Below are 121,896 nucleotides of genomic sequence, written 5' to 3'. Positions count from 1 at the left end.
TAGATTGAGTGAATTAAAATTTAAGAGGATGTTTTTCTTAAAGTTTTGAACAACTTAATTGGTTGTTCAAAACTTTAAGAAAAACATCCTCTTGAAGAGCAAACCTCCATTGAGAAAGAACCAAGTGTGCGTTGCAGCACATGCCGCAGCCTATTAGGAAAATTTTTTGTTTCCGATTCTTTCAAATAAAGATTAGGGAAATCCAAACAAATAGCATCTCAAGTTATTTCCAATTTCCGGAAGAAACTATTTAAATTCCTGTTAAGGTATCAGAAGCTTAGATAGAAACTTACTACAATATTTAACAAATCTGGTCACTGATTAATGCAAATGTTACACTAAATTTGGCTTGTGATAGAAAAGTTGCAAATATAATTTGTGGTCTTCTAACCCATTCAAGTATGCACCCTTGCTAAAGCCAAGTGTCTTGCCAAATCTGGAAACTTGCGAAATCATTTTATGAACTTTTTAAATTAAAAAAAAAAAGTCTAAACAAAACAAGATGAGGCTTTTAATTCGGTTTCTTTTTCACATCAACCTTCTCGAAATAGAGGCTCAAAAAATTTAAAAACTTCTAAGAAAATAGCTGTGCCTAATTTCTGGAATCTTTTAAAGATCTCTTGAATCCTTAGCTTTTTTTAAGAAATAAACTACTTTCCTACTTAATACCCTAAACTTTTCTATTTAATACCTTATCGTTTAATACAACAACAAATCCAAATAGCATAACTGTTAGATTTTATTTAAACGTTCACCTTGGTATTTGCCGTTTTTATTGACATATTTTTATCCTTTGCCAACATATTACTAATGAAATTTATTTTCTATTTTAACTTTCGAAAAAAAACCTTTTGAAAACTTAAAATCATCACCACCAATCACTCAAGTCACTCAAATACCATTGACAATAAATATCGTACCAAACAGTCTATTTTATTAACTATTGTAACGTAAAGACCTTGGATGATAACTTCGTAAACAAAATATGTAAATAAAATAACAATATATAGAAGTTATTTACAAATAAAAAGTATTTTACATTCTTTTGAGCTTTATTAATTGTTCTGAGCACTACTGAGCACTATCGATATCACTCTTTAGTAACACTTTTCCTAGCTTGCTCTTGAGCTTCGTCTTCTACAAAATCTTCAGCATCTTCCTTAGTTATATTAAGAATATGACTGACTTTATTTTTGAACTGAACCCCATAGAACTTTTCTGCATGTTCGAGTAGTTCAGGACGAAACGTGGTCGTTATAAATTGCGCGTTTTCAGAAAGTGTATGAATCATGGCTAAAATAAAAAAATTACAGCTCTAATAATTAAATTCGATTAATTTTATTTCTATATATTATTCATTTTAAATTATTTGTATCAAGACTAAATAAGTCACTTAAAAAACTTATTCTAATTCAGTCTTGTTCTAAAAACTATACAAATGTTATTGCAAATCTTATATAAATATTACTTATAGAATATTTTCGAAAAATTAACAATACTCTAAATGAATAACTATCGATTACGAACTAATTCAAAACAAAAAGTTTTGGCTAAAAACTAAACTTAAAGAACATCTAGCAATAGCAAAATGGTACAGACAAAATAACGTTGATTGAACATATATATCACACAAAAATTATAAAACGTCACAATTTATATTGTAACAGCATATAATAGTCACTTAAGCTACAAGTAACATGGATCTTCATGCCATTATAACATATAACCTTAAATTCAAATATAAAACTAACAACCTGCTTGAATTATTCAAGAACTTGATCAAAAATCTTTATGACAAAGATTTTTTTAATTCTAGTTAATTTAAAATTCAAATTTACAAGACATAAAGTTCAACTCTGGTTCACTATACACTTGTTACATAAGACCTCAGGTTTTCCACTTTTAGTTTGTTTGCTTTATTTTGGGTCAAGATCTGTAATAATTTAAAAACACGACTATAGGTTCTTAAAAACATTGAACATGAAAAAATTCATTACCCCCTAATTGTTTCAATTTATTATTTACAAGTATTGGACTCAAATCTGTTGAAATTTTAAAATTTACCAGACCTACTCGCCCTCTTTCTGAGACTAACATAAATTTGACTGTTTCGACTTTGGACTTCCGTGTTAACTGCTATTATTCTTTGATTGGCAAAGACAATAGTCACGTGCTTGGAATGAGGATATACTTGCATATCAATTTATCTATTTGCAGAGGCTGGTAAATTTAAACTCAACCAAAACTCAGTTATTTAATACTAAAAAATTGTATTCCTATATTGACGATTAGAAACACTCTTACTAAATTCTCAGATTATTTTTCACTACTGACCTTTCCTACTGATCTGAAAACCATGGAAACCATTTACAAAACCTATTGCAAAGTTAGCATCTGCTGTTTTTTTCCTTGAATAAAAATAATCGGTTATACCCTAACCCTAACCCTGACATAATCGGTTATACTCTGAACAATGTGAGAAGTGTTTTAATTTAGTTTGTTTGATATGAGTTTAGAGTATGTAGTATTATTGTTTTGTTTTATGCATAATTATTATTATATAATGTACACATAATTATAACTTTAGTGTTAAACATTTAATGTGTATTTAAAGCTTGTTTTATAAACGTTGAAAATTGTGACGAGATGCTTCATTGTAGAGTGTCAGATAGTGAAAGTAGAATAGAAGCGAAAAGCACATGGTTTGTGTATGTATCAAAACTTTAAGTTAAAGTTGCTGTTCTACCTACAAATAGACCAAACTGCACCTGTCTCAAAAAAAGCATCACTGAATTTATTAAAACCTTAGATGAGACTGTACGATCTTTGTTATTTTATCAAAGAAGCACAATCCTTATCAGTGGTGAAGCAAACATTAGACAAGCACAATTGTCTTATTCTTATGGATTTTTCAGAAAACCGTAATTTTTTGCAGATGATACTGTACAAGGTTTTACTGACAAACCAATCAAACAAATGTACACCCATTAACTGTTTATTATAAAGATCAACTTAAATGTGACTACTATTATATAAATTTGTTTTCATCGCCATCAAACAGTATGTTTTCTCATAAATTTACTCCCTATACTCCCAAAATCAAGCTACTGCAATCAACAAAGTGAAATATTTTCGTGGCGCAGCATCACAGTATCACTGCAATGTCCCATAGTAAAAATCCATGTAATAGGAGAAACAATAAAAAGAGCAAAAGTCTACAAGCAGTAATTACAAATCAGGCTGTACTCACACCACACAAACTGTTTACACGGGTAGAAAAAATATTAAAAGTGCTAACATACTTTAGCTTTTAAGTGTTGGTAACATCAGAAGTTAGTTCTACCTTTGCAGTACTTTTACTCTGCCTCCTCTCTGGTTAAAGAATGGAATAAGTCTCATATATATCAAGTTAAGGAATAAGTCTCATATATATCAAGTTAAGGAATAAGTCTCATATATATCAAGTTAAGGAATAAGTCTCATATATATCAAGTTGTTGTAAAAATGTTTTTTAAAAAATTAAGAATTTGTAAATGTTATTGTCACAATTTTCAGTACAGCAATTGTTCTTCTGGTTTAGAATGAAGTATGAATCTAGTATCGACTAAGTGTGTTAAGATGGACTTATCAATGGACTAACTGACTATAAAACAGTTTTTTATGAGAATAAAAACAAATCATCAAAAGATTTAAGTTAGCTATTCGTATATTTAAACAAACACGTTGTTTTTTGTGAGAAGAGATTATTGATTCAAGTGCCATAAGATAATTATACTACCAAAAGCAAGGTTAATTCAAAAACTTCAACTCAATTTTAGTCATGAATTATTTTATTAGACTTGGTGAGTCTTAATTTATTTACAACCATATTATTAGAACTGTACACACAGGCACAGAAAGAAATAAAACGCTTAAGTTTTTTAAATGTTTAAACTTTAAATGTTTAGACTAAATATTCCAAAATTGAAATCTAGCTTTATTTTGTAATGCAATGAATTTATCAGCTTAGTGAAATTATTTTCTAAAATAAGAACCTTTAGACTTAAAGTCCTACTCATTTAACAGCTAATCCCCTTTAACAACATTTTTCATAACTTTGCGAAAACTGCGGTTTGCTTTAAGACTTCAATAAAGTCTGTTTTAGTTAACCTTTAACAATTAAGTAAGGTTTTTTGTTTAATAGTCAAACAATGAGTGTATTTGATGATAACTATCAGAAATATATTTTTCTGATTTTTTTTTGATAAAAAGTAATATCAAATTACTAAAATTTAGCCAAGTTCATCATTTGTTGCGTTTATTCTAAACTAAAAAAAGTTTTTTTACTAATGCATTAAATGTCGAAAGATGAAACATTTTATTGGTATTTTTATTTTTTTTACAAAGCAAAATTGCCTCTAATATTTCAAAAGTTATAAATATTTTAGTAAAACCCCTTAAGTCAAATTTTCAGCTCAATTTGAAACAGCCGTGTATGGTTTATCTGTGAAAGTTTTTGAAATCAACAAATCAAATCTTATTAACTGCTTTATTAAAGTCATCCTCATTAGCCAACACTCTTCTTTATTTCCAGTAACTTCTGGGGTACCTCAAGATTCTATCCTTGGTCATGTTTTGCTTCTTATCTACATTAATAATCTTTCTGACAATCTTACATCTTTACTTAACAAAAAATCTTTTCTTTTCGATCACTTAGAACAGACAGCCAATTTTGAATCTGATTTCACTTCTGTAACAGATTGAAGCTTTCAGTGGTTTGTGAACTTTAACTCCAGCAAAACTCATTTATTTACTGTAAAAAACTATTGCAATACTGTCAACATTTTTATATTAATAAATGACAACTATTAAACCGAGTTCTTTTCTTTACGCCTTCTTGGAATATCATTCACTACTGACCTCTTATGGAAACTATAAATTGAATTAATTACAAAATTAGCATCTGCTATGGTTGCTTCTTTTATGTTACTCTCCATTATCTTACTTCTGATTCCATTTTCTACCTCTACAAATTTTTTATTTATCTCTTTTAAACAAGGTCCAAAAACGCATCGTAAATGTAGTTGGACCTGCTTTATCAGCCAAGCTTGAGCCTCTCTCCCATTCTCACAAGGTTGTATCTCTTTTACTTTTCTACAAATAATATCACGATTGCTGCTCAAAGGAGCTATTATCTCTAGTTCTATCAATCAAAACTCATTCTTGATTGGTTCATCATTTGGCAAAGTCAAATTTTTTAACTATATCTTTAATACTGTTCCTGCATGCTTTAAAAACTTTAACTCACCTAGTTTTTGCCCCAGCACTTCAACCCTTTGAAACTCACATCTTTATGTTTTCCTGATTCATACAACTTGCAACTTTTTAAGTCAACCATTGCTCTTTATCTCAATAGTTTAATTTTTAGTCCCAACTTAATAGTGATTGCTTTCAGCCTTGTTAGGAACAAATTAAAATAAAGAAAAATAGTTATATAAATATATATATATATATATAAATATATATATACACACACACACACACACACACACATTAAACTTACTTTAATTTACATTTTAAGAAGTTTTTATTTTGTTTTATTGATTTTTTGTTTTATTTACAATTATAAATAAAACTAATTTATACTACATTCTAAAAAAATAGTGAAAAATAAAAATTTATAAAAACTTAAAAACATTAAAAAAACATTAAAAAGCAACAACAACATAAACACCTGCTACTTCTTTTCTGTATGTAGGATCAAGAGCTTGATCGATTTCGTCAAATAAATAAAAAGGGGCTGGGTCACACTTTTGTATGGCAAATATCAGAGTTAGTGCAACCAAGGTTTTTTGACCACCAGAAAGTTGATTCATTTCTAAAGTCTCAGCACTCTTTCCAGTGAATGAAACCTAAAATCATTTGCTTTTAAAATCATTTTTAACTTTAAAATTTTTAAAATGTTTTTATATAAAAAAAACATACTTTTAGTAAAAATTTATGATATATTGAGAGAAAAAAAGTTCAAGGAAGAACTAATAAAGTATATAAAAACTACCTATATATAAATTCTACCTTAATTGAAACGCCACTAAACTCATCATAATTTTTCATAGATCTTTGGCTCGAAGAATCAGACTGAGAATGAGAATGTTCTTCTTCTTCTCTTAATTCTTTTTTCATAATCAATTGAGCTTTCCCACCTCGCACTAGTTGTTTAAAAATTTCGCTAAAGTTTTGTGAAACCTTAAAACATAAAATTTAAAAGAATAAAAGATGAACAAAAAATAAATAAATTATTTTTTACTGATATTATTATCTCTTATGCAATTTACATTAATACTTGTTTATTTTCTTCTGGCTAAGTAGTTTGCATTCATTTTATATTCATTTCTCACAGTTGTTACACACATCACTTCAATGTTAGAGGTTTTTTTTTTAATGTTGATTTGAATTAACACATTGTAAAATCAACCAGGTCACTACAATGTGTGTGCACGTATATATATATATATATATATATATATATATATATATATATATATATATATATATATAAAATAAAAATAATAATAAAGATATGCTTCATTTCTATATGATTAAGTTTCAAACCAAACCAGAGAATTTTTCAATTTAATTTTAAATTTGTTAGAGGTTTCCTATACATAAACGCAATATGGACATTTGTAAAATTCATATTTCAAAACAAATGTAAAAAAAAATAAAATAAAAATAAAACCTTAACAAAATAAAACTATTTCAAAAAATTTATCTTTAACTAAATTTGTTTTTATGTATTGTTTTGTTTATTACATTCACTTTTTTAAAGCAAAAATCAAAATACTTAGATATTAACATTAGTTTATACATTCAATATACAAAATGCAGAAAAAAAAATTGAATGGGATAGTAATAACTGAATCATCCAAACGTATGAACTAGGGCTTCGCAACGGGTGGAACTGCAACCAGTTAATAGTTTTTTTCCCTAAAAAAACCAGTCGTTTTTTTAGGAAAAAAAACTATTAACAAAAAAAACAAATAGGTAAACAGTTCAAAGATTTCTTGTTTTGACCAGCTAATGAGTAATATGGAAAGCACAAATATATATAATTTTGAAAATCGCTTGGATATTGCAATATTTTGACATACAAGTACCTAACTTAAAGTATTTTGTCAATTTTGTTGTTCAATTTTTTATTATTGTTGTTTCATTTAATTTGAGATTGTTAAATAACAATCTAAATTAAAATAATGAAACAACAAAAACAAAATTTTTTGTCAAATTTATTTTTGTAACCTTGACTTTTGTATCACTTTAAAAACCATAATCATAGTATACTTTAAAAATTATAATCATAGTATATTTTTACATTATACTATAATAAACAGTTATATGCATAATTGGAAAGAAAAAAGGGCTTGAAAGAAAAGATGATACAAGTTCATTAGATTCAAACTAAATTAACAATTAATAAGAAAAGATATTATTGCTACTATACATTGATAAAAATTAATGTTTAATAATTAACAAAAAAAAAAACTTTATTTTAGCTTAAGAATGAAAAAATCTTTATAACTATGCTAAAGAGAAAAAATTATAATTAAAGAATAAGTTAACAACAGTGTCTCAATCACAATCACATTTCTCAATAACAATAGATGAATGGGCTACCTGTAATTCCAAAAGGTATTTAAATGTAACATTAAATTCACCAGAAGATCGTTGTAAAATTGGACTTATTAACATAGAAGGTTCATGTGATTCATACAAAGTTCAGTCATTAGTTGAACAAAAACTGATGGAGTATGGTATTAAATTTAGTCATATACTTGCATCGACACAAGATGGAGCTAGCATTATGAAAAAATATGCACGATTAAATGAAATAGAAAACCAGTTTTGCATTAATCATGGTATTCAGTTGACTGTAATAGACACTTTTAACAAAATAGTGTCTGCAGTTGATAAGCCAGTCAATAAAGTATCAGATTCTGAAAGTTTAGTTTCTATTATAAGTATGTATGTATGTATGTATATATTTATGTAGAGTATTATATGTATGTATGTATGTATGTATGTATGTATGTATGTATGTATGTATGTATGTATGTATGTATGTATGTATGTATATATGTATGTAGAGTATTATATGTATGTATGTATGTATGTACGTATGTCAGGGGCGTGGTGGCTCTTAAAAGCCCATGCAGGATTTTTATGAAAAGGCCTAAATATGCGGTATTTTACCATATATGCTTGATGTAAAGGCCCATACGAAAAAAAATATGTATATGTATGTATATATATATATATATATATATATATAAATATATATAATAACTGACCTATTATATATATATATAAAAATATATATAATAACTATATATATATATATATATATATATATATATATATATATATATATATATATATATATATATATATATATATATATATATATATATATATATATATATATATATATATATATATATATATATATATATATATATATATATATATATATATATATATATATATATATATATATTATATATATATATATATATATATATATATATATATATATATATATATATATATATATATATATATATATATAAGTATATATAAATATATATAATATCTGACCTTATTCTAATAAATCATCAATACAAACTAGCAAGTTGAGATAACACTTGTAATTATTAATATTGTTTGTAATACATTTGCAATTAATAATATTTGTAATTATTAATATTGTAATTATTAATTATTGTATTTGTGATTTGTAATTATTAATATTGTTTCTAATACTTCAAAATAAAAAATGGTAACAATACCATGGAGCAACCACGCTTTTGTTCTGATTTTCTTAAAACACAATTTACCGCAAGCAAATACAATTAATATTTTGTTTGAAGAACATAGCCTAACACAAAATTAAAAAATCAAAGATTTTAATATTTTTATTACTATATAATGATATATATTTTATTGTATAATAATATAAATTTTTTTAAATTGTATATAATTTTTTTTCTAAAATAAATATTGAAAATCTTCAAAAATAAGATATTCTTTTTATAGATAGTTTATGCTTTTGTTTGATGCGGTGTTTTAACTTTTTTGACCATTTTCGCGTAAACTCACAACAGCAAAAATGCCGCTCTAAAAATGGTGCTGTTATTAACATAATTTAAACATTAAAGTTTTTATAACGTAGTTACATTTAGCAGTTACTAAATTGAAAGTATTTCATATTTTTTTCGAAAACATTATTATATTGTTTTTTTATTTCAAAAATAAAACAAAATTAAAATAATGAAAATAAAAAAATTTAAAGCTATGGAATCTTTATAATTTATTTTAAACTTACCTAAAATTAATAGTAATAAAAATGTGTCGTAAGTAGGTAAATTGTTAAGGTGTAATATCAAATTGTATTTGAAAATATTTGCAGTACTCCCACACCTCAATTAAAATAAATTCGTTAAATAATATGGTTTTACGCTATTTTTAAAAAGTTTTATTTGTGTATTTATAGTTTATAATTCAAAGTTTGCATAAAACATATCTTCTTTAAATGTAATTTTTGCACAGCCATCACCCTTTTTTAAATCTGTCTGAGGACATGATATTACGGGGTGATTTGTTTATTAACATACAATAGTATAAACTGCATAAAAATAAATAACTTCATTTATTATAAAACAAGTTTATATCTGTTTCGAAATGTTACAAAAATGCAAAACATGAGTTCGATACTTATTTATATAAAACTTAATTTAAAATTTAACACTAAAACATTTTTTTTAAAGGAATTAAAACGCAATACAATTACTATATAGTAATTGTATTGCATTAATTTAAGTCCAACAATAACATGGGTCTGCGGACATTTTTAAATTTATTTTTTCAACATTACGATCGTTAAAAACTGTTTATAAGTTCATAAATTTTTTTATGAAAAAAAAAATCATAACACGTCTTCAAATATCTACTTTGTTTTCAGAGCAATATTATTATTATGCAAAATACTAATATAATTGCGCTCAAAGTTGAATACTTAAAATCAAAGTATTAATAAAATTTAATTTGTGCAAACATAAATATTGTAAATGATTGTGGAATTTCTTTAAAATGTAGAAAAAATTAAAATTTGCCAAAAGGCCCATATTTAGATGAAAAAGTGAAAAGCCCATGCGGGAATCCCGCATAACCTTTGGGGCCACCACGCCTCTGATGTATGTATGTATTATATGTATGTATGTATATATGTATGTAGAGTACTATATGTATGTATGTATGTATGTATGTAGGAGAGATTTGTAAAACTAAAAGTCAACATAAAAAACGCACTGGAAGAATTTGGGCAATTTATACAATGAAGAAGACTTACCTATCTTGCTAAATTTAATTCAAATATTAAAGCCAGCAGAATTGACGGTAAAAGAACTTAGTAAAACCACATCAACTTTATTTATTGTTGAAGGAGTACTGACATTTTTATTTACTCAAACGCAACAAAACTGTACAAATTCGGGAAATAAATTTTGTAAATCTTTAAAAACAAGAACTTCAGAACAGCAAAAACAAAGAATTAGTTACAATGTATAAATTCTTGCAAAGTGGAACTTTTACAAAAACAGAGTTGGCAGAACTTTCATACTGGTCTAAGGCTGCTACACTGTCCTTGGCAACAATGTTAGCTATATTATTTTTTAGTGATTCAGATTCACAACCAACTATAAATGAGGATTCTAACAAAAAACAAGTCGAGTTGATTGCAACAGCATCAGAACCACCATCTTTAGCGCAGCAGTTGCAGCAATCAATATCTGATGTTTTACAGGTTGTAGAAGTATGCGAAAAAGCAAACAAACACAGTTTTGTATCATCCTTTCAAAACGAACTAAAAATGCTAAGTGTCAGTAAAGCTGTCCATAACTTATTAAATGCTCTGGTATCAATGCAACCTAAATCAACAGAAAGTGAGAAAGTTTTTTCAATCGCCTCTAATTTCTGTACAAAATCATGTTCTTATATTAAATTTGATCTGTTGTATGTTATTCTTTCTTAAATATTATTTATTTAAAAACCTTTTTTTATGTAAGAAGCAAGTAAGAGATTGAGAAAGGCTGTTTTAAGCTTTAGTACCAGCAGTATCAAAGGTACTAGACAATCCAATATTTATAAAAGAAAGATTGAAATAATTCAATGACAATGGATTTTTATATTTAGTAATATTTGATACTATAATCATGAAATTATTAGAAAAACCTCAATCATAAATAATACTTGACAACTTAAGCAACAGGCTACCTCATTCTTGCTGATCAAGCTATAAATGTAAGAAATCACTCATTGTGGTCTCTGCAACACACGCCAAAAAGACTAACAGCACATCATCCATGTGCTACATAGCACTGTCGATACTCTAACATTTTACAACTGATGAAGGAGTTATCCTTTCTGATAGCTGCTGCAGAGTTAAGAAAGTTAATAATAGCCCGTTTTAGAACCATCTCGCTGAGTTTTAGAGCAGTAACCTCATGAAAATTATTAAATTTTTAAGACTGACTGAAAATGTAGCAGAAAGTGTACCAAATTATTTTTCAAAAAAATTTATTAATAAGTTTCCAAGTATAAAAAACAAAAAAAAAAACCTGCTTAAATGTATTTAAAATAGCTTCATGTTTTCTTTGTTCAAGAACATCCATTAAGTCTAAAATTGCTTCATGACCTCTTACAAGTTCTTCTTTCCTCTTAATCAGTTTTTCCTTTTGTTCTGAAAAACTTATAAATTGATCCAATGCTTTTTTGTTCACATGACTGTACTTCTTTAACTCATCGTTGGCTATTTTTAACTTGTTCCAAAGCTTGTAAAAGTAAGTGTTATTAAATTATTTTAATTAAAAAAGAAAATTATTAAAAAAAATTTTTTATATTATTAGAAGATTATTTAAAAATTTTATATTTAAATTATAAATCGAATACAAATAAATAAGAACAATATGATTAAACATTTAAATATTTTTATTTATTTTGTTGTCTTACTTGCTTGGTTCCTGTTTTGTGATGCTTTTCAAATGCATCTGCTGGCAAACTTCCAAGTTCACGTATTTTCTTTGCACATTCCTCTTTCTATTTTTAAAATAAAATCCTGATAAATTAAAAAATCCTACTTCAATCATCATAAATACATTTTATAAAGGGGCAAATTAAGTGATTGCGAATTGAAAAATCCAGGTATATTTCTGGTATTTAAATTTTTAGTTTCTTGAAAAACTGTGAACTGTGTGTTTTTATGGATCTTAAAAATTTAATATAACTAATTTCACTTAGACTCTCATATCTTTCATGTTTAAATACCCGAATGAAACAGCTGTTAATTTAGCAAGATTGTATTCACCTGTATTGTGTATTTATCTAGCTAGGTAAATACAAATACATAGAAAAAAAAAAGAAACACAGGATTCAAATACCTAATGTTATAATGACGAAAATTAAGGAAATAAAAATATATTAAATAAAGTACATCAAATATCAGAAACATCTAAGGTACATCAAACCACCAACTTTATCACACTACCAACTTGTAAAGCGTTTCCAAATATATGAAAACATTGACATTAGCGGTACAGCAGCTTTAACTTCATTACAATTTTGATTGATCAATTTTGAAACTAACGCGTATTTTTTGAGAAGTAAAAACTAGAAACATGAACCTTTCCAAATAAGAGCGGATAAATTTAGTTAGATTGCAATCGCTGATTTTATAATCATTTCTATAATAAAATATAGAATTGTTTTAACCAGTCACAGTGGTTAGCCCCCTCCCACTCAAATGATGAAACCAGTGGTCAGAGATACCTCCCCCTCCCACTTAAATTATACTAATGATACCAAAAAAAAGATATGTTAAAAAATATATATATATATAATATTATTTATAACACTTATAATAGTTAACACTGCCAGAATATTCTGGTGTGGTATTATTTTTTTTTGACAGTGGCAGTTATTAATAATTAGTCTGCAAAATTTTTATGATGGTTAAAAAATAAATAAAACTATTAACATAATAACTATGACATTGAGACTTTAATGACTTTAATTTGCAAAATAATGTTCCAATTTACAATCGTTTTAAGCAAATTGAAAATGCTTAAAACCTTGAAAGAAATTCCAATATATTAAATTGTAAGCATAGTAGATAAAGTGAGCTAAATATCAAAAAATATGTCATTATTATTCTTATCTAAAATTAAAGATAACCATTGTAAGTTAACTGTTTAGAAACGGAAAAAAGAATCAAATTTAAAATCAAGGGGAATGATGTTGTAAGATTACGCTTTAACTAATACTAGATTAATATTGCTTTCCAAGCAATATTAATCTAGTATTAATAACATTAAAAAGTTTTTTATTTCATGGACTCGCCCTGGAACTCTGTCAATTAAGAAAGAAGCCATTGCAATAGTAAACTACATAAGGAAACACAACTCATTGATCATCAGAGTAATATGGGTGCAGAAGGTTATAAAAATATATTAATAAAAATACTGATATTGGAAAAGGGTTGCAAGAAATGGTCAAAAAAGATCGCAATTCACTTAAGAAAAAATTCAATATAGTTTGCTACTTTGCCCATTTTCTGATTTCCCTGATTTGCTAGAGCTAATTAAAAAAATGACGTTTATTTTGGTAAAAGCTACTAAACTAATCAAGCCGCTGGTATTTTTACAGATTACGTTAGCCAAATTGCTAAAGATTGTTTCCGAGATGATTTTATAGTCAAAATATTATTCAATTTTAAGTGAGGGCAGTTGTGATATTGTGACTAATTTTTGTCTAGATACGAACAAGAATTAGTGTATATACTGTATTTATTTGAGGGCAGTCTATACATTAAACTTTTGTCAAAAAGTTTAATGCATGATCAGATATGCATGACCGATTGTTTAAACAAAATCATACGGTACTCGCTGGATGGATCATAAGTGGAATGCAATAAAAATAGTTGTACATAATTATGGCGCATATATTTCACATAGAGTCTCTTACTCTTTATATTCTTGCACCCTTGACACGCCTGAGTCTTGGCTTCCAGCAAGATTTAAATGATCCAGTAAAAGCTATCCAATTTTGGACAATAAAATAATTGGACAATAAAAAAACTTAAAGCTCTCTTAAACAGTTCATTCATACTTTTTTTCCAACATCTTTGCTACCAACAAAGCTGCAAGCAACCACTATTAGTTACTGGAAGAGAAAAGATGAAGTTTATAGAGCAAGATAACAATTGTAAAAAGATAAAAAAAATTAGGAACAGTCATAATAAAAGGATGAGACTTAATTAAATGATGAGTAACACAAGAACGAATTTCAGTAAATGGCACAAGAGATGCTAGCTCTATAAAGCAGTGCCCATTATAGTATTTGTAGAAAAGGGAAAGAAAAGCAACATTACAACGATGTGATAATAGTTGGAGGTTGGCTGCAAGAGCAGGTCCAAATATGTTTACAATGCACTTTTTCCACCTTTTCTAAAAGAAAAAGAGCATTATTGGAGGATCCACCCCAGATATGGCAACAGTATTCCATACAAGAACAAATTTAAGATTTATGGAGATAAAGAATAGAGTCCAGAGTAAGAAAGTGTTGAGCACGATAAAGAGATGCAATGTTAGCAGATTTAGCTAATTTTGCAATGGATTTGATATATGATTTCCAAGAAAGATTGGAAGTAGGAGTTAGTCCCAGAAGATGAAAGGTAGACTCATCGAGTACATTACCGTTCATCAATGTGGTAGTGGTGTAGTGGTAGAGCGAGAGGTTCCAAGTTTGATTCCCACCACATCCCTGGTAGTACCGCGCTCAACTTGTTTCTCCACACAGCGGCCTTGTTTGTCAAGGTTCGTGTTTCGAAGTTATAGAGTTGAGAGAGGGTTATAACACAAGTAGCCTCCTCATCTGTAGTGGCCTTCTTGGCCTTGGGGAAATGAATTACAAAAAAAAATAAAAATAAAGGAAGATCTAAAATATTGCGATAACGATTTGCTGAAAAAAAATTGGGCTTTATCTGATTCACCAGCCACTGTGAGCCCCATGCTGTAGCAGAAGTGAGCTCCTTTTCAAGCTCAAATATCCCCTCCAAGCAATCAGAGTGTTGGCTTCTTATCAAGAAAAGAATAAATGGTAGTATCATCAGCCAACAATGCCATCTTGTGAGATGTGAGAATATTTGGAAGATCGTTAAGGAAACCCAAAAGTTACAGGATATGAAGAAGAGTGCTGTCCATCGAGGACAACTTTTATACTACGATTGGAAAGGAAGGATTCAATAATGTTAAAGATGTTACCTGATGCACCATTAGAAGAACGCTTATGGAGAAGACCAGCATGCCAAGCTTTATCAAAAGCTTTAGAAATGTCAAGAGCGATAGCCTTAACCTTTCCACCTTTATCTAATCCACGATAAAACCTATTGGTTATTACAGTTAGCAAATTAACAAGAAGATTAATATCCATATTGATGATCAGAAAATAAGTTAGTAGATTCAAGATGAGAGATTAAGTGTTTGTTAACTGAAGACTCAAAAACCTTGCTTATGATAGGAAGAAGACTAATGGGACAATAGTTAGACGAGTCAGATCACTCTTCAGAATATTTGAAAATAGGGATAACAGATGCTGCTTTCAAGCAGGCTTGAAAATAAGACTCTGATAAGCACTTGTTAAACAGTTTTGAAAGTATAGACGACAGCTCCGGAGAACACTTCTGCAAGACTATAATAGGTATGTTGTCCGGACCACAAGCTGTAGAAAAGTCTTCTTTTAATAACTATCGTCCCATTAGTCTTCTTTTTTAGAAGGTTTTTGAATCTTTAATTATTAAATACTTAAACTCTTATCTTGAATCTAATAACTTACTTTCTGACCATCAATATGAATTTTGATCTTCTCATTCTACAGCTGATTTGCTAACAGTGATAACCGATAGGTTTCAATGTGCATTAAATAGAGGTGGAGAGGTTAAGGCTATCGCTCATGACATTTTTAAAGCTTTTGATAAAGTTTGAAATGCTGGCCTTCTCCATTCTTAATCTAAATTTAAAGTCATTTTAAAAACTTTCATAACCTCTTATAGCCACCTCTAAAGTTTGCTATGACAATTTGGGTACATTATTAATTCTTAAGTTTTCTGTTACAAATTTGTCATCATTTGCTAATATTGTTATCACAAAATAGATACGACAGGTATGGCTATTCTAGAAACTTGAAGTTCATATATCATACAATTTAAATTACAACTAAATTAATACCATTAATCAGTAATTTATTAATGCAGTAATTTATTTAGATTGACTGGCTTATCTTAAAATATATTGTTACAAGGCAGCAAAAAACTGATGAGTATTTATATAGTCATGACTAAATCAAGTTGCATTTGTTAAAATGTTCAACAATTGTAATTAATTTGTTCAGTCAATTCTTTTAATGCAAAACTAAACAGATGAGAGTCAAACGATAATAAGACTGCCATAATACTGTTATAATATTATACCATTTTATTTCTTATATTATATTTTATACCATGATAAATTAAATCAATAAGGTGGAAATTAAAGTATGAACCTTTTTTAGTAAAATGCTTCTCTTGCTTGCAAGTTTCTCCATTAATTTTGAATCTTCTTCAACTGCTGCTCTTTTTTCTTTTTCAATTGTCTATAACAAAATGGAGAAAAAATTAAATATAACTATAAATTTTAAGTTGCTGCAAAATATTAAAAAAAAAGTTCTACTTTAGTGATTAATGTGTAGTGTAAATTGTAAATACTTTTTAATGTCAATAAGTTTTACACACGCACACACACACACATGCATATAAATATATATGCACACACAAAAAGATATATCGCTATACCCTCCATTCTTCCAGTGATACTTGAAGTGCTTTAATTTTTTTTTGGTAAGAGGATATCTCTGTTTCAACATCTAAGGAAAAAAGATTTTCTATTTAAAAATTCTGTATGCATTGTATACAGAATTTTTTAATTTTCACCAGAATTTGTACAAATGAATTAATTATATGCTTTATGTAATTGGCTACATATAAACTAAATAAATAACCAAAAAAAATTTTGTTAACAGCAAAAAAAGTAACTACCTTTAATTCGAAGAGATGACCTTTCTAACCAGGATACACATGTATTAAACTCAGAGACTTTCATTTTTAATTGCTCATTTTTTCCTTCCATACCAGCATCATCTAATCTCTAAATAGTTATACATTAGAACTAAAATAAAATAAAACATTAAAAAAGTTATATAAATATAAAAATAATATAAGTATAAAATAAACAAAATTTAATAATAATAAAATAGCAACAAAAAAATATAAAAAAATTATTTTATTAAATTAAAATTTGTTTGATTTGTTTTTTATTTATATGTATACTTTTAAACTATTAGAATGAAACTAATTAACATGTTGTTGTGTATGTTGTATTATTTGCATAACTGTTGAACCAGTCATGTAACTTTTGTACTAGTCGGGTAACAGTTGCATCAGTCGTGTAACTGTTGCACTAGTCGGGTAACAGTTGCATCAGTCATGTAACTGTTGCACTAGTCGGGTAACAGTTGCATCAGTCATGTAACTGTTGCACTAGTCGGGTAACAGTTGCATCAGTCGTGTAACTGTTGCACTAGTCGGGTAACAGTTGCATCAGTCATGTAACTGTTGCACTAGTCGGGTAACAGTTGCATCAGTCATGTAACTGTTGCACTAGTCGGGTAACAGTTGCATCAGTCGTGTAACTGTTTAATAGAAAATACTAATAAAAATTAATAAGTTAATAATAAAAAAAAAAATAAAAGAATAAAAACAATAAAAAAAAAAAACTTAATAATAAAAAACACATTTATTATGTAACTGTTACATCATTAGTATGTGTAGTTTTTGAACCAGTTGCAAAACTCTTGTATTGGTACTGTTTGTTAAACTTCTGCATTATTAATCAATTTTTCTTACTGTGTTTTGTAGTATAAAGATTATAAATGTATTTTAGTTTGTTTACTACAATGTTTATGGTAAAAAAAAAAAAATCAAGCATTTAATAATTGAAATATATGCAACAAAACATATTATAACAAATAAATGACAAAACTTTTTACTTCAAATTTACAAAAAGATTCTTATTTACATAAATGTATTTTTTTTTAATCAAAGACTATTCTAAATCACGTCTTAAAGTTGTTGGTGATAAAATCTTTGAGAAAACCAACTTTGTAAACTTTTATAAAACCATTTTTAACTTAAGTACTTAAACCATTGCTTGTTATAAATGGAAACCTATCATTAATGGATCCATGATTTTCTGGCAAAGGGGAAAAATCCTTGGGATAGATAAAATCAACACAAATATCTGCCACTGAAACTGTTGTACCAACATAACTATAGCTACCAACAGTAAAGCACAAAGATAAGAACATTATGGTCTGGGGTTGCTTCAATAGAGATTGTATCAGTCCTATCAGTTTGATTGATGGCATAATGGACAAAAATATGTACAATGATATCTTTAAGGATGTTATACTACCATATACTCAAGACAAAATGCCTCGAGGATGGATATTTCAGCAGGACAATGACGTAAAGCGCACTTCAACCATTGTGAAAAACTTTTTCAAGACCAAAAAAATTTGATTAATAGAATGGCCTTCGGATAGTCCTGACCTTATTCTATTTAACAACTATGGGAACACTTGATTGACAAATTTCAGGTCAAAAACCAACAAGTAAGCGTGATTTATTTAAAATTCTGAAATAAGAATAGGAAAAAATGGACATAAATATGATTATGAACCTAGTGGGCTCAATACTTTGTTACTGTCAAGCAGTAATCAATGCTAAGGGCTTTCTGATGAAGTATTGAAGTAATTTACTCTAAATTACAACATTTTCAATTAAAAAAAATCTACTTCAAGTATTTTTTTCTAACCAGATACTTTAACATGCGCATATTTCAATAAATTGAATTTTTTGATTAGATTGCTTAGACTTAGTAAAAACTAATTTTTTTTTAGATTTGTAATCAATTTTTTGACATTCCAGTCAAAATTTGAAAGAAATTTTTTATTTAAAAGTAATTTCAAGTTATGCGCTTGCTACTTTTTGCATGTGTGTTAATAAAATTTTGTAAGGTTTTTAGACTAAAGGTTTCTAAAGATTTAAAAGATTAATCAGGTTAAAAGTCATAAGTTTTCTTTATTTGGAAATTTTGAAGAAAAAAAAACTATTATAAAGAGGTCAAACATATTTCTTTATATTCATTACTAAATTGAGATTTAATTACTTATTTAAATTAAATAAATTTAAAATATTAATAATATAAATTAATACATACTAATAAAATGTTACTTTGATGATGTAATCAATATAAATACCATGGAATGTTTTTATATATTTGATGATGTAATCAATATAAATATTTTAGAATGTTTTTATATATTAGATATTAAAATAAATATTATTTTATAAATAAACAAACAGTTAAAACTGTTTTTGTAATAAACTTACCATTTGCAGTTCATCCCTTCTTTTATATAGATTTGAAGATAACAAATCTTCAATATTTTGCTTGGTACCTTCTAACTAAATTACAAGTATTTATTATTACAACCAATGTTTTAAAATTAGAAACAGCAGCTGCCAAGGCAGGGTAGTGCTTTAACTGCCTTGTGTCTATTATGGGATTCATGGCAAACAGCTTCATATGCGCTAGCAGTAAAGTTTTATTTATCTGTAAAAGTATATATAGAGGTAGGTTAATAAATAATTAATGTTAAATGTTTTGGTGTTGATTACTGTTAACAGAAAAGTTTTAATAATTAAAACTAATATTACTACTAAACTGTTGTTAATTAATGTTAATTAATGCTAATTAATGTAAACATATTACTACTTATGAATGAATTAATGTTAATTAATGCTAATTAATGTTAATATATTATTACTTAAATAATACTGATAAGTTATTTGGCGATTTTATTCCTAATTTTAAAACATTAAAAAACTTTTTAATATCTTATTAGTAGCATTAAATTCAATATAAGATTTGAGACAAAAGAGAACAATGTTTAAAACTATACATAATATCAAAATAAGTGTAATGTAAGTATAAATTTAATGAAATAAAAGATATATAACTAATGTTCTCTTTTAAATATTAAAAAACAAAAACTTCACAATAGTATTTTATCATTAATTACTATTAATTTTTGACTGATAAATTCTTATATATTACTGTTAATGTTACTATGTTATTTGAAATCCATGTTTTACATTTATTATTTATATACAGAATATAAAAATATCTGCTAATGACAGTCAAAGACAAATTTTATCAGTTGAATATAATGTGCTTTGGTTTTTATTTACAACAAAAATAATTAAAAAATAATAAATCTTACAATAGTTCGTTCTTTCAGAATGGATTTAATTTCATTTTTCAATTTCATAATTTCAGAGTTGAGATTTTCAACCTAAAAATAGTTTTTTTTTAAAATTATCAATTGCAAATAATTAATTTTTACAAGTTAAGTCTATTTTAAACTGATAAAAATACAAAAAGCAATATACTTCTTCCTGGTCCTCACGAGTGAGTTGAGATAATATTTCTGTACCTAACTCTTCTTGGAAAGACTTTATTTGAGCTCTAAGACGCGACAATTCCATTTCATTACTTGTTAACATTGCTTTCTAAAAGTATTTAAATAGTCTTTTAAATAAGAAATTAAAAAAATACAATTATCAAAAAGTAAATTTAAATAATAGAAATTACTATTTATGTTTATATCATTAGTTATAAGTTTTTGTTACTAATCTCTTAAATTTACTATGCAATAATGACACCACATAAATAAAAATAAATATGAAAAGAAAGAATTATTTATTTGAGAAATCAATAGGCATAAAAAATACACAAAAACAAACAATATACAAACTAAAGTCAATTCACATTCACAGTAAAAACCAAATTTAATTTTTATGACAATTTCTAAGAACTTCAGCAATTATACTAAACTTTAAAATATTATCATTTTGCCCAAGTCGAATATTTGAAATTTAAACAAGTTGAATATTTAAACAAGTAAAATGCAATTTAAAAGGGGTCGTTTAAATTTGCAATTTAAGACGCTCCTCAACTAATGTTTAGATATGTAAAAACCTGGCTAATCTCCTATCACCTTGTATAATTTTCGTCAGTATTAACTTATTATTTCAAGTTAGAACCATTGCCAACTCAGCAAGTATTTCAAGTCAGAACTTGAAATTTCAAGTTCTAACTTGAAGTAAATCAAAAATTATTTAAGTCAACATTAACTTCTTGCGAATGCGAGAAGTTAGTTCTGGCTTGAAATACTCTCTGAGTTGGAGATGAGTAAAAGCAAGAGATGGTGTCTCAATAAAAAATACCCATTGTGGACAGATGTTAACTGCATTTAGGCCTTTTATGATGTAGAAGGCAAAGACTTTAGGGATAAGCAGAATACCTCTATTAACCAGACAGCATCTTTTCTTTTATGATAGGCTGGCATATATATTAACCAGCGTTACATTGTTTCCACTCTAGGATGACAAACACTAAATCTTTTTGGCTCCACTCATAGGCAACTTTCCAAGTACTTTTCTATATTTTATCACATTTTAATTCACTACTGACCTATCATGGAAACCATATACAATCAATTGCAAAAACTACCATCTGGCAAGTTTGAATAATAATAAGCTTAACTCCTGATTACATTTTTACCTCTATAAATCTCTTATTTGCCCTTGTATGGAATACTACTTTCACATTTGAGCTTGTTTAGTTAATTAAGCTTGTTCTCTTTAAGACAAAATCAAAAAATGCATTGTAAATATTGTTGTACTTGATCTAACTGTTAAGCTTGAGATGTCCCATTGTCATCAGAGGACTTCTCTTCTGTCTCTATGTTTTTAGAATTAACAGTTTTTAACGTCAATGGTCTCACTCTTTAACTCTTTACTTTCTTTCTGTTAACTTAATTAGTTTTTCAATTCAAAATTTGAATATACCGAATAATACTTTAAACACTTTTTGCAATAATACAATAATTTTAAACACTTTAGTTGCATTTTGAATAACGTGAATATCATTGGACTTTTTGTTTTTATTAATAAAACTTTGTCAAACAAAATTAATGCAATATATTAATAATGCACGCACAGCATTAATAATGTAATACATTGATGCATGCAGAAATTATTGCAATAAAAAACGTTATTAATGATGCAAGTATGCATCATTTGTAAAAAGCGAAATTTTCAGTTTCACTTTTTTTTAATTATTATTTTTAATTAAAAAGTTCTTATTAGTTGTATTTTAGTAGTCATTTTAAATATTTCTTAGGAGTGTTTCTTATAAACAATTTTGTGGCAAATTTTTTTTGTTTATACTAAAATCATTCAACTGATTTAAAAAATTAAACCTGGTTGGCTTTACAATACTTAGCTTATGGTCACTATACTTTTTATTTGGTTATAATTTCAAAATATTGATTTCAAAAAAGAAACCATGTAAAAGCCCAGATATAACAGACAAATTTGTGAAAATTTATATTGCTATTTATTGCAGCACCCAAGACACAAACTTATAATTGATATATAATGTAAACTTATATATATTAAACTTATATAAAAATATATTATCTATATAAATTTAAATAATATTTAAATAAAAACTTACTATTTACAAAGATATTATTCATAAAAATACAATGTAAACACAGGTAAATATTAAAAAAACAGGTAAATATTTAAAAAATAAAAAAAAAAAACCTTAGGTGTAAATGTTGCTTCTATAGATGATTTTGATTTTGCCAAGTTTTGAACATCCTGTTTTTGTTGCATGTAAGTATTTCTGTAAAAAAAATTATGATCAATATGCTTTCAAATAAACAAAAATAATAAATTTAAAAAAATAAATAAAAAATTAAACCAGCATAGTAATAAACCAACAGCATACAGTTGTTTATGTAGTCTTATATTTCTGCTTTTAGAGTATAGTTTGTTTATTATACAAAATGACAAATTTTAAAAACAGGTTATACTATATTATATATGAAATCTTCTCAGTAAAAACTTTAGTAATATACTGAGTTCTGAACTAGACTGCAAAAATCTTGAGAAACCATCAGGGTTGCTGCTATAATTATGCAATAAAATTTTCTGATTTTCCATGATTTTTCAAATCAAATTTAGGTTATTTTTTCCTTATATCTATTTCTACTTGCAGATTTAACATTTAAACTTCGACATTAACTTCCACACTACTTTTTTATTCCCACCCCCAAAAAAAAAACAGATCATTTACTTTCTATATACATGGAGAATCTGAAATATGTCAAAATTTGTTTTTATTTTGTTACAAAATTGTTAATTTTGTGACGAAATTTTGTTACAAAATAAGTTGTTTTTTTGTAACCCTGTTTATCATTTATTAATAAAAAATTATAAGAATTTTTACAATTAAAAAAAAGAAAATTACAATTAATCTAATATAAAAAATAAAAAATAAAAAAGATTTGAATTTATTGAATAATAAAAAATGAAAAACTTGCTTGAGTTGTTCTTGGGTTAGTTCAACTTGCTGTAAGTCACTGCAAACTCTTGTTATTTTATGAGAAATTTCTTCAACTTGAGAATTTAACTTAGTGAGTTCTGCTTCTTGAGTTTGTAAACTATTCTTAAAATCACATACTTTTTTATGCAATACTAGACGAGATTTAGAAAGATCAATATGACCACCTTCTAGTGTTCCTCGATGACTGAACTTATCTCCTAAACCAAAAACAATTTCAATTGTTAACAGCAACAAGAAATTATAACCTATATTATAAAGAAAACAATTTTTTTTTAAAAAAGATATGTTTACAACTAGGTTTTAATTAAACATTTTTGTAGCACAAAAATGGCTGATTCAATCCTGACTTCATTACATCATCAGTTTTTTTATTACTCTTCTTTATTGTAAAAGAAAAATTTCTGGATTAAAGTCATCACTTTAAATTAATGCAAGCAAAATATTACAGTATCTTTCCAAATTTAATCTGCAAAAACAAATATATACATATCTACTACTGTTAAGAACTAATATAGACAATGATAAAGGTAGTTAAAATGTATCCCTGACAAGTGATGCCATTTATTGATAGTCAGGCTCATTAAAACATCATTTTTAAACATGCTAAAGCCCTGAGGATGGAGTTTTACAAACATAAACCTTCAGTTCATGTATATACACTCCACTGCCATTGTTATAATTAAAGTCTATAATGTAGACTATATTGCACCTATATCAGTTAATGGTATAAATGCAATATTCTGACTATATCAGTTAATGATACAGCCATAGCAGCAGTCTACAGCTAGATCATCAATAAAAAATAGTTAAAGATAATATAACTATTAAATTATTAAATAAAAATTAACAATATAAGTACAAAACAACAAAAATAGTTAATACACATAAAATACTTTGAAACAAAACATAAAGTATTAAAAGAGTTAGAACATCATTTCCACAATTTAAATTTGCAATTCCGCATTTGCATATCTAGTGAAAAAATTAAGTATGCTCAGAGGTTATTTGTCATTTTACTCACTATGAATTTATACATTTTTATATGGAACTTTAGGAGTGCAGAAAATAAAATAAAATTACAAAAATTCAAATTTATATGTATTGAAATGTGTTAACTAAAAGCAACAGAAAATTTAAAATATTTTTGTATTTAAAACCTCAAAAAATTTTGTTTACTGGATAAGAGGGGGTGGGGTGGGGATGGTAAGGAATTTACAAATTTGTGGCAAAATTATAGAGGGAGTTTTAGAGGGTAAAGCATGATGATTTATTACTAGGTAAAGTAGTTCAAAACTGTTGAAAATTGAATGACTTAATTTATGGACGACCCTAACATTACTATAAAACAACATGTAACATTAGTTCAGCACTAAAATATTAAAAAAAAATCCCATATAAATGCTTCAAAATAAAAAAGATCTGTAAACAAAATTAAAAATGACATAAGTAAAAGATTAAAAAGTTTAGATTGGCATAGTTTAGATAGCATAACATACTTTATTGCATATTATTTTTAAACACAGGTTTTTTCTCAATCGCATTCAAAACCTAAAACATAAGTTGTCAGAAACATCAAAAAATTGTTTTTCTTAGATTTTATGTATAATATATGATAGTATTATGTTTTTAAATTATATTAAATATATTAACTTATATATAACTATAAAATATGTTATATATTTACAAATTTATAACACTATATATAATATATATCATAATTAAATATGTAATATATTTATGAATACCTAAATTTTATTTAAATACTTTATAGTGTATATACATTAATTCACATTTTTCTACATTTAGAATATTTTCTACAAAAAAGAAAGATACATATATGTATCTTCTTCTTTGAACAATTACAATTATTTTGATTTGCCATTGTTTTTTAAAAATTTTTTTTATTAAAAACTAAACACTTAAACATATTTTTTTAGATCAAGAAATATATGACAAAGTCCTCAGAATCCAAATCAGCCTTTAACAGTTAGTAGTCATTGAAAAAAAAAAAAAAAGAAACAAAGGGGTGATCATAAAACATAGAAACAAGATTTGCCATTTTTTGCTCAATCACTTTTAGGTCTATAGTTAGCTCAGCATTACCAAAAGCCAACCCTATTTCCAGGGCTGATATATATGAATAAATATATACATACATTTATAAAATATATAAATGTATGTATATATTTATATATTTTATAAATATTTTTTGAATGATTATTATAAAATAAAATTACATTACAGTTATATACATAACTGTAATGTAATTTTATTTTAAATAATCATTCAAAAAACATTTTTTCGCTTTGATTATTTCAAATATAAGTACATTTAATTTCAAAAATTAGGTGTATTTGAAAACATAATTTAATCATTCTACAACTTTAAAATTTAACCTATAAGTATCTTTTAGTAAAAAATCATAACAATTAACAATTCAATGTTTTTAATGTTTATTGCATGCAGAAATTTTGTTATGTAAAAGAATGCCTGCAAAATAAAAACACACTGTTATTATTGAATTAAGAGTTACTAGAAAACAAAGAATAGAGTTACAGAGCAAGAAAACGGTTGTCAGAAGACTTGAAAAGTTGTAGGTTGTATGAGTCAGGAAATTATAAAGATTAGAGAAAAGTCCAGATGATTAAATTGCAGGGAAAAAATAAGACAAATTATAATAATTATATAGAAAATTTATAGCAAATAAAAGTTATTATAAAACAAGTAGAGACAGATAAAGTAAAAAGTTTTGTGAATAACAAAAAGAATAAGTTTTGATTGAACCAGAACTAATAGCTCCTTTGAGCAGTGACCAGGTAGAATTTGTAGAAAAGAGAAAGAGATTCAACTTTATGAAAATGGGATAAAGAACTCAAGCTTGGCAGAAAAAGCAGGTCCATCTAGGTTTAAAATCCATTTTTGGACCTTGTTGAGAAAGAGCATTATAAGAAGAATTAGCCCAAATCTGACAGTAATATTTCATTCGGGAACGAATAGATTTGTACAGATAGAGAATTGAATCAAGAGTAGGAAAATGCCAAGCACGATAAAGAGAAGCAACCTTAGCAGATGTTAATTTTGCAATCAATCGAATATATAATTTCTATGAGAAGTCTGTAGTAAATGGTAATCCAAACAGGTATAAAATAGAGGATTTAGTGAGAAGATTACCATTCATTAATATAGGAATGTCGACAGTATTGCAATAGTTGTTTGCAGTAAACAACTGAGTTTTGTTCAAATTCAAAGCCCCAAGCTGATGATACTACCATTTATTCTTGTCTTGAATTTGAGCTTGAAAAGATCTCACTTCTGCAACATCATCTGAACTGCTGGTGAACTTTAACTCTAAGATAAAACTAAATCTTTTTTAGGTAATTGCTATTGCAATATTCTAGGTCTTCCTATAGTTATAAAGGTAATGTACTCGATGAGTCATCTACCCTTTATTTTCTAGGATTAACTCTTACTTCTGATATTTACTTTAAAATTAACATCTGCTAAGGTTGAATCTCTTTATTGTGCTCGCAATTTTCTTATTCTAGATTTTATTCTCTTTATTTCTATAAATCTCTGATCCGCCCTTGTATGGAATTCTGTTGCCATATTTGAGCAGACCTTCAAATAATGCCTTTGCTCTATTAGACAAGGTGCAAAATTGCATTGTAAACATAGTTAGACCTGTTCTTGCAACCAACCTCCAACCATTGTCACATCACCATAGTTTTGTATCTCTTTCTCTTTTCTATAAATACCATAATGTGTGCTGCTCTAAAGAGCTAACATCTCTTGTAACATCTACTAAAATTTGTTCTTGAGATACTATTTTTTAAGATTTAAGACCGGATCTCGAGCAATCGTAATCAGATCAGACCTTTTGTCAAAACAAGAAGTATAGTCTAGTCGCCAGCAAATAGTGCCAGTTTAGATGTAAGATTGTCAGAAAGATCATTAATGTAGATAAAAACAATACAGGAATAAAATCTTGAAGTATCCTAAAAGTTACTGGAAATAAAGAAGAGTGTTGGCCTTCAAAGATACTTTAATAAAGCAGTTAAAAAAAAAATGATTTTATAGTCTCAAAAACTTTCCCAGATATGAAGCAACCATATTAAGCAAGCAAATGGAGATGACTAGCATGCCAAACTTCATTAAAAGCTTTAGATATATCAAGAGCAATAGCCCTACCCACAACACCTTCATTTAATACACAGTAGAATCATTTAGTCATAGCAGATAGCAAGTCAGACGTAGAACAAGATCGAAAACTGTATTGATTGTTAAAAAGTTATTATAAATATAATCATTTAGCGATGCAAATATCATTGATAAAACATGGTATACTTTATATATTACATACTTTATAACATAAATTTTTGCATATAGCACTTTTTTAGCTTAGTTCAAAAAATCTTTAAAATTAAAGCCGCAAGCATTATTCTTCATTTGAAACGTTTCATACTTTAGGGATAATCTTATTTCAACTGTCCACAACTGCTCTCGTTCTTTCTCTTTTTATATATATATATATATATATATATATATATATATATATATATATATATATATATATATATATATATATATATATATATATACACACACACACACACACAGTTGGCAAAAAAATAGATGGCACAAGCAATTTTTAAAAAGCTTTTTTCTTTATCTGCTTACTCGTGTTTTTTAAAAACTGTAAAAAGTTTAAATGTACATCAAAGAGTACCAAAGGATTTTACCAAAGGATTATTGTTTTTAAGAACATTAAAAGCGTGCAGGTGTTATACTGGAAGCATAATAATTATTGACACAAAAATTTTATTTAGTATTTTTTTGGACTTTGGTGGGAAAAAAATAAAACTTTGGTAAGTTTAAGTCTAAAATTATATTTACATATAAAGCACATATAATACTTACATAAGTAACACATAAAATATATATATAAGTCATGAGTTTTGATTAATTGAATAAAATTGATTTTATTTAATTAATAAATTTTAATAAGCAGACTGGGATCTCTTTTCGAACAGTCTGCAAAATTATAAAAAAGTATAGTTTGCATAGGACTACAACTGATATAGCTGGAAGAGGTCGTAAAAGAAAAACATCTAGCATTGATAGAAACATTATTTTACAAGTCGAGCAAAAAAGATTTGAAGCTGCTTAAAAGATTGCAGTTATAGTTAAAAACGACCACAAAATCATGATTTCAGCTCAAACTATCCAAAATAGAATCAAAGATTATTATTTGCAAAAAAGTATGCTGACAAGACTATTGAGTACTGGAAGAAAGTAATTTGGAGTAATGAATCTAAATTTAACCTGATCTCATTGGATGGACACCAAAAAGTTTGGCAAAAACGCGAGGCATACAAATTGAGTTACATGAGAGGAACAGTGAAATACGGTGGTGGAAATGTCATAGTGTGGGGATCAATGGCATGGCGAGAAGCTGGCAAATGACTTTCATTGAATCAACAATGAATGCCAATTTGTATATAGACATTTTGAAGCAAAATTTGAAGCCTCCTGCTAGTAGATTTAGATTTCATAATTTCGTCTTTTAACAAGACAATGATCCAAAACATTCCACCATAGCAACATAGGAATATTTTCAAAACAATGATACTAATGAGATGGAATGGCCTGCCCAGTCCCCTGACCTTAATCCGATTGAGCATTTGTGGTACCTTCTAGACCGGAAAATTGGAGATCGAGCTTACAGAAGGCAAAATGATCTAAAAGCAGCCATATGTGCCATTATTTTTTTTGCAAGAAAACAATTGATGAATATAAGTACAGTTGATTTTTCTACATCATATGAACTTATATTAGACAATTTTTGAATACAATGCTTCAATATAATACTATTTTCAATTATAAGATTTTTCGAAAAAAAAATTGTTCTCTCTCTCTCTCTCTCTCTCTCTCTCTCTCTCTCTCTCTCTCTCTCTCTCTCTCTCTCTCTCTCTCTCTATATATATATATATATATATATATATATATATATATATATATAAACACACATGTTTAAAAAATTTCTCTTTAAATATAAATATGTATATATATTTTTTTGTATATATAAATAAACACGCATGTTTAAAAATAAATTTAAACAACATATAACCTTCAAGAGTTATTGTATCAATTTCGTGTGATTTAGAGAACTGTGAAGCAATATCTTGATTTCGACATATCAACATTTTTCCAAATGCAAGCTGCATAGCTGGTTTAAATATAGGATCAAAATTTATTTTTGAAATCATAGGAAGTACATCCTAAAATAAATAAACTATTTTTAAACTATTTTTTACATTTGTTTAAACTATTAAATTGTAAAATTGTAAAGACAATTAAAAAATATAATATAAAACATACAGGTGATGTAGGATAGTGAATTTCTTTGAAATGTAAACGATTCAATGGCATAAAATTTATTTCACCGCCTAGCTCCATTTTATTAATATGTTGTAATATTGTAGTTCCTGTTTTATCAGTGTCTACGATAATGTTGAATAACCTTTTTAAATAAAAAATTTTACTATAACACCAGTAATATTTTTTTTATCAAAGTTTTTTTATAAAAACAATCAACTAAGAGATGGTTTAAAACATGCTTACTATAAATAACAATCAACTAATTAAATATATTAAATAAATATTTTTGTTATTTGAAAATATGGTGTAATAAATAACAAAAAAAACAACAAAAAACATACTTGGCACCAGCCGTTACATCAACAGCAGAGTAGAACTGTTCATCACACTGAAAGTTTTCAATAAGTGTACCATAAACACCAGTTATACCTTTTTCTTGCACAACACGACGAACACTTTCAATTCCAGTAGCTACAGACTATATTAGAAAACAAAAACTATAAAACTCAATAAAAACACTAAAAAGTAAAATAACCACAAATAAAATGTTTTTGTTGTGAACTGTATGTGTAAATGTATTAAAAATACATTTACATATACAGTTTACTCTATATTTTTGTGTGAATGTATCAAAAATATAGAGTAAAAAATACAAACTTCGGTGTTAATGTTAGGCTATCGTTTTACAAAAAATAGTGTTAGGGTTAGGCTAAATCAATTTGCAAAGATAAGAGCAAAAACTTTAAAAAAAAAATTTTTGCCCTTAGTAGTTTATTATTATAAACAACAGAGATGTTTTTTATAACAATAGGGCAGCCAGAACATCTATATATTCAGAGTACCTGGAAATACTGGCAGAATAATCAAAGCTAGGAAAACTGGGACCTAGCCAGGTACCCAGCACATCATTAATAAACAATAAATTTGTTTGCATTTAAATAAAAAATAAATTTGTTAAAAAAATACTATCTATTAAATACAATTTATTTTTTTAAATAAATTGTAAATATCACAAGCTTTTATGACTTTTTATGATTAAACATTTTATGATGCATGTATTTACAGCACATTTACAAACTATCACAACTTGATATAACTAAATTTAGTTATTATATATCCCATCTAGGGTTGAGCTTTTACCGGGTTTTAAATTTACCGGTAATTTGGTAAATTGGTAAAAATAAAGGAATTTACCGGTAAATGGTAAAAAAATGGTAAATTTAAAAAAAATAGAAATTCTTATAAAATAACATGCTTTTTTGACTCCTTTACATAATTTAGACATAGCTATGAATAAAACACAAAAACTGCAATTTTTAGGATTTATTTTTCAACAAAAAATGGGCTTTAAGGAAGCACCAAGTGTCAAGTAGGTCATCACTCATTCTGAATCGAATTTTTGTGACAAATAGTCCAGCAGCAGTAAATGCTCTGTCCGATTCAACACTTGTGGGAGGGATAGTTTCCAGAGCATTAAATAACAGCTCAAGATTTGCAGCTCTTTTGCTGTTGGCTTTAAAAACCATCATTTCTTTTGAAATGGCCTAAAACTCATCCTTTGAGTTATGTCTCTGCTTTTTGGCTGAATGTTCGATGGCCTCTTCCAACTCTTCCTGGAGAGAAAGTTGTTCTTCAGCTTCTTTTCGCCCTTTGCCTTTCTCTACTTGATCCAGGATTTCAATGTCTTTTGTGTGGAAAAGCCTTGAAAGCAACGACTTTGCAGTTTTCTGAAGAACAGTCTTAGAAGGCATGTTGAAAATTTCATGTCTTCAATTTCGTGAAGGCAGTCTGGGTTGGACAAATATTTGTACAGACTGACCAAGTTGCTTTGTCTCCTCTCTGTAAATCGCTTTAAGACAGCAGCTTTCATTCTGATGCAAAGGCTGGATTTTTTCTGATTCAATTTATTGATCAGAAACTTGAAGATTCCCTCTGCTGTCAACAGGGTGGCATTTTTCCTGCAAAGAGCTTCAGCTGCCAATTTGACTGGTTCAAGGGCATCAACAATGTCGGTCAAGATGTCCAACTCTTGCTCTGTGCAAATGAGACTTGGAGAAATGTCTGCAAGAACAACTCCAATTTGTTCATTGATTTTTAGAAACTGTTGAATCATTGCCAAGAGGCTGTTCCATCTTGTTCAACAGTCCAAAATGAGAGCAACTTCTCTGCCGTGGTGTTTTTTAATTTCTTCTTGGAGCACATTATTTTTGACTGGAGATTTTCTGAACAACTTGACAATCTTCCGAACTTTGATGATTGACTGGAAACGAACTTTGACATTTGGAAGAGAAATGCTTTCATTGATTTCGTCATCAATGAATCTGGAATTTTCTTTGTTGTCCTAATCTGAATCTTCCTCCTCGTCATTGTCGCTCTCACCTTTTTCCTCGTCCAAATTGTTGCTCTGATTTTTTTTTGTACAAAACTTCCTGAACGGTCAGATGAACCCTGTGAGTGTAGCAAGTTTGATGTTCTGTAGGAACAATTTTTTCAAACTTGACCATCATTGAAGCCCCGTCAGTGACAAAACAAACAACGCAATCAGCCAAGTTCAGTCCAAATTCTTCCACTCTCTCTGAGACAATTTCTGCTGCTTTTTCTGCAGGGAAAGATCCGGAAACACACGAGTCCAAGGTTCCAGTGTTTGTTCTTCTGGTGAATGTTGATGTCGAGAAATCTTCAGTTATTCAGGAATGTGTATTCATCCAGAGTGATGGAAAAACATTCTCCAGTCAACAACAATGAGTTTAGTTGATTTTTCAACTCAGCTTTAACACTGGCAGAATAGTTTTTCACCAGCTGAATGGCTTATTTGTGGTTTTTTGGGAAATCGTAGCCTTTTTCTGTCATTGCCGACCGCATGAATGTGCTTTTGGTTAAAGCATTAAAACTAAATCCTTCCAAGGCTGCCAGTTTTGAAAGAACTTCACCAGTTGACTTCTTCTGAAAAATTGTTGAGATTTTGGGGGCTGTTTTGGCTGCAGGTTTTCTTGTTTCTTTCTTGTCCTGGGGTCTTTTTATCCCATGTTTTTGACCAAGATGGCACCACATTCCTGTTGTAGATCCTGTGAACTTAGTTTTGTTCCCACATATCTTGCAAACACTTTCAGAAAAATCTTTTTCATAATGTTTCCAGACTCCAGACATTTTTTTATGAAAACTGTAATTATTTTATGTGTGTCAGTTGACTGACTAAAGTACTACTTGATAAAATAAATAATAGTATCGAATAAAAATGATTGAATAAAATTGAATAAAAAATGAATTAAAAAAATAAACACTAACACTTTCTTTTAATTCATAAGATGCATCAAGTGGCATCAGATGCCATTTGTAATGGAAAAATTAATTAAAAAGTTCAAAATTTGTTTGTTTGTTTTGATATGAATATTTAATTAAAATGGCAGAAAAAGCCTAAGACGCTTTTTTCTTAATTTTTACCATTTACCATCAAAATTTACCGGTAAATTGGTAAAAAAAATTCACCGGTAAAATGGTAAAAAAAATGGTAAAAGCTCAACCCTAATCCCATCGCCAGCATACCTAGAAAATTGATGCAATTTAACTTGTCACAGTGCACCTAGAAATTGATGAACTTTAAATAACTGTTGAACTGAAAAAAAGATACCCGATTTTGTGTTTTTCGCAAATCATGTTCAGCTCTATTTAAAGCTGCTTTTGTATTTTGGATTGTATTCTCGAGCACACTCTGTTTCCGCCACAGATCACTAAAAAGAAAAAAGAAAAAATGAAAGTGAAAAATAACATATATAATAAATGCTCAATTTAATCTTCTAGGTTTTATGATCTGATAAACGCCATTGCGTCAATAACGTCTATTTAAGTTTCTTTAAAATTTTCAAAAACAAAAATTTCTTAAAATGGTCACTTAGGGTACATATTAAATTAATTAACAATATATAGATTTCTATTATTACCAACAAGTAATATAGAATTCTGGCAGTCTGGGCAAACTTATAGAAATTGTTTATCCTTAGGAACATGAATAAATTAATTCATATTACTAATTGAAATAGGAGAACTCACATAAAAAAGGAATTTATTAAGATAGAACTGAGGGTGTTTATTTTTATCCATTTTATTAATCTTTGTTTGGCTTAGAAGCAATATTAAAATGAATTACTTAAGAGTAAGTAAATTCATTAAAAAACTCTTAACTAAATGAACTATGACATTGTCTGTAGAAAGAGACCAGGGCCCCAGCTCCGGCTAAAAAATAATTCTAGCAGGGGTTATTAGCCGGGGCTAGGATATTTTATATATATATACATTTATACTATATATATGTATATTATATATAATATATATTATATATAATATATAAATAAATTATATATATATATATATATATATATATATATATATATATATATATATATATATTAATAAAATTTGATGTTTGATTTAATGTAAGAGCTTTTTGCATTTCATTAAAGTATGTTAAAATAATGAATTCTACAAATGAAACTTGTGTTTACCACTGGATAAACAATATAATATAAATATAACTTCCTGGTATTTTTTAATACAATATTTAGTGAACTAATTTGTTCCGCATTTTTAACACTATAATAGGGTAGTTTAGTACCCAGTGTAGAACTGCTGATGCTGAGTCAAAAGCTTTTGAATCATCAACAAAAACAGATCTAACCAAAATATGATTAAACTAAGTTATCTGTATATATCATTACTGTGTTGACTAACACTCTCATAAACAAAGTTTATAAGATTTTCTTGAAAATTACGAAAAAGTTCTGGAAGTTTTGAGAAGTTACTGTGATTTGAGTATATGTAAGGCAACACAACTTGCATATCGGACCAAATAAAATTTCTGCATCCTAACTTCTGTATTTTACAAAAAATGGACAATGTTAAAAACCATGTATATCACTGCCTGCTTAATGTATGCTTAATTAATCAGTTAGACCACTCAGCAGCCAAAGCCAACAATATATATGCGATCAGATAACCTAGTGTCCAGTGTTTTGAAAGACAACAGCAGACTGTTGGTTTTAAACTTTTTGTAATGATTTAATGTTGCCTTTATATTAAATTTATTACTCTGCTTGATAGAGAATTGTGAATCCAAAGCATCCAAAACAAATAAAACAAAACAAAACAAATATCAATTGACATGTTTTGGCTTAATTGATTATAGAATTTTCATCAAACAAGTTTAATAAAAAATAACATAAAATACAGTAAAGTACTAATTTTTAGTTTCTTTATGTGATATTTCAGTCTGATTTGCTAAGACCATCACATATAAAATAAAATACAATAGATATATCACAAAAAAACGTATATAAAAAAGAAGACATTATTAAGGTGAGCTGACGTATGGTCAAAAAATGGTGGCAAGCGCCTTATCACAAGATTCGTATGTGCATAATTAATCTTAAAGGATTCTCGTATTTTTCCTTTATAGTAGGTAGAACTATTTGTGATTGTTTTGGGGTGCATTCGATTAAATACTGTGGCAATTTTTGTAGTGTTCTGATTTACCTGATACTCAATACATCTTTAAAAAAAATTTTTTTGTTTCTCCGATATAAATGCTACCACATGAACACATAAGCTTATACAGGATTGCTATTTGGTAATAAATTGGATTTCTTATAACATAAAATTGTTTTAAAAGTTTGCGATATTATAAATATAACTTTAACACGATATCTCCTGAGCTCTCTCCTAGTTTCGGAATCCGTGGGTTTTTTGTTGTTGTGCAACCTGCTTTATTTGCGACTACATTAACAGGATTGTTTTTGATTTTGAGATTGTTATTAGCTTTAAATCTGATCATTTATGGCAATTTTCAACAAACATTTATTATAAATTGTATTTCATCTTTAAAGTATTTTGGGGAACAAATTTTTGTGGCTCCTAATAAAAATCTTTAAAGACTCCAAATGTTAATGCAGGATTAATGTTTGAATTTGGTTTTATTTGTATTGTATTATATCTATGGATTTTTGATGGATTTTAAAGTCATTGTAGAAATTATTTGTATTTATTGCTGCTTTATTTAAAAAGATTAATTACTTTCATTTTCTATTTTCAATGTGTATTGAATTGTGGTATCTTGTTAATTTAACAATTTCTAGAATTTGTCATGTTTTTCTGTTGAATCAAATTTCGCATGGCTGTTATCTACTTTACATTTGGTATGCCTTTGGTAAAAATATGTTGACTTCTGCAATCTACTAAACCTTTGTTTCCAAATGTTGCAAAATTGCCTTTGTAACAACGACCATAAGTGATAGATCAATGGGGCCAAAATTAGGTTTGATTCTAATTGTGTTTTATATAAAAATTATAATTGGTTTAGGCAGAGTTCAATTAATTGGTGAATACCAGTAATAGTTAACCAAGTTCTTTTCCCAAGGTCACCTTTATAACCGTTGAGTATGTCAATAATCACATAAAACAAGACTTGAATTTTATTAGGAGAAATGACCAAAGATTTTATTAGGAGAAATGATCAAGGATTTGCCTTTGTTGACAGATGATGAGGAATTTAGTAACAGAGATTATCTAGGTCATATTTAAAAAATTGGGAAAACACTTTGCAAAAATTTATTTCCTTTATATTTGTCTTTATTAAACTTTAAACTTATGGCATTCTCAATTTTTTGGTTAATGGACTGAAAAAGTTTAGAAACATATATATTGCAAAAATATATATTTAAATTTGTATTTACGGAAAACATTTTGGAAATCCAAAAAAACTAAAAGTTGTAAGAAATAGCCGAAATTGCGGATATATACTGAAAAAGATCCCTTATCTTGTTTTGATACAACTTCAATCGCAAACGAAATAGCTAGAAATGGAAACTATTAAAATAATATAAGCTTGCAACTTTAAAATCAAGAAATGTTAATTTATTTTAATATTAAAAACTTACAGAAATCAACAATTTTATTGAAAGAAATGGGAGATGGCAACTTTGCCATCCCCTATTTATATGGGAAATTTAACATGTGGAAAAAGGGGGAATCACACAAACTGAACATTAGTCAGCAAAGTAAGCACGCTGACACATGAAATGAAAACATGAATGAACTTCTGACATCACTAAAAATGAGAAGTGGGTACTCTACATTTACACACCAGAAAGCATTAATAACTAGGATCAACTCCAAAAGAGGGCCAACAAACCAAAATGGTATTACTTTGGGTTTAGTGAGAGGCACACAGCATTGTGTACTGAGAACTAAACACCACAACATTAAATTAAACAACATTAACATTACAACAGCAATAAAGGTATAATAATTACAATATAATAAGTTTACTTTCTCCTTAAAAACTCTAAAAAAAAATTAAGTAGTTGAGTTAGTATTTAATTCATTAAAAACCTTTTAAGATTTAAATCATTTGAATGAGGCATTCCTGTCTTGGAAACCAGCAAATAACTAGCAGCAACTCAATAAAGCAATTAAAAAACAATCTTATTAATAAAAATATCAAAAGTAAGTAATAAAAATATCTTATAATATATAGCAGCCGTGGCTCAGTAGTTAGAGTTCTGGCTCAGAACCACGAGGTTCAAGGTTCAATGCAGGCTCTAGCCTAATAACATGGGTAAGGATGGAGGCGTAAATTAGTTAAATGCTCTTTCGCGGTGCTCTGTGATAAGACCAAAAGGACTTTTGGGAGCATCTTAATAACCACAATATATATTTAAATATTTAAAAAATATTTAAATATATTAAATTTTATCACATGTTATAGAAAATAAATTAAAATTTATTTTTGCAATTTTAAAGTTTTTAAAAAAATGAAAGTTTCTATTACTTTTTAAGAAGTGAAAAAAAACATTTTTTAATTGTAAGATAACAATTTAATAAATTTTTAGTTTTTGAAGAAAAAATTTTAAAGCTTAAATGAGTCATTTAGTTTTTATTTAAGTTTATAGCTTTTTTTTGTTAAAAGTTAGTTTTGTGTTGGAAAATATCTTGTACACTTTGTTTGTAAAACATTGTTACACTACAAGTAAACCTGCAGCAATGTTTACTATATATGGATAAAAACACAGTATTAACTAGTAGTACCAGTGTTTTGACAAGAGATCACCTTGTCCAACCTTGAAACACCCTAGTAAACATAAAGGTTAATAAACAAGTCTAATTCAATTAAAAAAAATAAAAACAAAAACATTGTGATATTTTATAGATGTTGCTAGTCAAACATAAAATTAACATTCACAAAAAAATTATTTAATTCTTAAAAAAATAATAACTACTTTTTGATGTTAGTGTAATCGTCTCTTTTTTTTTTTAATTTTCCAAGTTCTCTATTTGACTCTTCCATGTCTATCTTTCTTGTAGAAAGGTTTTCATTTCTCTCCTAAATAAAATTTAAAAAAATTTAATAGTCTTTTCTTGTATATGAAATAAAATTAAAAAAAAGGGTTATAAAATAAAAAAGGTTTTGTGTATGAAATAAAACTTGTAAAACTTGTTTTACAAGTTTTCAAGTAGTTAAGTAGATAGGTTTGGTTAAATAAATTTATTTTATAATTTATTAACTAATGTTAATAAAACTAATCTTTAAACTTTTGCATGAGAAAAAATTTAAAAAATTGTACTTTGATCTCTGCATCAATTTGTGTGCATTTCCTGAAAACCTCATCAACTTCATCTTTATTTCTTATAATTTGCTGTTCCTTCTGTGAGACACTGCTTAAAAGTAACTTTAACTCCTATAAAGAGGAAAGCAGAATTTAACTATTATTTCAACATACATGTTACATCTACACACACAGACACACATATTTGCACATATAAAAAATCTTTAATCATATATTCCACATAATCAGATTATAATTTTTTCTCAGTGCCAACAGAAAAATTTGAAATTAAAAAATGGGGAATTTCAAAATTAAAGCTTTTAACATTAACACTGAAAGAAAACAGTATCATGTTGCATGTAATTACTAAAGAAAGTGATAACAATATAACAAAATATCATCAGAATATATTACAACTTATTTTTTTCAATACATTTACATGCATGATTACTTAACTACAATTAAGTGTGAGCGATTGTTTTGTTTAAAGTTAATCTGGTAGTGGTGCTCGCTTCATAAGCAAGAGGTTTCGAGTTCGATCCCCACCACATTCCTGGTAGTACCGTGCTCAACTTGTTTCTCTATGAAGCGGCCTTGTTTAGTTAAAAGAGGGTTATAACCACAATAAAGTAGCCTCCTCGTCTGTAGTGGCCATCTCAGCCTTGAGAAGGTGAATTGACAAAAAAAAAAAAAGCAACTAAAATATCTGAATCACTTTTTTTTAGAAATAATTTTACTTTTCTTCCATTAGATTTGATTATAGAAGAAGCACAAAAACTTGAAATGTTTAAACATCTGTTATGAAGAAACTTCAAAATTGATGCAAAAATGAAATAATAAAAGTTTGAATTAAATGTTTACCAATATTTTCTTAGAACAAAAGATTCAAATTCAAAAGTAGTTATATGCTTCAAGTCTTATTTAGAAAAAAAAAAAATTATGCGTCACTAACACTTTGTGAAAATTTAAAAATCAAGACAAAACATGACAAAATTATAAGACAAGACACGACAAAATTAAAAGACAAAACATGACAAAATTAAAAGACAAAACATGACAAAATTAAAAGACAAAACATGACAAAATTAAAAGACAAAATACGACAAAACATGACAAAATTAAAAGACAAAATACGACAAAACATGACAAAATTAAAAGACAAAATACGACAAAACATGACAAAATTAAAAGACAAAATACGACAAAACATGACAAAATTAAAAGACAAAATACGACAAAACATGACAAAATTAAAAGACAAAATATGACAAAACATGACAAAATTGAAAGACAAAGCGTGACAAAACTAAAAGACAAAAACATGACAAAATTAAAAGACAAAACATGACAAAACTAAAAGACAAAAATATGACAAAATTAAAAGACAAAACATGATAAAATTAAAAGACAAAACATGACAAAATTAAAAAACAAAACATAAAATTGGAGATTTATAGCTTAACCTTAAATCTACAAACCACTGTGAGCCCCATTCTGTTACAAAAGTGAGATCAGATTCAAGATCGACTGCCTGTTTTAAGTGAACGAAAAGAAAAGACTTTTTGTAAGAGTATAAAGAGTATAAAGTTAAGTCATCAGCGAAAAGGCTTTAGATGTAAGATTGTCAGGAAGATAATGTAAATAAGAACAAAACAGGACCAAGGATAGAACCTTGAAGAACCCCAGAAGTTACTGGAAATAAAGAATGTTGGCCTTCGAGGGTGACTTTAATAAAGCGGTTAGAAAGAAGTGATTTGATAATCTCAAAAACTTTCCCAGATAAACCATATGAAACAAGCTTATGGAAAAGACCTGTATGTTATGTTGTAACAAAGGACAGATTTGATGTTATACAAGAGTGGCTTATATTGTGTTTTTGTTAAATATTATGTGTAGATTGTTTTTTTGGCAAATACTAATCGATTAGGATTATTAAAGGTTATCTAATTTTAGTTGTAAAATTTGTACTGAATGGATTATTGTACCACATAATATTTTGTTTGTGATTATTTTGGGGAATCAGCACTGTTTTTATGCTAGCTTACGGATATATTCTGATTGTTTTAATGCATTATTATAAAATGGGGCGGTTTAATTAAAAATAAGTTCCTTTGATGATATGACTGATAATCTTAAAGCAATATTCTGAGGAAAATTATCTATTATGCTTGATGGACAGTTTGAAGCAGCGTGTACGCAACTTAGTTTACTATTAGGTTGAAATGAGTTTTCAAATAGATTTAGAGCTGAATTTTAATTTATTTAAATAAAGCAAGATTTTAATTTTGTAGTTAACAAAGATATTTGGGCTACTTTTAAAAATCTGAATGAAATGCTTTTTTTTTGCTCCATTTGTCACTTTCGTTGTTAAAAATAGCTAAATGTTTATCTTGATATAGGCCAAAATAAGTCTTCAAAATTAATAACTAAATGTCCTAAACAAAAGGGGTGAAATGATCTCTAAATGTAGAGATAAAAATAAGACATAATAATAAAAAATAATAAAATTTCTTCTCTCATCATTTGATACTGATGATTAGTTTTCCATTGCATCTTATTTAATTAAAGACATCAGAACTTGTTCAAATGTAGTTTGTAATTCTCTAACAGTTTTTTTTTTTTGTATTTGCACTTCATGGCTGATGTTAGCCAATAGGCATGAAAGTTTATCAAATCAAAATCTAATCAAATATATTCTGAATAAAGTTGTTACATCAACCTGTCAAATTCAATAATAATAAAATGATAATCATTATTATTATATTAAAAGCAGGAGTAAATAAAAATAAAAAAGCAGCGATTAAAAGTAAACATAAAAAGTATATTACTCTGTAATAATAATAGTTATGATAACAATAAAAATAATAACAACAATAATATAACAAAAACAGTAATATAAAAATAATTATAACAATATTAACAACAGTAAGAATAATAATATTTATTATGATAAAAATATAGTAAGTACAATAATATTTATTATAATAAAAATATAGTAATAATAACAATGATAGTGAATACTAATGAAAATATTTTAGTTTAATAAAGATTAAAGTAATAAACTAAAAAAGATAATAAAACTAGTACTACAACACAATAGAAAAGAGAAAAAATATTAGTTAAATAAAATCTCAGACTTAATGTTATAAATAATAGTTGCAGAAAGGTTTAAGTTTATAAACAATATTTTTCTAAAAAACAGTTGAAGAGAGCAGTTTTAAATTTTGAGAATGATTTAAGAGCTTTTATTTGGGAAAGGAGATTGTTCCATGTTTGTATGTTTTTATGTTGTATGAATTCATAGGCATAATGAATAGTTTGATGTTTAAGTACAGATAACTTAAAGTTGCAAGTAAATTGTACTGTTATTTCAATTCTCTGTTATTTCAATTAATGAATGAGTTGTTGAGTGTTAGTTGCAAAAACCATATTGGTGTTTGTAAAGATATTTATATTTCTCCAAAAATGCTTGAGTCTTTGAAGCATTGTTTTTTCAAACAATTTACTAAGGTTGGAAAAAAGAGATATTTGTAGGTCGATATTTGGAGTAGTCTAGAAGAGAGCCGATTTGTGATGAAATGAAAAAAGAATTAGTACTAGGTATTTATAAGAAAGTTACAAAAAACACATTTAGAAGGAACAATATTTTTAACTAATTTGTCTTGAATAGTTTCAAAGTAGTTATTAAATACATTAGCAACACTGGTATGATCTGAGATAATATTTTCATTGATTTTGAGACTAAAAGACTTAGTACTAGCAGAAGGTTTAATGTTAATGATTTCCTTAATTCCTTTTCAAATATTCTTTACATTATAGATGTTGTTAATAAAAAAAGATGCATAGTATAATTTTTTAGAATATCTTAACAAATTGCTAATTTTATTTCTGTATAACTTAAATTTAGTAAATAATAGATTTTTAGTATTCAAATTTTTTGATCTAGTAAATTTTGTATAAAATATGTTTTTATTAGAAATAGTTTAAGAATACCAAAAGTTATCAGATTAAAGTTTGATTTGTTTTTTTAATAATTCTTTTTAAGGAGCATATCGATCTAATACTTTTTCAAATGTTTTGAGGAAAAAAATTATAGATTCATTTTTGTTATTATCTTCTTTTGTTAGAAGTTCTAGTAGTAACTAGTAGTAAATATCAGAAATTTCTTGGATAAAAGAATCTGAATCAAATTTTTTTAATCTATTTTTAAATGTTTTAATTTTTTTTTTAAATGAGTGGATTATTAGGAATACAAAGTTTGCCATGTGGTCAGATATTAAAACTGTAATATTACCAGAGACTGTCGGAAGAAAATGAATTCATGAAAATGTTACCAATAAGATTTTTTGTTTTTGCAGCTACACATGTTGAAAGAATTATGGTTGGAAATAGGGAAAGAGAGCATGAAGATTCAAAATAATTAGAAACAACTTGTGATTTTATATAATTCAATAAATCTATATTTAAATCTCCCATTAGTACAGTACTTTTTGTTTCATGACTTAACTTTTCAAGGAGAGGATTAAAATGGATAGATAAAAATTCAGTGATGTTTACAGAGGGATTACTTTTAAGTGGATCCATAACTTTACCCAAAAACAGAAATTTGGATGCATAAATAAGAAGATTGCTACAAATTATGCAATTGAGATTCGAATTTAAGTAAAGAAACGCACCACCTTTTTTTGACTCAGTTGGACAATGCTTGATGTTATATCCTTGTATGGTAATGTCAGTTATATTAGAATTCTTTGCATACAAGTTAGACCCAGTAATTCCTATCACTATGGGAGGAGTATTAATAGTACTAATAAGACTGGAGAGATCATTGATGTGAAATGGGAGAGAAGAAATATTAAGACTTCGATAAATTTCTGTACAAGAATTAACAGATTAATTTAGTTCACTAATATCAACATACTTGCATTTAGTTGTAGGATTAAACAGATTGTTCATATTTTTTAAAAGAATTTTTGAGGTTCATGAGATTTTATTTTATAAGGAAACTCTTGCAGAAAAGTGTTAATTTAAGTTCCATATCAGAGAGTTTGAAAAACAGCATATTGTTTGATAAGCAGTTGGGGCTAAACCATTCAGAAGTGTCATTGGAAAGCAGATTGTAAGTATGCCAATTAGAATACATTTTGCATGAATCCAAAATGTATTCCAATTATGTTTTTTTCCATAAAAACCATATATATTATAGCACACACAACTTAATATTTTATAATTTTTAATAAAAATTTAAATGTTTGAATCAGGGTAATTCTATATGAAATCATAAAAAAAAAACCATTTTTGACACTCTCACGTCTCAGATTTTGTTCATTTTTACCTTACTTGCAGTCCATATTAAAAAGATAATAACTTCAAAAAATTGACATATTGTATCTTTGTCAAGGCTTGGGGAAATTTCCTAAAAGTTGGTACCCCAATAAATTTTTACTTGAGGAATCTTAAAATAACACCCTCAAGACTTGATTATCTCAAAAAAAGACTCGATTATCTCAAAAAATACCTCTTTTATTCAATTTTGTTCAAAATTATTGACTTGTAAATTCATGATTTTTGAAGGTAAAATGAAGACTGTGGCCCAAAATCCTGAGTAAAAAGTTTAATTGTATATCGTTATTTTATTATAGGTGTACTGAAAAAAACTAGATTCATTAATTGTCTCTTTAATTCTTGATCAAAATTTGCGTTTAAAAATTATTTTTTTTTGGAAAAATTTAAATTTTGTAACCAAAGCAATTAAAATGTTTTTTAAAACATTTATTTGGATAAAACATCAAATAGTGTTATTTATTGACTAGTTTAGGACATTTATAGTTATAGGCTAAGGAAGGGCCAGGGGGCTTCTGACCAACTCTGCCCCCCTCCTGCTCTACTGGATTTTTTTTGTTGATTTTTTTTTACTTAAAATGAATTAAAAACATAATTTTTTTTAGTTTAAGTTTAAGAAACAACTTATTTTTATTATTTCAAATCGATAATTATCTAAAACAGAGATCTTTTCATGATTTTAAAAATCATAAATTTTAAAACCAAAGATATTGATATGTTTTTTAAAACATTTTAACAATCAATATCTTTATGCTATTATTTAGTAGTTTAAGACTAATATAGTCATTAACATAATAAGGTAGACAGTGGGATTTATTTAAACCCCCTCTCCATCCAAGGATTTAAAAAAAAGAAAAAAAGAAAGACAAATTCCAAATGCAAAATAGGTTAATAAAATTACAACAAAATTATTTTAAATGTATTAAATTTATTTTTGTAACCAACTATTCTCCAAATCTAAATCAGATATGTTGTAGGTATGACCTGATATTGTTGTGGGTGTAGAAATTAGGCATATAACTTCAGAATTGAACACCCAACTCTCATCATTTCTCATTGGCCAAATGAAGTTTTTACCTGGTTCATGTGGATGCATGAATATGAATTTTATATCAAGCTCACTTACGTCTTCAGCAATCCCTACCCACCAAAATCTGTCATAAAAACATGCAATATAATCCATTTTTTTAATGTTTAATGAAATCTCTTTATTATGTTTGCTTTTTGGAATGATATCAAATATTTCAATACATGAATCAATATTTATTTTTTTATAACTTATAGTGTTTGAAGCAATTGAAATAAAATGATGATACATCTTTGTAGGAACTTTTCTTCCACCTAAATATATTTTTTTCTAATTGTGCTCGTGTTTGGTTGTTTTAATCTTTAGAAAATGATTTAAAACAAATTCCAATTATTAATCCCACCAATACCATCACAGGGGGATTTACCATGACTGGTAGCAAAAAATATACATTAAGCATTTAAATCAAAGTCTTTACTGTGATGACAAAGATTGATAAAGTTTTTAAAGTTTTAAATTGTGCTGCTCAACCATCGAAAAAGTATTTCACACTTGATACACCAGGTAGATTTTCTCATATCTTTTTGAATTTTGTTAATAAATCCTTATGGCATTTGCACTTTATGGCGATAAGAGTCAGTCTCTGAAATTTTTTTTTTTTATACATTAAAATATCTAGATCACGGTCATTGTTAATGTTGTTGTTTGAAATAGGGTTTTTTATTTCTGTTGTTAAAGAAGTTTCTTTAATGTTATATGCTAATGAAACTATTTTTGCAACTCTGTCAATAGTGTTCTCAAACTTTTGTTTTGCTGCAGGCAATTTGCCGTGTTTTGAAAGACTAGTTTCACTGGTGAAATTCCAAGCAATTCTATAGTGTTATCTAACTTAATTTTTCTTTTTCACTTTTTGATTCCCAATTCTCCTGTGAATTTAAATCTTCATCAGTTTCTACTGCTTTTTTGTAACATTTACTGCAGAATTTCCAACCTGGGGTTACGGTAATGTAATGGGGTAAGGTAATGGGGTAAGGTAATCTTTACATTACCTAAGAAACAAATTTAGTTTTAAGTTTTTAAAATTGTGAAAAAAAGTGAAAATATAATTTTTTTATAAATAATAAATTGTTTTTTTATTAATTTCCATATCAATTCTGAAGTAATTAATGTTAGATTTTATACCTTTTATAGCAATTTTTTAACTTTTCTTGTGTGTTCCGTATTTTCTATAGAATTGCTCATGATAACAACATATAATTCTTATTGAACAATATTTTTTTCTTTAAATTTGCTCGCAATATTATTTCTTGTTTTTCACAAGGAAGATCTTTGAATTGAACAAAACCTTGTTTTCTAGAAAATCCAGTTTTGTGGCAATGAATGTTAAGACTATTTCCAATGTCACATTTCTCCATATTAAATATGTTTATTATTTATGTTACCTGCCAAAAAAATAAAAAAACCATAAAACTCTCGATTATTCCTTAAGAAAATACAAACAAGTACAACCTTTAAAAAGAACAAAACAAAACTTTTTGATATAATAAGAGGTAAGCATTCACTGATTTGAATTGAAATAATGAAAATAAATTGTTTCTCAAACTTGAACTTAAAAAAAAAAGTTATGTTTTTGAATTAAATTTTAATAATTATTTATTATTAATTCATTTTAAGTATTAAGAAAAATCAACAAAAAAAATCCAGGGAGATTGAAGAAGGAGGGGGGAGGGGTAGGGCAGAGTTAGGCAGAAGCCCCGGGCCCTCCCTTTGCCCATGACTTCAAATGTCCTAAACTAGTCAATAAATAACACTATTTGATGTTTTATTCAAATAAATGTTTTAAAAAACATTTCAATTGCTTTCGTTACAAAATTTAAATTTTTCTAAAAAAACAACTTTTAAACGCAAATTTTGATCAAAAATTAGAGACAATTGATGAGTCTAATTTTTTTCAGTAGTCCTAAGATAAAATAGTGATATACAATTTTTTGAGCCACAGTCTTCATTTTACTTCCAAAAACCATGAATTTACAAGTCAATAATTTTAAACAAAATTGAATAAATGAGGCATTTCCTGAGACAATCGAGTCTTGAGGGTGTTATTTTAAGATTCCTCAAGTAAAAATCTATTGGGGTAACAAATTTTAGGAAATTTCCCCAAGCCATTATGAAGTTACTATATGTCAAGTTGCTTTGTAGTTGCTTCTAAAAAAAAACTAAACTCATATTACCCCATAAATCTACATATTAAAGCCCCACTCTATTAAAATCGATTAAAAAAATTGTTATATATTTAAATCTAAAATGGTTTTAAAATATATACAAAAACAACAACCTTTTGAATCCATTTATCTCTATCATCTTTATTGTGAAACTGACTGCCTCTGCCTTGCTTTGAGTATAAATCAGTGCGTCTTTGTTCAGAAGCTTGCAGCCTAAAATTTTTTCATTAAAATATAAAAATTGGATAAAATATTTTGTTCAGAAGCTTGCAGCTTAAAATTTTTTCATTAAAATATAAAAACTTGATAAAATATTTTGTTCAGAAGCTAGCAGCCTAAAATTTTTTCATTAAAATATAAAAACTTGATAAAATATTTTGTTCAGAAGCTAGCAGCCTAAAATTGTTTCATTAAAATATAAAAATTGGATAAAATATTTTGTTCAGAAGCTTGCAGCTTAAAACTTTTTCATTAAAATATAAAAACTTGATAAAATATTTTGTTCAGAAGCTAGCAGCCTAAAATTTTTTCATTAAAATATAAAAATTGGATAAAATATTTTGTTCAGAAGCTTGCAGCCTAAAATTTTTTCATTTAAATATAAAAACTCGATAAAATATTTTAATATGAATGCAAAAGATCAAACAATACCGCGCTTGAAAAGATTCTTCAATGGATTTCTTTGATTCAAATTCAGGAAGAATATTTTTAAGTTCATTTTCTTTTTCAATTATTGTTTGTTCAATTAATTTAAGTTCTTGAATTCCTTGCTGTTTTAAAGTTTCATCTTCTTTTACACCATCTTCTAAATCTTTAATATCTAACTCTAATTTTGTTCTTAGTTTCATAAAATTATCTCTGTCATCATTCAATTGCTTCATTTCTATACTGAGAACTGAAGATTTTTCTTGAACATCTTTCAGCATATTATTTTGCTCCTAAATATATTAAAATCAATTGATTACCCTTGGTTACTATGGTTATCACTTCAAACATTTAATTGTGCAGTTTAAAAATAATGACCAAAAAAAAAATCATTTAAAAACACGAGCAGTGAACGGCTGAAGGAAAAATGAAGTACATTAGAATAAAGGAGATTTATTTTACGAACTAAACATATTTTGACAGTTGTCAAGACAAAAAAAAAGATTAGAGGAATATTTAAAAATAAATAAGACAGACAATAAAACCAACAACAATACTTACAATAATAAAAAATAAATTTTTTAATAAAAACTCAAAATGAAAAAAGATATGCAACAAATATATCACCAAACAAAAACTTATAAAATAAAATATTGTTTATAAAATAAAAAGTATTCTTACAACAATGTAAGGCTGGTAAGAATGGGGAAAACAAACTAATGCTAGCATGTAAACATAATTTGTGTAGTGGTTAAATAATAAATATGTCCTCAGAGTCGCATGTATTATTACTGGCATTTCGATGAGGATCAGTACTAATAACTTGTTTATATCGTCAGAAAAACATCATCACCACTAATGCTTTACCTAGTGATCTCTTTCGAATTTGCCAATGTAGTATATATAAATATTAGCCTAAATTATTTAGTTAAAATATATTTTAAAAGATTAGTACCTCAACTTTTGCAGAAGCTTCTTGTGCTTCTTGAAGCAACTCAGATGCTCTTAAATTTTCATCTTGCCTTGATGAGTCTAACTAAACAAAATATAATTTTTAAACAAATTAATTATCACCTATTAGATATCTAATTTAAATAATAGAAATAATAGTATCAATAATAATAATAATAATAATAATAATAAAAATAATATAATCAAAAAACATATCTAATGGATATTTTTATGTCTGGTAATGATTTTGTTTTAATACTAAATGCGTAAAAATTTTATTACTAAAAAATAAAAAATGAAAACATGTAAAAATTTTTAAAATACACAAGAATTAAAACTAGTTGAACAGTTGATAATCTTGTAAGGTGTAACCTGATCAAGTTTTTCTCTTGTTTCTTTGAGCTCTTTGTCATGAATTGTATACTCCAAACATCTAAATAATAAGTTAATATACCTGAAACTATTTACTGCATGAATCAGGCTAAATATAAACTTTTTAAAAATTTTTCTAAGTTTATTAATTTGATAACCATCTGTCATATTCTCAAGAAATTTTTTGCCATTTTAACCAAAAAAGTCACTGTGCCAAAAAATTACCTTCTTTTTTTATCCCATTTTTGGTATTGTTTTAATTCTTCTTTCTCAGTTTCAAGAGTTCCCAAACGCTCTTCAATATATTGTAAAACTTCAGAAATCTTATCTCGTTTGCTAACTACATTAAAATCAAGATTTAATAAAAAAAAATACCAACTTTTAATCACTTAATACCAAAGCTTGTATAACCAAAAATTAAACACTTATGATATTCTAAAGAATTCAAAATATTCTTTTAGAATATCATAAGTTCTTTTTTTATTCTAATAAATAATTTTGCTTACTACTCAGTGACAAAGCAATACAGACTTAATTTTCAAAACTATTTCAAAACCTTATTAACTTGCTTACTGATGTTAAATGTATATTTTTAATAATGACACCTGTGTCTTTAAGAATAACTTCACTTTCACTTTTCCTTTCATCATACACTCTTGTTCCCGCAACTTCACGAAGTAACTTTAAACGTTCTTGATCTTTTGCTATAGCTAATTGATTTATCTGGAGCACAAAAATAAAATAAAAATTGAATAAAACTCACTATTATTTTAAAACAATTAATTTTTAAAAAAATGTGCATTGACATACTCTTCCTTGTTTAACAATATAGTAGGGATTGCTACGAGAAAAACCAGCACTTTCCAATAAATTTAAAACATCTGCTTTTGTCACATTTTTTTTATCCAAAAAATACTGATCTTTTTTCGACCCAATAACTCTTCGTAGAGTTATTTCATCTTTTTCTATCTAAATAATTAACATAAGCCCTTTTTTTGTAAAATTTGAATAAAAAATAATTATTCAATTTATAACTGAAATAATTTAAAAATAAACTGAGGAAAATTTTACCGGGATGCGGTTGTCAGAATTATCAAATATAATTTCAACATAAGCAGAAACAACACGTGGACCAGTACCTTCCTTAAAATATAAAATAAATTTATTGTTTGGACAAGTTTAGTTGAAAAGCTTGATTATTGAAAAAAAAAAAAAGTAAAAAAAAACTTTTTAATGTTTAAAGGTGATTTTGTAGATAAAACTTTTCAATAATAACTCAACTTATTCATTCAAATTCAAGAGTGAAAATACTCAACAGTTATTTTAGAATATAATAATTTTAAAATGTTGTAACCATTAACTAAGCAGATTTATAATCCAAGTATCATTTTTTTAGTTATTATATCTAAAACTTAATAATGAGCATAAGTAATAATAAAGTAGTCTGTGGTCACACTGCAGATAGAATGAAAACATTAACAAAATCGATTTTTGTTAACCAAATTTTGAATTCAAAATTCAAAAAAAAATTTTAAAAATTTAAGTTTAAAAAAAATTTTAAAAAATCATATTTTGCCAATCAATAGTAGTTAATAATAATAGAATAACAACTTTTTTTATTAACTCTCTATTTCAACTTTCTGATTTTTAGACTTTAGACATAAACTTGGCAATATTATTCAGCAATCAAATTATTGCACTGCATCAATAACATACAATGGTTCAAACCACAAATAAGCATTCCAGCTTTTACTAACTAAACTTGGTCACAACTCAGACAGAAAATAGTAAGAAACTGTTAGCTTCAACATCACTTGAACTGTATTGTTTTAAAATGGATCCATTCCACAAACTTACAGCAAATGCAAAAGGTATAAAATCATTTAAGATATCTCTTGAAATTTTTGAAAATTAGTTGGCTAAACTGCAACAGGGCATCATCTACTGTTGATGCACTCTGCACTATTTAAACTATTGTTTAAATTTGCTGCATCTTATGACATGAATAAAAAATGCATGAGCTTTATGGGATTCTTAACATCATGAAATTATTTTTGCTTTTCATATTTATTGACAATAACTTTTTTGAAATGCCTCAATTTACTATATTAGGAATCATTATTATCCATGGATTACTAAATTAGGGATCATAATTAGGCAATGCTAAATCAATCAAAAAAAAAAAGATCACAAGATTTCATTTGAAAAATCTATAATAAAAGAAAAATTAATATAGCCTTTAACTTCAACAAAAATCAAAGGTGCTAAAAAGCAAATAATCACCTTCTATTTTTTAAGTAAATATTATTGTGTATTTTTTAAACATTCTCTTACAATCAAACTAGTTTAATTGAAAACTGAAAACATAGAGGAAATATTATTAAGTAAAAATGCAATAAAATGTTTTATGCTTCCGATTTTAAAATGTAAAACAAGTTATTTTTTTTGATTTTTGATATAATTATGTTTTGTCACTAGCTTAATAAATAAAAACATGTTAATATTTATATTTGTTAAACTTCCTAAATAAATATAGTAAATAAAAACATGTTAATATTTGTATTTAACTTCCTAAACATGCATTTATGGTTTTGTGTAAAACAATTATTTCGTATTTTTAAAAAATCTGTGATTAATAAACTGAAAAATTTAATTAGAATAAAAATAATAAAAAGAATAACAAGAAAACTCTGCAATAAACTCTGCAACAAACTCTTCAACAAACTCTGCAACTCTGCAATAGATACTTATTTTACATGCTATTTTTAAGTACTTTATGTAAAAGCTACTGACTATTTTCACAAATTGGTTTGCACTTTGACTTGATTTAATAAATTCCTTTATGCGATTTGAAGTGTGAAAACTATACTTAGGTTGATGCTTTAATGTTGTTTTTTTTCATTTATATCCAAAATAGTGTTAGTATTTTTTTTTTAATTTTCAAAGACATATATCAGGTCCTTAAGAACTAGTATAAAAAAGCTTATAAGAATTAGTATTAAGAAAAAGTCACATGATTACATTTTTAAATAATAATAATTAATAAACTCTTACAATCAGACAGACGGATGTAATGAAAAGAATTACTTACATGAAGAAGTTGCTGTCGCTCTTCTTGTCGCATATTATTAAACTCATCACTTAGAACAAACTGGATTGCTATAAAAAAATCTTGACAATTATTTTTTAAATATTGACTGCCAGAACTTAAATAATAAAGACAGTTCTTTAGTGTTTTTTTAGTGTTAATGAAAACTTACAGATTTGTCAAAAAAAAATTACTTTTGTGTTGTTTTTGTAGCATTTGTAAAGACTCCATAATAAACTTATTTTTGAACTGAGATCCAGTATTATCACTCCAAAATGTAACTTTTTGAACTCCAAATATTATTGAACTTAAAAATATTTAGAATACCCATATAATATTTGTCTCATGAAACAATTGACCGATTCTCACATGTGACATTTAAGTGCACATCATTGTATCATGTAATTAAATATTAGATGCAACTTTTTTAAAGGAATTAGTTTGAAACATATTTTTTATGTATAGAGCAAAAATAAATAAAATGTGATACTTTAATAATTGACAAAGCATAATGTGGTCTCGAGTAAAAAAAAACTTGTTAGTCTAATAAAAATAATCGGAAACACGTCGCATAAAATTCTTTAAGAGATTTAAGCGTTGACATTTTAGCAAATTTACATTTGCTAAAATGTCAACGCTGCACCATCATCTTATAACTAGAGATAGGATAAAAGCATTAACATTTACTTTCTCATAAACTAAAATTAATGAGAAAATTAAAAATTAAAAGGGTAATATTAGATAGATGACCTAAAGGTATAAAATATTCTTCAGGTATGTCACAAATAAGTTTACAATATTATTAAATAAGAAAAGAATTCATAAGGTATAAGAAAACACACGAAAACAATACATACCAAGAAAAAAGTTACTTTTGCCAGAGCCATTTCTGCCAACTAAAAATAAAAATTAAGATAAACCAAAAAAGACTTTAGTTTATAAGCGCACAACAAAATTAGGAGGATGTTAGTTCTTATAATTTATTTTTTATTAAATATTTCATTAACCTTATAATTTTCAACATTTTCTAATGCTCTTTTTTTTAATCAGTTGTTTTTAATAAAAGCAATTGATTTATTTTAAAAAAAACCTGCTTAAACATTGCTATCCTTACTATGCAATTTACTTGTGTATTAAAAACTAAATTATGTCTTATAATATAGCAATATTATAATATGGCATAATATGTTTTATAATAACCAATATATATATATATATATATATATATATATATATATATATATATATATATATATATATATATATATATATATATATATATATATATATATATATATATATATATATATATATATATATATATATATATTGGTTATGACTGAAAATAATTTTGCCAATTTTTTTTCCTCCTGTGGTCACAAATGATGAACTTTTGCGACCTGATTATTTATAAATTATTATTAGAGCTAGTCCTAAAAAAAGCTCTCGCACCAAGACATCCGAAAACATGGTAGGTGTCATATTTTACCAAAAATATTGTTCTTCTAAAGTATATAATGTTGGGCCTCAAAAGAAGTTTAATAATAACAGATATATAATAATAAACAGATTTCATAAAAAACAATCTTTTTAAAATGTAACCTCAAAAAAGGTTATGTTGGAAAATGTTTTATAAAGTGCCTTATTTTTTATTTTTGCTTTAAAATGCTAGTTTTTTTACAATGTAATTGAAAGAAATCAGATGTCTTGGTGCTGGAACTTTTTAATAAATTGAACAAAATAAATGTGACTTTCCTAATCTTTAATTTTTTTTAAAAGATTTGAACCTTTTTGTATAAAGCAGCCTGGTTTTTATTATATCTACTAAGTCATTACAATTACTATTAATTTAAAAACATATTTAGTATTTTTTTAAATTTTTGTCTGATGGTTATTATAAATTTTAAACGAACATTAGAATCTTTAAAACCCATTCTAAATTTATTTTATAAAAATTTTAATGTAGTAGTTATAATATTCCTTATAGAAACTGTTACTTCTTATTACTTTTATTAAACTTAAATTACATTACACAAAGTTTGATTTTATTTTTCGCTTTTTTTTTTTTTGTATTTCACCTCCCCAAGGCTAAGAAGGCCATTACAGATGAGAAGGCTACTTGTGGTTAAAACCCACTACCAACTCTATAACTCCGAAACACGAACCTTGACAAATAAGGCCGCTGCGCGGAGAAACAAGTTGAGCGCGGTACTACCAGGAACGTGGTGGGAATTGAACTCGGAACCTCTCGCTTATGAAGCAAGCGCTCTACCACTACATCACTACTGCATTAAGTGCTTATAAATTATTCAGTGAAAAATTTGTAAAGATAAAAAATAAATATTTATATAAATGAAATGACCTATAATATTCTTTAATAATTTAAATAAAGTTATTGTAAACTATCATAAGAAGTAATTTGTTTATTTAACAAAGTAATAAGCAAACATAATAATTTATGTAATTAATGCTTATAATTTAATAACTTAATAAGTTAAAAATTTAATAACTATAATTTAATCATTTACACACCTTTTGCGTAGTATAAAAAGGTTTTTTAAAAATTGTAAAAAATGTAATATATTTTTTATTTAAATTTTGGTTTTTCAAGTTGTTTTTTTTCTCTTTAAAATTATCTTATTTTTTAATATCTTCGCTACCAACAAGGCTGCAAGCAACCACTATTAGAATTGGAAGTTAGTGGAAGAGGAAAGATGAAGTTTATAAAGCAAGATAATGATTGAAAGACAACTTTAAAAATTGCTAATTATATAAATCAGGAAAGCAAGATGAAGGAAGCGAATTCCAAAGAACTGATGTTTGAGGAAAAAAATAAGAGGAATAAGAGTTTTTGAAGCATTTAGGAATAGTCACAGGAAAAAGGATTAGACTTAATTGAATGACGAGTAACATGAGAATGAATTTTGGTAGATGGCAGAAGAGACACTAGCTCTTTAGAGCAGTGCCCATTATAATATTTGTAGAAAAGAGAAAGCAACATTACAACGATGTGATAATGGTTGGAGATTAGCTGCAGGAGCAGGTCTAACTATGTTTACAATGCGTTTTTGAACCTTGTCTAAATAAAAAAGGGCATCATTAGAAGATCCACCCCAGATATGGCAACAGCACTCAATGCAAGGCCAGATTTGAGATTTATAGAGATAGAGTATAGAATCTGGAGTAAGAAAGTATCCCACTCGATAAAGAGATGCAACCTTTGCAGATACTAATTTTGCAATGGATTTGATATATGGTTTCCAAGAAAGATAAGAAGTAAGAGTTAATCCTAGAAAAAGAAGGGTAGATGACTCATCGAGTACATTACCGTTCATAAATATAGGAAGATCTAAATTATTGCAATAACAATTGGCTGATAAATTTGAGTTTAATCTGAATTAAAATTCACCAACAACTGCTGTAGCAGAAGTGAGAACCTTTCCAAGCCCCATGCTGTAGCAGCCTGATGCTGAGCCCTATGTTGTAGCAGAAGTGAGATCCTTTTCAAGCTCAAATGCCCCCTCCAGACAATCAGAGAGTGTTGGCTTCTTATCATGACAAGAATAAATGGTAGTATCATCAACCAACAATGCCAACTTAGATGTGAGAATATCTGCAAGATCCTTAATGTAAACTAATAAAAGTATAGGGCTAAGGAATGAACCTGAGGAACACCTGAAGTTACAGAATATGAAGAAGAGTGCTATCCATCGAGGACAGCTTTTATACTAAAATCGGAAAGGAAGGATTCAGTAATCTTAAAGATGTTACCAGATACACCGTAAGAAGAAAGCTTATGGAGAAGGCCAGCATGCCAAACTTTATCAAAAGCTTTTAGAAATGTCAAGAGCAATAGCCTTAACCTTTCCACCTTTATCTGATGCACGATAAAACCTATCGGGTATTACTGTTAGCAAATCAGCAGTCGAACCAAAAGATCAAAATCCATATTGATGATCAGAAAGTAAGTTATTAGATTCAAGATAAGAGGTTAAGTGTTTGTTAATTAAAGATTCAAAAACCTTGCTTATAATAGGAAGAAGACTAATGGGACAGTAGTTAGATGAATCAGATCGTTCTAAAAATTTTTTGAAAATAGGGATAACAGATGACGCTTTCCAGCAGGCTGGAAAACAAATCTCTGATAAGCACTTGTTAAATAGTTTTGAGAGTATAGACAACAGCTCCAGAGAACACTTCTGCAAGACTATAACAGGTATGTTGTCCAGACCACAAGCTGTAGAAGAGTCTATGCAGGAAATCACTTTAGATACAGAAGCTGGAGTGATACAAATGTCAAGCAATTGATCAACCTGTTTGACGACTAAATCAGGTAGAATGCAACTAGTAGAATCATGAGATGATATTGATGAAAAGTTCTTAGCAAACAATTCAGTTTTGTCTTTATGTGAGGTGACATAATCTCAGGCCTTGTTAAGAAGCGCTACGCAGCTCGCATTTTGCTTGCGAAAAGGCGATTTGCCTACGCGTTCAGCAGTTTTGCGCTACGCAAAAACTTATATCTTTTAGAATATTTAAATTATCTTTTGATTACCGTTAACGTGACGTTGATTCAGAAGAAATAAAGTCGTAAGTAAAAGCATTTAACCGCAATTGTAAAATAATAGATTTTTTTGTTAAAGAAACAGTTTGTTTCATAATTTTTTTTTTTGTTATTTAAAATTATTTAAAAAAAAAAAGTGTTTTAAGTTTTATCTTAAGGAATTAAATATATAAATTCCATTTAAATATAAAAATTATTTTTAGTCATAATAAGTTTAAAAAATGCACGATTTATTTTGATGTAAATATTTTATTAATAAGATATTTTGTTTATTGTTAATTCTATAACGTAAAGTTTTAATGACGTTCATTTAATTTATGAAAATAAATTATGATCACGAATATGTTATCGGTAACTGATAAATAACAAAAAAAACTTTATTGTTTAAAAACATTATTAAAAAGAGTTCACAAATTAAATAAGAAAAAATGTATTAACACTTAATAAAATAACCAAAAACCAACTGTAAAATTATAAGAAAATAAATAATATTTTGAAATAATATTTATTTTGAAAAAAATATTTCAGAATAAAAATAAAATTTAGTTCATATTTGAAAAAATAATAAAAATGATTTTTCAAATAGGAACTTAGATTTTCTTTGTAACTTTTGTTATAGTGAGAAAAAAAAAACTGTTTGTATGATTTTTAACGTGTTAATAAAATAACTTTAATTACAATGCAGTACTTGAAAAGAAGCTAGTGGCGCAATATAACTTCTAACAATACAAAATATAATTGCTGAGTTGAGTTACTTAGAAATGGGTTACGCGTTTTAGTTACACAGCGAAATCTCGTAACAAGGCCTGCCAATGGGTGAATTCTTATGAATGTAAATGCCCAGGCCAAGCATGTGACTATTAGAGTCTTTACGAGTTAAAGGAAGATAACCATCAACACTAAGATCATAAGATGAAACAGCTGAACACAAATTAGTCTCACAAAGAGTAAGTAGGTCTGGTGAACTTTGCAAGAGACTTAACAGAAGAGAAGTTACTTTAAAGACCATGAGTATAAGCGAATGATAGGTTTAGAGAACTTGGTGGTGATGATAGTTTTTTGAGTTTGATAGTTTTTTGGTACTTTAGTCATTTTTAAATTTGTTGAATATCTTGACTCAAAGCATAGGTAGTACTCAGTACACTATTTAATAGCCCAAGCAATTCCCACATTACTATTATTAAACCCTAAGCCAAAAAAAGGGCTCTAAATTTGGCCTCGACAATGCATACCAAAATTACAAACAGGCTGTTGATGAAATCAGTTTCTCAAAGATCTACCACAGAGTTTAGGAAACCTGACTACCAGCTGGACTCAGAATCATAAAACTGAGTTTTAGAGCTGTACCCTCATTAGGAGATAATAGAATTAGTTGCCCAGTCATTAAAACAGAGACACAAGCAAAACCTATGCATTTAAGATTCAGCATTCAACATCCTAAACTTGAAACAATGTATTATAAATACATCTACGCCAGCCTAATAGATGAGGAAGGGGTACCAGACTGGTAAACAAATAGAATATGTTTCTACCTTAAGTCTTTGCCTTGAAGACCTTCTACAAGACAGTAGATGCGGGATGCATTAAACATTTACTCAACCAAGAGCCACAAGACAGGGGGTGTTTTAAGTTGGGGTTGGCTTTTCCTAGCTTTTGTCTAAAATAGCATAAGCTAAAAGGAGCAGGACATGAAGCAGATTGTACTGGGTTACATGTTACCAGTAGCAGGAAAACCTGACCTGATAAAAATGAGATATCTTTAGATAATTGGTATTCAGTCTCATTTTATTGTCTGGTATCAGTGTGATACCTTGCAGTATTGATATCAAGATTACAGGATACTGGCATCAAAAGTATGGGTAATTTTGGTATCGTTTTATCTTGGTGCAACCTTACAGTATAAAATCAAGATTACGCGATATTGGTATGTTTTGGTTATGTAGGTATCATTGACATTTGCAAGTCTTGGTGTTGGATTTTTTCTTGTTATTTCGTTTTTACATATTTAGGGAAAAACAATAAAAATAAATTTATATTTAAAAAATTTTTTTACTTACTAATTTAATACCTTGTTAAGTCTGTTAGACATAATTTAATTATGAACAAAAATTATGTTTACAAATATCTTATTGGTAACTAAAATCTATCTATAAAATTGTTCATAATCTTTATTAAAAATATTTTATGAAATACGAAAAAAAATTAATAAATAAGTTGTGATAAAGAAACAAAAGATTATGTTAAGAATAACATTTTTTTAAGAAATAAATTATTAATATTTTTTAAATACTGAATTTAAATTTCACCAGTAATTTTTGTTATATTAGTTTAAATGATTTTTAACACATTTAAAACTAAATTTAATTACAACGCAGTACTTTAAACTACGCATTTTTGTTACGCAATAACATCTCATAAGGCCTGTAACTACAAATTTGCATGGTAATGGTGTAGTCATAGAGCACTCAATTGAAAAGTGATAATTTCTATGTTCAATCCCACCACATCCCTAGTAGTAACGTGCTTAACTTGTTTTTCTGCACATCACCCTTGTTCGCCAAAGTTTGTATTTCAAAGTTATAGAGTTGAGAGAAAACTGTAACCCCAATTAAAGTAGCTTTCTTGATTGTAGTGGCCTTTTCTGTCTTGGGGAGGTGAACTAACATAAAAATAAAAATAACAAAAATTGAAATTTTGACTGAACCGATAGCAAAGCAGAATTTTAGTTGATCACTAGTAAAATTAGACAAAAATTTGCCTATCATTTATTGAGAGATATAATATAATATTATAGTTTTTTATTATTTCTTCGTAATTCACATTTGCCTAAGTTATAATTATGAGTTGGTTTATGTCAGTTGTGACTTAAGTCATTTAGTTATCCTGCTTATTAGATAATTGAGGTAAGTATACCATTATAACACCGAAGGGCAGAGATACTTATATAGAATATTTTAGTATATGACAATGATTTAGTCCAAAAAATGACTTAGGTCGCTTTTGCTTTATGCTGTCGAAATGTATCAATTAGGATTTGTTAATCACATTTTTAGTATAAAGATAGAGAAGCTGATCCAAGCCAAGAAAATGTTAAAAAAACAAAGCAATCTTTCTTAGATGTTGATAAAAGGAGGAAGCTCAGATGAAAACGATCTTTTAGAATAAACCCAAGTATAAAAATTACATTTAAATAAATTACAATTAAATTGAATTTAATTATAATATACATAGAGAAGTAGGTGTAAAAATATAATATTCAAATGTAAAAAAAATCTACTTATATAATGTTATGTACAATCATTTGTAAGTGCAAATGTCAGCATTACTGACTGTAGATAAATTGAGTTTGCAAATCGATAACACAGGCCAACAAAAAAAAATTTTTTTTCTGGTGCCGAGCAAACAATTTGTTTTTTGTATAGCATTTCTCATTTTGATTTCAAATATGCAACTCTTTTTTTACCATCACGTCAAGTTGTAAAGATATTTAGGTTCAAATCTTAAGTATTTAGGGTAAAGTCCCTAATATTGTCGAAAAAAAAGTTATTCAAAAGTATGTCAACCTGGGTCTCAAAAGAAGCGTATTTTCATAGAGATTTTAAAAATGTTATTCATTTGTAATAAAAATAAGTATTTTTTGTATTATTGCTGAATATCATTCTGTTGAAATTTTTTCAAGAGTCTTTATCATTTTTTCACATATTTTTTTTGTCAATAAATTTTAAGAAAAAATATTAAAATACTTAAGTCAAGTAAGTTATTAAAATTGCCATGACTCACTCCCCCCCCCCCCTGCTAGTTTGCTTACTAAAACTCATGTCATAATTTAATAATCCACCAAAATCAGTATTAAAAATAGTTTACACAAAGGGTTTTTTTGTTGAGATTATTGCAGAAAGGTTGCTACAAAAAAAGTCTAACAGCAAGGCGAATTAAGTGATTGCGAATTGTGATGGGCCAAAGCCATTAAGCAATTTTAAAATATATTATTTGAAGCAATTGCGATCACTAATTTTTATGTTCCTGGGTAAAATTTTTAATAAAAAGTGGTTTTATAATATTTTATAATGATGTTGACACATAATTACCTGGTCAGACGAATATTTCCTTTGGCTATTTTTCCGAAGGAAAAATATACAAACCTTTGATTCAAACCAAATTTCCGAAGGAAAAATAAACATACCATTGGTTCAAATCAAATTTCCAAAGCAAAGAAAAATAACCAAAAGTCAGGCAAAACTAATTTTAAAACAAATATGTGTGCTTTTCAGACCACGAGTATCAACAAGAAATGGTTGTCTTATTGCGATCTGGTAAATTTGAGTTAACTCGCCCATTGAACAGATAGAGTTAACTTATTTGACATGTATGTTAGAGATACTTATGCTATGCATTTGTGAAATTAGGTAAATCTAGATATCTGAATAATGGAGTAAAGAGACAAATTTCTTTTCTAAAGTAGTAAGATATTAAATTTAGACTTTTTTTTCAAAATAAATAAATGAGGCGAGGGTTCTAATAAGCTCTAAGTACGTCTAAAAGTAATGAATCTTAAAAAGGTGCATAAAAATTTCCTTTAGTTCTAAGAACAATTTTCAATTGAATTATTTTTCTTACATTTACAAAAAAATATTGAAATAAATAAGGAATAAATACAGAAATGGTCAGTCTGGAATAGACTTACCAAAATCATTATTTTTTAGATCCGGACAGCTAGTATATAAATAATGCGATAATTTTTTGCAGTAAATAATGAAGTTTTGTTGGAGTTAAAATTTACAAAAGAGAGATCAAATTTAAGATGATTGTTCTAAGCAATCATTAAGTTTTTTTACTTTTTCGTCAAGACTAGAGGTTATATAATTTTGTTAGCAAATATAGCTACTTTATATATAGGATTGTGAGGAAGACCATTAATGTTGATGAGAAAAAATACAGTACTAAAGAAAGAACCTTGTAGTAACCTAAACATTACTGGAAATGAAGAATGTTGGCCATTGAGAACGACTTTAATACTGCAGTTAAAAAGGAATTATTCATCCCTTTTTCCATGAAGGCAGGAAAACTAAATTCAGCTAACCACTTATTAAATAGTTGAGAGTACTGAAGAGACTTCTTGAGAACACTTGTGTAATAATGACAGGAATGTTGTTTAGACCACAAGCTGTAAAAGAATTTACAGGAAAAAAAACTTTAGCAATAGAAGTCAGAGTGATATAAATATTTCCTATGTTTACCTATGTTCATAAATATTTCATTACTAGACAAACGAATTAGTACTTCATTTAAGCGTTTTTATTAATTATCAAAACAAAAAAATAAGAATTAAAATTAAAAAAAAAAAATGTACAAATAAACTTTATAAAGACTCACCAACTACATTGTGTTTTGGACTAAATGGATCAATGACTGTTTGATCGCGATAACTTCGAAAACCTTGTATAATCACCTATACAAAACCAGCAAAATTGTTGGAAGATTATATTTAAAAAGTTATCATTTTATTTAAAAATTTTTGATAACTGCTTTTATATTAAATTGTTGTGGCTTCAGTAATTCAATAATAAAAATCAGAATACTGATGTTGATGAAAGTTTAAATTTACTTTAAATTATAAATATTTAACAAGTATTATCAATCTATTATAATATTAAGTATTACTATTAAATCATAATTAATTATAAAATGTTATTTTGATTACCTGTTTAATATACATTTTACAAAGTCGTAAATTTATGACTAAAAAATTTGTTTGGTTTAATCGGTTCGTTACTTTTTACTTAATTCATATCTCTAATGAAAAAAGAAGAAAGAGAGAAAAAGTTCAATAAATCTCTATTCTAGAGAAAAAATTCAATAACAATTGGAGATTTATGTTTTTATTTTGTTATTACACATGTAAATTTTAAACTCGCTTGTTAGGCGGGAAATAGAAATCATGTTTTTTGTAAATTAACACCAGTTTACATTGCCGTGAAATTGAGCCAGACATGCATGTCTGGCTCAATTTTTCTTCAAAACTTCAATTTTTCCAAGATTTTATTTTTCTCAATTTATTTTTTCTCAATTTAATTTCACAACTTCTTTATATCTCAATTTCTGATGTCCCAAAAACAAGCATTTTTTCCCCCAGGATACCTCTCAACTTTTCCCCATTCTCTGAAGTCCTTTGGGGCTAAAAATCAACGGTGAAAAAAAATCAGTCGGGGAGAGTGGGGCACCAAGACACACATTTGGTTTTTGCTTCGTAACAAATTTTTTAATACGCATTTTTTTTTTAGGTGATTGATTTAATTTGTAGAATGAATTTATACCCACAAAATAAATTCTGTAAATTACCAAAATTCTTATTTTTTTTTTTTTTATTTTTTTTTTTAATTTATTTTTTTTTAATAATTTTTTTGTTTTTTTGTTTTTTTGTTCTTTATTACGATACTTATTACAATTTAAATAAACAATTACTTTATTACAATAATAAAAGTTAACAAGTCAAGATATCGTTAAGAAATAAATAATAAAAATAAATATAAAGAACGCGGATACTCATAGTAGACCATCAGGTCTTGTCTCAGAGAAACCGCTATTGAAAATATTTGAACGTTTTTTTATTCTTGTTATTTATTTATTTTTGTTCAATTTTTTTTATTACAAAATTACATTTAATAATAAAAGTATATAAAGTTTGTAATATTATATTATAAATTAGAATAAAAATAAACATACAATATTACAACAGAAGAGTTCTAAAACTTAAAAACTAAAACATGATAAAAAATTCACCAAAACTAAACATGTTAAATAATTGCCTGTGGATAAAAAAAACAAACAAAAAAATAAATAAAAAAGAAAATACATTAAATATATACATATACTAAGATGAGGGATTTTCAAAAATTTAAAAATTTAAAAGTAGATTAGTATATTTTCAGCTGAAAAAATGAGTTTTTTAAGATTTTGTTTAAAAGAATCAAAATTACATTCTTGAGAAAAGTCTTTAGAAGTATTTAGAATTATACTATTCCATAAAAATGGTCCGCGAAATGAAATAAAAAATTTTCCAAAATTAGTTTGAGAAAATGGTTGTCGAATTAAATTATTGTTCCTTAAAATATATTTATTTCTATCTCTTTGTAAATACAAGTTACGAAAAGAAACGGGTGATAGGTGGGTCTTGCATTTATACATAAAACAAAGAATATTAAAAACATTTAACTCATATATATTGAGTGCTTTCATATCATATAATAGAGGCTTGGCGTGAGCAAAACGGTCCTTGAAATTTATAAGGCGTGCCACATGTTTCTGTTGCCGATAGAGAGGTTTAAGTTTACTTCTACAAGTGCTACCCCAAACAATGTTTGCATAATTAATATGGCAATGAATTAGCGAATAATATAACTGAATTAAGGTATGTTTATCTAGAAAGTTTCTTATTTTGTATAAAATGCCTATACTTTTTGAAATTTTATTGCACAAGTTAGCAATGTGGCTTTTCCAATTAAGATTTTCATCGATATATACACCTAAAAATCTTGTCACTTGAACTCTTTTAATAATTATGTTATCGATAAAAAGAAAGGGTAAGTTGCTAGGCAGCTGATGCTTTTTACCATAATATGAAAAAGAATCCATTTAGTTTTATCAATATTTAATGATAGTTTGTTTAATCTAAACCATTTGGAAATTTTGGCTAGTTCAATGTTTATGTTACTAAAAAGTGTAAAAATGTTTTTATGAGAAAGAAATAAGTTAGAATCATCAGCAAACATAATTGTCATTAGGTTAGAAGCTTTTGGTAGATCATTAATATATATTAGAAATAGGAGGGGTCCTAATATGGATCCTTGAGGAACTATACGTGAAATATTTAACAAATTAGATGATACGTTATCATCCGCATAAACAAATTGTTTCCGATTATTAAGGTAACTTTTAAGCCAAATTAATATATTTCCATTAATTCCGTACTACTCCAACTTTTTAAAAAGAATTTTGTGATCAATAGTATCAAAAGCCAAGTCAATGAAAACAACTAACGTAAATTGAGAATTTTCAAATGAGTTAGATATATTTCTTGTAAATTGTAAAATGGCATGTTCAGTGGAATTGTTTTTTTGGAATCCATATTGACTGCTGTATAATAAATTGTTTATAGTAAGATGATTATAAATTTTATTGTACAAAATTTTTTCTAAAACTTTAGAGAATACAGAAAGTAGTGTAATTGGATGATAGTTACTTATATTCTCAATGTCACAACCTTTTAATATTGGTATGACTTTTGCTAATTTTAGAGCTTGTGGAAAAATTCCCTGTTTAATTGATATTGAAAAAATCTTAAAGAGTATATCTTTTAAAACATTAAATGAACTTATAATAATGTTGCCGTTAATACCATCAGGGCCTACTGCTTTGTTAGATTTCAACATTTTAAATGCAATTTCAAACTCTTCAAAAGATAATTCAAAAGAGTTCAAGTAAGAGTTTAGATGGAAACATAGATCATTCATTAAACTGTTTGCTATAGGAATGTTTTTTGAAAAATTTGGTTCTACAGACACAAAATATTGATTAAACTCTTCCGTAATTTGTCTTTTATCATATAAAAATTCATTATTATGTTTAACCATGTTTGGCAAAGGGTGAGATGTTTACTGCCAGTAATTTCTCTTATTATAAACCAAATGCGTTTAAAATTTAATTTATATTTATCTAGTAAATTTAAATAATATTTTATTTTTTGTTTTTTTTAGGCTTTCAAAAAGTTTAGCGTAATTTTTATATATAATTTTATTTTCATTTGTTTTACATTTTAAGTAATTAATGTATAATTTTTGTTTAATTTTTGAAGACTTACACAAACCCTTTGTAATCCATGGCGATTTAATACTTTTAGTTTTAAGATTTAAATTAACTTCAGGGAAATTAGTGTCGTTAATATCATAGAAAACTTTAAAAAAGGAGTTATAAGTCGATATTATTGTTGTTAATAAAGCTCCAATCAATTAATGATAATTGTTCTTTAAAAGATTCAAGGTTTTTATTTGCAAAAATTCGCTTTTTGAAAACTCGTTTTTCATTAAGAAGTAATTTTTATCTATATTTACAGAAAAGAAAACAGGAAAATGATCAGATATGTCATTTTTAATTATGCCTTTTTTTAAGGATACGTTTAAAACATCAGTGGTTAAAATATTATCAATTAAAGAATATTATCACTTGATTGAGTAATTCTTGTCGGTTTGCTAATCAAAGGAATCGCACCATTTTCGAGAATGCCATTATAAAACTTTTTAATGTTATTGTTGACGTGGTACTGAAAACAATCTAAATTCAGATCACCCAATAAGTAGATAAATTTATTTTCGCGGTTACTTTTTTCAATAACGTCTTTACATAAAAACGAATTAAAATTTTTAATTTCACCTGAAGGTGGGCGATAACAACAACTTAGAATTGTATTTTTTAATTTATTGGTTAAAATTTCAATCGTTAAAACCTCTTTATCAGCTCAATCGTTAAAAACTCTTTATCTTTAAATTATTGTAAGTTATTTATAACATGAATAAGAACGCATCCGTCACGCTGATTTGTTTTTCATGCCAATGAAATTACATTAAAACCTGGCAGTTCAAAATTGGTAAAAGGATTTACGTCATCCGAACTGCACCATGTTTCTGTTAAGCAGATTATACTAAAAAGATTACTAGTTACTTCAATAAAATTACTAAAGATTTCAAATTTTTTTTTTAAATTTCAAATATTAATGTGAATTGTGTTAATATTATTTTGATCAAGAAATCCTTTAATTTCATGGGTATAAAAGTAGTTGCATTTATTTTGCAAACGATCAGAATCAGTAAAATAATTAAGATCAGGATCAGATTCCTTGTCTAATAAGAAATCATTAGTTCGAAAAAAATTAGAAAAACTAGACTCAAAATTTAAGGTTTCGTTAGAATCCATTTATTTTTTGTTTTTTCATATTCAAAATGAGATCAAAGAATTTCGTAAAAAATCCCGTGTGATTAATTTATTATATACAACTTTAGCGTACTTACCCTTTACTCTTTCCGCAATTCCAGCGTATGATCACTATAATCTTCATATATGAAAACCTTTTGAGTCCATAATTTAAAAATACAACAAGTTAAACTTGTGAGACAAGTTAAAGTAAAATTAGAAACTTGTTTCAAGGTTTAACCCTAACCCTAATCCTAATCCTAACAACCACTATAAGAGTTGGAAGTTACTGGAAGAGAAAATTTGAAGTTTGTAGAGCAAGATAACGATTGACAGACAACTTAAAAGATGTCATTCTTAAAAGAGTCAATAAATAATGGCTTTGCATTAAAATGGGATCTCCTTGTATTATATTTATATAAATCTTTTTAAAATTAACTATAAATATTTAAAAAAATGATTTTTAAAATTATTTATGACAAAATAGATTACTATTACCTATCCCCACAAATGTTGTATCAGGTTACTCCATACTTGCTAATAGAAAACAATTACTTTATATTTAATATCAACTTGTTTTTTCAATAACTTTGTTTAATGAAGTAAAAAGCTTATGGATTGTAGTTTACAAAATAATGTCACTTATCAATAGACATATTGAATAAGACACTTTAAAAACTAATAAACTACTTTGTCATCAAAAAAATTTCGAGTTAGGCTCAACAATATACTTGTCGTTTGTTTATTTTATTTTTAACAAAATCTGAACCTTGATATGTTTAACCTCAGTTTTGGTTACACGTGTTTGAAATTTTTGAGATGATAAAATGAATAAAAATAATAATAAATGAATAAAGAACATAAAAAAATACAAAAGTGGAGAAAGAACAAAAGAAAAAGGACCAAGCTCTGAGTGAGGTTTCATTAGATTCAGATGCTGGTTCCTCTGCATCAGACTCGGAAGCTGTATTTTTCACAGATGAAGATTCTGTCAATTAATTAATTCAAAATTCTGATTCTACAGTAAAAGCTAAGGTAAACAAATGATGGTTATAAAATATAAAGTTGGTTAAATTAATTTTGAATAAACTAAATTAAAATTCAATTAGAGTAAAAATATCATTTTTATTATTTAGTTAAAAAATGATAAATATTAGTCCTCATTATTTGGTGAATTTTGCTTCTATAGTATCTGCTCGGTATTGAGTTGGGATCCGCCCTCAAACCGCGATCATATGGAAGTATCAATCTAAATCCCTAGGAATCATAGGGAACCGTTCGGGATTGAGATTTAGCGATCAGCTACAGCTCAATATATAATCAACCTAAAACAAAAACTTGAAGCAGTGTAAACTTATATTTAATTATTTATTGATTTTTGCTTATTTATTCGATTTAATTCAAATTCGAATTCAATTCAATTCACATTCAGTTCAAACAAAGTATTACAAGTCATACACTATTATACATGCAGCCAGTAGTGCACCAAATGAAGGCAAAAAAAAGGTTTTTTTTTTTAAATATAAAAGGAAGTGATTGATATAAAAGTTGTAAAAATGTTAAGTAATTTTCCAGAAAAAGCATCTTGAGAATATAACTCTACATGCAAAAAAAAAGAAAAAAGAAAATTCTAGAGCAACATCAACTTTTCAAGGTTTTCAACAACGATTTCGAAGACAGACAAGCATGGGAGTGCAACCTTGTTTTAGTCGGTATTGCCAAATTGAAAAAATACGATTATACTAAAGTCAATGAGCTTTTAATAGTGATTGGAATTTTCGGAATTACAATAGAGTTAGTATGTTGTCTAAAAAAATTTTGAGACGTCAATAATACTTCACCGACTCTTCTTCGATTATGTCTTTCTTGCCCGGCCAAATAAATCCAGGCGCTTCAAGCGGGAAGGCACTACATGGCTAAGAACTTTAAAAAGATTTACATTCATGAGGGTAGGACGCCAGCTCAGCAACTTGATTTTACAACACTATACAAAGAAAGGAAAGAAAAAAGCAATAAACTACAGGCAGTTAGTCTTTTAGACAAACCCTTTCGTTTAATCGTCCATCGACTGTCCGGTTCGTTACGATGCATCGATAAAATCAAATCGGCCAAAAAATAAAAAAGCATTTTTACAACTCCTGAACAACGAAAAGAAATTGCTTATAAAATGAACCAATCAATCGATATAAACATTTCCGTTACCACAAGAACCACCAACCCAACCAATACCATCTTAAATACAAGTAACACTAATACAGCCGCAAATGTAGAAAACAAGCATCAATTAACAATTACAAAGATGCGGTATATATGAAGTAGAGCAAAGTACGCGGAAATAGAAAAATATATTGAAGCGTTGGACTGGAAAGATTTATTCAATGGGCTCTCAACAAATGAGTGATACTATTTTTTTTTCAAAAAGGAGAATATGCTTGCAAGAGTTATATACCAACTAAGAACAATCCCATCGTCGAAGTCCCAAACCCATGAATAACACCAAAAGTTAAAGAGACAATTATAGAAAAAAGAACACTTTGAAAAGTACTGAGCCGCTGGGCGCTTTACGCATAAAAACCTACAAAAGAAACACGCTGAATCATGCAAATAGGTCAATAACGAGGTTATAATAGCAGTGCTAGAATACGAATTAACAATTTTTCAAGCTTCAAAAGTTGATTCAAGTCTACATAAATAAAATGCAGAATGTAAAAAATTGAATCAAAGTTTTAGAGGAAGGAAAAGGGAAACGCACAGTCGAGGGGATGAAAATACCTCAAATCTTAAATGACAATTTTCAGTTTTTTTTTTTTATTAAGCCTCAAGGTCCAATGCCAGGTTTCGAACCGCGCACGGACGTGACATGTACGACAAAGAGTTTATAACATGTGATGAAGTACCAAAGAGACTCAAAAATATGGATGAGAATAAGTCGATGTCTACTGGCAGCGTCCACCTGCGACTATTTGAAAGATGTGTAGCAGCCTTGTTCACTTTACTGACACTTATTTGTTAGACTTCGTTTACAAAAAGGTGAAGTGCCGATTAGAAGCTCTTAAATATAGCATCAATATTAAGAAGGACTTGAAACTCAAAGCATCGAATTAAAGATCATTATGACTTTCTTGTATCCCTCGAAAAGTCATGGAACATTTTGTTCAAAACCATATTATGAATCACTGCATTTTCAAAATTGATATCAAAAATCCAACATGGTTTTGTTTTCAAAAAGTCGTGCCTGACGACTTCAGCGATAAAAGACTCACTACTCAACATTTGTAGATTCATATCTTTCAGATAGATAGACCATTGGTTTACTGACCAAATGTACAATGCAAATGACCATCGGAAGCTATGTAACAGCTTGCACGGTCATAAAAAAGCGTTAAACTCAATGCAAAAGTTTTGGAATCAGTAACCATTAAGACTGGAAATTCCTAGAACAAATCAGTGTGCTGAACAACCAATCAAGTTCCTTTAAGATCTTTTTGATATCTGTGAACATAAATAGAATCTCCAGCTTAGATTTATTTTGTCTAACAAAGCATCAGAATTGCATATTACGCTTTAACTAAGCTGAACACAGCATTTTTTTGATATATACTGTAGCTTTTCGTGCTTATAGAATTGTTATTTGACTTTGTATTTTTATATTTATTTGTAGTTTAGAGTGTTATGATTTAACATTGAAACGTTAAATGCTTAAAAATTACATAACAACTCTCCAATTAAAAAAGTTAGAATTAGAAAATAACAATCCCAAAGTTCTTTGAAATTTTATCTATATGCATATATAGTAAATTTAAATTTATGGTTTGTGTGTGACCTTTTTCAACAAAAAAAGTGAATTGATGTTTTTTTTTCATTATATTTGTACAATTACTCATCGATTTATGACGTAGGAATATTTTTTTTTGACTTAAAAGAATTTTTTTTTGTTTTTTCTATTATTTTGCTACTTTGTCTCTCTCTTCTATTCTTTTGCTACTTTGTTTCTGGAATAAGTTAAGAACCTTTTTTTTATTAACTCAAAATTATAAAGTCACAACCAAGGCCTTGTAGTCAAAATTAATAATGAACAAGCAGCTGTCAACAACGTGTGGAAACAAAAACGTCAAATGTCTAAAAACACATTCTAAATAAAAAGAACCTTGTTAGTATGGATAGTATGGATAGTTATAAAATAAAAAATAGATTCTATGAACAATAATGGAAAAAAAAATTAATCCGTTTAAATTTAAACGTTTCAGCAAATCCCAATCACAATATTTCAAAAAAACCCAATTTAGCCGTTGCAATGCCAACATTTAGCCAGTGCATTTTAAAACGATTTAATTAAAATCTCATGCACAAAGCTTTTTAAAAAAGTATATTTAAAGAATTTAAATTTAAAGAAAGGCCACAAAAAATACTATTTAAATGTTAATAAATTATTATATTATCTTTTATAATACAAGATTACAGTTAGTAATATAAAAATCACAAAAAGTTACTTTTATGTGTTCAATTCTCTAAAAACTTGAGCAAATACTTAATTTTCGCAATTTTTTAAATTAACAACAAAGTTGTATGTATTTTTGTTCTTCAAATCTTCGTAACTTGGTTGTTATTATACAAACAAGTTGCGAAGATTTGAAGAAATTAAATATTCGACAGCTGGCGTAAAAATGCAGAGTGTTTAATAACTCCGTGTTTTCTGTGTGTATCACATCTACTTTCACAAAACTAGAATTAATTCATTTCGTAAAAATACAATTATTCAGAAGATCCCTGTTAACCACTCCAACTAGGTTCCAGCTGATATTGACTGGGATTGAGCTGGGATTACTGGGACTGGGTTGGGTTAGAAATTGATTTAAGTGCTAGAATGCTCCAATATCGTGTAAAGTTATTGCCGCAAATTGAATCTGGGTTTCTACAGAGATTAGCATGGAGCTTACGCGAATAGTTTACAAAGATGGGACACGTGTGGTATAGTGGTAGCGTGTCTTTTCTGATCAAGAACAGTTTTATTAGCATCGTATTCATTAAAATTCCAAAATAAATAAGATGAAAATGAAACTTTTAAAAAGACCTGCTGCCTCTATAGGCACCACGTTTTTTTACATATTCATCAGTTTTAAAATATCTGCAGTAAAAATGTTTGAGTACTTTGATATTATTATAATAATATGTTTAATTTATTTCATAACATGTTTGAATAATCATGAATTTTTTCTAATTATTATTAACTTGCTATAGTAAGTCAATTTTCATTGTGTAATTGATTATATAATTATATCATAATATAGTAACGTTTGATATCTTTTTTATAACTTTGTAAATACACGTATAATATTAGATTATTGTATGGCTATATGATATAGCCATACATAACATATATAATAGCCATATATAGTCATAATATAATATTATGATATAATCATATAAACAATAACACAATGAAAATCTGCTTACTATAGCAATTTACAAATATTTACAAAACATTCATGGTTATTCAGACAGGTTGTAAAATAAACTAAATATACAATTATAAAATGCATTTCAATTTTAATCTAAAATATATGTATATATATATATATATATATATATATATATATATATATATATATATACATATATATATATATATATATATATATGTATATATATATATATATATATATATATATACATATATATATATATATATATATATATATATATATATATATATATATATATATATATATATATATATATGTATATATATATATATAAATTAGTAAAAATACTTATCTAATTTTTGATTACTTCAACACTGTGTTTCACCATCAGTAGGTTCATCAGGAAGAATCATAAATATACATATATATACAGATTCTTCCTGATGAACCTACTGATGGGAAAACAAAGTGTTGAAGTAATCAAAAATTAGATAAGTGTTTTTAATAATTCATTGTTGCTCTGTTCTTTTAGAACAATGAGCACTCTGTTTGTAGAATACACTAACATAATTTATATATATATATATATATATATATATATATATATATATATATATATATATATATATATATATATATATATATATATATATATAACGCGGGAATTCGTGGAAGACCATAAGGTCTTGTTGTCGAATACCGCTAAAAAATGTACGTCTTAAAATTTATAAGATATTTACAAGTTAAATAATTAGTTAATCAAGTAGGAAACTTTCTTTAAGAGTATATCCGTCAGGGTTATATATAATTCAGGCTAAATGAATAAATAAAAATGAGATAAAATATTCCGTTTTAACTGCAAGATGCGCTGTATCTATTATTTATGTAGATTACAGTTTTTAATGATAAATAAATAATTTTTAAAAATTCATGTTTAAATAGAGGGTAAAAAAGAGGATCACTAAAAATATAATATCAAAAGTACATTATTAAATCTTGTTAAATTGTAAAAATTTGTTCTTTGAGCTTTCGTTTAAAAGAAAAGTTACTTTGATGTATAAAACCCTCAGTTAAAACTATTTTATTTATTAAAATGGTCCGCAAAAATTAATACAAAATTTAAAAAAATTTGTTTGAAAAATGGGCTGCTTAATAAAATTATCATTGCGTAAAATGTAAAATTTATTTTTATTTTTTGAAAAAAACCGGGATGAATTGGTTATACATTTAAATATAAAACAAAGAGTATTAAAAATATTTAGATCATATATATTAAAAACTTTCATTTAAAATAATAGAGTCTTGACATGAGTATAACGGTCTTAAAATATATAAGATGTGCTACATGTTTCTGCTGACAATAAAGAAGTTTAAGTTTACTTTTATTTGTACTACCCCAAGCAATGTTTGTATAGTTTACGTGACAATAAATAAATGAGTGATGTAATTGTACTAAAGTATGTTTATTTAAAACATTTCTTACTTTGTACAATATTCCTATACTTTTTGAAATTTTAATTGTTAAATTTTTTATGATAATTTTAATTGATAAATTTTTAATGTGATTTTTCTAAGTAGAACTTTTATCAATATAAACACCTAAAAAGTTGGTTACTGATACTAATTTGTATACTCTCAATAACAAGTTAACGCATGTTAATCGGCAGTTTATGTTTTTTGATAAGAGAATGGAAAAGAATCTATTTAGTTTTATCAATGTTAAGAGATAATTTCTTAAACTTAAACCAGTCAGATATTTTGATTAACTCGATGTTCACATAATGAAATAGAAATGCTTTTGTGTGACATAAATAAAATTAGTGTCACCAGCTAACATAATTGTTATTAAATAGAGAGCTTTGTATAGATCATAAATATAAATAAAGAAAAGGAGAGGTCCTAATATGGATTCTTGAGGAATTCCTCATATAATATTTAGCTGAAAATTATTTATTTAGGTGAAAATGTTTCATTGAAACCAATGAAACTTTAATAAATGTGTATTTACCCAGTAAACACATAAACGTCTACTAAACGTCAAAACAACGTTTCAACAAAACGTTTAGATTTGGTCAATTATCCGTTTAGAATGAAATCCAGATTTACGTTTAGAACAAACGTCTATAAAACGTCTATATTCAAACGTATTTTAGACGTCTATTGTAGGATTATTATACGTATATTAAGCGTATAGATTTTGTTTAATTTGCGTTTAAGTCTAGCCTAATTAATGTATATAAAGCGTTTAGATTTAGTCTAAGTAAACGTACATTAAACTTGTCTATTAGTTTCTTTGATTTAGTTAACGTAAATTTAATATATTTAAGTTTTAAAACTAATATAAGTTAAAATTACGTTATAACTTTTTAACTTTAGATAAGTAATAAGAGCTATATAGGTCGTGAAATAAGATATAGTTGTAAAAGTAATGAAATTTGTAAATAAGACATAGTTATAAAAGACCTGGTCTTATTTTTTATATTTTTTATAACTATTATAATATGTTTATAAACATTTATACTTTACTACTTACACTATACTTTTATTTTATAAAACTATTTATAAAGTTATAAACTTATATAAAACATTTTCATATAGTGGGGAGTTAGAGGGGGATTTAGAGAAAAAATGTTTGTGCATTATGCTTGCTTATGTTTCGATAATTAAAAAAAATTATATGACCAAGCTTATGGCAGTGGAAATATTATATTAAAAAATTTCTATCAAATATTTTTTAAATTTAATCTCATTAACAGAAAATAAAAGTTTACATTAAGATTAAGTCAAAGATTACTTATAAAATTAATAAACTCATAAACAAATATTTTGGATCACTGGTTTATGCATTATCAAAATTCTTCCTAGAATACCGTCTACCACTTGTTTATCATGCACCTGTTTGTGCAACATCATCTTCTACATTCTTATCCTGATCGTCTGATTTTGTCACCTGATTTGTAACCGCAAAAAACTAGGGTAAAATAGTTAGCATTTTGAATGATCATTCATAAATCGAAATTGGAGTTACACTGAACAACTTTACATATAGAGGATTTTCTGAATGGAAGTTTCGGAAATTTCCTGTACCATCCATGTTAATTTTTGACATTAAAAATTTCGTAACGTCGCACCATATTATATGCAGTGGATTTTACCAGCTCTGTTCTACCAATTTTCTTTAGCAAATGTAACTAAATTAAGCTAAAATGCATCTAAAATAAAAAAATAAAAAATTTATTTATTAAACCTCTTGATTAATGCAAAAATGAATACCTACTGTTACACAATCATACTAGCGCTTACAAAAAGAATTTAAACTGCTTATAAAACTTACGAAAAAAGTTCTTGCAGCAGGGCTTTCATAACGAGAGACCAAAGACTCATATTTTTTTAACTGTATTAATGTTGCAATCAATAAATTCTAAAACATCTAAGTCCATTAATTTGTTGGCATTTAGGAAGGTAGATTGTTGCGATAAGAGATTTTTAACTTCCATGAATTAAAATGGCGCTCCCGACACTCGTTTATTATTTATTAATCAGTCGTTTTGATTTCAGTTGTTGTAAGGAAGTGAATTTTGAAAACGCATCTTAATTATTTAGCCAATAAAAATAATTTTTTATAATTTTTTTTATTTCGTTTTAATTATGCCTATTTAAACCGCGTGACTCAAGCTGTTATGTGAGTCTTCTGACCAATGGCTATATTACTATATTATAAAATAATAAATGTTTATTAAACGTCGATCAAACGTTTAGAATAACATTTTATATTAGTCAATATTGTAAACGTTTGATTGACGTTTAATAAACGTATTAAATTAAAAGATTTAAAGCGTAGATTTTAAATCTATAAATGTTTATGTTTAATTAAGGTCAAATAAAGGTTTACAATATTGACTAATGTAAATCGATATTCTAAACGTTAGATCGACGTTTAGTAAACGTATATATAAAAAAGTTTGAATTATACATTTCAAATCAAGCGTCGATTTTTAATCAATAATAGGTCGCTAAACGTTTTGTCAATTTTTCGACCAATTTCAACTAAAAATTGACCAACTCTGAACCAATCTGTGTTTACTGGGTATAAAGCTATAAAAAAGATATCAAACGTTGAACATGGTGACTTAGAGTTTGGTGTCATATTAATGATGCCAACTTTAATCGTAACAATGAGTTCAAATGTTTTAGTAAAATTGTAATTATGTTATAACAAGGTTGTTTATAAATTACTTATACTTTGCTATAATTACTCTCGGATGGAAATCAGGGTTTGTAACTTAATGAAAGTTTATCACAAGGAAATCCGGATGATAAATCCGGATAGATCCATAAAAATAGATTAATGAATTTAAAAAAAAAAAAAATAGACGTCTATTGTTAGAAAAAAATATATACATTAATCTATTAATCAACTGATAAATTTACATTAAAAATAAAAATTAAACAAATAAAAATTATTAAAAAAATATCATGAAGGTATTAAATGAAGTTTATGTGAAAACTCCTGCAAGTATATATTCATTCCAAACCATACATTGTAAAGCCTACATGTTATTTATGTAACACCATTTTAATAATGATTTTGTTAAATTGTGTATGGAAGGATATATTTTTATGCTAAGTCATCAATCAAACTGTAACGTTTGATTGGTGGCTTACATAAAAATATATGCTACCATATACCATATGTAAAGTTCATCAACGTATAATTAGTTTTTCAAATAACTTATGACTGGGTGTTGTATTTATTTCAGAATCAGCTGTGAAATAAATTCAATATACAATCATAAAATATACCTCAAATGCAACATGAAACAAGTAAAATTAAAAAAGAATTTTTAAGACCCAATGCTTTCATATGTTATTAAAACACAAATTTTGCAATCAATTTTTTCTGATATTACTATTTTATTTTATTAACATTCAGTTGTATGCGCGTGTAAAAAAACAAAAAAAAATTCCGGATGAGACGGGTCACGAACCACAGACATTCCGTATCCGGAGTCAACACCTTATCCAAATAAGTTAAACGCACGTTTAAGTAGAAAACAAATTATATACTTATTTTAAAATTTATTATCCTTCTTTCCATAAAATCTTAATAAACTTAACTAAAATTAACTAAATTAATTGACTTATTGCAAAACTAATTATTTAATATTGCATTGCCATCAAGCAAGAGTATGTATGCAAAGTTTAAAAAAAATCTATTATCAGGAAATAAATCAAAAATTGATCGCAAGGTTTGATGTTCACAAACAGACAGAGACGACGAGTTAATAAAAACATTGGGAATCAAAAAAGAAGTTTTTGTCCAAGATAATTACTAATTTCTTTGTTTATGTTTGAATTGTCAAGATTATTATTGTAAGTATTCGATAAGTGTATTTAATATATTTGATTTTAAAATAAAAAAACAATTATTATATTTAATTTTACAATTATTAATCACTATTATATTTAATTTGACCATATTTAAGCCCTTATTGAACTAAGTTTTATAATAATAAACCTCTATTATATTTAATTTTACAACTATAAACCGCTTATTATATTCAATTTTACAATGAAGATCCACTATTATACATAATTTTACTATAACGAACCGCTTACTTAATATATTTTTACAATAATCAACCACAATTATATTTAATTTTACAATGAAAAACCACTTTTTATATCTAATTTTACAATAATGAACCGCTGTTATAAATAATTTTTAATAATGAATCACTTTTTATATTTAATTTTACAATAACGAACCACTTGTTGTATTTAATTTAACAATAATGATTTCTAATTAATCAATATTAATTATCTAAATAATTTAATAATGATGATTTCTGATTTGGTGTTATTCTCTATTGTGAAGTAGTTGCAGAAATTGATCTTGTAAACTCTATCAACAGTGCAACAGCAGTGGTTCTTAATTTAATGTAATTATTTCCGTAGTAGAGAGGAAAGTATCAAACGATTCATGCGAATGCTATTTCGGTACTGTATGTAATGGAGAGTGTCTCACTATAGTATGATGGAAGATTTCGAACAGTAAAACTTCGAACAAATTAGTAGCATGACACCGAGGTATATAATTTGATAGGGTTGAAAACTTCCCGGAAGTTTTCAACTTGGGAAAATTTCCGGATAGAGCAATTTCCGAAAAAGAGTTTATGTCTTATTTAGGCAGTTGTTATGAACAATTTTATGGTAAAATATTGTCAAGTAGATTATGAAATTTTTAAAAAACCCCTCTTTGAAAAACACTTTTTTTTTGAAAAACACCTTTTTTTTGGTATTTTGTTAAGTTTTTTTATTATAGCTTTAAGTAGCAGCTATGATAATTTGTTTTCAAACTATTTTAAAACTGTTTTATCCTGTTATTTGCAAAAATATTGATGTTTATTGCCGTAGAAAGTTCTGTTTAAGGCTTAACATAACTTGCTATATTTAAAGAAGTGCTTTTAAGACTTGAGTCTCACTCGCCACAATCTTGCTAAGGCACTTATGAATTTATTAATTAATAAATTAAAAAATGAGGGAGTAGATTGGGGGGTGTGAATCCGTAAAAAGTACCGTTTCTTAAAATTAAAAACAAAGGTCCTTAAAAACTTAAATTCACCCGACTGAATTGTGTCAAGTACCCGGCTAGCCGACCGGATATTCAATAAAAAATGCATATGTCAGAACTTTTATAAAGAAGTATTATGTTAACATAATCCTACTGAACAAATTCATTTTAAAATATCTTTTCAAAAGTTTTAAAAGTAACCCTAACCCTGACTTAACCAGGGTACTGATTTTCAAAATGTCAAATATGCAATTCAATAGGGTTTCGTTTTATTATTTCAAAAAACTGTTAATAAAATTGAAAAATTTTTTTTTTTATAAATTTGATTAACAGTATTTTGAAATAATAAAACGAAACCTTATTGAATTGCAAGTTTGGCATTTTGAAAATCAGTGCCCTGGTAAAGTCAAACCATTCGCAAATTTGTATTGTTTTATGGTTCCATTTAGTAAAAAGCTTAGCTTGACTTTTATTTTGGATTGCTTATAAAAGCATATAATAATAAAACTTCCAATACTTTGGAAGTTTTATTATTACATGCTTTTATAAGCAATCCAAATACGTCATTTTGCTTTCGTTTTTAAAGTAGTTTTAACTAGTAACCTTGCTTTTCTAAATTTGAAAGAGCGCGTTCTCAAAATACACGCGGTCATTGGGGATCTCTCAAGCAAGTTAAATCTATTTACCTTTTGGAATTTAATCATTATTTATTAGTTTAGAAATATTACATAAAGAATCATATTAAGATAAATAATTATCGTTAAGATTATATTATAATTGAAGTAAATATAGAAAATAGTTTAGCAATTTATATACAACATTTTTTATTAGATATAAAGTAGAAAGGATCGCTCCTTTTAATTTTTTAAATCGTTTATATTTTGTTTGTTTTAGTTTTTATATTTGTTTTATCAATGTGTTTTTATAATCATGTAAAGTGTTTTTTTATTGTTTTTGTATGTGTTAATATGTGTTATATAATTATTTTACAAATGTGTTTAAACATGTTTATATAAGGTTAAATATATATATTGTGTTTATAGTTGGTACATATGTTAATATTATGTTGTTTCCATGTTTTCAAAGTACTGTGACTTGGTAAACGTGTAGAGCAAGATTTGTCAACCTTGCCTGCCAAGTGATGTACTTGTAGCAGAGGGTTACACGGCAGTGTTTAGTGTCAAACTGTTACTACTTTAGGTCTAGGTGTATTCAAGCCTTTATTATTAACTATTCTGAAAATACATAATAATGTATTTTAATAACATTTTGTGTAATGTTGTTACTTAAGTTCTGTTATATGTAAATGTTATACTACTTAAGTTATGTTATATGCATATTATATTACCTTTTGGTGTGTGCTATTGTTGTGTGTTGTTGCTGTTGTTGTTTTCTTATCTTTTGAGTTGATAGACATTTGGCTTACCTTCACGTTGGTGTCTATTGTTAAAAATGATAAATAGGTAATTTTATTAAAAATCACTGCTTTTAATCAATCACTAAAAGCCAAGACAATATTATTTTGCCATAAATTCAATTTGTTCTATCTCAATTTGATTTTTTGTCTTTAAATATTTTGAATCATGATGTACCAGCATAAATTATTTTTTAAAAGCTAACATGAAATAATAATATTTAACAACTACTTCTCTGGTAAATCACAACACCTTTCCTCTATAAGGTACATTGATTTTCATTTTTTGAATGTAATGTTTTTCTTATTTATTTACTTATTCGTTACATTTTTTATTTTAGATTTATCAGATGATGTATTTATGTGGTATTGAAGTTTTGTGAATTTTTTAAAAACGTTTACTAATAATTTTTTTAAATAAATAACATCAAAGTTTTCAAAAAAGGGTTTACAATGTTTGTCTTTTTTAACTTTTCTGTGTTAGCAGTATGTTTATTATTAGAATTGCAGGTTTTTAATAATTTTTTATATTATTATTTGCTAAATTAATTTTTTTTCAAACATCTCCTAGCTTATATATAAGTCATAAGATTATTGTATAATTTATTTTAAATGACAATTTGTTATATATAAAAATTATTTGTGTGTGCTATTTAGAGTAGATAAAAAATTATTTAGGAAAGATCAAAATCTTCGAGATTCGTTTAGGATTTTTTGTTACTACTTTCAATTAAAAGTGAAGTTTAAATGGATGATATTAAGCTAGAAGCAGATATTAGTTTAAAAAATGGAAATATTAATAGGCAAGTTAATCGTCGCAGAAATGGAAGAGATTAGGCGAGATGAAATTAATAATCTACAAAATGCTAGTAATGCTGCTCGGCAAGCAGCAAATAATTCAAACCCAAATGAGGAGAGCTTGGTTAGGTCAGTTGAAAAAATCGTCGCAGAAATGAAAGAGATAGGCTTAGGCGAGATAAAATTAATAATCGACTAAATGCAAGAAATGCTGCTAGATACGAAAGAATGCATTGTATAACAAGAAGTAATACAATTCCAGATTATATTTATTTAGGAGAAATAAATTTTTTTTTTTTCTTTTTTCTTTTTTTTTTTTTTATACATCTTCGCTTCCAACAAGGCTGCAAGCAGCCACTAATTAAAGTTGGAAGTTACTGAAAGAGAAAAGATGAAGATTGTAGAGCAAGATAACGATTTACGGATGACTTAAAAGATTGCAAATTATATGAATCAGGAAAGCAAGATGAAGGAAGCGAATTCCAAAGAGCTGATGTTCGAGGAAAAAAACTAGACGAATAAGAGTTTTTGGAACACTTAGGAACAGTCACAGAAAAAGGATGACACTTAATTGAATGACGAGTAACACGAGAATGAATTATAGTAGATGGCACAAGAGACGCTAGCTCTTTAGAGCAGTGCCCAATATAGTATTTGTAGAAAAGAGAAAGAGAAGCAACATTACGACGATGTGATAATGGTTGGAGGTGGCTGCAAGAGCAGGTCCAACTATGTTTACAATGCGTTTTTGCACCTTGTCTAGAAGAGAAAGGGCATCATTAGAAGATCCGCCCCAGATATGGCAACAGTATTCCATACAAGGCCGGATTTGAGATTTATAGAGATAGAGAATAGAATCCAAAGTAAGAAAGTGACGAGCTCGATAAAGAGATGCAACCTTAGCAGATGCTAATTTTGCAACGAATTTGATATATGGTTTCCAAGAAAGATTGGAAGTAAGAGTTAATCCTAGAAGATGAAGAGTAGGTGACTCATCGAGTACATCACCGTTCATAAATATAGGAAGATCTAAACTATTGCAATAACGATTGGCTGAAAAAAATTGAGTTTTATCTGAATTAAAGTTCACCAGCCACTGTGAGCCCCATGCTGTAGCAGAATTGAGATCCTTTTCAAGCTCAAATGCCCCCTCCAAGCAATCAGAGGGTGTTGGTTTCTTATCACGACAAGAATAAATGGTAGTATCATCAGCAAACAATGCCACCTTAGATGTGAGAATATCTGCAAGATCGTTAATGTAAATTAAAAAGAGTATAGGGCCAAGGATAGAACTCTGAGGAACCCCTGAAGTTACAGAATAAGAAGAAGAGTGTTGTCCATCGAGGACAACTTTTATGCTACGATTGGAAAGGAAGGATTCAATGATCTTAAAAATGTTGCCGGATACACCATAAGAAGAAAGCTTATGGAGAAGACCAGCATGCCAAACTTTATCAAAAGCTTTTGAAATGTCAAAAGCGATGGCCTTAACCTCTCCACCTTTATCTAATGCACGATAAAACCTGTCAGTTATTACTGTTAGCAAATCAGCTGTAGAACGAGAAGATCGAAATCCATATTGATGGTCAGAAAGTAAGTTATTAGATTCAAGATGAGAAATTAAGTGTTTGTTGATTAAAGATTCAAAAACCTTGCTTATGATAGGAAGAAGACTTATGGGACGGTAGTTAGACGAATCAGATCGCTCTCCAGAATTTTTAAAGATAGGGATAACAGATGCCGCTTTCCAGCAGGCTGGAAAGCAAGACTCTGATAAGCACTTGTTGAATAGTTTTGAGAGTATAGACGACAGCTCCGGAGAACACTTCTGCAAGACAATAACAGGTATGTTGTCCGGGCCACAAGTTATAGAAGAGTCTAGGCAGGAAATCACTTTAGATACAGATGCTGGAGTGATATAAATGTTAAGCAATGGATCAACCTGTTTGTTGGCAATATCAGGTAGAACGCAACTAGTGGAATCAAGAGATGATATTGATGAAAAGTTTTTAGCAAACAATTCGGCTTTGTCTTTAGGTGAGGTGACAAAGTCTGAACCATACAAGAGAGGTGGAATTATCGATTTGCCCTTATTATTGACATTATTAAAGATTCTCCAGAAGTCACGAAAGTCTAATTTTTGAGACGAGATACGAGATTTTATGACCTGAGAATAGCGGGTTTTGGCGTTAGACAAAACCTTTTTACAATTGTTTCTAGCAGTAATAAACAGACGTCTGTTTTCTGGAGAATTGTTTTGCTGATAAATATGGAAGTAACGGTTTCGATTGGCAATCGCAGCAGCACAGTGTGAGGAAAACCATAGAGGAGAGTTAAGCTTGACCTGGAGTCGTCGAGAGGGAATAAAAGATTCCATGCCAGCCTGAATCCACGAAGTTATGTAAGAAGCACATTTGTCGACAGGAAGACGAAAGATTTCTACCCAAGGGCCATCACGAAGAAAATCACGGAAAGAATCCTAGTCAACTTTACTGTAGTTGTTAGAGGTTCGATAATAGGGGGATTCAGGTGATGAAGAAGAATTAGATATTAGTTTCAGAGAGATCAAACTGTGATCAGAAGAACCTAAAGGTGAATGTGGAGAAACTGAGCACTGACTAGGATCAGAAACAAGACATAAGTCGATTAGAGAAGGTAGATGATTCGGGTTGTCAGGAAAGCGAGTTGGAAAGTTGACTATTTGAGTTAGGGATTGAGAAAGGCAAAAGTTGTGGGCTTTAATGTCTGCAGAGTCACTGGCACTAGGGCCAAGCCAATCAGAGTGGTGAGCATTATAGTCACCGACAACAACTATATTAGCTGATGGATAAAGAGAGAAGGCTTGGTCAATATGATCAGAAATAATGTCAAAAAGAGTGCAGTCTTGAGATGAAGGAGAGCGATATAAAACAAAGAGAAAGGCAATAGAGTGAAGTGGTGCTAAACGAAAGCACATGAAAGAATAGTCTGTGTATTCAAACCTAGTTTCACGACAAATGGGTGAATTCTTACGAATGTAAATGCTCAGGCCAAGCATGTGACTATTGGAGTCTTTACGAATTAGAGGCAGATAACCATCAACACTAAGATCACAAGATGAGACAGCCGAACTCAAATTAGTCTCACAAAGAGCAAGTAGGTCTGGTGAACTTTGCAAGAGATAAGACTCAACAGAAGAAAAGTTACTTCGAAGACCACGAATATTAGTGAATGATAGGTTTAGAGAACTTGGTGATGATGATGGTTTTTTGTGTTTTATAGTTTTTGGTACTTTATTCATTTTTAAATTTGATTGAAGAACTTGACTCAAAGCATAGATAGTACTCAGAACACCGTTTAATAGCCCAATAGCCCGTTTAATTACCTCATTACTACTAATAAACCCTAAGCCGTAACAAAGGGCTCCAAATGTGGCCTCCGCAATGCACACCAAAAGTACAAACAGGGACACCATCCATGCGCAACATGGCACTGTTAATACTTTGATATTTTTCAGCTGTTGATGGAATCAGCCTCTCTGAGAGCTACCACAGAGTTCGGGAAACCTGACTACCAGCCGGCCTCAGAACCATAAAACTGAGTTTTAGAGCTGTACCCTCATTAGGAGATAATAAAATGAGTTGCCTAGTCATAAAAACAGAGTCACAAGTAAAACCCACGCATTGAGTCAAGAAGATCCAGCATTCAACATCCTAAACTGGAAACAATGTATTAAAAATACATCTGCGCCAGCCTAATAGATGAAGAAGGGGTGCGAGGCTGGTCAACAGATAGAATCTGTTTACCCCTTAATTATATTTGTCTAATGTAGTTCAATCCACAAATCATGGGTTGCCATGTTTTAGAATATGTGGTCAAGTTTTTCATCGTATAGGCAATCTTAGGCCAAATCAAGATAATCCTCCGACATATTTCTTACTATACATCTATGATCCACTTGCAGCAGTAAAATAGTAGAATGCAACAACGTGGTAATGATCTTTGCTTTAATGATTTAATGTTTCAATTGCAAACTATTATTAGTGAAGAGAACCCATTTGCTCTTGCATTTAAAAACATGGCTGAAGTGGAAGATGAAGAAATTCATCAAGCAGCTATAGAAGGTCGCTCAGTGTCAGTTGTAAAAATGTCTTTACTTGAAGAGCATGATAGACGCCTCTATAATCTCCCTTCACATAATGAAGTTATATTTGTTGGTGAAGATGGTGCACCACCTGCTTCTAGGGATGTTGTTATTTACCCAAGAGGTCATCCTCTTAAAACTATATTAAGTATGTCTGCCAACTTAGATCCTATGGTTTATCTTCTATTTTTTCCAATGGGTGATGCTGGTTGGCATAATCAATTGGTTCACAACCCTGAACGAGCTACATTGGTTAGAAATTGTGTTACATTATCTCAATATTAAAATTATAAACTTTCAGTTAGACAATTTTTTTCCTCATTCTTTTATGGCAAAAAACTGTTTCAGCGATATGCTGTTGATGCATATGTTAAAATTGAAGGCCAGCGCCTTGCTTTCATTAGTAATAACCAAAGCAAACTGAGAAGCGAGCAGTATGATGCCTTACACGAACATGTAAACAACCTTGGAAATCATCATAATGTTAGACCAGGGCGTGTTGTAGTTTGCCATTAACTTATGTAGGAAGTCCTTGAGCTTTAAAAAAAACTTTGAAGATGCTATGGCTATAATTAAAAAGTATAGTAAACCAGATCATTTTATTACTTTCACTTGCAACCCAAAATGGCGCGATATAACTGAAAATTTATATCCAGGTCAGACAGCAAATGATAGACCTGACTTGGTTACTCAAATATTTAAAGAGTGAAATAACTCAGTGTTTTTGCTATTAGATATTTGTTAATAGAAATTTGTTTATTTGTATTGTAACTGGAATTTTAAAACTTCAAGTACTTTAGGCTAAAGTACTTGAAGTTTTAAAATTGAAAAAATGAAATAAATAAATAAAAGTTTTAAAAAATGAAATAAAGCTAAAGTTTAGCTTTATTTCATTTTTTCTTCAAGGAGAGTTTGGAACAAAAACTAAATATAAACTATATGATTAGTATAGTTAAATAAATAAAGCATTTATATCTGTACCTCAGAAGTCAAAGGTCGGTTGTCACATTTTAGAAATTGTTCAGGAGAGAGGAAATAGTAAAACAGTTAGTCTTTTTGGCTTATTATTGATGGTTAAATTTATGTAATTTTTTTCGTATTTTATTTAATTTGTCTTTACGCACATGAAATATAATTTTGACAAAAAAAAATAAATAAAAACTTAAATAAAAAAAGTGAAAAGTCATTTCTGGATAACAGACGTTTTTCCTTTGAGTATTGTGGGGACACCAGACTTTTTATATTGACCTAACTTTGTTTCACATTGTCGTAGGACAACAGTCTTTATACCTCTGTAGATACTGAAAAAACTAAAAAGGTCTCATACATAACTCATTTTCACAAAAAACTGGACAACTTTTATCTTCTGAGGTACAGATATTAAGATTCAAAGTTTATTTTAGTTTATAGTTTTGGTTTAGTTTATAGTTATTTTCAGTTTACTTTTAGTTGGTTTTAGTTTCAGTTTATCTTTTATAGTTATTTTTTTCAGTTTATTATATACATAATTGATTTTTCAGAATCTTTGTGTCAGGTTTTCAAATTTACGTGTCAAGGAATCAAAAATCAATCAAATTTGAGTGTTTTTTTATTCTGAAAAAAGCAAAAACTTTTTAAGAGTTCTATTATTTACCTTTTTACATTTAAAATCAATTGTTAATTGATTAAAAACATCTGTTTTAGATTGATGTCATTGAAACCCTTCATAGTTTAGGTAAAATGGATCTTTTGGAATGTGATGACAAAATTTTGGATGAGATTGCTGACTATAAATCTAAAGAAGAACTTTTTTCAAAACCTTTTTACATGGGCTTCAATAAAACACAAATCTCCTGCAAGTTGGTGGAAGGGAATATCCCAGTAAACACAGATTGGTTCAGAGTTGGTCAATGTTTAGTCGAAATCGGTCGAAAAATTGACAAAACGTTTAGCGACCTATTATTGACTAAAAATCGACGCTTAATTTGAAATGTATAATTCAAACTTTTTTATATATACGTTTACTGAACGTCGATCTAACGTTTAGAATATCGATTTACATTAGTCAATATTGTAAACCTTTATTCGACCTTAGCTAAACGTAAACATTTATAGATTTAAAATCTACGCTTTAAATCTTTTAATTTATACGTTTATTAAACCTCAATCAAACGTTTACAATATTGACTAATATAAAATGTTATTCTAAACGTTTGATCGACGTTTAATAAACATTTATTATTTTATAATATAGTAATATAGCCATTGGTCAGAAGACTCACATAACAGCTTAAGTCACGCGGTTTAAATCGGCATAATTAAAACGAAATAAAAAAAATTATAAAAAATTATTTTTATTGGCTAAATAATTAATTAAGGTGCGTTTTCAAGATTCACTTTCTTACAACAACTGAATCAAAACGACTGATTAATAAATAATAAACGAGTGTCGGGAGCGCCATTTTAATTCATGGAAGTTAAAAATCTCTTATCGCAACAATCTACCTTCCTAAATGCCAACAAATTAATGGACTTAGATGTTTTAGAATTTATTGATTGCAACATTAACACAGTTAAAAAAAAATGAGTTGCTGGTCTCTCGTTATGAAAGCCCTGCTGCAAGAACTTTTTTCGTAAGTTTTATTAGCAGTTTAAATTCATTTTGAAAGAGCTAGTATGATTGTGTAACAGTAGGTATTCATTTTTGCATTAATCAAGAGGTTTAATAAATAAATTTTTTATTTTTTTATTTTAGATGCATTTTATCTTAATTTAGTTACATTTGCTAAAGAAAATTGGTAGAACAGAGCTGGTAAAATCCACTGCATATAATATGGTGCGACGTTACGAAATTTTTAATGTCAAAAATAAGCATAGATGGTACAGGAAATTTCCGAAACTTCCATTCAGAAAATCCTCTATATGTAAAGTTGTTCAGTGTAACTCCAATTTCGATTTATGAATGTATATTTAAAATGCTATTTTACCCTAGTTTTTTGCGGTTACAAATCAGGTGACAAAATCAGACGATCAGGATAAGAATGTAGAAGATTATGTTGCACAAACAGGTGCATGATAAACAAGTGGTAGACGGTATTCTAGGAAGATTTTTAATAATGCATAAAAGCTTGGTCATATAATTTTTTTAAATTATCGAAATTTAAACAACAATCCCCACTATATGAAAATGTTTTATATAAGTTTATAACTTTATAAATAGTTTTATAAAATAAAAGTATAGTATAAGTAGTAAAGTATAAAAATTTATAAACATATTATAATAGTTATGAAAATATAAAAAATAAGACCAGGTCTTTTATAACTATATCCTATTTATAAATTTCATTACTTTTATAACTATATCTTATTTATAAATTTCACGACCTATATAGCTCTTATTACTTATCTAAAGTTAAAAAGTAATAACGTAATTTTAACTTATATTAGTTTTAAAACTTAAATAAATTAAATTTACGTTAACAAAATTAAAGAAACTAATAGACAAGTTTAATGTACTTAGACTAAATCTAAACGCTTTATATACGTTAATTAGACTAGACTTAAACGCAAATTAAACAAAATCTATACGCTTTATATACGTATAATAATCAATAATAATAGTCGTCTAAAATACGTTTGAATATAGACGTTTTATAGGCGTTTGTTCTAAACGTTAATCTGGGTTTTGTTCTAAACGGATAATTGACCAAATCTGAACGTTTTGTTGAAACGTTGTTTTGACGTTTAGTAGACGTTTGTGTGTTTACTGGGATGTTATTCATGCACTACAATTCTATCAAGTATTGCTATTAAAATTTTAGAATTTCCACCGACCAAAAGTGCAGGAGTTGAAAGACAATCTGGAAAGAACATTTAGTCGATGACCAAACATCAAAGTTAGTTTTTATTTCCTATAATTTAGAACTCAAAAATCAAAAATGTGATACAGGATCATCAACTACTCTAAGTCAAAGCCAAGAATTTAATCTAAGCAATCTTACTGTACAGAGTTTAGAGGAAAACATATTTAAACCTTAAACTTAAAAAAACAAAAAAACTATAAAAACAAAACAAAAAATACTTTTTTTTGCAAAAAAAAACACAGATTAAAAAAAAAACAGTTTTTTTTTGCAACTCCTAACACAAACTTAAAAAAGTTTATTTACTGAATAGAACAGCGTTGATATATTTTTTTTAAGTTATCTTTTTATGGAGAACATTCAATACTAATTTTATATATGTTAGCTATATTTCGACACTAAACGGACAGTCCCATCAACAGACAATAACGTTGAAATATTTTTACAATAATATTAACAAGAAAAAAAGGAAAAAAGATACTGCATTAGCATCATTTTTTAAATTGCGAAAAACGCATCATTGGTTTCCAGAACCTCATTAAAACATAAACTGGTTTCCAATAGTTGTAAATGTTGTACAACAGTTGTGTGTTTTTGTTGTAAAACAATTGTTTCCAAAATTGGTTTGATTCTATTTTCGCAACCGTTGTTTTACAACATAAACATTGTTGTACAACCGACGTTGTTACAACCGAAGTTGTGCAACTTACGCAAGAAAATGTTTCCGTTAGAAAGCGTTATTGATGTACAACTGTTGTACGATATTTCTACAACTACTGAAAACTAAGTTATAGTTGGTAATTTCTGAACATTAAAATTCAATAATGATTCGTACCAAAAAATTATCTGGTGCCTAATTAAGGAAACAACAAAAACAGCGCACTGTGGAATAGTACTACAAAAACGTACCATAAATGTTTTTTGCTCAAATTTCAATTTCACTACTGAAATTAAATTTTAATTTTTTTTGATAGTTTAATAGTTAATCTTTACTATAATGTTAGAATTTCAGCTAATTTTATGTAAAAAGATAATTTTCGAACCCCTATTGTTTCATATTTTTGTAAATGTTTAATTGAAACTTCATCACTTATATATATGTTTGTATATGCTTCATCACTTTTAAAATTATTTAATTATTTAATTACTTAATTTTATTAAGTGTTATACATTTTTGAAAGCATCGTGTTATAAAAAGATCAGAGACCAGTAAAAAAAGAAAAAATTTCTTATTTTATTTATGTATTTGAATTTTCATGCTATATTTTTTTATACAATGGTATATCCGAAGGCATAACACTTTTGTATATGATTTTTGTTGGCTTAGCATAGGAACAGCCACAAATATTCATTAAGACTAATCCAAAGTAGCGTCCGTTATTGACCAATATTTTTGCATACAGAAGTACTAATCAAGCGCTGAGTTGGCGGTGGCAGGATTTGAACCCGTATCGTATAACAGCCCAGGTTTTAACTTTTGGTTTGACGCTATAATGAACTGAGCTATCCAGCCACAACTTAATTTATTAGTTAAAATGGATTCGAGCACATCTTTAATGCTTATCTTCAGGCTTTACATTCAATAGGGAAAGAAGCAGAAACAAAGCTTGTGAAAGCATTAAAGATTGCCGAAAAAGAAAAAAAAATCTCTTTCTCAAATTTTATGGAAAACATAAACGTTTTACTAACGGATGATGAAGCACTCAGCGTGTTTGTTGATTTAGATTTAACTAAAGCACAATGCTCAGACTTGAGGAAGTTGATAGATGAAAAAAACTGTTTCTTGTTCCCATCATATTACAAATTGCAAGAAATTAAACAGATCTGCTATTCACCATCTTCTGCAATAGAAATTACGAACACTCATGCAAAAACTATGGAATTGCAAGATTTACTCTGTAGATAAAATTTTGACTACAGATTCCGCGTATAATAATAAATTTAAACATTTAACTTTGTATATTAAATGGGGTTGTGATGGCTCCTCTGGCCAAAGCGAGTACAAGTAGAAACATCAAAAGGAATCTGGACTTATTTTTGATGCAAATTTATTTATTCTTTGGTACATCAGGTTAGTTAATGAAGTAACTGACGCAGTGGTTTAGAAAAATCTGGTTCCTTCGTCTGTACGTTTTTATCGACTTATGTGCATTGAATTTTGCAATAAGACTCCTAAGAAAACTAAGGTTGTTGTAGATGAAAAAAAAGCCAAATATACTCTTTACGGCCATCTATAATTAACAAAAGTTGTAAAGGAATACAAAGGAAATATGAACTTTTTTTAACAATGACAGATGGAAAAGTGACTCAGGGATTGACAGATACGCCTTCTGCGTCTATATGTAAAATATGTGGAGCTACTCCACGACAAATGAACGTTTTGACTAAAGTATCTGCTAGGCCTGAAAATGAAGGTTCGTATCAATACGGACTGTCTACATTACATGCCTGGATTCGGTGTATAGAATTGAAAATACATATTTCTTACAACCTGTCTTTCCAAACATGGTCAGCTAAAACTGAAGAAAAAAAACGACAAAAGAAAGAGAAGAAGAACTTGGTAAAAAAACGTTTTCGTTAGCAGCTAGGATAAATTGTCAACAAACCAAAACAAGGAAGTGGTTTTTAATTTTTATTTACAAATTTATATTAAATTTTTTTATATAAAAAATATTTCCTTATAAGCGTCATATACTACTTTACACTTGTGCACCATTTCAACACTTAATCTTTAGTAACAAAAAAGTTATTGATTTTTGATCCAAAACAGATCTTTATTTTCAACAGTGCAGCGCCAAGAAAGTGATGAGAAACTATAAAATTGTTTTATGAAAACGGCTGTAGACTTACAGGCGTTTTTCAAAACGCCAAAAGGTAAAAAAAAAGAAACGTTATTGAATAAATTTAATTAAGTTGAAACATCTGGTATAGTATGTAAACTTATCCTTATAAATTTCTTTATATTAAATTACAATATTTCTAGGGGTTATAATATATTTATATTTATAGGGGTTATATATAACCCCTGGGCGATTCCACATCAAATCACCCAGTCCATTGAACCATGTGTCTTCCTTTTGTGTTATATTTTGACACATTATTCCTAATTATAAAAAAATATTGCATGCAAAATTTCAGCTAAAAAAGTTTAGCGGTTGACAAGATACTGCGGTTGACAAGATACTATTTAAATACTGACCTGGTTTCCCAAAATGACCCGGTTTTCATAACACTCTGAAAAAACATTTTCCTTAAAATAATAAGAAATAAAAATGGTAAAAACATGAAAATGAACATATATAATGTTTTTTTAATGCTGAATTCAATAAATGTACTTAAAATGCTCAAATATAAAAAGAACATGCATAAAAATTAATAAAACAACTAGTTTCTACAAACCAACCTTGGGGCCCAATATCTCAAAACACCCCCATCAAAAAATTTTTTTTTTGCTGTTAATATTTTCAGCTGTTTATAATCTTACTAGGCACAAAAAATCTAACTGGAAAAACAACTAAAACATACGGAACTTTAATTTCAAAGATGTATTACTTTTTCAAGAAATTCCCAAAAAAAATTTGTAAATAAAATAAAGTTAATCGTAATTTAAAAAGTTACTTAAATATACAAGATTTTTAAAGGTATCAAAGATGAAAGTTATTTTGACTGTGTTTGTAATAGTTTACAATATTGCTCCCATTTTACTTGTACTTCCTCTATTTCAGCATTTTCAAACACATAGTTTCTACCAGAACTAGGCAAGCTTGTGGAACAGATAGTTTTTTCAATATGTTGGTATTTGGAATAAAACAGTAGTCGTCTCTTTCAGGCCAGTTAAAACAGATTGATGGACCATTTGGATGAAGAAACTTAACTTTAGCATCAACTTCTTCTAAGTTGGTTTTAGTTACAATGCCGATCCACCACTTATCATCACAGACTACAGCGACATAACAACCTAAAGTGACAGTATCAAGTTGAGATATGTCTTATTTCTTTTTAAGATTGTGGATTATTGTATAATTAGTGTCTGTACTACACCTCTTTTCCCCAACCTTGTTATCTCCAAGATGTATAAATTGATGAAAGCTACGAGTACCAGGTAGAGTTGTTACACCAGTGTACCTTTCTTTTTGCTCTTCACGTTGCAATTGTAAGTCCAATCCCTTCATGTAAATGAAGTTAACAACTTTGATTTTATCAATACAAAATTCATACATAGCTTCTGATGTGAGAATTTGGTTTCTGTACGGTCGTTTTAAACTTTCTTGTGCTGTTAATCTTTTTACAGCACCACCAATCCCATCGCATGCAGGGGCGTTGCGTGAGAAAATTCCAGGGGGGGGGGAGGAGGGTTAAGAGACCTTGTTTTTCCCAACTGCTTCACATAGTTTTCACAACTATTTTTTTTAATTCAAGAAATCAAGAAATCAATTTCTGTCCTATTTCCAAATCTACTGATTGTTTTACTACACTGCACTCACTCTCATGAATTGCCAATTATCAGTATTTATTAACTTCTATTAACAAAACATGGCTTCCTTTACATATATACAAAATATTCAATTCAAAAAACGTCTAAAAGTTTTATCCATTCATAGTGAAATTGTATCAGTCCAAAAAAACACAATTTACAAATCCAATAAACTTTACAAACCATTCTGGCAGCATATATAGCAGTTTAAAATTACGGAAATGGATACAAAGGAATATGGAAAATATTATTTTATTACAAGACTTATACGCACAATATTTTATCATCAGCCTATCATTTTTTGTCTACTGTTTGATTTTAATATGACGTTTCTTCAATTGAACCCACCGTTTAACAAGATGTTCGGGGTTAACTTCTTTACAAAGTTCTTTTTCGCACTTCAGTAGCATAAGACTATCCAATCTCTCGTCACTCATTTTTTACTGATATTTTGTATGTACTTGGCAGTACTTTCAATTACATTAATACTGTCAATGACATTGAAGTTTGGACTTTCTAAGATTTCTGTTAATACTTTTATCTTCTCAATGATATTCTTCATGAAGAAAAGAGTACCAATGAAATCAAAAGTTGTTACTTTTTTCAGAAGTTCCATTGCCTTAGTTCTCGTGTTAGTATCAAAAATCTTATTTATTTAGACGATCTGAAGAAGATCAATAACCTTTTCTAAACACTGATTTAAAGCCTTAACAGATTTTGCTCGTGCGGTCCATCTTGTTCTAGACAGGTTTACAAGCTGTATTGCACAGTCAATGTCTTCAAGTTTTTCTTTTAAATGACTAAATCTTTTTGTGCTTGATGTGAAGAAAACATGCAACTGTTCGAGGACATTAAACAATTCTCGTATTAAAGTATTAACATTGCAGGCATGTTCAAGAGCAGTGTTTGTTCTGTGGTCTTGGCAAGGTATGTCGGGTACATTATGGCCAACTTCTTCTGTTATATACTTTTGTACTCCCTTAAATTATCCAGACATTGAACTAGCGTAGTCATACGACTGAAAAGCCATTTTGATGTGTCAATGCCTTCTTTATGTAAAGAAGATAAAATTAGCTCAGCCATCCCTTTTCCAGTCTTATCAGTGCATTCGATGGATTTCAAAAGCCTTTCCTGAATCTCACCGTTTTCACTGGTTGTTCTCACAGCTATACTCATTATGTCCTTATGTGACATATCGGGAGTAATGTCGGCCATCACGGAAAAAAAATTGGAGCTGTTAATTTCATCAATGATCTTACTCTTTAATTCAGTTGCAATTAAACTAATCATTTCATTTTGAGACGATGGACTCGTGTATGTAACTCTATTTGGACGAAGGGCTCTATCATCAATCCAGGCTTTTAGTGTGGGATTGTGGCGAGAGATTAGATTCACAACTGCAACAAAGTTACCTTGATTAGCACTGTCTGATTCCCTAAACGCTAGCCCTTGGAATCCCAAAGTCTTGCATTTATCGATAAGAATTTCGACAGTTTTTCAATTCTGCACCTCTATTTTTTGCTCTTCTATTAGAGCAAGTCTATTGGATTTTTGAACTTGCGTCCTGTTCAAATTTTTTATCAGAAGATGTTGTTTCTTCTTCTATGGATATACCACATGTTGAAGTTGATGTTTCAATTATTATCAAGTCTTTGTATGCTCACTACTTTGTATTTCATCACCCACTTCGACATCGTTACCAGCATTCGAAGGTTCTACTTTTCGTTTTTTTTTTGAAGCTAAGGAGGCTATAAAAGAATTCTCTGGGGCTCCCACTGTTTTTATATGAACCTTTCTACCAAACCACCATGAACGGATCTTTTATGACTGGTTTTATAGTCGTTATTAAATACTGCTTTGCATACGCAACATAATAATATATATCTTTTGCTTTTCATTGTTAGTGCTGGAAAACAAACGCAGATGCTATAATTTACCGTAATTTTTAAATGATTTAATGTTTATAAAAGTTATCACTCTTAATAAATGTGTTAAGATATAAGAGTCTTATCATAGTAGAATAAGACTAATAATCCTATTATATATTTTTATTAGGCCTATTACTCCTGCAAACGTAATTCTGATCCTACTTTAGTATACTGATAATTGGAAGTAATAACAGGCATAAAACGTTCATATCAAAGTTTAGCATTTATTTTCTTATACTTTCTGATAAAAGCTTTATATAAAATTACTATATTAAAAAACTAATCATATCATTTTAAATGCTATCATATCTTTTATACAAAGACAGAAATGTTAAAATCAATTCATGGAAATAAATATTCACGTTTCAAAGTAGAAAGTATGAAAAAAAATGAATAACTGCTTTTAGTCAAACATAAACTTGCAATTGCCATTTTTATTGTTGATAACAAAAAAAAGAAGCGCGAAAAAAAACTTGAAGCTGTGGAATAGAGCCTTAAGCCGTTTAATAAACGTAAAGTTTGTCCAAGGCAAAAAAGAATTAGATCTTTGATGAATTTTCGCAAAAATTTTGACTTAATTTAACTAGAAAATATTTTTTATCACCGATTTCCCAACTGCCCCAACTCGTGGCAACGAAATTCCCAACTTTTCTATTTTTTAGATTCTGGGAGGGGGAGACTCCCCCCCCCTACCCTCTCCAAGGCGACGCCCCTGATCGCATGGTGACTTTCCGTGGGACGTGGCAAAAAAGTTCCATTCAATTTTAAGGCAAAATTCGCTCTCTAGTTGGCATAGATTGTAAAAGCTTTTACAATTTTTGTACTGTCCTGCGCAACCATCAGTGAATAAATCTAATTTGGACAGATTGGAAAATTTTATTTTTAATATTGGTATGAATAGTTGGAATATTTTGTACACATAAGTTACATCATGTATAATGTCATCTGATATAAAACAGTAAGAAATATGTTTCAGTTCACCTTTATCATCTTTATAATATATGACTAATGGATGTAAAGAACATTGTTGGGTGTTCCAATGATAGCTCTGTATTTCATCTTGGACAACAAAAGCATAATTTTCAGCAAAGTTGCCAATAATGATAATGTTTGATTGATCCATTATTGTTTCAGTTGGTTAAGGTACTGTGATTGAGAGTGAGCAATAAAAGAATGAGCTTGTAGCTTTTCAAAACAAGATGCTAATAGTTCAACAAACGTTGGAGCATCAGCTGTTAAACTTAATAGTGTTGCACGGTCAGTTGTTTGCAATTGCGTGTAGTGTATCTCAAAATCATCTTCGTTTTCTCCAAAAGTCTCATACAAATATTTGGTGAGAGGTTCTTTACCAGGACAATCATCACACTGTGCAAGCATGCATTCTTTGTTTTCTACTGAGCAAACGGTTTTTGAAAGTTATGGAACTTGGTTTTAACGAGTAATATAAAAACTTTAACCTCAACTCAACAATTTAAACGTGCAACAAAACAACACTTATTTGATTTTGATACAAAGCAATTACTATTCTTTTATTAAAAATTTTGATAATGTTATCTAATTAATATCTAATAAACTGACGCAACATGTTAATTATATTGTATGGTACTTAAAACATGTTTGATATTATTCTATATTATAATAATAACGCAATTTATAAATGCAATATTTATTATAACTTACGCCATTTGTAGATGGAATATAAAACAGAATTTATTTGGTTTTGTATGTATATATGAACGGACTTATATTTGCATGTGTGTGTGTGTGTGTGTGTGTGTGTGTGTGTGTGTGTGTGTGTGTGTGTGTGTGTGTGTGTGTGTGTGTGTGTGTGTGTGTATAATAAAAATAAAAGTAGAATAAAATAGAGAATTAAAAACAATAATAATTTTAAAAAATAATTAAAATTTTTTTTTTTTTTTTCTTCTTTTTTTTTTTTTTGCAAAAAGTAAATTGATTGTTAAATCAGTTTTATCTTTAGTTTCTACTTTCCTTTTTCATTCTTATCGAATTTTTTAGTTATATTAACGGGGCTGGATGATAAGACCATGTCTTCTGCCGGCTCCGGTCGAAACTTTAATGTTATATTTTTATGTTGTAAAAACATTGTAAAAGCTTATTTCTTTTTAATGACGAAATAAATAAATAAATAAAAAGTAAGTCCTTATACTTTAGTCCAATATTTAAAGCATCTACCAGCAATATGGCATTTTGGTGATAAGAACAAACACAAACAGAATGTGTACCACTTGCACCTGGCAAAATGCACCACTTTGGTCTAAGTGAAGCAAATTTTGAGTAACTTATTTGTATTTCTGGATTGTTTTCTTTGTATAATACATATAGTTCCTTTAAATTACACAAAAGCAGTTTTTTTTGTTTATGAACGTTCTTTTGAATGCTAACATAATCTTTTTTTCCAGGCATAGTTCTACATAAATCACTTGAATCATAAAAAAGTTTAACAGAATCTTCTATTTTTTTTTTGTAAGACTTTCCCTTTATACAAAGGTGAGATAGCCAACAATCCTTTTTTATTAAAAAGTTGTCTAGCCTTTTTTGCTTGGTATTCTGTAACTGCAAAGTTATTTTGTACTTCTAATATTGACCAACTTGGGGGTGCCAGTGTTAGAAGTTGAACAATAGTCCTTTTGTCAGAACATAGAATTTTTTCTTTTATCAAGCTCATAATTTCATCAAAGTTTTCAGCCTTCTTTTTAATGTCATTTGGTTCATAACACAGTTTTGAGGGAACATTGAATTGACTTTCAGTTTTTCTAGTAAGGTTACTTACCATTTCTTTGATACGCGCAACTTTTCGCTTTCCTTCTGAGAGTATATGTTTTGATGACTTTGAATGAGATTTTGGAGGAGATATATTAAAATTTTCAAGTTCTTCATTGATCTCCTGTCTTTTTGATTTGAATGATGATACTAGAAAATCTTCATCTTGTTCACCCTGACTTTGCTTCTCTTCTTTAAGATCTGCTTTTTTGGCAATCTTTTGCTTACAGGGTTTGCAAAGTTTCTTCCCAGGAGCAATATTTAAGCTACTTCTCATCATATCTTGTGACTCATTTATCGTAACTACTCTAAGATTTTCTAAAAGTAATTGAATTGTATATACAATTGCATATAGCTTTATGTATTTTGTATATAGTATAATTGTATGTATAGTTGTATATAGCTTATCTGCACAATTGTTTAAAACATTGTTTATGTTTTGGAAAACACAAATTAAAAAAATGTATATTAAAATACTTAAATTCCACTTTTACTTACTTGTAATTTTCTTTGTATGTTTTTTGAATGGATCACAGCATGCTTTCTGCCATATAGGATACATTTTCAAATAATTTGTAGCATGTTTTTCACATAATGTTGTTAAGTTTGATAGTTCAATGTTACAGCGTAATGATATAGCTATTTTTTCTTCGTTGCTTAAAATTCCAATAACATCTTGTTGGCCTTTGCACGCATCTGATGTCATTAACCCAATAGAACACATCTTATAATAAACTACTTTGTATAAATGTGTTTCCTAAAAATAAGAGAATTCTTTTTTCCTACATAATTTTTAGTAAAAAAAAAAATTTAATATAGAAATAATTCAAACCTTTTCAGAATCCCACTGTTGTATAATCTTTTACACTGATAGATATTGTTAATTTTCTTAATAGATATATTTATATATATACAATTTATATATATATCAAATTATTAATTTGTTAAAATTTAAATAAAATTTACGAATGCTGTTTTTTAACTGAACTTGTTATAAACTAGTTATTATAAACTTTTACAAAAGTTGTCAAAATTTTAAAAACAAATGCACATCCATATCAGAATTCATAAATCCATATCACACTAATTCAGAATTCATAAATCCATATCACACTAATTCAGTTTTTATATAAAACAAAACAGGATGTTTTTTTCAGTTGTTAAGTTCAAATAACTAAGTTATCATATAATTAAGACTTCCTTAAATATAACAAAAATTTTTTTTTTTTTTAAGGAGTCTTTTAACTAAATATAATATTTTACAGAATTCTATTTGAAAGTTTTTTAAAATAGCTTATTGAAAATTTGATACATCTTTGAAATTAAAGTTCCGTATGTTTCAGTCGTTTTTCCAGTTAGATTTTTTGTGCCTAGTAAGATTATAAACAGCTGAAAATATTAACAGCAAAAAAAAAATTTTTTGATGCGGGTGTTTTGAGATATTGGGCCCCAAAGTTGTTTTATAGAAACTAGTTGTTTTATTAATTTTTAAGCATGTTCCTTTTATATTTGAGCATTTTAAGTACATTTATTGAATTCAGCATCAAAAAAACATTATATATGTTTATTTTCATGTTTTTGCCATTTTTATTTCTTATTATTTTAAGAAAAATGTTTTTTCAGAGTGTTATGAAAACCGGGTCATTTTGGGAAACCAGGTCAGTATTAAAATTGCAGTATCTTGTCAACCTCTCAACATTTTTAGCTAAAATTTTATATGTTAACTTTTCTTTTTAAGATGCAACAGCCAAAGAGGTTTTTAAAAAATTTGAAGACCCATGAAGACCCATCAAAATTTTCTAAATTTTGGGTGATTTGATGCGGAATTACCCCCCTAGAAATATTGTAATTTAATATAAAGAAGTTTATAAGGATAAGTTTACATACTATACCAGATGTTTCAACTTAATTAAATTTTATAAAAACTTATCTAAGATGTTAACTTTTAAAAATTTTATTGAATAGATATTTTCGAAGAATTATGAAAATTTCATAAAAGTTATTAATTTCAAAAATTATTTAAACGAAAAGTTTCTTTTAATAATTTTTTATTTAATTGCGCTTTCCTCAAAATATGTAATAAACATTTTAAGACATTTTGAAAAACCGACTGCAATCGCAAACTCTGTTAAACAAACTCAACGGTAACAAACGTTGCAGTTGAAAAACTTATTTCAGGGAATATTTGTATTAAAGTTAATGGCAATTCTACAGATAAAGTTTAAACAGTTAAAATCAATGACTTAAGTTCAGATCATCATTTGGAGTTAATTGAAGAGGAAATTTTCTCAGCTAAAGTCAAGAATAATTTTTCACAAATGATTCAGAAACTACGAGGGAAGATGGAAATTCCCAGCTTTCTGACCGAGCTGAAATAGATTGACAATAAACTTCATTCAGAAATATCAGATATTCCATCTACCTCAGGAGAAAACTTTCAACACAGAACTCCAGTGACATGGCCTAAAATAACGAACAAAATAAGGTACTTATTGATTGAGCATGGAACAGAGCAAGAAAGAAGAGAACTTTTATCAACCACGCTGTGTTACTTTGACAATAGAATGCGAAACTTCAGCATAAAATGATATTAAAAAATTCATCCTAATAGACAATAATCTGTCGGCCATTGGTTGTGTACATCAATAAAAAGGATTCATTATTTTGTTTTTACTGTTTGTTATTTTCAACAACAAAAGTTAATAATTTCTCAGAAATTTCAAAAAGATTTTGTTAGTAGAAAAAAACTAAACCCAAGAGATCCTGAACATGAAAACAGCAATAAACACTAAAGGTGCAATAAAAACCACAACGTCCTACTTTCTACTCGAATTTAAAATGACCTGATTAAGCTACTCGAAAAGAAAGTCAAAAATATTGTCAAACATCCGTTTTGACAGTACAACATATGCCTCCCGCAAGGAGTAGATGACCAGAGTAATCAGGTATATCCGCATCAATGATGAACCCTGTACAATTGAGAAAAGCTTTGTGGACTTCATTGAGTCTCACAAAAAAACCGAAGGTTTGGCAACTGAGATCACTAAAAAATTAGAGAAAGATTGTCTAAAGATTTTTGATTGCCATGGCCAAGATTACGACAATGAAGCCAACATGTCTGAAAAATACAATGGCGTCCAAGCTCACATCCATTCTCTTTGTGAGTCAGCAAGATTTTTTCTATGTGCAGCTCATACTTTTATCCTTGTTGGTGTCCATGCTGTTGAGGTTCTTGATAACATTTAATTACATTTTTTGGAAAAGTTCAAGCCATCTTTAACTTTTTTTCAAGTTCTACATCAAGATGGGAAAAAATGGTGACAATCTAATTATAGAAAAAATGACTCAAAGTGATCTGCAAAAAAAAAAAGAAGAAGTAATCACACCATTGCACTGACAAATCAAAGAAGTTCATCAGGTTTTGTAATCCATTATCTACAATCTCATGACAAATACTGTCGCAGTTTGCAGTGCAAAAGATCTTATCATTAAAATTGATTTCAGTTTTTTCTGTTTGTCGGATTTCTAGTGTCAAATTCTTCCTTTAACTGACCGGGAAAACAAACTGCTTCAGTATAAAAACACTTCAGTTGACATTGCAGCAATAAAATAAAAGGATTAAAGGGAATTAAAATTCCATTTAGAATTCGAGAGATTTTGGATTGGACAACATTACCAAAAAGGCGCCACAGAAACCAGAATGAAATTTTTTTTTTGTTCACATTTGCTGTCGTAGTAAATAAATTACTTTCAAAAACATAAACAAGGTTTCTGAAAGAAGATCGTACTGATCTTATCATCAAAACCTTTTACAAGCGTGTGTATATAAACTACATCAAAACATAATCAACACAATAAAACGATATTAAAAATAAAAGTTCTAAAGAAAATATAAAATTACAATTAAAAAAATCTTACTACATCATTCATTAAGATAATTAAAATTTTCAGTTTATATTTAATAATGGGAAAAGTAATATGCACGTCGAAATTAGACAAAACAATTTTATTCCAAAGATAGGGTACATTGTATGCAATACAAAACTGATTAAACTTGGTTTGACAAAAGGGTTCATATTTAAAATTTTTGTTTCTAAGTGTATATTTATTCATTGGTTTCAAACAAAAGAGATATTTGAAAACAAATAAAGGTATGTCATTTTTCCACATATACATAAAGCACAAAACAATTGAAACATTAAGCTCGTAAATATTGAGAGCTTTTCAATAAAAATTTTAATAAAAAGTGGTTTGAAATGAGTGTATCGATTCGCAAAATTTATTAAACGGATGGCATGTTTCTGACGGCGATTAAGGCATTTTGGCTTTCTTTTTTTAGTGCTTTCCCATGCAATATTAGCATAATTTAAATAACTATGAGTAAATGATTAGTAAAGTTTAGTTAAACTTTTTTTAAATAAATATATTCTGGTTTTATATAAATATCCAATATCTTTAGAAATTTTTGTACCTAAATAGTCGATATGCGTTTTCCATGTGATGTTTTCATCAAGAAAAACATAAAAGAACTTTGTTCTTTATTTTATTTATAATAATTTACAATTTGTTAAAAATCAAAATAATATATATAAAAAAAATTAGAGTTTAATAAATTTCAAAAATTTTTAATAAAAATTTATCAAGTCTTGCTTTAAAAGAGTTCAGAGACTGCGCATTTACCACTTGATTCAGTAATTTTTTTTTTTTTTTTTTTTTTTTTTGTAGTTATTTTAGGTGCTCCCAGAAGTTTTTACGGTCTTATCACAGAGCACCGCGGGAGAGCATTTAACAAGAAGTTCACGCCTCCTTCCGTACCAATGACGCTTGTTGAGTTAGAGCTGGCATCGAACCTCGGACCTCTGTGTTCTGAGCCAGAACTCTAACCACTGCGCCACGGCTGCTTCCGTTTATTCGCTTTAATGCGTTCCGTTTATTCGCAATACGGTTACTAAAAAATGCTTGTCGAGACGTCAATAGTAGACAATTTCATTTTGGATAATCGGTCCTTAAAATACAGATGTTTATAATTCTGTACCAGTTTGGTTGCGCGATGTTGGACATTTTCTATTGTTTTAATGTCATCTTTCAAAGTAGGATTCCATACAGGGGTGCAAACTCATGGTGCGGTCTAACTAGCACTGTGTACAGAGTACGAATCATTTCTGTATTTAAATGAGTGAAGGTACGCTTGATGACTCTGAGTACATTTTGCGCTTTTGCTGCTGCTGCGTTAACTTGATGATGCCATTTGATGTCCGATGAGATCAACACGCCGAGGTCACGTTATACTGTTGTTTTGCCTAGTTTGTACTCAACACCATTTTCTGTAATCGTAAAGATGGTCTTAGGGTTCTTTTTGCCAATGTGCATAACATTGCATAGGGTTCTTTTTGCCAATGTGCATAACATAACATTGCACTTCCCTTTGTTTAATTCCATAACCCATATACTTGTCTATTCAACTAACTTGTTGATATCGTTTTGCAAACTGATTGTATCCGAAATGTTTTTTATCGGTTTCATTAGCTTGCTGTCGTCAGCGTAAAGTTTGCATATACATTGTACAATGTATATGCAAACTTTACGCTGACGAAATGTTTTTTATCGGTTTCATTAGCTTCTGGTATGTTGTTAATGAATACCAAAATCAAGGATCTGTTCTTGAATCTCCTCAAGGATCTGTTCTTGGATCTCCTTCGTTTTTGATATTCATTAACAGCATACCAGAAACACTACAATTGTAGTGTTTCTGGTATGTTGTTAATGAATATCAAAAACAAAGGAGATCCAAGAACAGATCCTTGAGGAACACCACTGAGTATATTCAACCATGACAATGAAACTTCTCCCATTACAACGCGTTGCCTACGATTGTTTAAAAAAACCTAAAAAAAAGGTATTTGTATTCTAAATATATTTTTTCATTTGCAGATGATTATGTGTTAAGATATTTTATATAAAACTTCTGTTTTATTTTTGATGATTTTTTAAATCCCCTGGTCACCCATGGGTTGTTTATAATCTTTGGATCTGATGTTTTTACAATGATAGGAAAATTAGCGTCATACACGGAATAAAATGTTTCAAAAAAATTTTCGTAAATTTTGTCTGCATTACCATTAAAGTTAATATGCATCCAGTGTAGGAGTGATAATTGGTTTTTAAATTGTTTTATATGGTTTCGTTAAAAGTGCGTATTTTAATTTTATTTGAATTGGTTGTAGTTTCAGAGTTTGATTTAAGCAACAAAAATGTTGGAAAATGATCAAATGTATCCAATTTTAGGATACCTGTTTGGATATCATTGTCGGATATATCTGTTGCAATGATATTATCAATCTAAGACGCTGAGTTTTTTTCACTATTGTTGGACGATTAATCAAGGGGATTGCTCCAGTTTCGAAAAAAGAACCGTAAAAATTTTTAATTTTATTATCTTCACTATATAGAAAACAATTCATATTTAGGTCCCCAAAAATGAAAATCTTTTTTTTTTCTTTAATGCCTTTTTTAAAAATAATACGTTTGTTAAAAAAAAACGATCAAGTTCTCACTCACGCGTCAGATGGTCGATAACAACAGCTTAAGGCCGCTCACCACATGACGAAATACTCACGCGAAGCGAATTTTTTCGCTACGACGAAACGCCGTTTTAATTTCCATCTGGTTTTTTTTAAAACCAGATTTCTCAAATCTGGTTTGTGTTTTTATCATTTGCCTTAGAATTTTTGTTTTGGTTTATTGTAGAAAATCTGGTTTAAATCTGGTTTATATTAAAGTCTTTGGTCTTTTTTTGTTTTTTCTGGTATTTTTTTTAAAATTTGGTTTAATTCTGGTTTATTTAATAATAAATCAATTTAATCAAGTTTTTATTTCATGAAAAAAATTAATTTGAGGGAAAGAAAGGTTTCCATTTTTTTCATTTTATAGAAGAACAATCAAGTTTAAAATAAACGAAAGAAATGCTGACATTAAACTCTTAAGACGTTAAAAACTTTTACTTGTAATGTCATTAAATTTAATGACATTACAAGTAAAAGTTTTTAACGTTTTAAGATTTTAATGTCAGCATTTCTTTCGTTTATTTTAAACTTGATTGTTCTTCTATAAAATGAAAAAAATGGAAATCTTTCTTTCCCTCAAATTGATTTTTTAATGAAATAACAACTTGAGAAATAACATTCATTACAGGCAGATTTTTGTAATGAATGTTATTTCTCAAGTTGAAAAACCCATTTTAAATCTACTGTTATATCTTATGGATGCAAAAATTTAAAGCATTGAAAATCATTACAGAAATGCAGTCATTTTCATCAAATCATATTTAATAAGGCGAAAGATTTTTTTACCAGAGCTTTAAAATAATTGAGTCAATTATCGCAAAGGTTAGAAAAGAAATCTATATCCATATGCAAGCGAAAAAAAATATATATATATTTTACAGGTTGATAGTGTCGGATTTAGTATAGGTGATTGGAAGTGAGCTACTTTCCCCACGCCGCTTTGAAGGCTGGACTGCTCCCCATTAAACATTCACTAATTCGTTCTTCTCCTCCTCTCTCACTCTCTTACAAATTAAATTTAAATATACAAGGATGAATTTTTGAATAAAAAAGCATTTTTTTTCAAAATATAAATTATAAACAAGACTTTAAATCAAAAAATTATGATTTTTTTCTTTTTTTTTTTGGTCTGGTTTATTTCCGTTTTATTTTTGTTTCGTTTTTGGCTTGTGCCCGAAAAAAATCTGGCAACCCTGTTACTTTCTTTTGCGCTACTTTTTTTTTCGTTGTCAACAATAAAAATGGCAGCAACAAGTTTACTCTGTATGTTTAACTAAAAACAATTATTATTATTTTAGCATACTTTCTACTGTGAAGCATATGGAAAATTTCTTTTCATGCATTAATTTAACATTTCTGTCTTTGTATGTAAGATGTGATACAATTTTGTAATACAATAGTTCAATATAAGGTTTTTTTATGAAAAAAGTATTAGAAAATAAATACTAAACTCTGATATAAACATTTCTGTTAAAAAACTGCTACTGCAAGAACGAACAGCGGGTTTAACTCTATGTAGGGTTTTTTACAAAAAGGTTTATTTTCGTGTGGCCACTTGAAGATAAATATTCTTATGAAGTATAACTTTCGTAATTGACAGTGTGCACGTTTACATTTGTAATTTCTTGATTTAAGTCTTGCTCCTTATTTGATGAATTTACTCATGCTAGCCAATTTTCAGAGTAAGTTCATATAAAATGAATAAGAACGCTAAGTTAAGAATTTTGTTTTTTCGCAGGAGAACTTAATTTAAAATGAGGAATATAAAAGTTTGAACTATTATTTAAATTAATCGAAATCCACGTTTCAGTCAAACAACTTATATTAAAACAATTTTTGCTTCCTCTAACAAATTGAGTAGTTTTTCAAAACTATTATTAAGGCTTCGAATGTTTACGTGGAGAGTTCTAACTTTATTTAAACCTTTGTCGCAAACATTAAAAAAAAACAACCTTTTTAATTCGCTTGGATAGAAATTGGAACCCTTCTAATTCGCTTGGATATGAGCAATCCATAAGCGTGTTGTGGAAAAAATTTATATCGGGTTTTATATTTTCATTTCTATTTATTTCAGAAAAGTTGAAATTTATGGATTCAAAATCACAAGTCCCAGCTATGCTTTTTTTTTTTAAGGGGCATTTATTTTTAGAAAAATTTCTTTTGAAAACGTAATGTTTGGGTTTCTAAATTCTCTGCAAAAAATTCTATCATATTTTATAACAGCATACTTGCCTTCACTGCGTAGTCTTTTTACTTCCTCACATTTTACGACTCTCAATAGTTTCCTTCGCAAAATCTTCATTAATAAATACACCAGTTCCACGCAAGTTTTTCACGTTTAGAATTTTGTTTTTGTCCTGGTAATTTAATAGCTTCACAACTATTGTTCTTGGTAGTTTACTGTCTCTTGATTTGCCCACTCGATGCGCTCTTTCCACAACCACTTCGCTGTCAATTTTCAGTTGCTTATTGAAAATATTTTTTACTGTATTTTCACAGTCACTCCATGTTTCGTTAGGTTTTTCTTCAACTCCATTTATTCGTAGATTATTTCGACAAGATCTATTTTCTAAATCGATTGTTTTTTTTTGCGTAAAATATTTAAATCCTTATAGCTTTTTAGTTTGCACAACCTTAAAAATCACTTTTTAATTTGTAGAACCTTTTCCATTATTATAGGTTTATTTCTTGGAAGTTTAGAGTTGTTTTAAGATCTAATAGAATATTTTTATGAATATTCGTCACATTAGATTTGTTATTGTTTACATAAACTTCTAGTTTTTCAATTCTGTCCGTTATTATTTTTAAGTTTGCACTCGTAATCGATGCAAAACGTTTTTCTTGTTCTTTTAACAGCTTCTCTGTTTCTTTCAGAATAGATTTTTTTTGTTCTTTTAATTTGTTGGTAATTATTTTTTCTATGTTTTAAATTGAAATTTCCATATTTATATAATAATTTAAAGACGCTGTAGTGATCTTCCAAAAAAAGGTGGCTTTCCAATCAAGAGGAAGTGTAAAGTAAAGAGGATGGAACTTTATGAAGCTGGGGCCGTATTCTCATCTTTCCGTTAAGCTTAACGGAGCGTTAGTCAAAAATTTCTTTTAAATTACATTAATAAAAAATTTATTTGAAATTATAATTTTTTAAACATAAATATTTTATTTTGGTATAAGTTTTATTTTAACGAATTTATATAAATTTTCGTCATTTCTTTACTTAGAAATATTGTAATGAAATTCAGACAAAGCTCCATTAAGCTTAACGGAGAGATGAGAATACGGCTCCTGAAGACGACTTTTACCTCACAGCAGAAACAAAATTTGGATGCTAATGCAACCTTGTGTTGTGACAGCATTATTTTCACAAACTGATAGGCGGTTTGAGGCTGTATACTACTCCTAATTTGACTTCCTATGCGAGCATTCACTCACTAAAACTTTGGTGGATAAACTTTTAGACAAAAGCTAAAAATTTATCTCATATATAAGAGAGGTTTAGAGTAGTCTGATTTTCAGTCAGAAATGGCAAGTTTTAAATATTAAGCTGCTGCATTAATGGAAAACTTCGAAACCTAGCCCAATTGACATTTTGCAGCTCATTTATGAGAATTTATTGACTGTTGCTTATTCTAATACGGCAATTGCTTTTCGCATCATCCTCGACATACCGGTTACATTTGCTACGTGCAAAATTTCAGTAAAAATAAGCTCATAAAAAACTACATGAAATCAACTATGGATTCAGAACGTTTGTCTAGTCTGGCAATAGTTTTAGTTATACGAGTGGGCGACATCCTTAATTTTGATAACATCATAAGTGAACTTGCCTCCGAAATAGCCCGAAAAGTGTACTTGAACTGAAGTTTGTGCAACAATAAAAAAATTATACTTTACATTTGATGTGATAAATTTTGTGATCGATAAATCATTTATTTGATTATAATTTTTTTTTCTTGGCAGGGAGGGGACTGGGGTGCAATTTTCTTTGCATGCACGAAGCGCAAAGTTGGTTCGGTACTGCCTTGTGTATATATATATATGTATATATATATATATATATATATATATATATATATATATATGTATATATATATATATATGTATGTATGTATGTATGTATGTATGTATGTATGTATGTATGTATGTATGTATGTATGTATGTATGTATATATATATATATATATATATATATATATATATATATATATGTATATATATACATACATGTATATACTTATATGTACATAAAGATTTAATAAAGTTTAGTATAACGTTAAACGTTAAACTTTAGTGTAAGATTTAAAATACAACGTTTTTATGTTTGATAACCTTTTTTTTTTATTGTTAAAATAATCATTATTAAAAATGTTATTAATTATTTTAAAATATATAAACACGCATTGTGAAAAGAGGACAAGATATTTATCATTAATACAAAAAGTTAAGACGAGGTCTTTAGTTTTTGTCTTCTTTTTACATCCCAGTTGTAAATTCTTGCCATGCCTAATTATTAGGTTAAGGAATTTTAATAATAAAAATACAACATTAAAAAACATATTTTAATGTAAATTATACAAAAAGATTTGTCCAATAGAATTAGGTCCTAAAAAAAGAGAGAAATACACATATGTTTACGAAAATGTAAAGATAATTGATACAACTACATGTGCATACCACAACTGACATATTGGAATAGGAGGAATAAAATGTGCATACAATGAGTGACCGTTTAAAGTGGGGAAAGATACAAAAATGATACCTTTTATTAAACACACACACATGATATATTATATTTTTATACATGACTATGTGCGTATATATACATTTGGTCAGGTCAGGTCCAGGATCATCACGATCACCCTGCTACTGGTATTATGTAACCTAGTACTACCTGCCCCATGACCTGCTGCCTTGTAGGGTGTGTTTTTTGAAGCAAAGGCTAGGAGAAACAAACTCTAACTTAAAATTCCTCTGCCTTGGGGATCTTGGTTGAGTAAAGGCAAGAGATGTTGTCTCGATAAAACGATTCATCTTGACAGATGTTAACTGCATCCAGCTAAAAATCCCCTGTCTTAGGGGTCTTGGTTGAGTAAAGGCTAGAGATGGTGTCTCGATAATAATACTCATCTTGGGCAGATGTTAACTGCATCCAGCTACTGTCTTGTAGGAGGCCTCTTAGACAAAGAGTTCAGGGGTAAGCAGAATAATTCTGCTAACCAGCTTTGAACCCCTTCTTCATCTATTAGGCTGACGCAAAAGTAAACCTGTGTTACATTGTTTCCTGCCTAGGATGATGAATGCTAGATTTATTTGACTCTTCTCATAGGTTTTCGTTTGTGCCTTCTTGATAGTGGCTATGCAAATCTTCCTGTTTTCTCCTAATAAGGGTAAAGCTCTAAAACTCAGTTTAATGGTTCTGAGACCGACTGGTAGTAAGGTTTCCCGAACTCTGTGGTAGCTCTCGGAGAGACTGATTCCATCAACAGCTGCAAAATATCAGAGTATTAACAGTGTGATATTGCGCATGGATGGTATCCCTGATAATACTTTAGGTGCGCATTGTCAAGACCACATAAGGAGCCCTATGTTACGACTTAGGGCAAATTAACAGGACTGTGAAAATTGCATAGCTCATTGTTTAAGAGGCCGTACTTTATCTATGAATGAGTCAAATTCTTATTAAATTAAATTATGCCAAAAGAAAACCAAAATATTAAACAAAAAACCATCCCCACCACCTAACTGTTTTAATATACCTTTTACTAATATTCGTGGTCTGCTAAGCAACCTTCCATCAGTTGAATCTTACCTCTTGCAAAATTCACCAGACTTGCTGCTCTTAGTAAGACTAATTTAAATTCTGCTATTTCTTCTTCTGATCTCAGTGTTGATGGGTACTATTCTTTGATTCGCAAAGACTCCAATAGTCATATGCTTGGCTTGGGGGTATACTGGGGGTATACATACGCATCAATTCACCTGTTTATCGGGAAATCATGTTTGAATCCTTTGACCATTCATTTATGTGCTTCCGCTTAACACCTCTTTACTCTACCACCTTTCTCTTTGTTCTTTATCGTTCTCATTCTTCCAAAGACTGCAATCTTTTAGATATAATTTCTGATCAAATCAACTATGCCCTGAAATTATTGTTAATGGTGACTTAAATGCTCATGTTATTGGTGACTTAAATACTCATCACATTGAATGGCTTGACTCTAATGCCCTGGGCCCTGCTGGCACTAAAGCCTATAACTCCTGCATTTCTCAATCTTTTACTCAGATAGTTAACTTTGTGACTCATTTTCCTGACAACCCTAATCATTTACCTTCACTCCTTGATTTATATCTGGTCTTTGATCATAGGCTGTGTTCTGTTTCTCTAAATCTTGAATCTTATTTCAGAAGTTAGGCTCTAGAGACTTTTAGAAAATCTTCAACAGTGTCATTAATGAGGGTGCGTCTATCATTCCATCTGTCATTCAAAGATCCCAAAGATAAGGCACAATTATTTGCAAAGAAGTTTTCTTCAAATTCAACTCTTGAATCTTACGGCCATTCTCTTTCTTCCATTCCAATTAAACAGGTTAACCCATTGTTAGACATTCAAATCACTCCGGCTTCCAATGCTGAAGTCATATCTCGATTAAACTCTTCTACAGCTTGTGGTCCAGACAAAATTCCTGTCGTAGTCTTACTAATTTGTTTTCCAGAACTCTCTTCAATTCTCTCTAAACTATTTAATAAGTGCTTGACTGAGTCTTGTTTGTCGGCATGTTGGAAAATGGCTTCTGTTGTTCTAATTTGTAAAAAAACTCTGGTGAACATTCTGACCCTCCAATTATCGCCCGATCAGTATTCTTTCTGTTATTAGCAAGGTCTTTGAGTCTTTGATAAGCAAATTTCACCCATCCCATCTTGAGTCAAATAATTTAATGTCCGACAATCAATACGGATTTTGATCCTCTCACTCTACATCTGACTTGCTAACTGCTGTGACTGAAAGATTTTATTGTGCATTAGATGGAGGCAGAGAGGTTAGGGCTATTGCTCTTGACATATCTAAAGCTTTTGACAATGTTTGGCATGCAGATTTTCTCCATTAGCTTGTTTCATATAGTGTACCTGGGAAAGTTTTTGAGATAATTAAATCATTTCTTTCTAACCGCTTTATTAAAGTCATCCTCGAAGGCCGAAACTTTTCTTTATTTCCAGTAACTTCTGGGGTACCTCAAGGTTCTATCATTGGTCATGTATTTTCTCTTATCTACATTAATGATCTTCCTGACATACTTACATCTAAAGTAGGTCTTTTTGCTGATGACTTTATACTCCTGTCTCAACAAAAAGTTCTCTCTTTTTGATAGCCTAGAACAGGCAGCCGATCTTGAATCTGATCTCGCTTCTGTAACAGATTGAGGCTCACAGTGGCTTGTAAATTTTAACTCCAACAAAACTCAGTTATTTACTGCAAATAACTATCGCAGAACTGTCCAGATTCTTATATTAATGAATGGCAACCCTCTCACTGAATCCTATTCATTATATCTTCTTGGATTATCATTTACTACTGACCTTTCATGGAAACCATATATACAATCGATTGCTAAATTAGCATCTGCTAAGGTTGCTTCCCTTTATTATGCTCGCCACTTTCTCTCTCCTGATTTCATTCTCTACCATCACAAATCTCTATTTTGGCCCTGTATGGAATACTGTTGTCATACTTGGGCTGGTTTTTCTAATGCTGCTCTTTCTCTTCTAGACAAGGTCCAAAACGCATTGTAAATGTAGTTGGACCTGTTCTATCTGTTAAGCATAAGCCTCTTTCTCATTGCCATAAAGTTGCACCTCTTTATCTTTTCTACAAATACTACCATGGTCGCTGCTCAAAGGAGCTATCATCTCTAGTTCCATTAACTGAAATTCGTTCTCACTTGACTCGCCATTCATCAAATCTCATTCTTTTACTGCATCTGTCCCTCCATGCTCCAAAAACTTTTATTTGTCTAGTTTTTTTCCCCGCACTATAACCCTTTGAAACACTATTTCATCTTCATGTTTTCCTAACTAATACAACCTTCAACTTTTTTAGTCTTCTATCAACCGCTTCCTTGCTATATATCTCTATTCCTTTTTTTTTAGTAACTTCCAACTTAATAGTGGTTGCTTGCAGCCTTTTTGGGAGTATATCAGAATAATAATTAAAAAAATTAAAAACACTTTGAAGAGTAAATACTAATGAAAAAAAGTTTTTAATATTTGAAAAGATACTGACTTCAGTTGTTGTAATTTGATCTCTTAAATAGTCCAAATCATTATCTAGCTCAAGCAGCTGTGACTCTGCTGCAGACAGATTTTTCTTTAAGAGTTCATCAGCCTCATCAATATTATACTCCAGCATTACATTAGCACCTAGCCATAAACATACTTTATCAGTTGTTGGTACTTTTGCATGAACAAATAATTGATCAGATAGCATGAACTGAGTTTTCAATGGTTCTTTTTCATTCTGAAACGTATATCATTGGTTTAGAAAAATTTCCTTACAATTTAGCATTATAATTTTAACAATAAAACTCTAAAAATAAAAGGAAAAATATTTTCATACCACCTTTTTGTTTTTAAGAAAATTTATAGAACTAAGAGTTGCTTTAATATCAGGGATTTGAGTTGATAATCTTAATAACAAAATAAAATTAAAATATTAAAAAAAAAACTTTTAAAATTAAAAAATGATTTATAAAACTTTAAACAACCTAATTTTTTTGTTGAGTAAGTTTGATTCCATGAATCTATACTTTTGAAACTGTTCATCAAGCTTTTGTAAAGCAGCTTCAGATGAACTTTCTTTTACCATATAAGCATCAACATCATTCTAAAAGCCATCATTAAATCATTAAATTAAAAAAACTGTAACCATAAAAACCATCATAAACCTTTTAAATCATACCATAAAAACCATCATAAAACTATTAAATCATACAAAAAAAAATTATTAAATTATACCATAAAAACCATTATAAAATTAATAAATTATACCATATATGCTCCAAATCTTAAGTAAAAAATAGAAAACCCTAAAGTTACATAGTAAAAAAGGAAACCCAATACCATAGAAAAAAAAAAAAGCAAATCCTAGGGTCATATATTAAAAAAAAAAACAAAACCTAAATATAGGAAAAAAGAAACCATTATGTCATATTTTAAACTATCAACAATATAGTACAGTTTTACTATGTTCATAATACAAATGTATTATGAAATATAACTGTACAACAACATAGTATAGTTGTACTATTCAATTGCATAGTAGTTTAAACTTATGCACTTTTTGACACTGAGCTTGTCACATTTATTAAAAAAGGTTACTGTTAAAATTAAGTTTACTCACTGTTAAAGTTTTAAAATTGTTCAGAATTTGCTAGTTTTCTTTTAAAACTCTTAGTATTTTCTGAACACAATAGTTACCATACTGTTAGTCTATTGATTTTGTTTGCAAAACTTTACGTAAGTTAATATTTAAAGCTAATATATCACACAAACAGCTAAGAGCAACTATGTCCAAATTCTTCATTTGGACATAGTATTTAATAAATCTACAATATTTATAAAACTTGAATTAAAGAGTAGCCCAGATTTGTATCTTTTAACCCATCTTGTTTCACACAGACATTTTTATTTTTAAAACAATATTTTTTGTGGTTGATGCTTTAAAAAAACCACTTCTTTGATTGTTCCAATTGCATTTTGAACCATTTGTATATTTGAACTCTTTGAAAATGAAAGATTTAAAGAATGGCTATTACATGGACATTTTACAGCATTTTATAATACTTTCTAAAGTTCAACAACTGCAACTTTATGTTCCCCTATCATTAAGTTGCACGTATCTCTGCTAATTTCAACACTTGAATCTACTTAAACTGTATTATCTTGTGAAGTTAAACAGTTTAGGTTAATATTTTTCCTGTTATGATTGGTTTTATTGTATCATAATTATCAATGTGAAATCAATAGGCGGGTTTAAATGTACAAGACTTTGCAGTGATCATTTTAATTCTGGTAAAATAATTATAGGTATTTTTTAGCTTGTTTTTGATTCCTTTTTTTTTTTAAACTTGAATAAACATTTTGAAAAATATGAATGTATTTCAATATTGAAAAATATGAAAAAAATATTTTGAAAAATATGCATCAAATCAAATTTTTTTTAAATTAATTTTTTCTCTAAGCTCAGATTTGGTTGATTAGAGGAAAAAGATTTTTAAAAACAAAGTTGAAAAAAATTAAAAATTTTTTAACTATGTTTTATATGCTGCAGTATAAAACACTTAACAAGTTTTATGAAAAATGTAGTCACGATTAAGTCTTATTATTTACTTTTTTGTTGTATTACTTCGTTTTTTAAATTGTTTGTTAATATGGATCTAAAGTATCATTTAACTTTAGGTACACAAAATGATTGTAATCAATATGATAACTTACAAAAAGAACTTAAAAAAAGAAATTTAAAATTGTGTAAGTTGCAATATAAAGTTATAAAATTGAAGTCAACAATTTTCATGTAATCAAATTTCAAAAAACAATTCAAAAGTTCTATTTTACACTGGTATTAGAGCAGAAAACTACACCTGGCTATTTAAAAGAATTAAAAATCATGTTAAATGCTTTACAAAAAATATCCTTAGAATGATTTATTGCTAGTTTTAATGCAATTACATAGAAGGTTATTAACAAAAGATCTTGCTTTCAGGTTTTCAATTAATAATGGCTTGGTGTCAAAAATATTCTGATGTTGGATTTTTTTTATTGCATCTAGAGCAAAATTTTTAATAAATTGGCCAGACCAAACTATGATGAGAAAAGTTCTACCTCAATGTTTTCATAATTTCCAAAGCTGTTTTTCCAAAGCAATTTCTATTATTGACTGTTTTGAAATATTTATATAGATCCCTAGTGCTAAACTCTAGGTCTCAGTCATGATAAACATACAAAAAAAGTAATAGAATTAAATATCTAATTAGCATCACCCCAACAAGTTCTATAAGTCTCTTTTTCAAAAGGTACAATATTAAAAGTGCCAGCATTCACTAAAGGAAGAAGTCAATTCTCTGCTAAAGAAGTGGACAATTCAAGACAGCTTGCCAATGTAAGGATTCATGTTGAGCGAGTTATTGGATGATTGAGAAAGTTTGATATTTTAAATTTTAAATTACCTATAAGCCCAGTAAATGAAAAATTGCAAAAATACTTATTTCATTTTTATTAATTTTTTGTTTTATATCTTTACAAGTTGGGCGCTGACTTGTCAGAAACTATAAATGTTAACTTGTTTAAACAAAAATAATTCAAACAAATTCAAATTTTTGTAAGCTTATAACATGTAAAGGTTATAAAAAATTGAATAAAAAAATATATATATTTTTTGATACTCATTAATCTTAGTTTTTAAATAACAGTAGTCAGTGTTCTTGATTTCACAATAAAAAACGTCATGAACACGTCCAGAAATAAAGAAGTTGTATGCTTCTAAAGACTGATATACTCTTATATTATCTCTGCAGAGAGAACTATATCTAATTAATACACCCAGTCCTTTCATCAGATCTAGTGAAAGGACTGGGTGTACTAATAAATTGTAGTTGTATGTCACCATGTGATATATTAGGAACCATTGTCATCTTATTTTTCCAGTCATCGATAGAAAATGGATCTGGCAAAACCAATCCATTTTCCAGAGATAATTTTTCTTAGTATTTTTTTTGATCTTTATGATTAAGAGTTGGAAAATATTTTGCAAAAAATATGATTTCTTCTTTTAAAGTTATTTATATAATTTATAATATAATTATTATAACACAAAAAATTTTTAAATTAAATAATATGTAAAGTTAAATGATAATTCTATTTATCAGTGGAAGTTGTGGTTATATATCAATGTTTGTTTTTTACTACCAAAACCACGTTAGACTGAGTTAGAAAAATAAAATGCGTCATCCCGCAACTCACCTATATATCCAAAAAAATTTTTTTGAATTTTTTTTTCCTGCAGCATTCATTTATATGGTTTCAAGTAACACTGCTTATATAGTTGGAATTAGCACCAGCATTTTTTATGTGTTTTTTCAAGACAGTATCACCACTAGCTACTCTAAATAAAAAAAGCTTTCTAAATTTTTCTTCATTATTGAAAAGTGAATGGTTATTTTCATCTGGTTTTTTCATTTGGTTATTTAGAATTTTCTTTTAAATTTAATTTGCCACTGATCTGGATGCTCTCCATGGGATATTTTATTCTCAAAAGAAAAAATTATTGACTAAATAATTGGTATTAATTGTAGTCTGTTTTCTAATACCTGTTTCTTTCTATTACTGCCCAATGTGTTTCTAATATCTGATATAAGGTTTTCTTAAAACCCTAATAAAGTTCACTGCATTCTTTAAAGCTTCTTCGTGATATTAATTCTGGTAATGTACAACTAAACTGAATATTTATTGAAGTGTTAACCAATTTATTTGTTTTACTAGTTTCAATAAATTATGAAAAATTACACAACACATACAAAATATAAATATTTTCTAACATTAACAGTGACTTTGTTGTTGACTCAATACTTTAACTACTATTGCTGTTGCCAGCTTTACTTAATTAAAAAATAAAAAAAGAAGTTGTTTCTACTGGCTTGCTTTGTTTTAGAAACAATTTATTTGTTAACTTATTTTGAGCACATTGATAAAAAAATGTTTTAATTTGAATAACAGTAATGTTTTTATATAAGGGAAAAATAATTTTCAAAGACAAAATAGATTTCTGTATTGTAATGATATTTTGTTAAAGATTTTTGTAAAGCTTATAAATTTTGGTTAATATATACTTAACATATTAACTGCTTATAACTAGGAGGGAAAGACTTTGTAGAAATGATTTTCTTACTTAAAAAAACTTTAAATACTATATTTATTTTAATATAAAAAATTTTTCAAAATTTCCTTTATTTTGAAACATAATAAAGCAAATTAAAATTATAAATTGAACCTTAACCCTGCCAGTAAACTTATTTCATCATTAGTTTTAAAATTGCTTTATTTTGGTTTAGTGATAAAATTGAAGAGCCAAAATTTGATAAAATTGACCTTATAAGACCTTGCATATATGTCTTATGTTAAAACAACCTTGCTTCTCACATGCAACATGTTAAAAAATATTGTTTCTCACATAATATATATATATATATATATATATATATATATATATATATATATATATATATATATATATATATATATATATATATCACATGCTAAAACAAGAACATTTGATAGTTTTTTTAATCAAACATTTGCTAATATAGTAATGTAAAAAATACTACAACAATAATATTGCTTTTACTAATGTAACTAACTTGTAAAGTTTTTAGTTAAACTTTATTTAAAACTACTTACAATAAAGTTAAATAACAATTTACATTACAATAAACTTCAAAACTAGTTGGACTTTACATATTTATAAAATCAAGTTAAGTTATTTAAAACTCACTAGCAAATGCAGTAACTTGAAGTGCGTTGGCTTACCTTACCATGGTATCTCTTGTTATAACTGATTTTATATGTTAAACAACAATGCTGAAGTTATAAAAAACTAACTTTTAGATCATTACAGTTACTTGTAATTTAAAATGTATGTGAAGCCTAAAATGTTGGTAATAGAACTTTGCTCTCATATTTTCAATTGGAATTGGAATAAGGTTTATATTATACAAGGAAGTAACCAAGGTATAAGACAATATAATTAAAAAAGATCATTTTATGTCGAATATGCACTGATAGAGGATTGTATTCTGTATTTGTTTTAAAAATTGAAACATTTTTTCTTAAAACATAAAATTGACATTTAAAACAAAGAATTAAGTTGTAAAAAATGTATATATGGCAACGATCAATAACAGAAGGAATTTAAATCTTGTTTTCAAGGTTCAACTTAAAAACAAGATTTAAATTCTAAAGCTGTTCTAGTTATGATTAAAAACACTAGACTATTTTCCTCACCCTTTGTTAAAATCGAAAGGTGGCTTTTATGTTCACCAATTTTAGCACCATCTAAAATTGGATTTATAGTTTTTGATTAATCAATTTGTAGAATCAACAGTTGTTTTTATTACAATGATCCACAGTATTTGCTAAAATATTTTCATGCAATTTTATTTTGTCTCTGCAGGAAGCAAATTGATATTTTGTTTTGGGTCTTGACCTGATATTGAATTTTAGTCTCATTTTAATATACTTAAACTGTAAAAAACAAGATTAAAATGCATTTGAATAATTTAAACTATAATTTTCAAATTCTTTAAAAAATCTGCATTTTAATGTACAAAAAATTTACATCATAAAGAACAGCTGAAAATCTCAATGCCATCTGAATTTAAATTAATATGTTTAAATTCAGAAGATTTCCCAATTGTAACAAAACTTTATAGCAATTCAAAAAATTTTGAGGTATTTTATATAAAAAATTTTAAAATTTTCTATATTTTTATATATAATTATAACAGAAAACATTATGTTGTAACTAGAAGTCACAACTACTACAAAAGCAAAATGTTCCAGGTCAGCTTTAATTTGTAAAAATATATATATAAAAAGTCAACTTTAATTTATAAAAATTCATAAAAAATCTTTAAAAAAATGAAATCATGATCTTTATTAATTATACATTATTCTAGAACTTTTACTGTATTGAAAATTTGTATGTATTTTTATATATAGACGGATTGCTTTGTTTACATTTTTAAGCGCATGCACAAAAAATGACAGGCAAAACATGTTCAAATTTTGTTTGAAATCCTGCGTATTTCCAAAACAGTGCAGTTACTTTCTCTAAATATAAGTTCCTTTTTTCAAATCATGCCTGATAATAAATTTCACACAAATGTGTGTGTGTGTATACATATATATATATAATATACATTTAATATATATATAAATTAGTAAAAAAACTTTACTTTTTTTCTTCAAATAAAGAAATATATATATATATATATATATATATATATATAATATATATATATATATATATATATATATATATATGAAGCTGCAAATAGAATATAAAAATCTTATTTAACAATTAAATGTAATTGTATACAATTGCATGCATGTTTGTAGCGAGTCCCTAAATTTAAAGTCCTACATTATGCATAATATCAAACTTTTTAGCTATTTAGAAGCCAGTTTTAAATGAAAGTTAAAAAAAATTTTTTATTTAATTTAACTAAAATTTATATTTTTTTATGGATCAGAAAAAATTATCAAGAATATTTTAAGAAATTTGAATATTTTTATAAAATATACATTTATAAAATATAAGTTTATACAAATATACGTTTATAAAATGTTTTATGAAAAAAGTTTTGTCAACAAATCATAAAATATTTTTTCCAATTTAAAAAGGAGTTAAATTTTATTTAGTAATCTTGCACAAAAGATTTTTATATTTTATTTATGTTGCAAAATGCACGTAGACAAAAACATTTTTTATTTGACTGAAATATTGTAGTATTAGCACACTTTTTTTTTTTTTTACATCTCTTCCAACAAGGCTGCAAGCAACCACTATAAGAGCTGAAAGTTACTGGAAGACGAAGTTTGTAGATAACGATTACAAGATAACGATTGACGCAAAAGATTGCAAATTATATAAAACAGGAAAGCCAGATGAAGTCAAATGGTATCATTACACTTGTAATGATACCATTTGACTGGACAATGAAAATTAATACACTCTGTCAAAGGAAGAAATTTTGAACATTTACACATGCAGAATAGCTGTAGTTAAGTTGGATTCAATTTTCTTGCTACAATTTTTGTCAATTTTTGTCAACTTCTTCAAAAACTGTTTTAAGTTTATTCTTAAACTTATAACTGAATTTCTCAGATACAGAGTTTATCATTTATCATAACTCCAACAGACAATATTTTGTTTTGGTTACTATCGTTTGTTGTTGTATTTGATAGTAATGGTTATTAGTTTTAATTAGACCATCTTTATTAAGTAAATACTTTTGGTCATCTTTCCACAACTCTAAGCTGTTTTTATATTTATAGAGAATTTCATTAAAAATAAATACCCATTCCATGGCAATTTCATTTTTCAATTCCATCTGGACTTGCACTTAGGATAATCAACATCAATGTACAAACCTGAGACAGTAATGGAAAGATTTATTTGTTGTAGAGACATTGCATTCAAAAGTTTGTATTTTGCAATACTTTCCATTTTAAGATTATAATCTGTTGGAATATAGCAAACAATTTCAGAAAATGATATCATTTAATTTAAAAAGACTTGTGAGTGGTTATTAAAAGAACATTGTACCCCATTTTATGAACAGATTCAGTATTTTATAAACACATGCAATCCAGCCCTGCGAATTTTCCAAAAAGTGTTTTTCCTTTAAGTTTTAGAAAAATTTTTTTTAGTATTAAATTGATTTTGATGAGATTTCATAAACAATTTGAGTAAAACTTTTGATTTTTCTGTAATTTTATCTTGGCCTTCATTAATAAGCAATGGCTCATAATAAGCAGTAATTGGTTTAGGTTGAACTTTAGGAGTAAAGTAAAGCTTATTTTCATATGTAGGGTCTGTTTCATTACAGTTCTCTGTTTCATCAGTTTACCAACTAAAAATTTTAAAAACAACATCTTTTGATGCTTATTTATGTAAATTTTGAAATTCTCTGTTTTTTCTATAACTTTGCTGAATTCATTGAAGTATAGAATAATAGAAGTATATCTTGTTAATTTTAAATTTATTTTACTTTTAAAAATTAGCAAAGAATTTTTTGATACTGATTAACAAAATTTGACACATTGTAACGCGCTGGTTCCACTTTAGTGTGAGACTTTTTCTATTCACATAGTTTACTTGTACAAACTTCACACCATAACCTTTGCTTTAGCTCCAATGTTTTGCCTGTCGTTTTTTGCGTACGTGCTTTAGAATGTAAACAAAGCAACCTGTCTATACTCATATGCAATTCAAAATTTTACTTACCAAAAATAGGGCTTCAGGTATTCCTCTGTGCTTTTTCTTAACCAAAGGAGTTTCTGTCATTCTGTTATTATAAAACTCTTGTAAAATAAATAAATAAAAAATTAAATGTATTC

At 27.8% G+C, this 121,896-nt stretch overlaps 2 protein-coding genes across 3 annotated transcripts in view; both read right to left on the bottom strand.

The window, feature by feature from the left end:
* Window positions 1-997: 997 nt before the first annotated feature.
* Window positions 998-62,793, bottom strand: LOC100215724 (structural maintenance of chromosomes protein 3). The gene is made up of 31 exons (XM_065792010.1): window positions 62,549-62,793; window positions 62,221-62,296; window positions 53,141-53,179; window positions 52,287-52,354; window positions 50,267-50,338; window positions 50,006-50,164; window positions 49,801-49,918; window positions 49,421-49,535; window positions 49,196-49,256; window positions 48,828-48,908; window positions 47,879-48,165; window positions 47,341-47,440; window positions 38,654-38,767; window positions 38,309-38,412; window positions 33,670-33,769; window positions 30,383-30,519; window positions 30,042-30,183; window positions 29,791-29,941; window positions 23,641-23,860; window positions 22,859-22,940; window positions 20,636-20,755; window positions 20,467-20,538; window positions 19,574-19,648; window positions 17,159-17,267; window positions 16,916-16,986; window positions 16,627-16,716; window positions 12,043-12,129; window positions 11,652-11,864; window positions 6,055-6,225; window positions 5,714-5,891; window positions 998-1,293 (listed from the first exon to the last, which is right to left on the bottom strand). The coding sequence occupies exons 1-31, from the start codon at window positions 62,561-62,563 to the stop codon at window positions 1,091-1,093; spliced, it is 3,630 nt and encodes a 1,209-aa protein (XP_065648082.1). The 5' UTR covers window positions 62,564-62,793; the 3' UTR covers window positions 998-1,090.
* Window positions 62,794-109,127: 46,334 nt separating this feature from the next.
* The window catches only part of LOC100201532 (prefoldin subunit 3), a 12,831-nt gene continuing 62 nt past the window's right edge, over window positions 109,128-121,896 (bottom strand). Inside the window, exons 1-5 of one of the 2 annotated variants that reach the window (XM_065792008.1) lie at window positions 121,784-121,896; window positions 113,487-113,605; window positions 113,339-113,408; window positions 113,002-113,239; window positions 109,128-109,230 (exon numbers count right to left, since the gene is read on the bottom strand). The exon at window positions 121,784-121,896 is cut by the window's right edge and continues 62 nt beyond it. In XM_065792008.1, the coding sequence (XP_065648080.1) occupies window positions 109,169-109,230; window positions 113,002-113,239; window positions 113,339-113,408; window positions 113,487-113,605; window positions 121,784-121,843 (549 nt within the window). In that variant the 5' untranslated portion in view covers window positions 121,844-121,896 and the 3' untranslated portion in view covers window positions 109,128-109,168. The remainder of the gene's footprint in view (window positions 109,231-113,001; window positions 113,240-113,338; window positions 113,409-113,486; window positions 113,606-121,783) is intronic. The other variant, XM_065792009.1, reaches the window with a different exon arrangement.

The sequence above is a fragment of the Hydra vulgaris genome, chromosome 03, assembly GCF_038396675.1.
Source record: "Hydra vulgaris chromosome 03, alternate assembly HydraT2T_AEP".
NCBI lineage: Eukaryota > Metazoa > Cnidaria > Hydrozoa > Anthoathecata > Hydridae > Hydra > Hydra vulgaris.
Note: the sequence above shows the minus strand (reverse complement) of the source record. Positions and strands in the feature narration are given on the sequence as shown.

Excerpts from the sequence above, each read along its gene's own strand:
- LOC100215724 (XM_065792010.1), bottom strand. Across the intron at positions 50,165-50,266 it reads ATTCTGACAACCGCATCCCG|ATAGAAAAAGATGAAATAAC; the intron begins GTAAAATTTTCC and ends TTAATTATTTAG. Across the intron at positions 48,166-48,827 it reads AAGCTTCTGCAAAAGTTGAG|GAGCAAAATAATATGCTGAA; the intron begins GTACTAATCTTT and ends TAATATATTTAG.